Below are 138,142 nucleotides of genomic sequence, written 5' to 3' on the forward strand. Positions count from 1 at the left end.
TGCTAATTTTGTTTTTGCTGGCAACAGAGTCCACATAAAAAAACCTCAGATACCACAGTCTGACAGATTGATTTCTGTGGGCGCCCGACACTACTTCATACTTACAGTGTTGTTCAAATTTATTTATTTTTGTACTTTTATTGTACTGAAATATTTAAATACTGAAAAACGTTGAAGATTTAGCCATTAATTTCCTTACAGTATGAATAAGTATAAATGAGTAAAACTCCAAATGCAAGCTGAAATAAAGTAATATGAATTTATTGTGTTTTTGTCGTTTTTTTTAGATTTGAAAAAGCTGAAAACGCCCTCTAGTAATTTTATGGTACATGAAAATACTCATTTGAACAAAGTGTTAGAGCTAGTCTACATGAGACTAGTAATAGTAGGCCTAGTTGGAAAGGGATAGAGTTTGGGGATGTGGTTACTACTAGTTATTATTTTGTTTGGAGTTCTAGCTTTTGTACTCAAAAGTTACATACAACATAAAGTATCTTTGTCAGGATCCCATGTTATGGTATGAATCAATAATAGTAATTACTAATTAAGCAGTGAGTTCATAACTTTGTTCTGAACGATTTTCCTAAATGGAATTATTATCTTCATATTACTAACGTTACGGCTTCACTAAGTATTCGTGTTCTATTGGTACGGTAGAAGTTTACAAGTTACTTGATCGAACCAACAAAGCTTTGTCAGGATACGATTAGGAGAACTTGGAATAATACAGTTGTTATAACGTTGGTTTCATGTAGTTTTAAACAGAAATACTTTAATTTGACCATTTTATTAATATACATTATAAAGTATATATATATATATGTATGTAATATACATGTAATTTTGGTTTGTTCATCATAATTTCACTATTAGCCAATAGTAAAATATTGATAACCTAATTTGTACTTTTGTCTTCAGACATAATTAGGAGTAAAATCTTAGGGTTTGAACACTGGATATTTTTCTATCAAATAAATGATGTAAAGAAAGGTAATTTTTATTAGTATATTTAATATTTGAAGAAATCATTATACTTTATTATAAATTCTTTGTTTAGCTATTTTGAAATTGTTAATAAGAACAGATATCAGTACTATAATATGTACAATTGTACAGCTTCTGATGTAACAATGAAACGTGCTGGCCAAACAGCTTGAATTTGATACTGATAGTATAAATAAAATATTTAATTTCACAACCTAAAACCAAAAGAGTTTCTCTAGTTTGAGATAAATTCTAGACACAGTGAAATACCTTTTTAAAATATGTATTATGATAATTCGTGGATTAAAACTACATTGGTTGAATTAAAACGTTTATGTCTCAATGAAAGCCAGTTGTTAGTCTTGTGGCATGGAAGGATATTTTAATATTATTCAAAGTATCTTGTTACTACTATAATTTATTTTAAATGTCAGATAGTTCTGTTTTTGTCAGTAGCATCACATAAACATTAAACTCCTGTTCACTGTTAATTTTTGGTAATGGTGGATGAAGACACTTCATGGAACAGTGAATAATATGGGGGTCTCTGGGTCTCTCTCATTGCATATTATTTTTCATTGTACAAGATAAAATGTTACTTCACAATTGAATATGCTTCTTCATTAACAGATGGTTGTGTACTTATTAAGTTCATTCTATTTTTCTCTACATGTATATTTTTAAGAGTTGATCCTACTTTGACAACATACATTTTGCTCTAAAAATTATCTATTCAAAACGATCAAAATTTCAAGCTGAGCTCCAAATCTGACAGAAACATTTTTAAATGTCCGTTCTTTTTCTAACCATTCTTCCTTTCTCAACAATACTTCACACATGGTATCCAAGCCTAAACTTTTTGGGACCCCATTTGCCTTTGGGCAGTAGCCCCATTCACCCTTCTGCTAATCTACCACTGAGTTAAGGCACATGCATTTGCATATGGAAAAGAATCTTAACATAAAACTTAAGGTCAGCAGAAAGTCTCTTAAACCACCTAGGTTATCTCATCCAAAACAAAAGTTGAACACTCAAGCCTGCCATTATAGTTCATATATTTGTCAAGCTTTTTTTAAATTTACTGTTTCTAATGTAACAGAAGATAACCGACATCAAAGGCCAACCATTCTCTTAGAAAAATAAAACTGTCTTGTTGAAGGTGATTCCAACTGTACCAAAGTTTATATTTCTGTTCCCTAGAGCTATCATTCTGACTGTGACAAGAGATGCTGCATAAACAGTCTTAAACATATCAGTCAAACTCCCTCTAGTGGTGTTTTTTGTTAAGGGAAAACAGTTTCGGAAATCTTTATAAGACAACCTTTCTATGAACCATTTCCAACAGTTCAACGTTTTCCCTAAGGTACGGAGCCCAAGACTGAACACGATACTCGTAGTGTGATAAAACCAGTGATCTATACAATGAAATTGTCCTAGCAGTAGGAACAGCATTCTTCATGGATAGCTTAAGACACTGATCAGCTATAAAACCATAATACTCTTTAGGTTATTCCCATCAAAATTACATTGATAATTTTAATTACAATAACTCATGCATTCTCTTGCACCTTGCATTTATTATAATTATAAACATTTGCCCAACTTGCTAAAAGTTTGTTTCTATAATTACTGTTTAAAATGTAGTTCTCTCAACTGTCAGTTAACAGTAGTTGTTTCCCTCTTTGGAAGTCGTAGTATCCTAACGTAGTGTGACCGTTAAGAATAAGGACTAGAGAATTGAACTTCACGTGGGGTCGTCAAGGGATAACTGCTAATGCTGCTCCAATTTACCATGTAAGTTATTCAATTTTGATGCAGTGTGTTTGTTTATGTTAAAATTTCAGATAACAGGAGGTTCCAGTGGAATAGGGAAGGCTGTAGCTGTTGATGCTGTATATAGAGGAGCAAGTGTGACATTGCTTGCAAGAAATGAGGTCAGTAGCTGTTTGTGCATAACTGTAGATAAGTTTGGAGTTGGTGTCATTGTTTATTAGATTAAGTACCAAAACTCTGCTTGACTGTTTTCCATCTAGTTTTTTCTGTTGTGTTTAGTAAACTGTACTCAACTTATGAGTATATACCAAGAACACCAAACATTAAAAGTAAAATCTTGTGTTAAATATGGGAACATCTGAAACGTTTCAGATTCTTTAACTTTTGAAACAGATTGGTTGCTGTTAGCTATTGCAGGTTCGTTTTTAATGATTCGGCTTGTAAAAAAAACAAACTCAGAGTAAAATTCAGTTCTGATTCATGTGTCCAAAATTTGATATTCATTGTGGCTAGTGATACATGAATGTTCTCAGTTGGAAAGTATGAAACAACTGTTTGAAATATATATCTATATTTGGTTCTATAGAACTTAAGAAATTAAAATACTAAATCTCAACAGGAGAGATTCTGCTGAAACAATACCTGTGTTTCAGTCAATTTCAATTTGTAATTCTTCAAACTTAGCCCTTATTTTAAAGGCAGGCAGCATTATGCACTCCTGGGGGGACCTTATTAGAGTTATAAATTTTAAAAAGATTTTGTTATAAGTTAGATTAAAATGAGAAGATAAATGAGTTAAATAAAATCACATAATTGTATAAATCTTACTAAATCTGCTACTTAGATTGTTCATTAATTATGTTTAAATACATGTTGAAAATGTTTCTTTGTTCGCCCCTTTGAGCTACATTCTGTCAGTTGTGTCGTTACTATCATCTTGGGATGCAAATAATTAAAAATCAACCAGTAGATAGCTCCCATGTTGTTTAATCACATGTATTTAGTCTCGCACAACTGGTAATGTATCAGATGCGTCACAACTGGTAACATATCAGATGCGTCACAACTAGTAACATATCAAATGCATCATTAATTAACTTCTAAACTTTTTTTTTTCACTTAGGAACGTTTGGAGGCAACTCAAGAAGAACTCCTACGATTTGTTCGAGAACCGGACAAACAAGTGTGTTGGAAATTTGAAGCTAGAAACTGGATAGAGCATTTAGAGTACTTGCTGAGAAAAATAGTTACCCTTTGCAGGTTTTCTTGTGAAAAGGAGATATAATCTTTTTGTAGTGACTTATCCCTGATAGTAAACAAACAGTCTACATGTTTTATGTCCACAAAATTACTTGAACAGCATAATTACATTTTCTGTAGTAATAAAATCACTCATTATTTTCCATTAAGACTTAATTCTCCCAGATCTAATGAGTAAACTTCCTGGACTTTGTTAAGAATCAGACCTCCTAACTTTTGTTTTATCCAAAAGATAGATTTGATTTTGTAGTCTTTAACCCTGTGAATGTTGTTGAAAGTATGACATATTTATAGTTAATTGGCCTGAAAAATGGAGAACACTCATCAGATTATTAGAACATAAAGTATGTTCACTTGTGAATATTATGCTTGTAGTATTAAAACATATTACCAGAACTGAAAAATTATTCTAAAAAACTATACACAGATGTTATGTTGTCACACATGAGAAATATCTTTTTTCTTACAGAAAATACAGATATTTTCTGTAGATGTCACTAAAAATTACAGTGCCATAGAAGATGCAGTAAATATGGTAAGACAAAACCACCATGGGTTTCATTTATTAGAATGTAATAAGCACTTGTTTTTCATACTGAAGAAATATGGACAATAAACATGAAATACAAAGTAAATACTTTAATGTCAGTGTTGAACATATGAGCTTGAAATAGTTCAGTAATCTAGTGCCTGCTCATGAAAAACGTACAGTTAAACCACATTGTTTGTTGTTTCTATTACATTAATGACAATAACATCTGTTCTGATATATTGACTACAGTTTTACCAATGTGTTCTCTCTAGCGTAACAATGAAAACATCAGTGTTAGCTTTTCTTTTATAAGAACTTACAAGTGTTATGTTGTATATTCGGTGTTTTTGGTAATGTAACTTCTCTCTGTTGTGATTTTTTTATATTATTCTGTTTTAACCGAAGGCCCAGGAAAAGGCAGGTCCTATCTTCATGCTGGTCAATTGTGCAGGTACTTCTGTTAGTTATCGTTTTGAGGAGACCCCATTAGAAGATTTTCAGGTCTGTTTAAAACAGTTGTACTACTTTTATATCTACCATGATGAATTTGTTGTTTTTTAATGAATGCTATAATTGGAAAATAGGTTTTCTTTTGTTTGTGAATCAGTGATAAAAATAGCAGTTCTAGTTTTGTCTTACAGTTGTACTTCCTGTGTAATAAAATAAGATTATACTAAAAATGTGAGGCTTGTATGTCAGTGTATGTTGACGTTAAAAGAGAAACTAATTGTTAAAGGACAAGTTCTTTCAAATCTGTAAACTTTAGATTGTGCCACAAATAAATCCAACCATCACTGTCAACAGTTTACAATGTAAAAAAATCTAATGATTTTTTTTTCAAGCCTGTGTAAATTTTAATCTGTACTACAAATCAATCCAACCATCAGTGTTAAAATCTAATTATTTCAAGTCTGTGTAAAATTTAATCTGTACTACAAATCAATCCAACCATCAGTGTCAAAATCTAATTATTTCAAGTCTGTGTAAAATTTAATCTGTACTACAAATCAATCCAACCATCAGTGTCAACAGGTTACAGTGTCGAAATCTAATGATTTCAAGTCTGTAAATTTTAGAATCTTCCTAAAGTAAAACTAAATAGTAACCCCTGGTGTTAGAAATAACTGCTAAAAAATTATTTTTTTCTGTGTATATAGTGTCCACTTTGTTAAAGGTGTTAGCTCAATTTCATAATTTATATGTGATAATCTATCTGATGAATAAGTTTAAGAATTTTTACATCAGTAAAATTCTGTTGAGTAATAATACATGTTTTCTGAATGCTAATTTTTATCATGAATATAATATAGTGTAAAAACAGCTTATCATGTCTAGTGTAAAAAAACTGAACTAAATTGAAGGTATGTTTATTTATTTAGTGTTAGAGTAGATACTAATAATAGTTATTTTATATTGTCCTTTTTATTTTAATCATGTTTGTTAATGGATATTGCTAATCCATGGTTCGTGATATTTAACAAGAGCTGTTGTGTATCTACTATATATTGCTGTTTGTCTGTAAACCTCTGTTGTGATATATTTCCATCATGTATCTGTTGTATTGCTGTTTGTCTGTAAACCTCTGTTTAAAGATGTTTTTATGATAATTACTTAACCTATTTTATTTCAGAGAATGATGAGTGTCAACTATTTAGGAAGTATATACACAACCCGAGCAGTCCTTCCGTACATGAAAGCTCAGAGAAAAGGAAGGATTGTCTTTGTTTCATCACTAGCAGGCCTGCTAGGTCTCTATGGTTACACAGCGTACTCTGCGTCCAAATTTGCCTTGCAGGGATTAGCAGAAGCTCTCCAGATGGAAGTAAGATAACGAACATTGGCATCGGATACATAGATTGTATTCTGAAACACACTTTATCCTGATGAAAATTTCTCTGCTCTGCCCATCGGAGCATTAGTATGAATTATATTTATCTTGCTCCAATTTTTACACTCCACCAGATCACTTGTAACAGTTTTAATCTCATGACTCTACCTATGTCAATCCACCCTTTATAGCAGATCTGTGTAAAAGTTCTGTCATTTCATCTATTTGCTTTTTCTCAACTTCAGAAATTACAATGATGGTCTCACCTGATTACTTCAGGTTTGTTTTCAGATTTGTTGCTGTATTTTTAATGTATTCTTTAAGTGTTAATGTATTCTATTGAAGTATTCTCATGAATCTTGAGCCTATTGTTTAGTTTCTACTACAAAAACAAACAAAATAAAATGAATGGCCCTTTTTTCCAAGTGCAGCTTGTTGCATTCTGTGTTTCTTAAGGTTGGGGGGAAGACTGACCCATTTGAGTGTTGCTTGCCTTCTAGTAATTCCTGTGACTTGCACTCAACATTCTGTAACATTCAGGTTGGGTTTCTGGGTCCATAATTCCAAGTTTAGCTTGTTGCATGTTGGGCTTCTTCAAGTTAGAGTGAGGGTTTATTCACTCTTGTACTGTCTGCTTTCTCTTCATAAATCTGTTAGTTCAACTGCAACATTCTGTAACATTCAGGTTGGGTTCCCTTAATATCATACTACAGTCCACGTGTACTTACTACAACACTTCGGATTTATTTTTGGGCCCACAGCCTTATAATTACAACAACAAGATGTGGGACCTCATTTGTGGGGCCTTGTGAGCATGTACAATATTTCCAGATGTATTTAGTATTGCAGGGAGAACCAGTTTTGTAACACATGTCCCTCCCTGTATGTTTCATCTCACAATGACACTGTAACTGGTTGGTCTTTTTCTGTTTCACGTTATCCACAAGAACAGTGTCCCTGTTCCAAAAGTATTTTAGACCCTGCTGGTATATAATACTATATTTCATTTTACTTACCTGTTTTCCTACACAGACACTTACTGTACATATTTTGCCTTCACTGGTTGCTCTACCTTGTCAGTGTTGGATAATAACTAAAGTGTGATAGGAGGGAAAATGTGCTTCAGAAGTTTACATTTTCGTTTACCAAAAATGTTATTCTGATAATACTTACCTTATCTCACACTATCCTGCCATGCCTCTCCACAATGGCAGGAGCTTGGGCTTGATAATTTTGTCATTTTTGGAAAAAATGAACAAGAAATAATAATTGGTAACTTATGTACCGATCTGGTATAAAGAGGGCATTGTAAATGAATAGTCATGAGGTTAAGATTACCATGAACCATATAGTGGGATATAAAGACTGGAACAAGTAAAGTGTAATTCATATCAATGGGCACATAAGAGAAACTTTCATCAGGACACGTAATTTGAGCAACTTTTTAAAATTATATGATAAAAAACTTAATCATTGAACAGTTAGTCCTCTGTGTAATATTTAATAATGAATTAGGTGTTGTCTCCTAACATTGTTCTCACACATAAATTTATGTTACTGTACAGTGATTTAAAAAGACTTGAAAACTGTTGTTGTGTGAAGTTTCTGATACTCACCTTAAAAACACATATCCCTGAATCTTTCATTCTATTTTACTGCTCTGACAAAACGTTAAAAAGATATTATGTTCTTGTTGGAAGTATTCTAATGACCAGTGATGTGTGGTAAGAAGACATCTCTTTACAGTGTGAGACAGAGTTATCTGTGGTTACTCAGAGATATTTATGGATGAGGAAATTAAATAATAACATTTGAATTGGTTTAAACTTGCTAAACCTAAAACACAGTACTGTTTATTGTTTTAGGTTATAGTTGTTGAACTAACATAATTGTTCCTTGTTTTTGTTTGTTTGTAGGTAAAGCCATACAACATCAGGGTTACTATCTCTTTCCCTCCGGACACAAATACTCCTGGGTTTGCTGAAGAACAAAAAACCAAAGTAAAAATAAACTTTACTCACTGAAACTTTCTTTTAGCTTGTGTGATACATGAATCATTAATTCTACATACTTTCTCTGAAACCTATTGAAACAAACTGAATAGAATTGAAGAGAGAAAGATTTGGAGAGCATATGAATTGATATAAAACTCAGGAAAATGGAGATTCTTCAAGAATTGTATTCTTGTAGAAATTTGTGTTTTATTAGCTGTTGAGAATGAGTTATTTATACAAGTCAATTTGCTTGTTCTGCACCAGAAGTTTTAAAAAATACATTTTAGTGATGATATGTTTTGTCCTGGAGATTGTGCTATAACATAATTTCTATAGCTGACTTTGTTCTAAAGAAGAGGCAGTGTTTAGCATAAAGTATAGCACTAAGTTACAGTGATACTAATATTCAGTATTGAAACACTAGGCAGATAGCTTTAAGTTGTATTAAAATGTTCTTGTTGCTTCATGTAGCCTCAAGAAACCCAGGAGATATCTGAATCAGGAGGACTTTTCTCTGCCGAGGAAGTTGCATGTAAAATGTTAGACGATTCTTTGGTAAGCTTTAAATTTTGTTTGTGTGTAGTTCATAGTCTTCAGTTAAGTGTGAATATAAGAATGTTATAAGTCACATGTAAGTTAAGAAACTATCAAAAAATGCTTTACATCTATGTGCATTTTTTTTTGTAATGTAACACATTAACTCTCAACATGGTCTGGGTCAATTTGACCGACCACGTGACCTCATTCAAAGTGTTTATAGATTTAATATTACTAACTATTAATATAATGTGTATATCTTCACAAAATTTGGCAGTCTTTCAATAACCATTACAAGTCTTTCACTCACAAAATATATTTTAATAAAGTATATTTAATAAACTAAAATAAAGATTCATCCTTGAATATTTTGACAAAGTATTTATTTTGAATAGGCTGCATGCAAAGGGATTTTCATGTCAAGAGTACAGATGCTTTTCCTCATCTAAAAATCTTAAATTTCATTTGTGCAATCTCTCAAATTTGTGTTTTCAGTAAAACTTTATATCTTTTTAATTTTTTTTCTACCCTAACTCAATACAAGGTTGGTCAATTTGGATGACCCGATAAACAAAAAAAACAAAACAAAATTATTCTCTTTCTAGACAGCAGAATGACTTCAAGTGTAGCAGAAACTGCATTAGTTTATCCAAAACAGATTTAGATTTGTAACAATACATCTATTTATAATTAAATATTATTGTTTTATTGACCTCTTTAATTACCATTTGAATCGTGTCTAACTGCTGTTGTTTCTATTATCAGTTGTAAATCACTTGGAAAATGTGCAGTTCACATTACACTATTGAATTATATTACCCAAAAGCTGGTTGCTTTGTTTTGTTTTTTTCTAATCTAGTCTTAATTAACCAAAATAAATCCCTATTTTTAGATTTTACTTTTATAATAATAAAAATTAAATTTCAAAATAACTGATGTTTGATGTTGGTTATTAATAACACTTAACCCTACTTTTTATACTAATGGTAGAAGTGCATTTTCATTAATTAAATAATGCATCACAGAATATGCAACACACAGACTATTTAATCACAATTTTTTTGGCTAACTACTATGCAACAAGAGCCTTCACAAAATTCATCCAAGCTAGATGTTTTTACCTTTTCCATGGGAACAAAGCCTGTACTACAAGTGAAATTAATGATTTATCTGTTCAGAACACAATGTAATATAAAACCTCATTTGATAGCTGAAAATCTTGGCTTTCTGTTAGTTATAGGTAATACATAATTAAATGTAAGAACTATTAACATATCTTGAAAGAGAGAATGTGGCAGAAGAGGTCTACTTTTCTATTTGATAGCTCTGTGACCAATCAGAATGAAGGCTATGAAAATTATGGTTTTCTGAACAATGATGATTTTATAGTGAGTAGTGTATGTTTAATTTTGTAGTTAAATAAAGAAGAGAAGCTAACTATAGAAAATGTCACTCGTGTCACACCAGGGGAAATTCAGGATTTTTAAAAATATTATCTTAAAGAGTTAAAAATTTAAAATATGGATTATTAGCTAATAAATTATATTATACTAATTGGTATAACATAAACAAAAATTAGTTCAATGAAATTTTGAATGTAATACATTAAGACATTGTATCATTTATAGTACAGGATACATGTGGTTATAGGGTTAAGAAAATGTGTTTTCTCATTCTTTAGATAAGATAATAAAATATTGTGACATGATGCTAGTACAAATATATTTATTGTTACATAACACTGGTATTTATTCCAGGACATATGTTTACTGTAACATAACACTTGGACATACGCAAATACAAATATATTTATTGTACTCGTATTATGGTTGGACTGTACAAATACTTAATTATTTGAATTTTCCCAAGGAAGACTCTATGGTAGCATACTAAAACACTAATGTTATTCGTGGTTATCAACAGATGTTTGATAAATACTGATTAGTTTATACTGAATGTTTTTGTCACTCAGCTGATAAATAACATTTAAAGCAGTGTTATGTATATAGGAGAACAGTGTATTCACCTGCTACAACACACCATTTAATGGTGTTAAAACTGATGAATGTGTAAAAGTCTCAATGTGAATGGTGTTGTGTAACTAGCAGATCTAGAAAATGTAAATATTTTAATATTTATTCTAATTTAAAACAACTCATTTTAGGATTTAAATGGTTTGTGTTAAATCTTAAAGCATAAGCTTTCATAAAGAGTTGAAGTCATAACTAGTTTTACTTTCTTTGTTATTAAATAATAATTTCTGTGGTGTACATTTTAAATTCCACACTGTTTTACATGTATGGTAAAATGGTGAAATAATTATATCTGGAGTTCCTCAAGAAAACTTGAACAGCCTTGTTAACCCTTTTTGTGTAATTGTAAAAATACTTGTGTAGGATTTTCAGCCTACTTTAGTGTTTTTGTTCTACAGATTGTGGTTTTAGATTCAAACTGTAAACATAGAGACAGATTTCTGTATTTATTAGATAACTTATGAATACTGTAGTATTGTATTTTCACCTGATAGGACAGTAATATTTTCTGTTCTTAGTAACATTACCTGGCTGTTTTTCAGTATGGCAGGTTTACAAGCTCGGTTGGCTCGGAGGGCTGGATGCTCACTAGACTTTGCTCAGGAATGATGCCTGCTGTTTCAGCTACAGACTTGCTTGTAGAAGTGAGCTTTATGTTTGTCTGGTAGTTAGAGCCAGACAAACGTTTTGTCAGTCACTTTTCGTAGTGTTTCATAAGTAGATATTTTTATCAGTGAAAACTTTCGTCTATAGAGTTAGATTTCAATAACTTCCTTACATAACTGAAAACAAACACAGTAATAATGTTGTTAGTTTTAAAGATTGTTATTACTTTGAATAAAGATATATTTTCTCATCAAATCAACTTAGGTCTGAATATTTGTAACTTAAGAGAGATGCTAGTTACTTTTGGAACATTATATAGCAAGAGTTATTATGATGAGGGTTCGTTTTAAGATTTTTTTATACAGTTAGTTATCTAACATTTTTACTTTAGTTTAGAGACTGGGAGATCCAAGACAGACCAATAGATCCATTGTTGTCCCTAAACATTTCTACGTTGTGATATATTACATCTGTTTACATATTTTCATTTCCCATATTAATTATATAATACTTCTGTATATGTCATTTCATTTACTATCGATGTCTTATTTCTTTATACATCCTTTCACAAATTAATGTATCATGTAAACTGTCACTATTGGATGAAAAGTGAGATTTACTTCTATATGATTGGTTGAATTTTTTTACTTAACAGGTTTTCCTCATGGGGATATTTAGGATTATTGGAGTTGTATTTTTGTTTATGAGTGACAGGAAAGTAGCCAAGTGTGCTCGTCGAAGAGAAGAGAGTAAGAAGATGGAGTAATCAGTGTATCCGGAATGGTACTAACTCTTGTGTCCAGGAGAATGTCCGGACTTCACCTTTTTCTTTTCTTATCAGACTAAATAATCCAGTTAAAATTGTGGACCAAAGAAGGTGTTTCAGGTTCAGATAATAAGAAGTTTTTTTTAATTTTAAAAACGTGTCCATTACTTGTATGAGAAATTAAACGTGTCAATATTTGTTTTCACTGTGTTGATAATGAAGTAGTTAATGTTTCCAGAAGACAGGACATGCATAACAAGTTTGTGTTTCCAGAAGACAGGACATGCATAACAAGTTTGTGTTTCCAGAAGACAGGACATGCATAACAAGTTTGTGTTTCCAGAAGACAGGACATGCATAACAAGTTTGTGTTTCCAGAAGACAGGACATGCATAACAAGTTTGTGTTTCCAGAAGACAGGACATGCATAACAAGTTTGTGTTTCCAGAAGACAGGACATGCATAACAAGTTTGTGTTTCCAGAAGACAGGACATGCATAACAAGTTTGTGTTTCCAGAAGACAGGACATGCATAACAAGTTTGTGTTTCCAGAAGACAGGACATGCATAACAAGTTTGTGTTTCCAGAAGACAGGACATGCATAACAAGTTTCCAGAAGACAGGACATGCATAACAAGTTTGTGTTTCCAGAAGACAGGACATGCATAACAAGTTTGTGTTTCCAGAAGACAGGACATGCATAACAAGTTTGTGTTTCCAGAAGACAGGACATGCATAACAAGTTTGTGTTTCCAGAAGACAGGACATGCATAACAAGTCCAGAAGACAGGACATGCATAACCAGACAGGACAGCATAACAAGTTAGTGTTTCCAGAAGACAGGACATGCATAACAAGTTTGTGTTTCCAGAAGACAGGACATGCATAACAAGTTTGTGTTTGCATAACAAGCTCCAGAAGACAGGACATGCATAACAAGTTTGTGTTTCCAGAAGACAGGACATGCATAACAAGTTTGTGTTTCCAGAAGACAGGACATGCATAACAAGTTTGTGTTTCCAGAAGACAGGACATGCATAACAAGTTTGTGTTTCCAGAAGACAGGACATGCATAACAAGTTTCCAGAAGACAGGACATGCATAACAAGTTTGTGTTTCCAGAAGACAGGACATGCATAACAACAGAAGACAGGACATGCATAACAAGTTTGTGTTTCCAGAAGACAGGACATGCATAACAAGTTTGTGTTTCCAGAAGACAGGACATGCATAACAAGTTAATGTTTCCAGAAGACAGGACATGCATAACAAGTTTGTGTTTCCAGAAGACAGGCATAACAACACAGGACATGCATAACAAGTTTGTGTTTCCAGAAGACAGGACATGCATAACAAGTTTGTGTTTCCAGAAGACAGGACATGCATAACAATCCAGAAGACAGGACATGCATAACAAGTTTGTGTTTCCAGAAGACAGGACATGCATAACAAGTTTGTGTTTCCAGAAGACAGGACATGCATAACAAGTTTGTGTTCCAGAAGACAGGACATGCCAGAAGACAGGACATGCATAACAAGTTTGTGTTTCCAGAAGACAGGACATGCATAACAAGTTTGTGTATAGAGCTAGTCAGGTTTAGTTACAGAATGACTGTATAAGGTTTGATATAATTAATTTCATTGTGTGCAGCTGCCTGTGATTATTGTAGTGTTTCAACACAAGTAATGTTTGCCCTGATGTAGTAATCCCAGTGAATGTACCAGTTAGATGATGGGAAACGTACGTTTGTAGTCGCTGGACGTAGTTAAGAAAGGGTGATACACCTGTTTGGCCTGGCCACCATTTGTGTCCACAGTAGCATGCATAATATCTGTCAGTGTAGTGGGTGTTCCTTGAAATATAATCAAATCATGGTCTAAAACCAACTGAACATTCTCACAGCCATGTCATCCAAATGACTCGGGACATCTTGGACACACCTTGGGACCATGTAAGGAGATAAAGCTCCCATTGGTGACCACATGTTTGTGCTTCAAGGCCTAACTGGTGTATTCACCAAGAATTATTAATATAAGATGAAGAGACCATATTGAAGAGATAAAACCTCTTTTGGTGACCACATGTTTGTGCTTCAAGGCCTAACTGGTGTATTCACCAAGAATTATTAATATAAGATGAAGAGACCATATTGAAGAGATAAAACCTCTTTTGGTGACCACATGTTTGTGCTTCAAGGCCTAACTGGTGTATTCACCAAGAATTATTAATATAAGATGAAGAGACCATATTGAAGAGATAAAACCTCTTTTGGTGACCACATGTTTGTGCTTCAAGGCCTAACTGGTGTATTCAGCAAGAATTATTAATCTAGAACAATTGATACTCATTTTAATGATGTTTAAACAAACTTTGGATGTATTTAAAGTTGTGTTTGTTTCATTAAATATTTCGTTTTAAGCTATTTGGATACATTCCAGCATTGTTCAGTTACTAAATGCTTAGATAGTTGCCTAAAACTGCATACAAGATGTTTCTGAATCAGTCATATCTTACCATTAGCAGGAGCAGTCTGTCTTATCAGAGCTTGTTTCTTAAAGTTGCTTCAAAGAGATGACTGAACCTTAGTCTCTTACAAAATATCATTCAGACATATTTCTCCAGAATATTCTGTTTGGAAGAATTTAAAACAAGCCACAGATTGTATTAAATCTTTAAATCCACAGTTTTTTGCACATTTTGCCAGAATTATTTTCATGAGGTCTTATTAACCATTAAACATACCTTATAAGATTTCCAGTCTGCTCATAAAAGGTAGATAATAATGTAGTTTGGATTAGTTTGCAGCCAAAGAGATTTATGTGTTATCGAATGTTTTTGTCATCTGATGAGTGAACTGGGATTTTCGGCCAGATGCTGATAGCATCCACTTGGGTTTAAAGAGTTAATGTCAAGTTCCTGATTCATCTTGGAGTCTTGTTGTTCTGTTACGTGAACCCATTTTGTTGCTATAAAACTAGTGGGGAAAGACTTATTTCAGATTAAGGTGATTGTAAAACTAAGACAAGTAAATTTAAACCTAAGTCTACAGATACACATAGAAGTGGTGTCCATATATATACGTGTGGGTGCGTATGGAAGGGATCATTTTCTAGTGTGGCAGTGCTTCCTCTGAGAAAGTTAATACAAGTTAAGAAATTCGGGCTTTGAAAAGCTACTTCTAAAACTTAATACATGCTAATGTATTTGGGTTTTGTATGCGAGTGGTTGTGCATATTGTATTACCTCCCAGTTGTAAAATGAATGTTTAATGTTTAGAAAGAAAACAAAACGTTTGGTTAAAATGTATATCACACTTCAGCAAAGTGACAGAGACGATTCTTCTAGATATGGTCGACAGTGAAATTTGTATCAAATCTTTAGAGCTTGAAGTTTGATAAATATTCTTCTTTATTACCATGAGAATACTTCATGTGGATTTGATGAAAGAAGGGATTTCTGTAGTTTTCATATAATCAGTGAAAATAGCATTTGTTTTCAAAATTTCACATAATTATCAATCCAATTGAAATTTTAAAATGCTTTGTGGGTCATAAACACTTTGAAAATAAAATGATTGTACTTCCTTTTATTAAAGTTTCAATGTTGAGTGGACAATTAGAATATTGTTACACTGGGAAAGAAGACTGATACATTAATTAAATAATTGTTTTCTTTTTGAGGGTTTGTTCTTAAATTATTTTACTTTTCTGAACAGAATTGTATTAACATGAAATAAGTACAATTCATATTAATAACAAGTATTGGTAATTTAATGCTGTGAGGATTAGGATACGTTATCTCATTGGAACATCCCAAATCAAACTTTACATTTGCATGATTTGGTGAATTCTGTGTTTGGTCTGGTTGTCTTTCACAATATTTTAATAAAGGTTTATGTAATCAAATGAATATTTTATGTTTTCAACTGAACTAGTGTATTGTACATCATTTATTTAATAATATTTCTGTCTTTCCGTTTGAAATAATAAAATCTGGTTGAATATAAACATCAGATTAGTTGTTTCTACACGACACTAACCAATAACTTCTTTCCATCTGAGGCTTTCATTATGCTAGTAAATCAGAGTATTTGTGCAGACAAGTATAACTTAACAAAATCATTTTGAAGTAATAATAACTTGTTTATAACTGTCAAGTTTATTTAATGGGCTATGTACGTCTGTTGAAATTACGTGACATAATCGATGCTAGGTTATATGTAGAGCAAAATAAACTTTGACAAGTTGATTATTCTTCAGGGTAAGTAGTTTGTAATTAATTGTCCTCGAATAAATTTACCGATAATATAAAGTAACATATTTGGTGCTTAACATGTCAACAGTATTATGTGTTGTTTTTTTGTAGTTATGTCTAGCAAAACATCTTACGTAAGACTTGCGTACGTAAATGAATTTTGAATAATTTGTGTTGACAAATCAACAACTAAGTTGTGGATAAGAAATCAATTGTGTAAACAATAATGTTAGAAATTATGCAATAGATATGTTTAAAGTATGTGTACCTATCAGAATTGTTGACTTTATATTGCAAGATAAATCATATTGATTATGAATTATAGGTTTACCTATCAGAATTATTTACTTTATATTGCAAGATAAATCATATTGATTATGAATTCCAAGAATGGTGAAGATTACATTATTGGTACACATACAACTATAAGTTTTATCGTTTTGTCATTATTAGTTTACTAAGCTTTGAGGGTAGGAAGCCAGATTAACTGCAGAATTTCAGAGATATCCAAGATTTTGTAATAGTCTCAAAATCCCATTTGAGAACCATTTCTGCTAGGAATTTTTGATCACACATTAAATGTTATTAACCAGTTCTAAAGACACTACTAACACCAGCAACTAGACAGGTTTACAAAACTTGCCATCGACTGAGGTAGTAACCAGTTCCAAAGACCCTATTAACACTAATAACGAGATAAGTTTACAAAACTTACCATCAACTGACGTTGTAACCCCAGTGTTACAGTTTAACGCTAAATGTTATAAAATAATGAATTTACCTTCTCCTCTGCGAGTTCACGCAAAGTCTCGTAATCTGAAATACCAATAATATTACAAAAAAAAAAAAACATTTTTAACGGTAGTGAAGCCATCATGTACCGTGTTAACAAAAGGTGCCAAGAATTTAATCAACGCAGATGTTTCTCTGTTATTTAACCAAGATATCTATTTATCAAACTTGTCATGAAAACAAAATTTATGATAGTTTGATTATGTCGTTATTTGTTGTTGTTTTTTAACATATATATTGTTTAGAGTGTATCCAGGCCCCATTATTGAAAGTTCATTTTTTCTTTACGCGTTTTTTGTACTTGCACGGTTTGAAATGAGGAATTTTCCAATGAAGAACGCTCAGATATTTTCTGTTTTGGTCAGAATTGCCACAATATTTTCTACGATGGTAGCGCCGGCTATTGGTAAGATGTTTAACTTTGAGTTAAGTAATGTAGAATGAACGTAACAACATTACTGTAAAAAATAATAATAATACAATCTCATTGTAGGATTACCAGTAATTTTGGGTTTACTTTTCTGTGAATGTTGAATTTAAATGTTGTTTATCACTGGTAAGAAATCATTTTCAAAACTTTTTTTTTATAATTACGACTTAAAAATTCGCGTAACGGAGTTTCGTGCATTACGTTCATTCTATGTAAGGTGCTAAGTTTGAAATGTGGATGTTACCATTGATTCTGGAATCGTTCTATATTAAAATTTAACTATAAAGTAAACTTTCTTCATCTTTTACACAACACATTCAAGGTTCTCTTTTTCTGTAATAAATTGTCATAAATGTATTGCTAGTTAAATATATATGTAAAAACGGCTGGTATGGTTAGACAAGATTCTATGTAGAGGTGCGAACAACGTTTCGACCTTCGGTCATCGTCGGGTTCACAAAGAAAGAAAGAGGTAACTGGCTGATAGCTGACCACATGTTTGAAGGCGGTTGTGTAATTGAGTGTAGGAATGTAGAGGGCGGGCTTAGATGTTTGATTATATTTGTTAGTTTAGGTATAAAGGTGTTTCTTTGTGTTGGTTTATTTTGGGCTTGAGTTGTATAAGTAAGGCTTCTTTAATTTTGCGTTTGTTTCTTTATTTAGTGTCTGGGTGTTTTCAATGGTTGTGATTAGGATTTCCAGAGTTCGAAAACGTGTGGTGACATTTTATGTTCTGTGAATCTGTATTCTATTTTCCAACTTGTGTACCTCTACTGGACCAGTAAGAAAAGGACTTGACCAGCTGATACCAATTTTACCGTTTTGCATTAAACCTGATAATAACTTTAATAATATTATTTTGTACTTGCCCGGTAGGGTTATCCAACACTGAATTAAAATCAATAACTGCTTTATTAATGAACCTGACGATGACCGAAGAAGGTCGAAACGTTGTTCGCTCTTCTATGTAAAATATTTTCTCAACCCAAACGAGCCGTTTTGCATATAAATAATGCCATTCCTTGTTGGCCTAGTAAGGACATAAAGTTTTGTTTTTAATAAAATAATGGATCTCGTAAACGTTTTAGTGTATTAGGGTGGTCATTCGACACTCTTACCCTGGCTTCGTCTCTAAAGGTTGTGGTTGGTTATTCTGACCTTAAACCTTCTAACAATTTGCGTAGATTATACTTAAGTTTGGTTTGAATTTCGCGCAAAACTACACATGCGAAAGCTACCTGCGCTAGCCTTCCGTGATTTAGCAGTGAAACATTTGAGGGAAGGCAGCTAGTCATGAACAACCGCCGTCAACTCTTGAGCTACTCTTTTACCAACAAATAGTGCGATTGACTGTCACATTATAACGTCCCCATAGCTGAAAGGGCGAACATGTTTGGTGTGATGGGGATTGCAATCTGTCAGGCTAGTTTATACTTTTCCAATTCAGTGAGCAGCTCCATTTTACCTTAAACAAATTAATATGTCTATTTGAAACATTTTTCTAAAGAAAAAATATGATAAACTATTGCAAAAAAAATATTTGCTTATATTTAGAATATTGTATGCAGTTAACTGAAATAATGTTTTATTTATTTATTATTTTGTAGGCCCGGCATGGTAATCTAGGTGGGTTAAGGTGTTCGACGGTGGGTGGTAATGACTAGCTGTAATCCGATGGTCGCAGGTGGTTTAAGGTTCGTAATCCGATGGTCCCGAATCCCTGTCGCACCAAACATGCTTGCCCTTTCATTCGTGGGGCGTTATAATGTGACGGTCAACCCCACTATTCGTTGGTAAAAGAGTGTCCCGAGAGTTGGCGGTGGGTGGTAATGACTAGCTGCCTTTCCTCTAGTCTTGCACTGCTAGCGCAGAGTAGCTTTGCGCGAAATTCAAAAAACAAAACATTATCATTTTGTAAATTTAAGATATTCGAGCAAGTAGAGACTTTTAATCAACGAGTACTGTATTTATATCCAACATATTTCAGAGGGCGCTGGCCTACAAAGTTTAGAGTGTGATTTCTCTCAGGATATGTGCAGTTGGAAAATACGACATGGTCAATGGAAGAGGCTGGAAGTTAACAAAATTACGGATGTGTCCACCCCTAACGGTAACTACGAATACTAAGTATTTCATTCAAAAGTGACGTAACAGTTGTGCATCGGCATGAAGAAGCCACCTAACAGCACTATGTTAGAATAAAAAAAAATTAATAGTTTACTTTATGATAATTTAGACCTTGAAGTGTCGAAAATCAGAATTTAAATAAATCATAATCTCTGAGTAAAGTATTCATCTGTTTACGAGAAATCTGTAGCTTTTGATATAAGACTTGCTATATTATCGACATTGCAAATGGCATGTTTACATGAACTTGTAGTACAGAAATAGCGAACCGTTTTGAGTGTGTGTGCCCAAATTAGGGATAATCTTCTGAAAAATTCTGTCGCGTGCCAATGGTAATTTTTAGCAGCAGATTATAATTTATTATTATTATGAATTATTTTAAATAAAAAAGCTTTAGGAGTTTCATGTTATTAATAACTACAGTAAAATTAATTAATTAGTAACAATACTAACAGAATTTTTTACGTCTCTCGCTTATTTACGTTTATCCATTGTTGTACTATTAACAGAAATCATTTTGTGAAATTGTAAGTTTTAGTTCATATTATGTAACATAAAAAATTAAAAAACAATGACAGTAAAATAAACGTATTTTATTCTAAGTGAGACTTTAGCTGGTGCACCAACGATGACAGATATTTATATCAGGCTTGTGTTTGGTTGTTTGAGAGCTATACATGTAGCACTAGTTTCATCATCATGTCTGTTCCTATAATTACACTTTACAAGGTTCATCACTGAAAATAACGACTCATATAAATATGTTGATGAAAATACTGTTAATACTGACATTTTTCAGAGACTCAGAAGTTTCAGGAATAGAATCAGAGTTTCAGAGCCTCATTATCTGTATTATTCCAGTCACTAATCGATCTATTTCGATATTTTCTAGTTCAGCTCTTAAGTCGACAAGTTTCTGTCTCCAAATTGAACTGATTTGTAAATCAATCAGTTGCATCTCAAAATTATCAAAGTCAGTTTACCGTAACATTATCAAATTCAGTTTGTCTAACGTTACACTGTCTGTATACTCTATGAATTTTATAAGATCAAATAACTTGATCTTACTAAATCTTAAAGAAAATTGTGAAACGTTGAATTAATGATGGTTGAAAATTGTGTTCGCTCCGAATGTATATTTTCTCACGAGTTTCAAGACATGTATCATGTGTGTTTTAGATTTGATAAATATTTAAAAGTGTTAAAAATCACGTTTAACCTTTTTTAGTCTGATTTCGAAAACTTTTGTTATCAAACGTAACATCAAGTGTTTTGCCAGAACCCCGGAATTTGGTGTTCAAGTCATTTAAATGTGAGGAGAAATCTGTAAACACACCAGTTTACACATTCACACAACATCAAATAATTCTTGACAAGAAAGTTTATCATTTGTCAAAAACAGACGAATTTCATCCAAACATTCAACAAATCGTTAAGGACAGAACATCTACTTAGATAACGAACATAAGTACGTCCCGTGTTCATCGATTTCGCCACTATCTTAGTAGATTTTCAAATTGTCTTTTTTTTTTTTTTCAAAGCATGCGCAGTAATAGAATTACCATGGTTACAGTTTCTATAACTACCGTGGTTACAGTTTCTATAACTACCATGGTTGCAGTTTCTATAACTACCATGGTTGCAGTTTCTATAACTACCATGGTTACAGTTTCTATAACTACCTTGGTTACATTTTATATAACTACCATGGTTGCAGTTTCTATAACTACCTTGGTTACAGTTTCTATAACTACCATGGTTACAGTTTCTATAACTACCTTGGTTACAGTTTCTATAACTACCATGGTTACAGTTTCTATAACTAAATTGGTTACATTTTCTATAACTACCATGGTTACAGTTTCTATAACTACCATGGTTACAGTTTCTATAACTACCATGGTTACAGTTTCTATAACTACCATGGTTACATTTTATATAACTACCGTGGTTACAGTTTCTATAACTACCTTGGTTACATTTTATATAACTACCATGGTTACAGTTTCTATAACTACCTTGGTTACATTTTATATAACTACCGTGGTTACAGTTTCTATAACTACCTTGGTTACAGTTTCTATAACTACCTTGGTTACAGTTTCTATAACTACCGTGGTTACAGTTTCTATAACTACCATGGTTACAGTTTCTATAACTACCGTGGTTACAGTTTCTATAACTACCGTGGTTACAGTTTCTATAACTACCATGGTTGCAGTTTCTATAACTACCATGGTTACAGTTTCTATAACTACCATGGTTACAGTTTCTATAACTACAAATCCGCTCATGAACAGTTTCATAATGTTACTTTACAGAGGAAGTCCTGCACATCACTGTTACATAAGATTTACTTTATCAATGTTACTCTACAGAGGAAGTCCTGCACATCACTGTTACATAAGATTTACTTTATCAATGTTACTTTACAGAGGAAGTCCTGCACATCACTGTTACATAAGATTTACTTTATCAATGTTACTTTACAGAGGAAGTCCTGCACATCACTGTTACATAAGATTTACTTTATCAATGTTACTTTACAGAGGAAGTCCTGCACATCACTGTTACATAAGATTTACTTTATCAATGTTACTTTACAGAGGAAGTCCTGCACATCACTGTTACATTAGATTTACTTTATCAATGTTACTCTACAGAGGAAGTCCTGCACATCACTGTTACATAAGATTTACTTTATCAACCTCTCTGATCATCACAAATATTTCAGTTCACGATTCTTGAAAATCTCTGTCGCTGTTCCTTCCATTTGAACATTTTTGTTTCTTTGGTGGTTAAGTTGACATTCTGACAAGCTGAAAAGGGTAAATAAATTAAAAAAATATTTCGCCAATTAACTTAAATACGATAATTTAACTTAGTGTAACATAACAGCTGGTGAAAAGTTATGTAATTGATAAAAAATATATTTATAATTAACTAACTGATCCAAAATATACGCATGCCACACCAAAAAATATAGTTTTAACAATATAATTCATATATTTACTGCGAAAGAAGAAATGCATATTTACCGTTATTATCACTAAATATTCAATATTAACTCACAAACATATAAACACAGCGAAGCTAGTACCAATAGTATAGTAACAAACATATAAACACAGCGAAGACATTTAAAGACATTTCCTGGCTTTAAAACTACTGACAGAAATTAGACATTTCCTGGCTTTAAAACTACTGACAGAAATTAGACATTTCCTGGCTTTAAAACTACTGACAGAACGTAGACATTTCCTGGCTTTGAAACTACTGACAGAACGTATACATTTCCTGGCTTTAAAACTACTGACAAAAATTAGACATTTCCTGGCTTTAAAACTACTGACAGAACATAGACATTTCCTGCCTTTAAAACTATTGACAGAACATAGACATTTCCTGGATTTAAAATTACTGACATAACATAGACATTTCCTGGATTTAAAACTACTGACAGAACATAGACATTTCCTGGATTTAAAACTACTGACAACTAGTAACAGACATATAAACACAGCGAAGCTAGTACCAATAGTATAGTAACAGACATATAAACACAGCGAAGCTAGTACCAATAGTATAGTAACAGACATATAAACACAGCGAAGCTAGTACCAATAGTATAGTAACAGACATATAAACACAGCGAAGCTAGTACCAATAGTATAGTAACAAACATATAAACACAGCGAAGCTAGTACCAATAGTATAGTAACAAACATATAAACACAGCGAAGCTAGTACCAATAGTATAGTAACAAACATATAAACACAGCGAAGCTAGTACCAATAGTATAGTAACAAACATATAAACACAGCGAAGCTAATACCAATAGTATAGTAACAAACATATAACACAGCGAAGCTAGTACCAATAGTATAGTAACAAAATGTAAACACAGCGAAGCTAGTACCAATAGTATAGTAACAAACATATAAACACAGCGAAGCTAGTACCAATAGTATAGTAACAAACATATAAACACAGCGAAGCTAGTACCAATAGTATAGTAACAAACATATAAACACAGCGAAGCTAGTACCAATAGTATAGTAACAAACATATAAACACAGCGAAGCTAGTACCAATAGTATTGTAACAAACATATAAACACAGCGAAGCTAGTACCAATAGTATTGTAACAAACATATAAACACAGCGAAGCTAGTACCAAAAGTATTGTAACAAACATATAAACACAAATACTTATGTACCAATGAGTATGTAACAAAATATAAACACGTGTCATCTAATACCAATATTATCGTAACAAACAAATAAAAACAGCCAAGTGTGCGTGAGACATTTTCTATAAACGTAACTCACTGCTTCCGAACTGGAAAAATCATTCACTGTTGCATTTGGTAACAAACATATAAACACATTTATTTATATACCAATATTATGGGTTAACGTTAAGGTATAAGGACATCAAGAGGTGACACTGTATGTCGCGTGTCAGCAAAATATTTTGCGTGGCATACGAGGGCTGTACCAAAAATATAGTAACAAACGTCATAAACAAAATGTACTTTATTTAGAAGTTACAGGTCTGGGACATATTCACAGTACTCTCCTCCCCAATAGTACAGTAACAAACATATAAACACTTGTTGAAACAGTCCTGGTACGTATAGTAACAAATGTATAAGCACTTCGTCGCATTTGCCATAATCTCGGGAATCGTAACAAACTTATTTCTTTCAAGGGTCTTTTGAGTTTGGGGAACAAACATAAAAAATTGTAAGAAGCAAAGTACCAATAGTATTGTAACAAACATATACACACAGCGAGTGTTAGTACCAATAGTCACGATTGTAACAAACATATAAACACAGCGAAGCTAGTACCAATAGTATTGTAACAAACATATAAAAAGATCCAACTGATACCAATAGTATAGTAACAAACATATAAACACAGTCGATTTGCTAGTACCAATAGTATTGATTTTTCTACGTTTTGCTCAAATACTTATGTGCACACTGGGTCTGCGAGGAATTCAAAACTGTGACCATCCAATGTCACATGAAATTTCTCGCAATAGCAAACTGGAGTCCAATTTTGCGTTTGAGACAATTTCTATGAACGTTTCTCACATTCTTCCGGACTGGAAAAATCATTCACTGTTGCACCGCGTAGCTAATGACAATTATTTTATTTATATATATATGTATATATATTATGGGTTACCTTTAAGGTTTAAAGAATCAACTGGAGGTGACATTGTATGTCGCTTGTCAGCATAATTTTTTTTGCGTGGCATAGGTTTGCCATCACTTCCCTAGTAGCACGGCAGCATGTCTGCGGACTTCTGTGGTTAGTAACAAGGAGTAATAATGATTCTCCCAACCTGCAAAAGAAGTGGCTTTGATATTGACCAACATCTCATTTTAATTTCGTGTTTTAGTTCATCTTGAAGAGAAGAAAACCGTCAGTAAATATCGTTGCTCAAAAACTATAATAAAATAACACGTATGTGTCTTCTTGAGAACATTTTTTCACAGAATGCTTTGTGAAGAAAGACTTTCTCTCGACAATTTAACCCTGATGTAGCTATTTTCCAAAGGATTGTCAGACTTTTTTGCTGGTGTGCTAACTTTTATGCTGGTTTTTTGGACTTTAGAATAACTCCAATGTTCGAGGACACCAATATGGCATTTTATACTTTCTTATTTTAATGCAGAATTTTTCAAACTTTGTTCGTTTTCCGGGCGTATGTGCAATGTTCAATAATCTAGCTACTTATAGATCTGTGTAACTCCCCTAAGATAACATTCCTGGTCTGCTCATGAGAGAAATACTTCTACCTTGTGTACGAAAGTGGTTTTCTCTAATGGTAGGCTGATATCTCAAAGCTAAACCTGCTTTGCTTTCAAATAATAACGACCAGTCACGTGGGTAAAGCTATTCGCTATGAGAAGGTACAATTCTATAGATTTAAGCTATATAAGGCAATCATCGTTTGTGCTAAAATAAAACATTCACTGTTTTTGTGCTTAAAAAGAATGCTTACGAGTTAGAATAAAATGATTTATAATTACTGTGAAAAAATGTCTTGTTGATTATCTTGTTATTCTACGGACCCTTCCTGTCACTCTAATAAAATCAGTTCCATCTGACTCTTTCAGTGATACAGAAGTATGTCTACAGACTTACAAACCTGGAAACAAAGTTTTTGTACTTTTGGTTGGTAGAAAGTCCATTTTGTAGCCCTGTGCTTAACTTCAAACAAGTAAACAACGTGTTTCGCTTTAAAATACCAAAATGTTAATGTTATTTTGTATAAAGTTAAAATTTCACTGAACTAAAACTTGTTCCTGTCTTTACGCAAGTGTATATTGAAATTTAATTGGAAAGTTCAAAATACGAATATATAAATAACACTCTCTGAAATGACTTGTGTCAATGTATAAGATATGTTTCTGCTTCCCACAGTTGTAAATCCACACTTTGGTCTGTTTCGACAGGAGATTCCTACGCGGTGACTTTTCTAGGAGGCACTAATGATCAAGCCATCCTCTCCAGCGATTATGTTACAATGGACTCGGAAATTAAAACATTAGAAATGTTACTCTGGTTAACAGAGGGACTCACTTTCAGCGTTGACTTGCAAACTAAAAAGATTCTACCAGAGATTTTCCATGAAGCTGTTAACAACAGGTGGAAAACATTTCAAATATCATTGGAAAATATCAGGAAGAGTGAAGAATTCAGGGTTTGTTTACTTTTGCAGTTTCATCCAAATAAAGTGATATAGTGTTAATTCTCTTACTGTAAAAAACAAAGGACCACCAGTAGTAAAGGTCTTATATCCAAAGAATTTATTAATTACAGTTAATATTCTATAATTCTCATAACTGTTAACTTTTATCAATTCTAGCTTTCATATACGGACAGGAAAACTATTAACATGTAATTCCTTAAAGGTATTTAATATTAAGACATAGTTATTGTTGTTGCTTTGTCACTTTGTAATCAACTCACTGAAGTTTAAGAAGATTTGTTTTAATGGAGGATAAAAACGTGCTTACAAGATGTCATTATATTTTTCTTTAGATCAATGTAAGACTTCTCAAAATCCCACAAGATCAAAATATTTCATTTGCGATTGCCTATATAAAGCTCCTTCCTCAAACATCCACGGAAATGCCACAGACAAGTTCTATATCATCTGAATTTACGACGGATGCAACAAGGATAACAAAGCCAGAAGAAAATCCAATATCAACAGGATCTACCATCATAACACATATCAGTGTAAAGTCTGAATTAGAATTGACGAAGTACACAAAACACCAGGAAGAAAAGGTTTCGTCAGAATCTTCCAGAAATACACAACCAGGAAACACGGGATCTTCAAATTTCGATAAAGTAACCATTTCAACTAAATCTCCTACTGCGACGTCAACAAAGATACATTCAACAAAACCCGAGACAGAAGTAGATGCATCTAGGTCTTCCATGTCTACTAACATAGTTTCACGTCTTGTAACGCCTAAATCTACAAACTTCGAAAAAGAAATAGTTACAAGAGATTCTCCCACGTCTACTAAGACGGTTTCAAAATACTTAACAGAAAAATACACAAAAGTCGATAAAGGAATGAATCTCACAGATTCCTCCATCATATCTTCAGCAAACACAGGTAGTGAAATATCAACGCTACAACAAACTGTGCATCATAAAAGAACAGTACCTACAGAATATTTCTTTCTAACTTCCACAAAGAGTAATTCGGAGTTATTTACCCAAAAATTCTTTATAACAAACAAAGAAACATATCCAACAGAATTGTCCACTGTAACACCAACAAACACAAATTTTACATCAGATACGTCAGGATTCAATGAATCAAAGGAAAACACAAATTCAACAGAATCTTCCACAACAACATCAGCAAACACAAATCTTACATCATTAACATCAGAATCCAATGAAGAAACAATTTCAACAGAAACTTCCACTGTAACATCAGCAAACACAAATCTTACATCATTAACATCAGAATCCAATGAAGAAACAATTTCAACAGAAACTTCCACTGTAACATCAGCAAACAGAAATCTTACATCATTAACGTCAGAATCCAAAAAAGAAATAATTTCAACAGAATCTTCCACAGTAACATCAGCAAACACGGAACCTACATCATTAACATCAGGATCCAATGAAGAAATAATTTCAACAGAAACTTTCACAGTAACATCAACAAACACGGAACCTACATCATTAACATCAGAATCCAATGAAGAAATAATTTCAACAGAATCATACACTGTAACATCAACAAACACAAATCTTACATCATTAATATCGGAATCCAATCAAGAAATAATTTCAACAGAAACTTCCACTGTAACATCAGCAAACACGGAACCTACATCATTAACATCAGAATCCAATGAAGAAATAATTTCAACAGAATCATTCACTGTAACATTAGCAACCACGGAACCTACATCATTAACATCAGAATCCAATGAAGAAATAATTTCAACAGAATCATCCACTGTAACATCAACAAACACGGAACCTACATCATTAACATCAGAATCCATTGAAGAATTAATATCAACAGAAACTTCCACTGTAACATCAGCAAACACGGAACCTACATCATTAACATCAGAATCCAATGAAGGAATAATTTCAACAGAAACTTTCACAGTAACATCAGCAAACAGGGAACATACATCATTAACATCAGAATCCCATGAAGAAATAATTTCAACAGAAACTTCCACAGTAACATCAACAAACACGGAACCTACATCATTAACATCACAATTCAATGAAGAAATAATTTCAACAGAAACTTCCACAGTAACATCAGCAAACACAGAATCTACATCATTAACATCAGAATCCAATGAAGAAATAATTTCAACAGAAACTTCCACAGTAACATCAGCAAACACAAATCTTACATCATTAACATCAAAATCCAATGAAGAAACAATTTCAACAGAAACTTCCACTGTAACATCAGCAAACACAAATCTTACATCATTAACATCAGAATCCAATGAAGAAACAATTTCAACAGAAACTTCCACAGTAACATCAGCAAACACAAATCTTACATCATTAACATCAGAATCCAATGAAGAAACAATTTCAACAGAAACTTCCACTGTAACATCAGCAAACAGAAATCTTACATCATTAACGTCAGAATCCAAAAAAGAAATAATTTCAACAGAATCTTCCACAGTAACATCAGCAAACACGGAACCTACATCATTAACATCAGGATCCAATGAAGAAATAATTTCAACAGAAACTTTCACAGTAACATCAACAAACACGGAACCTACATCATTAACATCAGAATCCAATGAAGAAATAATTTCAACAGAATCATCCACTGTAACATCAACAAACACAAATCTTACATCATTAATATCAGAATCCAATGAAGAAATAATTTCAACAGAAACTTCCACTGTAACATCAGCAAACACGGAACCTACATCATTAACATCAGAATCCAATGAAGAAATAATTTCAACAGAATCATTCACTGTAACATTAGCAAACACGGAACCTACATCATTAACATCAGAATCCAATGAAGGAATAATTTCAACAGAAACTTTCACAGTAACATCAGCAAACAGGGAACATACATCATTAACATCAGAATCCCATGAAGAAATAATTTCAACAGAAACTTCCACAGTAACATCAACAAACACAGAACCTACATCATTAACATCACAATTCAATGAAGAAATAATTTCAACAGAAACTTCCACAGTAACATCAGCAAACACGGAATCTACATCATTAACATCAGAATCCAATGAAGAAATAATTTCAACAGAAACTTCCACAGTGACATCAGCAAACACAAATCTTACATCATTAACATCAAAATCCAATGAAGAAACAATTTCTACAGAAACTTCCACTGTAACATCAGCAAACACAAATCTTACATCATTAACATCAGAATCCAATGAAGAAACAATTTCAACAGAAACTTCCACAGCAACATCAGCAAACACAAATCTTACATCATTAACATCAGAATCAAATGAAGAAACAATTTCAACAGAAACTTCCACAGTAACATCAGCAAACACAAATCTTACATCATTAACATCAGAATCCAATGAAGAAACAATTTCAACAGAAACTTCCACTGTAACATCAGCAAACAAAAATCTTACATCATTAACGTCAGAATCCAAAAAAGAAATAATTTCAACAGAATCTTTCACAGTAACATCAGCAAACACGGAACCTACATCATTAACATCAGAATCCAATGAAGAAATAATTTCAACAGAAACTTTCACAGTAACATCAACAAACACGGAACCTACATCATTAACATCAGAATCCAATGAAGAAATTATTTCAACAGAATCATCCACTGTAACATCAACAAACACAAATCTTACATCATTAATATCAGAATCCAATGAAGAAATAATTTCAACAGAAACTTCCACTGTAACATCAGCAAACACGGAACCTACATCATTAACATCAGAATCCAATGAAGAAATAATTTCAACACAATCATTCACTGTAACATTAGCAAACACGGAACCTACATCATTAACATCAGAATCCAAAGAAGGAATAATTTCAACAGAAACTTTCACAGTAACATCAGCAAACAGGGAACATACATCATTAACATCAGAATCCAATGAAGAAATAATTTCAACAGAAACTTCCACAATAACATCAACAAACACGGAACCTACATCATTAACATCACAATCCAATGAAGAAATAATTTCAACAGAAACTTCCACAGTAACATCAGCAAACACGGAATCTACATCATTAACATCAGAATCCAATGAAGAAATAATTTCAACAGAAACTTCCACAGTAACATCAGCAAACACAAATCTTACATCATTAACATCAAAATCCAATGAAGAAATAATTTCAACAGAATATTCCACAGTAACATCAACAAACACGAAGCCTACATCATTAACGCCAGAATCTAATGAAGAAATAATTTCAACAGAAAATTCCGCAGTAACATCAGCAAACACGGAACCTACATCATTAACATCAGAATCCAATGAAGAAATAATTTCAACAGAAATTTCCACTGTAACATCAGCAAACATGGAACCTACATCATTAACATCAGAATCCATTGAAGAATTAATTTCAACAGAATCATCCACTGTAACATCAACAAACACGGAACCTACATCATTAACATCAGAATCCAATGAAGAAATAATTTCAACAGAAACTTCCACTGTAACATCAGCAAACAGGGAACTTACATCATTAACATCAGAATCCAATGAAGAAATAATTTCAACAGAATCATCCACTGTAACATCAACAAACACGGAACCTACATCATTAACATCAGAATCCAATGAAGAAATAATTTCAACAGAAACTTCCACTGTAACATCAGCAAACAGGGAACTTACATCATTAACATCAGAATCCAATGAAGAAATAATTTCAACAGAAACTTCCACTGTAACATCAGCAAACATGGAACCTACATCATTAACATCAGAATCCATTGAAGAATTAATTTCAACAGAAACTTTCACAGTAACATCAGCAAACACGGAACCTACATCATTAACATCAGAATCCAATGAAGAAATAATTTCAACAGAAACTTTCACAGTAACATCAGCAAACACGGAACCTACATCATTAAAATCAGAATCCAATGAAGAAATAATTTCAACAGAAACTTCCACAGTAACATCAACAAACACGGAACCTACATCATTAACATCAGAATCCAATGAAGGAATAATTTCAACAGAAACTTTCACAGTAACATCAGCAAACAGGGAACATACATCATTAAGATCAGAATCCAATGAAGAAATAATTTCAACAGAAAATTCCGCAGTAACATCAGCAAACACGGAACCTACATCATTAACATCAGAATCCAATGAAGAAATAATTTCAACAGAAACTTTCACTGTAACATCAGCAAACAGGGAACTTACATCATTAACATCAGAATCCAATGAAGAAATAATTTCAACAGAAACTTCCACTGTAACATCAGCAAACATGGAACCTACATCATTAACATCAGAATCCATTGAAGAATTAATTTCAACAGAATCATCCACTGTAACATCAACAAACACGGAACCTACATCATTAACATCAGAATCCAATGAAGAAATAATTTCAACAGAAACTTCCACTGTAACATCAGCAAACAAAAATCTTACATCATTAACGTCAGAATCCAAAAAAGAAATAATTTCAACAGAATCTTCCACAGTAACATCAGCAAACACGGAACCTACATCATTAACATCAGAATCCAATGAAGAAATAATTTCAAAAGAAACTTTCACAGTAACATCAACAAACACGGAACCTACATCATTAACATCAGAATCCAATGAAGAAATTATTTCAACAGAATCATCCACTGTAACATCAACAAACACAAATCTTACATCATTAATATCAGAATCCAATGAAGAAATAATTTCAACAGAAACTTTCACTGTAACATCAGCAAACACGGAACCTACATCATTAACATCAGAATCCAATGAAGAAATAATTTCAACAGAATCATTCACTGTAACATTAGCAAACACGGAACCTACATCATTAACATCAGAATCCAAGGAAGGAATAATTTCAACAGAAACTTTCACAGTAACATCAGCAAACAGGGAACATACATCATTAACATCAGAATCCAATGAAGAAATAATTTCAACAGAAACTTCCACAATAACATCAACAAACACGGAACCTACATCATTAACATCACAATCCAATGAAGAAATAATTTTAACAGAAACTTCCACAGTAACATCAGCAAACACGGAATCTACATCATTAACATCAGAATCCAATGAAGAAATAATTTCAACAGAAACTTCCACAGTAACATCAGCAAACACAAATCTTACATCATTAACATCAAAATCCAATGAAGAAATAATTTCAACAGAATATTCCACAGTAACATCAACAAACACGAAGCCTACATCATTAACGCCAGAATCTAATGAAGAAATAATTTCAACAGAAAATTCCGCAGTAACATCAGCAAACACGGAACCTACATCATTAACATCAGAATCCAATGAAGAAATAATTTCAACAGAAATTTCCACTGTAACATCAGCAAACATGGAACCTACATCATTAACATCAGAATCCATTGAAGAATTAATTTCAACAGAATCATCCACTGTAACATCAACAAACACGGAACCTACATCATTAACATCAGAATCCAATGAAGAAATAATTTCAACAGAAACTTCCACTGTAACATCAGCAAACAGGGAACTTACATCATTAACATCAGAATCCAATGAGGAAATAATTTCAACAGAATCATCCACTGTAACATCAACAAACACGGAACCTACATCATTAACATCAGAATCCAATGAAGAAATAATTTCAACAGAAACTTCCACTGTAACATCAGCAAACAGGGAACTTACATCATTAACATCAGAATCCAATGAAGAAATAATTTCAACAGAAACTTCCACTGTAACATCAGCAAACATGGAACCTACATCATTAACATCAGAATCCATTGAAGAATTAATTTCAACAGAAACTTTCACAGTAACATCAGCAAACACGGAACCTACATCATTAACATCAGAATCCAATGAAGAAATAATTTCAACAGAAACTTTCACAGTAACATCAGCAAACAGGGAACATACATCATTAAGATCAGAATCCAATGAAGAAATAATTTCAACAGAAACTTCCACAGTAACATCAACAAACACGGAACCTATATCATTAACATCAGAATCCATTGAAGAATTAATTTCAACAGAAAATTCCGCAGTAACATCAGCAAACACGGAACCTACATCATTAACATCAGAATCCAATGAAGAAATAATTTCAACAGAAACTTTCACTGTAACATCAGCAAACAGGGAACTTACATCATTAACATCAGAATCCAATGAAGAAATAATTTCAACAGAAACTTCCACTGTAACATCAGCAAACATGGAACCTACATCATTAACATCAGAATCCATTGAAGAATTAATTTCAACAGAATCATCCACTGTAACATCAACAAACACGGAACCTACATCATTAACATCAGAATCCAATGAAGAAATAATTTCAACAGAAACTTCCACTGTAACATCAGCAAACAAAAATCTTACATCATTAACGTCAGAATCCAAAAAAGAAATAATTTCAACAGAATCTTCCACAGTAACATCAGCAAACACGGAACCTACATCATTAACATCAGAATCCAATGAAGAAATAATTTCAACAGAAACTTTCACAGTAACATCAACAAACACGGAACCTACATCATTAACATCAGAATCCAATGAAGAAATTATTTCAACAGAATCATCCACTGTAACATCAACAAACACAAATCTTACATCATTAATATCAGAATCCAATGAAGAAATAATTTCAACAAAAACTTCCACTGTAACATCAGCAAACACGGAACCTACATCATTAACATCAGAATCCAATGAAGAAATAATTTCAACAGAATCATTCACTGTAACATTAGCAAACACGGAACCTACATCATTAACATCAGAATCCAAGGAAGGAATAATTTCAACAGAAACTTTCACAGTAACATCAGCAAACAGGGAACATACATCATTAACATCAGAATCCAATGAAGAAATAATTTCAACAGAAACTTCCACAATAACATCAACAAACACGGAACCTACATCATTAACATCACAATCCAATGAAGAAATAATTTTAACAGAAACTTCCACAGTAACATCAGCAAACACGGAATCTACATCATTAACATCAGAATCCAATGAAGAAATAATTTCAACAGAAACTTCCACAGTAACATCAGCAAACACAAATCTTACATCATTAACATCAAAATCCAATGAAGAAATAATTTCAACAGAATATTCCACAGTAACATCAACAAACACGAAGCCTACATCATTAACGCCAGAATCTAATGAAGAAATAATTTCAACAGAAAATTCCGCAGTAACATCAGCAAACACGGAACCTACATCATTAACATCAGAATCCAATGAAGAAATAATTTCAACAGAAATTTCCACTGTAACATCAGCAAACATGGAACCTACATCATTAACATCAGAATCCATTGAAGAATTAATTTCAACAGAATCATCCACTGTAACATCAACAAACACGGAACCTACATCATTAACATCAGAATCCAATGAAGAAATAATTTCAACAGAAACTTCCACTGTAACATCAGCAAACAGGAACTTACATCATTAACATCAGAATCCAATGAGGAAATAATTTCAACAGAATCATCCACTGTAACATCAACAAACACGGAACCTACATCATTAACATCAGAATCCAATGAAGAAATAATTTCAACAGAAACTTCCACTGTAACATCAGCAAACAGGGAACTTACATCATTAACATCAGAATCCAATGAAGAAATAATTTCAACAGAAACTTCCACTGTAACATCAGCAAACATGGAACCTACATCATTAACATCAGAATCCATTGAAGAATTAATTTCAACAGAAACTTTCACAGTAACATCAGCAAACACGGAACCTACATCATTAACATCAGAATCCAATGAAGAAATAATTTCAACAGAAACTTTCACAGTAACATCAGCAAACACGGAACCTACATCATTAAAATCAGAATCCAATGAAAAAATAATTTCAACAGAAACTTCCACAGTAACATCAACAAACACGGAACCTACATCATTAACATCAGAATCCAATGAAGGAATAATTTCAACAGAAACTTTCACAGTAACATCAGCAAACAGGGAACATACATCATTAAGATCAGAATCCAATGAAGAAATAATTTCAACAGAAACTTCCACAGTAACATCAACAAACACGGAACCTACATCATTAACATCAGAATCCATTGAAGAATTAATTTCAACAGAAAATTCCGCAGTAACATCAGCAAACACGGAACCTACATCATTAACATCAGAATCCAATGAAGAAATAATTTCAACAGAAACTTTCACTGTAACATCAGCAAACAGGGAACTTACATCATTAACATCAGAATCCAATGAAGAAATAATTTCAACAGAAACTTCCACTGTAACATCAGCAAACATGGAACCTACATCATTAACATCAGAATCCATTGAAGAATTAATTTCAACAGAATCATCCACTGTAACATCAACAAACACGGAACCTACATCATTAACATCAGAATCCAATGAAGAAATAATTTCAACAGAAAATTCCACAGTAACATCAGCAAACACAAATCTTACATCATTAACATCAGAATCCAATGAAGAAACAATTTCAACAGAAAAAACTTCCACTGTAACATCAGCAAACAGAAATCTTACATCATTAACGTCAGAATCGAAAAAAGAAATAATTTCAACAGAATCTTCCACAGTAACATCAGCAAACACGGAACCTACATCATTAACATCAGAATCCAATGGAGAAATAATTTCATCAGAATCCTCCACTATAACATCAGCAAACACGGAACCTACATCATTAACATCAGAATCCAATGAAGAAATAATTTCAACAGAATCCTCCACTGTAACATCAGCAAACACGGAACCTACATCATTAACATCAGAATGCAATGAAGAAATAATTTCAACAGAATTCTCCACTATAACATCAACAAACACGGAACCTACATCATTAACATCAGAATCGAATGAAGAAATAATTTCAACAGAATTCTCCACTATAACATCAGCAAACACGGAACCTACATCATTAACATCAGAATCCAATAAAGAAATAATTTCAACAGAAACTTCCACAGTAACATCAGCAAACACGGAACCTACATCATTAACATCAGAATCCAATGAAGAAATAATTTCAACAGAAACTTCCACTGTAACATCAGCAAACATGGAACCTACATCATTAACATCAGAATCCATTGAAGAATTAATTTCAACAGAATCATCCACTGTAACATCAACAAACACGGAACCTACATCATTAACATCAGAATCCAATGAAGAAATAATTTCAACAGAAACTTCCACTGTAACATCAGCAAACAGGGAACTTACATCATTAACATCAGAATCCAATGAAGAAATAATTTCAACAGAATCATCCACTGTAACATCAACAAACACGGAACCTACATCATTAACATCAGAATCCAATGAAGAAATAATTTCAACAGAAAACTCCGCAGTAATATCAACAAACACGGAACCTACATCATTAACATCAGAATCCAATGAAGAAATAATTTCAACAGAAACTTCCACTGTAACATCAGCAAACAGGGAACTTACATCATTAACATCAGAATCCAATGAAGAAATAATTTCAACAGAAACTTCCACTGTAACATCAGCAAACATGGAACCTACATCATTAATATCAGAATCCATTGAAGAATTAATTTCAACAGAAACTTTCACAGTAACATCAGCAAACACGGAACCTACATCATTAACATCAGAATCCAATGAAGAAATAATTTCAACAGAAACTTTCACAGTAACATCAGCAAACACGGAACCTACATCATTAAAATCAGAATCCAATGAAAAAATAATTTCAACAGAAACTTCCACAGTAACATCAACAAACACGGAACCTACATCATTAACATCAGAATCCAATGAAGGAATAATTTCAACAGATACTTTCACAGTAACATCAGCAAACAGGGAACATACATCATTAAGATCAGAATCCAATGAAGAAATAATTTCAACAGAAACTTCCACAGTAACATCAACAAACACGGAACGTACATCTTTAACATCAGAATCCAATGGAGAAATAATTTCAACAGAATCCTCCACTGTAACATCAGCAAACACGGAACCTACATCATTAACATCAGAATGCAATGAAGAAATAATTTCAACAGAATTCTCCACTATAACATCAACAAACACGGAACCTACATCATTAACATCAGAATCCAATGAAGAAATAATTTCAACAGAATTCTCCACTATAACATCAGCAAACACCGAACCTACATCATTAACATCAGAATCCAATAAAGAAATAATTTCAACAGAAACTTCCACAGTAACATCAGCAAACACGGAACCTACATCATTAACATCAGAATTCAATGAAGAAATAATTTCAACAGAAACTTCCACAGTAACATCAGCAAACACGGAACCTATATTATTAACATCAGAATCCAATGAAGAAATAATTTCAACAGAATTCTCCACTATAACATCAGGCTCAGAACCATTGTCGTCTAAATTCAGTAAATCTGTCGAAGTAACGAATTCTTCTGAATGTACTAGTGTATCAACAATAAACGCCAGTTTAAATCTATTAACTCCAGAACAATCTTCACCAGATGAGGAAGCGTCAGAGTTTTCTAGTGTTTCATCAACAACAAAAAATTCAGAATTATTAACTCCAACGTTCAAAATATTTGAAATTTCAACTGTAACCTTTACCGCTGAAAGTTTTAATGGTTCTCCATCCACATTGGTCTATCCACGGAAAGGGACATATTCCTTGTTCTGGTTATATGTGTTAGTATCATGTTTGTTGATAATTTTGTTGTGCATATTACTTTACATTTTTATCAACTGTTTAAACAAACGACGACGTCACAGAAAATTACGAGAAAGCGGTGTAGACATTGTTTTTTTGCTCTGAGTCTTAACTTACTAGAATTGTTTAATGTGTCACGAAGATAATCTGATAATTATTTTAATTTTTTATGGTTAATGACACGAGTGTTACACCACTTTTGTGTTGTAATTTATCTTATGTATATTTCCGATTTGCTATGCCATGTAAGTTAACGTTTTACAATTTCAAAGAACTGGAAATATGAACTTAGAAATTAATTCAATGTGTAAAATTTATTGTATTTACCAACAAGATTGATATACATAATTTTCTTTCTTAACACAGATATATTTTAATACGCAAACAACAATACAAGTTATGATAAGAGTTAGTACAAGTAATAATTTAATACAAAAGTTTTACATACTTACAAAAATACTGAGTGTTCTATCTGATCTGAAACTGAATATTTTATCGATGGTTCACGATGATCGAATTATTTTTATATTGATGCACAAGTACACTTCACTTGACGGGAAGCTTGCAAGCTTTTTCACACGTGAGCTTTTTTTCGCTGAATTTATATAAAGTATTCGTATAAATACTAATGTCCGAAGCTAATTAACTGAAGTTAAACGGTTTGTAATGTTCAAAATTTATAAATTTTCCTGGTCAAATGCCTACATTTCTTTAGTTAATGAACGTTTATCACAGTTATAGCTTCCAAGATTTGTAGTATACTAACTGTGATAAACCAATAATACCATTAAAACTGTCTTGGTGCATCGATTTATAAATTTTTATATAAATGTGAGGTTTTTGAAAATTCAATTGACAGCAGTATTTTACTTACACACGTAGTACGTTGTTTATTTATACACTCAAGAATCTTCTACAGGTTTAGAAAATAGATCGCTATACACATTTAACAATATAAGTTACATGTAGAATAAAATTCATTAATTTGTTAACGACTTAATGAATAATGTAGTTTGAAATAACAAAAATTAACGGTTCTAATTTAATGATATTTTTCCTTCAGATTTTAAAATCACGCTAGATAAACGCTTACAGATCTTAAGGTTATTGCGCGGTTGACCAATTAAACGCCCATTTACTATGAAACCATTATGTTTTATGCTTATGAATAATGTTTGTAAATAAGTACAAAACTGGTAAAATAAAGAAAGTCATCAATTGCTTGTTATGTTATCATAAATCATTTACAATTTTTCAAGACAAGCAACTAAATACAATCATTAAAAATTGTTACAAATATAAACATTTAGGATTCTTCCTTATCTGGGCGAAAATATACAAAATGTGCTTTCTGCTAACTGCAAGTATCGAAACCTAATTTTTATTGTTATAAGCCCACATTATATTGTATTCTTTTTAAGTGGTCCGGTTAAGGTACTCGACTCGTAATCCGAGGCTCGAGGGTTTGAATTCCTGTCGCACCAAACATGCTCGCCCTTTCAGCTGTAGGGGCGTCATAAAGTGACGGTCAATCCCACTATTCGTTGGTAAAAGAGCAGCCCAAGAGTTGGCGGTGAGTGGTGATGACTAGCTACCTTCCCTCTAGCTTTACAATGCTAAATTACGGACGGCTAACACAGATAGCCCTCACGTAACTTTGTGCGAAATTTAAAAAAAAACAAATCTTTTTAACTCTTCCCTCCGTCTGATAACGTACATCTGAAAACTTACGAGGTTAAAATTGGGTTGATTCATTAAAGTGCGGCCCAGTAGCACAGCGGTATATCTGCGGAGTAATACCGCTAAAAACTGAGTTTCGATCCCATTTTAGGTAGAATAGAGTTAGCCCTTTGTGTAGCTTATCACTTAATAATAAACAACACCAACAGCAACAGAAAAACATTTGAGAAGTGCATATGGCTCTTGATTTATAATATCTAGCTTTTTCAGAGGTGTTGGGCGTCAGATAAAGTGGTGTCATGTAGAAGTTACTGAACTTCAAGAGGTACTACATATGGTATTTCAATTCCAGAACTAGCCTCTTAGTTAGATATAAGAATTACACTTCCTTCACGAATGAAGAGACGTTGGTAGAAACCTGGTGTTGCCATTAAACTAATAGCATTTCTATTTGAATCGCTTATAAAATTTAAATTTTTGCTGTAACTTGAAAAATACACAGGACCAAAATCTAGATAAGAGATATATGACACAAACAACAAAAAAAACAGAAACGGCGCGATTTTATTTATGGAAAGTTTGCCTTTCGAGGATATCAGTTTTCATATTCGTTTTGACTAAAGTGTCGGCTTGGTTGTTAGCGTACCGAACATTGGATCTGATGTTCCTTGATAAGTAACTACTAGAACATAGAGCCGTCGAATAAATTCACACGAAATTCGGTAAATTGAATGCGTACTGGTTACTTTCTTTTCAATTAAATAACACTATCTAACACAAATTTTGTACCTGGATAGTATGTGTTATTTCGTAACTGCTTATGTTGTATAAGTACAGAAAACGGCCATTTTCCCCTTCAATTTAGAAATTAACCTATTTTCTTTGTAAAAACGGGCAAATTTGCACATTTTCATTTACATAATGTATATATAAAACAACATATGAATCAAGATTTACATGTATTTATACTAAAGTTATGCAAAAATGATTAGAAGTAAGTAGTTTTTCGAGATTTGCGACTGTAATGTAAATCACTTTCACGTGTTAGCCCACAATATAATCTCCTATCATGTTTTTCTTATATGCTTCCAGATCACAAAAGCAAAGTTTCAAGAAAAAGTAAGTCTTTTCCATTTACTTTAGGCATAATTAATTGGGAAATAACACTTTCTGCCCAGGAACAATAAAAAGTAAAATTTTTGTTACGAATTGTTATCGACCGAGATTACTCCCCTTCTTGAGATGGTAGTGGGAATTGTTAGTTTACATTTATTTCATCAAATAACTCTTGTAGAAACAAAGCACCGAAGGTAAATATATCTATGGTTCAAGTCCCTTATGTATTAGGGTAATCAAACTGAATACAAACGTTATTTTAATTCCTACTGCTCCGATGTCATTCTTTGTTTTGTACGATACATCGCAGCTTATTGTGAGGAGTGAAAGATTCAACATTATATAATATAACGAACTTTAACGTTGAACCAATAAACTCAACATAACCTCAGGATGCGTTTAGTTGTTATTAGAATTTCATTTTTATGGAGTAAAAGCCTTTCGTTCTATGTTGTCTTGTAATAAATATAATTGATTCTAATTTAATGTTTAATATACATTTGCTATAACAAATAGTTCTCTCTATAGATGGCGAGCGTTGTTATAGATGGGTGTATGAGAGGGTGTAAGTAGCTAAGAAATTTTTAGGACAGAAATATAAAATTAAAGCAATGTAAAAATATTGTGTAAAGGGTGGATGTATATATTTAGTCCATCTGGTTTAGTAATATACCTAACTTACGTTTTAAAAACAAAATCTTGAAACTGCGTTAGACAAACTAAAATACGCAGCAAAGTTCACAAGAATTTGAGGAAAAGTCTTCCAAGCGAAGACAAAAAGTAAAAATTTAAAAGGGAGGTGAGAGAGAGATTAGGTTTGTAATAGGAATTATTAAACAGTTTATGTACAGTTAAATGGCAGGTAATACTAGTGCTCATGGATTATCTCTTTCACAGCTGATTAAAGCAACGTCTGCGAAATGTCTCATAAATATACTTAAAACGGTAAGTGATGTTAGATTAAATGTACTATGTATGATGTTTATAATGTCTATGATGTATTATATATCTTTAGAATATACCATAATGCCATGTGTAAATAAGATAAACGTTATTTGAAATTAAATTACCTAGATTGCCCATTTACAGAAATAATGAAATAATTATTATTGTTAAAATGTTTACTAAATACTTTTACTTAAAGGGTGCATTAATGTACATATTAATGGTAATGGCCTACATGCAAGCATTTCTATTATTATTATTATTATTCTGAAATGTTTTTAAGTTATTTTGGGTATTAAAGTCATAATAACTTGGTAATTTTATTTATTGTTCATTGTAATAATACATAGAAGTTTGACAATTTTTAAAAATCTTTTGCAACCTATTTATAAATATTAAAAAAAAAGGTTTGTAAAATGTACCAGCAGGAAGTTGCTGTTTTTCCTTCTTGTTGATATGGTCAATAATGGCACTTTAGGTATTAAAGATAGCTTTGTGGATGTCAGAGATTGCCTCATTTGGTTAATGACTTCCTGCTGACTTGACTTGTTCTTTTTTTTAGTCTCTATTTAGCTAATTAGGATTGACTCTATTATTAAATGAAGCAGAGATGATGAAACAGTATCTGTGACCTGAACTGTATGATTTGGTTCAGTAAGTGTTACTAATCTTTGTATCATAAAGGTTGAGATGGAAGTATATGGGCCTTGAAAGTTTAGTCTGCAGAACAGTAGTTCAAACCGAGTGTTCTGGGTGAAAACAAGTAATATCAAGTGACAAGACTATCCAAACCGGGCTTGAACTACCAAAATAACCATCAAATTGATAAACTATGATAAGTAATATCAAGTGATAAGACTATCCAAACCCGGCTTGAACTACCAAAATAACCATCAAATTGATAAACTATGATAAGTAATATCAAGTGACAAGACTATCCAAACCCGGCTTGAACTACCAAAATAACCATCAAATTGATAAACTATGATAAGTAATATCAAGTGACAAGACTATCCAAACCCGGCTTGAACTACCAAAATAACCATCAAATTGATAAACTATGATAAGTAATATCAAGTGACAAGACTATCCAAACCCGGCTTGAACTACCAAAATAACCATCAAATTGATAAACTATGATAAGTAATATCAAGTGACAAGACGATCCAAACCCGGCTTGAACTACCAAAATAACCATCAAATTGATAAACTATGATAAGTAATATCAAGTGACAAGACGATCCAAACCCGGCTTGAACTACCAAAATAACCATCAAATTGATAAACTATGATAAGTAATATCAAGTGACAAGACTATCCAAACCGGGCTTGAACTACCAAAATAACCATCAAATTGATAAACTATGATAAGTAATATCAAGTGACAAGACTATCCAAACCCGGCTTGAACTACCAAAATAACCATCAAATTGATAAACTATGATAAGTAATATCAAGTGACAAGACTATCCAAACCCGGCTTGAACTACCAAAATAACCATCAAATTGATAAACTATGATAAGTAATATCAAGTGACAAGACTATCCAAACCCAGACTTGAACTACCAAAATAACCATCAAATTGATAAACTATGATAAGAAATATCAAGTGACAAGACTATCCAAATCCAGGCTTGAACTACCAAAATAACCATCAAATTGATAAACTATGATAAGTAATATCAAGTGACAAGACCATCCAAACCCAGGCTTGAACTACCAAAATAACCATCAAATTGATAAACTATGATAAGTAATATCAAGTGACAAGACTATCCAAACCCAGGCTTGAACTACCAAAATAACCATCAAATTGATAAACTATGATAAGTAATATCAAGTGACAAGACTATCCAAACCCGGGCTTGAACTACCAAAATAACCATCAAATTGATAAACTATGATAAGTAATATCAAGTGACAAGACTATCCAAACCCAGACTTGAACTACCAAAATAACCATCAAATTGACAAACTATGATAAGAAATATCAAGTGACAAGACTATCCAAATCCAGGCTTGAACTACCAAAATAACCATCAAATTGATAAACTATGATAAGTAATATCAAGTGACAAGACCATCCAAACCCAGGCTTGAACTACCAAAATAACCATCAAATTGATAAACTATGATAAGTAATATCAAGTGACAAGACTATCCAAACCCAGGCTTGAACTACCAAAATAACCATCAAATTGATAAACTATGATAAGTAATATCAAGTGACAAGACTATCCAAACCCGGGCTTGAACTACCAAAATAACCATCAAATTGATAAACTATGATAAGTAATATCAAGTGACAAGACTATCCAAACCCGGGCTTGAACTACCAAAATAACCATCAAATTGATAAACTATGATAAGTAATATCAAGTGACAAGACTATCCAAACCCAGGCTTGAACTACCAAAATAACCATCAAATTGATAAACTATGATAAGTAATATCAAGTGACAAGACTATCCAAACCCAGGCTTGAACTACCAAAATAACCATCAAATTGATAAACTATGATAAGTAATATCAAGTGACAAGACTATCCAAACCCGGCTTGAACTACCAAAATAACCATCAAATTGATAAACTATGATAAGTAATATCAAGTGACAAGACTATCCAAACCCAGGCTTGAACTACCAAAATAACCATCAAATTGATAAACTATGATAAGTAATATTAAGTGACAAGACTATCCAAACCCAGGCTTGAACTACCAAAATAACCATCAAATTGATAAACTATGATAAGTGATATCAAGTGACAAGACTATCCGAACCCAGGCTTGAACTACCAAAATAACCATCAAATTGATAAACTATGATAAGTAATATCAAGTGAAAGACTATCCAAACCTGGGCTTGAACTACCAAAATAACCATCAAATTGATAAACTATGATAAGTAATATCAAGTGACAAGACTATCCAAACCCAGACTTGAACTACCAAAATAACCATCAAATTGATAAACTATGATAAGAAATATCAAGTGACAAGACTATCCAAATCCAGGCTTGAACTACCAAAATAACCATCAAATTGATAAACTATGATAAGTGATATCAAGTGACAAGACTATCCAACCCAGGCTTGAACTACCAAAATAACCATCAAATTGATAAACTATGTACCACTACCAAATTTTCTCAATTCAACTTGATAGTTTTAAAAATAAAATAAATTGAATGTAAGTGAAATAAAATCTGTTTACTTCATTCTCACCACCGTGAGTTGAGTGCAACAAAAATTAACATTGATAATTTGTCGATAGTTGAGCGTCTTGTCTGAAGTGTTTTTATATATAGACCCAAAGTAAGCATACAATAATCTGGTTGAATATACATGTATATAAGATGAAAAGTATTTTAAAATACAACTTGTTTTGCAGTAAAAATGAATTTGTTGTTATGAGAATTTTAAAATGTACTGACAGCTGGAAAACTATTGTGGAATACATTTTAAAAAGTTGTATCTTTGCCAGCTCATGTGATATAAAACATAATGACAGCTATGGACCTGTTAGTCCACCAAGACATTTTCATCTTAACTTTAAAACAGAAAGAAAATATTTAAATTCAACATTTATCATTTATGTACTTATCAAGTCTTCCTGTAAAATAACTACATCCACCATATCTGAAGGCAGTACTTTCTGGAGGCCAACGATCCTGTTAGAAAAATGTTGGCTAAATGTCTTCCACATGTGTGTAACCACTGGTAAACAGATAAACTAGCTAATTAAAAGTTAAATTGAATGAATAATCGTAGTTCCCAGCTCATTACGGTATAAGTTTCGTATTTAAACATTCGCTAGATAGTGTCATTAGAAGTTTTAAAACAATGCTTGATGTAATATATAATTAAATTGTAAATTTAAGACAATGAATTGTCATTATTACTTCTTTTAGGTTGGGTCTAAAAAAGATCTGGTTATAGATAACAGTTTAATTGGGCCATTAGACCACATTGCTGGCGTTACAGTTTTAAGGGTAAGTTCTTATATTTGGCATTACTTAATAAAGCATATATAGAAATAGTATGGCGAAAAAATGTCTGTTTAATAATTAGTATACACATAAATACTTTGTTGGTAACATTGTCTGTGTTAATATTATTTTAGCCAGGTACATTTTGTTAAAGATTCTTATGTAAACTAGTTACTCTAACTTCCAGTTTTTACGAGATTTTGATGGCATTTCAAATAAAGTGTTACTTGAAATAAGACCAGTTTTAGATTTCTAACTATTAGTTGAACGTATATCTTGAAGTCATCTACTTTGTGTCGAAACTCTAGGAGTATGGAGTGGAAAAGATTTACAAGCTGGACTTTGGTCTCTCTCCTGGTCAAAATAACAAGTGAGTAATTATATACTAAATTTTACTTGACAAGTTTGAACAGAAGGTAATGGAATTTGATCACTTGGTTTTAGGAATGTGCATGTCTTATATCTGTCATATCTTATCAACCAAAATGTATCGGTTATTTAACACAAACATTAAATTAAAACTGGGTCATTAGAGCACACTTAGCTGAGGTTAGTCTGTTTTTTGAATTTTGCACAAAGCTACACGAGGGCTATCTCCGCTAGCCATCTCTAATTTACTAGTGTAAGACTAGAGGGAAGGCAGCTAGTCATCACCACCCACTGCCAACTCTTGAGCTACTCTTTTACCAATGAAATAGTGGAATTGACCGTAACATTATAACACCCCCATGGCTGAAAGGGCGACCATGTTTGGTGCGACGGGGATGCAAACCTGTGACCCTCAGATTATGAGTCGAATGCTTTAACCCACTTGGCTATACCAGGCCTGAGGTCCATCAGCAAACACTTTGTTCATGATACATTAAACAACATTTAATTTTAATCTATTACAAACTAATAAAACAGTCAGAAACATTTGATGTAAAAAATAATTCTAGTTGAACTTGATTTCCTACTCATTTAGAGATCAATACTGTTATTAAGTGGTGTATATTCTAGAAAAAGTAATTTCTACTTGTGAACTCCATGTGAGACACAATTCTTTCATTGTATTAGCCTCATTACACACGTGTGAATCAGTTGTTTTTTGGTGTAAAAGGACAATTCCAGGTTATTATTCTTTAATATTTACTGGTCTGTCACTTGTATGTATTAGTGTGAACATAATTAACTGTTAGATAAAGCATGTTAAGTTGCTAGATTACAAATGATTATCCAGCCATTATTAAGAGAACAAAACAAAATTATCTAGCCAGTTATTTTATGGAATAATGTTTTCAACAGAGCTTGAATATGTGAATTTAATATATTTCCATTACACTAAAGTTATGAAGAAAAAATAATAACATAGTCACACATTTAAAAAAAGAAGTTATACTCTCTGTGATTTACTTACACATTAGGTTATATAGTGATTCAGAGGTACAATATGTGATAAAAATGTTTAATTTATATTCCTGCAGGTGTCTCTACCTTATCAGACCATGTATAACGTCAACCAGACAGGTTGCTGATCACATCAGTGCAGCTCGACAACAGAACAGGGACGTTGCTTTCTGGATTGTTTTTGTACCCAGAAAAGTAAGTGTACCTGCTTTATAAAATGTACAGAAAAACATGTAACCAACTTCCATGATGACAAAATAGGAAATATTTAGAAAAAATAACAAAGTAACATGTGTAAACTGTGGTAGTTAACATCTGTGTTAACCAGAAGATGACCTAAGAAGGTCAAAATATTGTTTTCAACTTTAATTAAAGTTTTAACACCCATACCAGCCATCTTGAGATACGTGTAATTGGCTTTTTTTAATCAAACACTTTGGTATCTGGTTCAGTTAAACCAACATTTCAGATTTATTATAGTTTTTGTAAAATTCACAATGTTTAAAATTAAGTTGATGAATTGTGGTTTTTATAAAGGTGAGTCTTTATTTCACTGGTATCTTTACACTTTTATATGGATCTGATTTTCTCACCCTACATAGGGAAGGACCTAGTAAAGATGCCTTACTCTCTTCTTCTATGATGGAAAGCTGCCTCCATCTGTACTACTCTCTCTGTTATTAGAAACAAGCAAAAACATTACAATAAAAATTATATTTGTAAAATAAAATATTTTCGTGTTAGCACCTTGGACCAGAGTCGTCTATTGATTAGCATGGCTGTGGGCCATTTGTACAAAAAATATGAAATCTGCACTTTGGGGACGACAACTGTTTAATAAGGGTGACAGTCCAATCTCAGTAATTAGCAGTGTACGCTGTAGAATAGAATAGCTGCCGTCCATTTAATGTGTTGGTTGAAAATTAGGGACGTCTAGTGTGTGTAACTGTTGTATAACTTTGTGGAAATTTCTGGACAAAAGATTTGCTACTTAGTACTTGTTGTGAATAACTTATTAATTATTAGACAAGCCAAACATTACTTGTGGTGGCTGTTGTTTCAAGGATTGTATCAGATAAAGTGAATATTTAGTTGTTATCTTTAGTCACTTCAAAGTGTTATATACACACACACGTTATGTTGAATTGTAACTTTTCTGTCTCATAACCAAATACTAAATATTGTACAGTGTTTATGTCAGTTTTGGTCTTCATTGTCTGACCTTCAGTCATGTATGTTTAAAATTATTTAGTTTCTGTTCAGTAACTCTAGGTGTCACTTTTCTTTGGTAGTACAAGTAACTAAGTAATAACTGAAACCACCATAATCTGAACCATGAGTTTATTTTTAGTATATTTGAGGAACATTATTCGCACTTAGATAATTATTTTTAAATTTTGATTTATTACTAATCATATATGAGGCTAATAATGTTAGACTATCAACAATTTAGAACCTAGTCATTTCCTGGCTTTAAAACTACTGACAGAACATAGACATTTCTTGGCTTTAAAACTACTGACAGAACGTAGACATTTCCTGGCTTTAAAACTACTGACAGAATGTAGACATTTCCTGGCTTTAAAACTACTGACAGAACATAGACATTTCCTGGCTTTAAAACTACTGACAGAACGTAGACATTTCCTGGCTTTAAAACTACTGACAGAAATTAGACATTTCCTGGCTTTAAAACTACTGACAGAATGTAGACATTTCCTGGCTTTAAAACTACTGACAGAAATTAGACATTTCCTGGCTTTAAAACTACTGACAGAACGTAGACATTTCCTGGCTTTAAAACTACTGACAGAAATTAGACATTTCCTGGCTTTAAAACTACTGACAGAACATAGACATTTCCTGGCTTTAAAACTACTGACAGAACGTAGACATTTCCTGGCTTTAAAACTACTGACAGAAATTAGACATTTCCTGGCTTTAAAACTACTGACAGAACGTAGACATTTCCTGGCTTTAAAACTACTGACAGAACGTAAACATTTCCTAGCTTTAAAACTACTGACAGAACGTAGACATTTCCTGAATTTAAAATTACTGACAGCTTTTAAATTTGTAAAAGTATTCATTTTGAACAAAATATCATTTTCTAGAATTTAAAATAGAAATGAAGTCTCACTTACAGGGTTAAAAACAGTTTCATATTATTTGTTGACAAAATTACAAGCCAAATTTATGTAGACTGCACAGAATTCACAATTTAATTCAAATTTATGAACTTTATTAACAGCTTAAAGTATAAAAAAACTCCTTCGAAAAGTTAACACTTACACTAGGATACTTATTGTACAGAAAAGTCTGAATAAGTCACAAGAATAGCTTGAAATGGAATTGTCTCTTTCTGCTCTTTAGTTGCATGTATGTGAACTGATTCTGGAACAGGAGGGCGTTTATGATGAAGCCACTCTTTTGGAGTATCCATTAGGCCTAATACCACTGGATAATGATATATTTTCCTTGGAGATCTCAGATTTTTTCTCATCATTTTACCTTGTAAGTGTGAAAGACAAATGTAGTGTCTAATATTTCATGTCACCAAGATTGTACGATATATTACCAGCAGTCAGATTGTTAACAAATGGATTAACTCTTTTGTTACTAATTTTCTATTGAAAATATAATGTACCATTAATGTTATTAATTCTAGTGTGTGAAATTATAAAACATTACTTACATTATATAGTTTAGAATGTTTTACAGTTTACGTATCGATCTATTATCCTTTGTCATCATCTAATCACACGCCTTGTCTTCCTGTTGTAATTTAGTTGAAGTACAATAACTTATAAGCACAGATACAACTAAAAGTGTCCTCTTTATTAGTTATTGAGACTTGCCACATTATCAAAGATAGGAATATATGGAGGGTTGTGAACCATATTAATAAAATAAAGGTAATAAAAATTCAACAACTTGATAATGACAGCTAAAGTTGGAACACAATAACTCAACATGGATTCAAATGTACAAAAACAGTACAGTAGCTTCATAAATTTATTTAACACTACCTGACAGAACTGAAGACAACTGTCAAAAGTGGTACAGTCAGTATTTGGTATGTGACAAATGGAGGTGTTTTGTCACAGACGATGAAATGTAACAACTAAAATAAAATTTCAGTGATTTATTATTGTCCTGACATAATAAAAAAAATGGAATAATACATGTTACAGGATTTTTGTTTTGTGAATTGTGACATGTTTTGAGGTTAAAGTTGTAATTGTAAGTTAAACATCTGGAAATTTAAGATAACTTCCGAGTTGAAAACAGCATATAAATGTAGCACATTTAAATAGTATCTTCATACTGACTGGAAGTTGGTGATATATGAATCTATCAAACAAAAGCCACCAGCCACACATCACAGTTGATATGCTGTTACAACACAAGAAATAAGTACAAATGGGTTTCATTTTATGACATCTATAGAGGAACCACTTAAACTACTAGATGCATTTCTCAGTTGCCTTTTTAGTATATTCTAAAGATTTCTACAATGCAATTACAGAGCAACATTCTGTAACCAGGGTTATCACAAGTAAAAAAACTTGACCAGTAGTGAATGATGGGTACAGAAGAGGTATTTGTTTTTGTGTTGGACACACGTCTGGAGAGTAGAGTTGTGATATTGAACCTTTGACAGGGTACAGAAGAGGTATTTGTTTTTGTGTTGGACACACGTCTGGAGAGTAGAGTTGTGATATTGAACCTTTGACAGGGTACAGAAGAGGTATTTGTTTTTGTGTTGGACACACGTCTGGAGAGTAGAGTTGTGATATTGAACCTTTGGCAGGGTACAGAAGAGGTATTTGTTTTTCTGTTGGACACACGTCTGGAGAGTAGAGTTGTGATATTAAACCTTTGACAGACAAGTCATGTACTTCAAGTCATTCTGACTTTGGTAATAATTAAACAAAAGGATGTGCTTAATTATGTGTGATAAGACTGAAAGTGTGTTAGATACAAATTGCATGTTTTCTTCACATGACAAAAATTATACTTTGTGTGGGTAGAATTACCCATTTTTAATTTTTAATGTGATGCTGATTAGAATGGAGACCAAGGTTGGATCCACACAGTTGCCTCTTCCTTAGTGCAATTACAGAGATTGTTTGGTCCTGTCCACTGTCGTTTCGGTCAAGGGCGCTGCGCCAAGGTAGACTTGCTTTTTTCTGTTGAATCTGTCATCGAGTTTGTTTTGTTTATTAACAGTTTATTTTATTAATAAAGACTTTTTACATTGGATTTCTTTAAATGTATACCAAATCATGACCTCTATACATAGAATGTAATTTTTATTAGTTCAGTGTTTCGCTAGCACAACTTCATCAAGAACTAATGGTATTTTACAAGTTTACATGTGAAGGTAAATTAGTTAATTAATTTACATTCTGCAGATATAGGTTGTGATTTTACATCTCTAGAAATGTGTTGCAGTAAACTCAGTTTCCATTAAAGAAAGTTGAAAATAATAATTAGATTTCTTTAATTTTTCCACATTTTTTAGTCCTGAAGGCTTAATTTACAATAAAATTTATGTCACTGTATGATGATACAGTTTTTAAAACTCTCTTTAAAGATGTGAATTTAAAAAAATCTTCAGCCAACTGTGATATCTGATCTTGAATGTCCCAAGTTTCTGGTTTCTGTTCAGTGGTTTTCTAAAAGAAAACCAGATTCAACAGAATTCATAAATGCTAATTAGAAGTGTCAGTTTTAATTGTTTTAACCAGTTTTCAGTTTCATTTGTTTAAAGTTTTATGTGAAGTTTAATAGATGACAATTTATTAATTTATTTTGCTGAAAAAGTGATTATAAGCTGTTGACACTAGTTGATAATTTTGTAATTCTTTTCCATAAAGTTGGTGTTTGACTTGATGGAAACTTTAGAGGAAGAAACTAAAATTACAAAGAAGGAAGACTCAAAGATTGGAAAGATGATTGTACTTGACAGAGGTAATAAATAGCTCTTCTACAAAATGTACCAATAGGTGTGTAGTTATTCTTGATGACGAGAAACCTCTTGAGATAAAAAAATATTTCAGAACGGCTGGTATGGGTATTAACACTTTTACTGATAAGGAGAGAACAATGTTGCGACCTTCCTAGGTCATCTTCAGGCTAACAAAAAGATGACCTAATGATGACGTAGGAAGATTGAAATGTTCTCTGCTTATCAACAAAAGTGTTAATACCCATACCAGCCGTTCTGAGATACAAGTGTGTAGTTAATAAATTGTAGCAAAATAAATCATCAGTATAAAGAACACTTCATGAAATATTATGTCTGAAGACACACATGGGCCATCAGAGACCGTGGGTGTTGTCTGGATTTATTTATAGTTTTGTTATTAGAGACCATGGGTGTTGTCTGGATTTAATTAGAGTTTTGTTATCAGAGACCATGGGTGTTGTCTGGATTTATTTAGAGTTTTGTTATCAGAGATCATGGGTGTTGTCTGGATTTATTTATAGTTATCAGAGATCAAGGGTATTGTGTGGATTTATTTATAGTTTTGTTATCAGAGACCATTTGTGTTGTCTGGATTTATTTATAGTTTTGTTATCAGAGACCATGGGTGGTGTCTGGATTTATTGATAGTTCTGTTATCAGAGACCATGGGTGTTGTCTGGATTTATTGATAGTTTTGTTATCAGAGACCATGGGTGGTGTCTGGATTTATTTATAGTTTTGTTATCAGAGACCAAGAGTATTGTTTGGATTTATTTATAGTTTTGTTATCAGATACCATGGGTGTTGTCTGGATTTATTTATAGTTTTGTTATCAGAGACCATGGGTGTTGTCTGGATTTATTGATAGTTTTGTTATCAGAGACCATGGGTGGTGTCTGGATTTATTTATAGTTTTGTTATCAGAGACCATGGGTGGTGTCTGGATTTATTTATAGTTTTGTTATCAGAGACCAAGAGTATTGTTTGGATTTATTTATAGTTTTGTTATCAGATACCATGGGTGTTGTCTGGATTTATTTATAGTTTTGTTATCAGAGACCATGGGTGTTGTCTGGATTTATTGATAGTTTTGTTATCAGAGACCATGGGTGGTGTCTGGATTTATTTATAGTTTTGTTATCAGAGACCATGGGTGTTGTTTGGATTTATTTATAGTTTTGTTATTAGAGACCATGGGTGTTGTCTGGATTTAATTAGAGTTTTGTTATCAGAGACCATGGGTGTTGTCTGGATTTATTTATAGTTATCAGAGATCAAGGGTATTGTGTGGATTTATTTATAGTTTTGTTATCAGAGACCATTTGTGTTGTCTGGATTTATTTATAGTTTTGTTATCAGAGACCATGGGTGGTGTCTGGATTTATTGATAGTTCTGTTATCAGATACCATAGGTGTTGTCTGGATTTATTTATAGTTTTGTTATCAGAGACCAAGAGTATTGTTTGGATTTATTTATAGTTTTGTTATCAGAGACCAAGAGTATTGTTTGGATTTATTTATAGTTTTGTTATCAGATACCATGGGTGTTGTCTGGATTTATTGATAGTTTTGTTATCAGAGACCATGGGTGGTGTCTGGATTTATTTATAGTTTTGTTATCAGAGACCATGGGTGTTGTTTGGATTTATTTATAGTTTTGTTATCAGAGACCATGGGTATTGTGTGGATTTATTTATAGTTTTGTTATCAGAGACCATGGGTGTTGTCTGGATTTATTTATAGTTTTGTTATCAGAGACCATGGGTGTTGTCTGGATTTATTTATAGTTATCAGAGACCAAGGGTATTGTCTGGATTTATTTATAGTTTTGTTATCAGAGACCATGGGTGTTGTCTGGATTTATTTATAGTTTTGTTATCAGAGACCAAGGATATTGTTTCGATTTATTTATAGTTTTGTTATCAGAGACCGTGGGTATTGTTTGGATTTATTTAGAGTTTTGTTATCAGAGATCGTGGGTATTGTTTGGATTTATTTATAGTTTTGTTATCAGAGACCATGGGTGTTGTCTGGATTTAATTAGAGTTTTGGTATCAGAGACCATGGGTGTTGTCTGGATTTATTTATAGTTTTGTTATCAGAGACCAAGGATATTGTTTCGATTTATTTATAGTTTTGTTATCAGAGACAGTGGGTATTGTTTGGATTTATTTAGAGTTTTGTTATCAGAGATCGTGGGTATTGTTTGGATTTATTTATAGTTTTGTTATCAGAGACCATGGGTGGTGTCTGGATTTATTTATAGTTTTGTTATCAGAGACCATGGGTGGTGTCTGGATTTATTTATAGTTTTGTTATCAGAGACCATGGGTGTTGTCTGGATTTATTTATAGTTTTGTTATCAGAGACCAAGGATATTGTTTCGATTTATTTATAGTTTTGTTATCAGAGACCGTGGGTATTGTTTGGATTTATTTAGAGTTTTGCTATCAGAGATCGTGGGTATTGTTTGGATTTATTTATAGTTTTGTTATCAGAGACCATGGGTGTTGTCTGGATTTATTTAGTTTTGTTATCAGAGACCATGGGTGTTGTCTGGATTTATTTATAGTTATCAGAGACCAAGGGTATTGTCTGGATTTATTTATAGTTTTGTTATCAGAGACCATGGGTGTTGTCTGGATTTATTTATAGTTTTGTTATCAGAGACCAAGGATATTGTTTCGATTTATTTATAGTTTTGTTATCAGAGACCGTGGGTATTGTTTGGATTTATTTAGAGTTTTGTTATCAGAGATCGTGGGTATTGTTTGGATTTATTTATAGTTTTGTTATCAGAGACCATGGGTGTTGTCTGGATTTATTTTAGTTTTGTTATCAGAGACCATGGGTGTTGTCTGGATTTATTTATAGTTTTGTTATCAGAGACCAAGGGTATTGTCTGGATTTATTTATAGTTTTGTTATCAGAGACCATGGGTGTTGTCTGGATTTATTTATAGTTTTGTTATCAGAGACCAAGGATATTGTTTCGATTTATTTATAGTTTTGTTATCAGAGACCGTGGGTATTGTTTGGATTTATTTATAGTTTTGTTATCAGAGACCATGGGTGTTGTCTGGATTTATTTATAGTTTTGTTATCAGAGACCATGGGTGTTGTCTGGATTTATTTATAGTTTTGTTATCAGAGACCATGGGTGTTGTCTGGATTTATTTATAGTTTTGTTATCAGAGACCATGGGTGTTGTCTGGATTTATTTATAGTTTTGTTATCAGAGACCATGGGTGTTGTCTGGATTTATTTATAGTTTTGTTATCAGAGACCAATGGGTATTGTTTGGATTTATTTATAGTTTTGTTATCAGAGACCATGGGTGTTGTCTGGATTTATTTATAGTTTTGTTATCAGAGACCATGGGTGTTGTCTGGATTTATTTATAGTTTTGTTATCAGAGACCATGGGTGTTGTCTGGATTTATTTATAGTTTTGTTATCAGAGACCATGGGTGTTGTCTGGATTTATTTATAGTTTTGTTATCAGAGACCATGGGTGTTGTCTGGATTTATTTATAGTTTTGTTATCAGAGACCATTGGGTAGTTTTGTCAGAGACCATGGGTATTGTTTGGATTTATTTATAGTTTTGTTATCAGAGACCATGGGTATTGTTTGGATTTATTTATAGTTTTGTTATCAGAGACCATGGGTATTGTTTGGATTTATTTATAGTTTTGTTATCAGAGACCATGGGTGTTGTCTGGATTTATTTATAGTTTTGTTATCAGAGACCAAGAGTATTGTTTGGATTTATTTATAGTTTTGTTATCAGAGACCATGGGTGTTGTTTGGATTTATTTATAGTTTTGTTATCAGAGACCATGGGTATTGTCTGGATTTATTTATAGTTTTGTTATCAGAGACCATGGGTGTTGTCTGGATTTATTTATAGTTTTGTTATCAGAGACCATGGGTGTTGTCTGGATTTATTTATAGTTTTGTTATCAGAGACCATGGGTGTTGTCTGGATTTATTTATAGTTTTGTTATCAGAGACCATGGGTTATGTTGTCTGGATTTATTTATAGTTTTGTTATCAGAGACCATGGGTGTTGTCTGGATTTATTTATAGTTTTGTTATCAGAGACCATGGGTGTTGTCTGGATTTATTTATAGTTTTGTTATCAGAGACCATGGGTGTTGTCTGGATTTATTTATAGTTTTGTTATCAGAGACCATGGGTGTTGTCTGGATTTATTTATAGTTTTGTTATCAGAGACCATGGGTATTGTCTGGATTTATTTATAGTTTTGTTATCAGAGACCATGGGTGTTGTCTGGATTTATTTATAGTTTTGTTATCAGAGACCATGGGTGTTGTCTGGATTTATTTATAGTTTTGTTATCAGAGACCATGGGTGTTGTCTGGATTTATTTATAGTTTTGTTATCAGAGACCATGGGTGTTGTTTGGATTTATTTATAGTTTTGTTATCAGAGACCATGGGTGTTGGGTATTGTCTGGATTTATTTATAGTTTTGTTATCAGAGACCATGGGTGTTGTCTGGATTTATTTATAGTTTTGTTATCAGAGACCATGGGTGTTGTCTGGATTTATTTATAGTTTTGTTATCAGAGACCATGGGTGTTGTCTGGATTTATTTATAGTTTTGTTATCAGAGACCATGGGTGTTGTCTGGATTTATTTATAGTTTTGTTATCAGAGACCATGGGTGTTGTCTGGATTTATTTATAGTTTTGTTATCAGAGACCATGGGTGTTGTCTGGATTTATTTATAGTTTTGTTATCAGAGACCATGGGTGTTGTCTGGATTTATTTATAGTTTTGTTATCAGAGACCAAGGGTGTTGTCTGGATTTATTTATAGTTTTGTTATCAGAGACCATGGGTGGTGTCTGGATTTATTTATAGTTTTGTTATCAGAGACCATGGGTGTTGTCTGGATTTATTTATAGTTTTGTTATCAGAGACCATGGGTGTTGTCTGGATTTATTTATAGTTTTGTTATCAGAGACCATGGGTGTTGTCTGGATTTATTTATAGTTTTGTTATCAGAGACCATGGGTGTTGTCTGGATTTATTTATAGTTTTGTTATCAGAGACCATGGGTATTGTTTGGATTTATTTATAGTTTTGTTATCAGAGACCATGGGTGTTGTCTGGATTTATTTATAGTTTTGTTATCAGAGACCATGGGTGTTGTCTGGATTTATTTATAGTTTTGTTATCAGAGACCATGGGTGTTGTCTGGATTTATTTATAGTTTTGTTATCAGAGACCATGGGTATTGTTTGGATTTATTTATAGTTTTGTTATCAGAGACCATGGGTGTTGTCTGGATTTATTTATAGTTTTGTTATCAGAGACCATGGGTGTTGTCTGGATTTATTTATAGTTTTGTTATCAGAGACCATGGGTGTTGTCTGGATTTATTTATAGTTATCAGAGACCAAGGGTATTGTCTGGATTTATTTATAGTTTTGTTATCAGAGACCATGTCTGGATTTATTTATAGTTTTGTTATCAGAGACCATGGGTATTGTTTGGATTTATTTATAGTTTTGTTATCAGAGACCATGGGTGTTGTCTGGATTTATTTATAGTTTTGTTATCAGAGACCATGGGTGTTGTCTGGATTTATTTATAGTTTTGTTATCAGAGACCATGGGTGTTGTCTGGATTTATTTATAGTTTTGTTATCAGAGACCATGGGTGTTGTCTGGATTTATTTATAGTTTTGTTATCAGAGACCATGGGTGTTGTCTGGATTTATTTATAGTTTTGTTATCAGAGACCATGGGTGTTGTCTGGATTTATTTATAGTTTTGTTATCAGAGACCATGGGTGTTGTCTGGATTTATTTATAGTTTTGTTATCAGAGACCATGGGTGTTGTCTGGATTTATTTATAGTTTTGTTATCAGAGACCATGGGTGTTGTCTGGATTTATTTATAGTTTTGTTATCAGAGACCATGGGTGTTGTCTGGATTTATTTATAGTTTTGTTATCAGAGACCATGGGTGTTGTCTGGATTTATTTATAGTTTTGTTATCAGAGACCATGGGTGTTGTCTGGATTTATTTATAGTTTTGTTATCAGAGACCATGGGTGTTGTCTGGATTTATTTATAGTTTTGTTATCAGAGACCATGGGTGTTGTCTGGATTTATTTATAGTTTTGTTATCAGAGACCATGGGTGTTGTCTGGATTTATTTATAGTTTTGTTATCAGAGACCATGGGTGTTGTCTGGATTTATTTATAGTTTTGTTATCAGAGACCATGGGTGTTGTCTGGATTTATTTATAGTTTTGTTATCAGAGACCATGGGTGTTGTCTGGATTTATTTATAGTTTTGTTATCAGAGACCATGGGTGTTGTCTGGATTTATTTATAGTTTTGTTATCAGAGACCATGGGTGTTGTCTGGATTTATTTATAGTTTTGTTATCAGAGACCATGGGTGTTGTCTGGATTTATTTATAGTTTTGTTATCAGAGACCATGGGTGTTGTCTGGATTTATTGATAGTTTTGTTATCAGAGACCATGGGTGTTGTCTGGATTTATTTATAGTTATCAGAGATCAAGGGTATTGTGTGGATTTATTTATAGTTTTGTTATCAGAGACCATTTGTGTTGTCTGGATTTATTGATAGTTTTGTTATCAGAGACCATGGGTGGTGTCTGGATTTATTTATAGTTTTGTTATCAGAGACCATGGGTGTTGTTTGGATTTATTTATAGTTTTGTTATCAGAGACCATGGGTATTGTGTGGATTTATTTATAGTTTTGTTATCAGATACCATGGGTGTTGTCTGGATTTATTTATAGTTTTGTTATCAGAGACCATGGGTGTTGTCTGGATTTATTGATAGTTTTGTTATCAGAGACCATGGGTGTTGTCTGGATTTATTGATAGTTTTGTTATCAGAGACCATGGGTGTTGTCTGGATTTATTTATACAAGTCTTGAAATGTTATATGCTCATTATTCCAGTGATGTTTATGTGAGTATCAAATTATCATGTGTATAAAACCATTTTACATCACATTATATATCATAAGGTAGACATTCTGTCATTTGTATCTTTCAGTTTAAGAAGTGTATTGACCTGACTAGGAATATATAGATGTAAATGTATGGCCACACTATACTGATCTGATTAAAAGTATGTATGTGTAAATGTATGTCCAAACAGTACTGATCTGACTAAAAGTATGTATGTGTAAATGTATGTCCAAACAGTACTGATCTGACTAAAAGTATGTATGTGTAAATGTATGTCCACACCATACTGATCTGACTAAAAGTATGTATGTGTAAATGTATGACCACACCATACTGATCTGACTAAAAGTATGTGTATGTGAATGTATGTCCACACAGTACTGATCTGACTAAAAGTATGTATATGTAAATGTATGACTACACCGTACTGATCTGACTAAAAGTATGTATGTGTAAATGTATGTCCACACAGTACTGATCTGACTAAAAGTATGTATATGTGAATGTATGTCCACACAGTACTGATCTGACTAAAAGTATGTATATGTGAATGTATGTCCACACAGTACTGATCTGACTAAAAGTATGTATATGTGAATGTATGTCCACACAGTACTGATCTGACTAAAAGTATGTATATGTAAATGTATGACCACACCATACTGATCTAACTAAAAGTATGTATGTGTAAATGTATGTCCACACAGTACTGATTTGACTAAAAGTATGTATATGTAAATGTATGACCACACCATACTGATCTAACTAAAAGTATGTATGTGTAAATGTATGTCCACACAGTACTGATCTGACTAAAAGTATGTATGTGTAAATGTATGTCCACACAGTACTGATCTGACTAAAAGTATGTATATGTGAATGTATGTCCACACAGTACTGATCTGACTAAAAGTATGTATATGTAAATGTATGAATACACCATACTGATCTAACTAAAAGTATGTATGTGTAAATGTATGTCCACACAGTACTGATCTGACTAAAAGTATGTATATGTAAATGTATGACCACACCATACTGATCTGACTAAAAGTATGTATATGTAAATGTATGTCCACACAGTACTGATCTGACTAAAAGTATGTATATGTAAATGTATGTCCACACAGTACTGATCTGACTAAAAGTATGTATATGTGAGTGTATGTCCACACAGTACTGATCTGACTAAAAGTATGTATATGTAAATGTATGTCCACACAGTACTGATCTGACTAAAAGTATGTATATGTGAATGTATGTCCACACAGTACTGATCTGACTAAAAGTATGTATATGTAAATGTATGTCCACACAGTACTGATCTGACTAAAAGTATGTATATGTAAATGTATGTCCACACAGTACTGATCTGACTAAAAGTATGTATATGTAAATGTATGACCACACCATACTGATCTCACTAAAAGTATGTATGTGTAAATGTATGACCACATCATACTGATCTGACTAAAAGTATGTATGTGTAAATGTATGTCCACACAGTACTGATCTGACTAAAAGTATGTATGTGTAAATGTATGACCACACCATACTGATCTGACTAAAAGTATGTATGTGTAAATGTATGACCACATCATACTGATCTGACTAAAAGTATGTATGTGTAAATGTATGACCACACCATACTGATCTAACTAAAAGTATGTATGTGTAAATGTATGTCCACACCATACTGATTTGACTAGGAATATGTAGATGTTAATATGTGTCCACACCGTACTGATCTGAGTAGGAGTATGTAGATGTTAATATATGTCCACACCGTACTGATCTGAGTAGTAGTACGTAGATGTTAATATATGTCCACACCGTACTGATCTGAGTAGGAGTATGTAGATGTTAATATATGTCCACACCGTACTGATCTGAGTAGGAGTATGTAGATGTTAATATATGTCCACACCGTACTGATCTGAGTAGGAGTATGTAGATGTTAATATATCTCCACACCGTACTGATTTGACTAGTAGTATGTAGATGTTAATATATGTCCACACCGTACTGATCTGAGTAGGAGTATATAGATGTTAATATATCTCCACACCGTACTGATTTGACTAGTAGTATGTAGATGTTAATATATGTCCACACCGTACTGATTTGACTAGTAGTATGTAGATGTTAATATATGTCCACACCATACTGATTTGACTAGTAGTATGTAGATGTTAATATATGTCCACACCGTACTGATCTGACTAGTAGTATGTAGATGTTAATATATGTCCACACCGTACTGATCTGACTAGTAGTATGTAGATGTTAATATATGTCCACACCGTACTGATCTGACTAGTAGTATGTAGATGTGAATATATGTCCACACCGTACTGATTTGACTAGGAGTATGTAGATGTTAATATATGTCCACACCGTACTGATCTGAGTAGGAGTATGTAGATGTTAATATATGTCCACACCGTACTGATTTGACTAGTAGTATGTAGATGTTAATATATGTCCACACCGTACTGATCTGAGGAGGAGTATGTAGATGTTAATATGTCCACACCGTACTGATCTGAGTAGGAGTATGTAGATGTTAATATGTCCACACCGTACTGATCTGAGTAGGAGTATGTAGATGTTAATATGTCCACAACGTACTGATCTGAGTAGGAGTATGTAGATGTTAATATGTCCACACCGTACTGATCTGAGTAGGAGTATGTAGATGTTAATATGTCCACACCGTACTGATCTGAGTAGGAGTATGTAGATGTTAATATGTCCACACCGTACTGATCTGAGTAGGAGTATGTAGATGTTAATATATGTCCACACCGTACTGATCTGAGTAGGGGTATGTAGATGTTAATATATGTCCACACCGTACTGATTTGACTAGTAGTATGTAGGTGTTAATATATGTCCACAACGTACTGATCTGAGTAGGAGTATGTAGATGTTAATATGTCCACACCGTACTGATCTGAGTAGGAGTATGTATGTAAAAACATGAGATAAAGACATATAGCCTAAAACTTTTAATATCTGATTTAGGATATCTTAGGAAAGAAGTACTTTTATTCCATTTTTACTCAGACTGGCTCAGTGAAGGTTTTTTTTAGTTCACAAACAAACCTTTTATTAAACATATTGTGTTTGAGATTATTTTTTATGTGTGTGTGTGTGGTATACAAGACATTTGTAACATTTACTAAAAACTGGTCAACTTTCATGTATATACATCTAGTGCATTCAGAATTGTAGTAGACATTGTTGTGGACATTTTCAATAGATACGAGGTTGGTCCAATTTCTTTACAGATAAATATTAATAGATTTTTTTGCATACCATACTTTGTAATATATACAATAAGCCATTCTATCACTGACATATATACAATAAGCCATTCTATCACTGACATGTATACAATAAGCCATTCTGTCAGTGACGTGTATACAATAAGCCATTCTATCACTGACATGTACACAATAAGCCATTCTATCACTGACATGTATACAATAAGCCATTCTGTCACTGACATTTATACAATAAGCCATTCTGTCACTGACATTTATACAATAAGCCATTCTGTCACTGACATGTATACAATAAGTCATTCTATCACTGACATGTTCACAATAAGCCATTCTATCACTGACATATATACAATAAGCCATTCTGTCACTGACATGTATACAATAAGTCATTCTATCACTGACATGTATACAATAAGTCATTCTATCACTGACATGTATACAATAAGCCATTCTATCACTGACATATATACAATAAGCCATTCTGTCACTGACATGTATACAATAAGTCATTCTATCACTGACATGTATACAATAAGTCATTCTATGACTGACATGTATACAATAAGCCATTCTGTCAGTGACATGTATACAATAAGTCATTCTATCACTGACATGTATACAATAAACCATTCTATGACTGACATGTATACAATAAGTCATTCTATCACTGACATGTACACAATAAGTCATTCTATCACTGACATGTATACAATAAGTCATTCTATCACTGACATGTACACAATAAGCCATTCTATCACTGACATTTATACAATAAGCCATTCTATCACTGACATGTATACAATAAGTCATTCTATCACTGACATATATACAATAAGCCATTCTGTCACTGACATATATACAATAAGCCATTCTGTCACTGACATGTATACAATAAGTCATTCTATCACTGACATGTATACAATAAGCCATTCTATCACTGACATGTATACAATAAGTCATTCTATCACTGACATGTATACAATAAGTCATTCTATCACTGACATGTACACAATAAGTCATTCTATCACTGGCATGTACACAATAAGTCATTCTATCACTGACATATATACAATAAGTCATTCTATCACTGACATGTACACAATAAGTCATTCTATCACTGACATGTACACATTAAGCTATTCTATCACTGACATGTATACAATAAACCATTCTATGACTGACATGTATACAATAAGTCATTCTATCACTGACATGTATACAATAAGTCATTCTATCACTGACATGTATACAATAAGTCATTCTATCACTGACATGTATACAATAAGTCATTCTATCACTGACATGTATACAATAAATCATTCTATCACTGACATGTACACAATAAGTCATTCTATCACTGACATGTATACAATAAGTCATTCTATCACTGACATGTATACAATAAGCCATTCTATCACTGACATGTATACAATAAGTCATTCTATCACTGTCATGTACACAATAAGTCATTCTATCACTGTCATGTACACAATAAGCCATTCTATCACTGACATGTACACATTAAGTCATTCTATCACTGACATGTACACATTAAGTCATTCTATCACTGACATGTACACAATAAGTCATTCTATCACTGACATGTATACAATAAGTCATTCTATCACTGACATGTACACAATAAGTCATTCTATCACTGACATGTACACAATAAGTCATTCTATCACTGACATGTATACAATAAGTCATTCTATCACTGACATGTATACAATAAGTCATTCTATCACTGACATGTACACAATAAGTCATTCTATCACTGACATGTACACAATAAGTCATTCTATCACTGACATGTATACAATAAGTCATTCTATCACTGACATGTATACAATAAGCCATTCTATCACTGACATGTATACAATAAGCCATTCTATCACTGACATGTATACAATAAGCCATTCTATCACTGACATGTATACAATAAGCCATTCTATCACTGACATGTATACAATAAGCCATTCTATCACTGACATGTACACAATAAGCCATTCTATCACTGTCATGTACACAATAAGCCATTCTATCACTGTCATGTACACAATAAGCCATTCTATCACTGACATGTATACAATAAGCCATTCTATCACTGACATTTATACAATAAGCCATTCTATCACTGACAATAGTGCAACATTTTTTTACACTTGTTCTGAGTTCTCAAACATAAAACAATAACTCAGATATTGAGTTTATATTTTGATGGTCAAACAGTAAGCTGTGGTGGATATGAAGTCTGCTAAGTTGGCTTAGAATGTCTTCAGTAAATAATGTATTTCTTCGTATACTTACTATAGTTAAATTGTACATTCATTTTCTTCAATCACACATATAATAGATTCATGTGAGGATAATCTGTGATATTAGCTGTGTAAGTATTGTTATTGGTTCAGTAAAATATCTATTTTTATTATTAACTGTAAAAACATCTTGAGTGGCTTAGGACTCAAACTGATGGGATACAATCTTTAAAAGCAGGTTTTGATACACTTGGTAGGCACAGCACAAATACCCCATTCTATAGCTTTGTGCTCTAACAAACAAAATTACCAAAAACAGAAGCTATGGCTATTTTTATAATTTCCTTTTTTACAGTGATAAGAGTTTTATTGGATCAACTTTTCCAGAAATTGACTACGTCTCTGTACTGCTCACGCAACTGACGTACGAAGGTCTGTTAGACGAAACCTTTGGTATTAAAAGTGGTGAGTGTCAGTAACTGTTTTTGAAACTTGAATGAATAAAAGTTGCATTTTATCAGTACGACTATTAACACAGTTTGGTTGACTTCATTGTTTCATATAGTTTTCTTAATTAATTGTAGACTGTTTAGGAACAACACAAAACTGAAAAAATATTTATTTTTGAGATAGATCTTGCTTACCTGAAAAATAAGGCTTTAAATATTATTTTGTTAACAACTTCAGTTGAAACTAAAAGTTTTAAGATTAATATTTCAGGTTTTTTACAGAATGAATTTTCTAGTTATCTCTAGTGTCACTTGTTATATAGAGTTGATGACTTATACTTAGATCACTTAGTAATGTCTAGCAGATTTGTGATTTACTAAACTGACTTACACCAGTAAATAACATCTAGTGGATTTATGATTGATTAAACTGATTTATGTCATAAGGTAACAGTTACAAGGTTTGTGATTTATTAAACTGACTTATGTCACTAAATAACACCTACCAGTTTTGTGATTTATTAAACTGACTTATGTCACTAGGTAACACCTACCAGGTTTGTGATTTATTAAACTGACTTATGTCACTAGGTAACACCTACCAGGTTTGTGATTTATTAAACTGACTTATGTCACTAGGGAACACCTACCAGGTTTGTGATTTATTAAACTGACTTATGCCATTAGGTAACATCTACCAGGTTTGTGATTTATTAAACTGACTTAGGTCACTAGGTAACACCTACCAGGTTTGTGATTTATTAAACTGACTTATGTCACTAGGTAACACCTACCAGGTTTGTGATTTATTAAACTGACTTATGTCACTAGGTAACACCTACCAGGTTCGTGATTTATTAAACTGACTTATGTCACTAGGGAACACCTACTAGGTTTGTGATTTATTAAACTGACTTATGTCACTAAGTAACACCTACCAGGTTTGTGATTTATTAAACTGACTTATGTCACTAGGTAACACCTACCAGGTTTGTGATTTATTAAACTGACTTATGTCACTAAGTAACACCTACCAGGTTTGTGATTTATTAAACTGACTTAGGTCACTAGGTAACACCTACCAGGTTTGTGATTTATTAAACTGACTTATGTCACTAGGTAACACCTACCAGGTTTGTGATTTATTAAACTGACTTATGTCACTAAGTAACACCTACCAGGTTTGTGATTTATTAAACTGACTTAGGTCACTAGGTAACACCTACCAGGTTTGTGATTTATTAAACTGACTTATGTCACTAGGTAACACCTACCAGGTTTGTGATTTATTAAACTGACTTATGTCACTAGGTAACACCTACCAGGTTTGTGATTTATTAAACTGACTTAATAAAACAACATTGAGAATGTAATCTTGTTATTTCTTTACTAATTTCCACCTGCAGAAACATAATGTGTTCTGTACTTTAGTTCAGACTGCTTCAGTAGTTTAATTATCTAGTCAATAACAGCAAGTGTATAACATGCAGTGATTGTAGGTAAAGTATCATAATAACAGCAGGTGTATAACGTGCAGTGATTGTAGGTAAAGTATCATAATAACAGCAGGTGTATAACGTGCAGTGATTGTAGGTAAAGTATCATAATAACAGCAGGTGTGTAACGTGCAGTGATTAAAAGAGGAATAATGTGTGGTGTGTTTTAGTTGTCAGGGTTAATAATGTGTGGTGTGTTTCAGTTGTCAGGGTTAATAATGTGTGGTGTGTTTCAGTTGTCAGGGTTAATAATGTGTGGTGTGTTTCAGTTGTCAGGGTTAATAATGTGTGGTGTGTTTCAGTTGTCAGGGTTAATAATGTGTGGTGTGTTTCAGTTGTCAGGGTTAATAATGCTGGTGTGTTTCAGTTGTCAGGGTTAATAATGTGCGGTGTGTTTCAGTTGTCAGGGTTAATAATGTGTGGTGTGTTTCAGTTGTCAGGGTTAATAATGTGTGGTGTGTTTCAGTTGTCAGGGTTAATAATGTGGTGTGTTTCAGTTGTCAGGGTTAATAATGTGTGGTGTGTTTCAGTTGTCAGGGTTAATAATGTGTGGTGTGTTTCAGTTGTCAGGGTTAATAATGTGTGGTGTGTTTCAGTTGTCAGGGTTAATAATGTGTGGTGTGTTTCAGTTCATTTAGCCATGAAGTTTTTTGTATGTCTGCAGGTCGTGTGACGTTTGGGAAGGAGGTTACAGGTAAAGATCAAACAGTTAAGTTAGCTCTCAACAACAATGATGAGGTGAGTGTAGATCGAAGGAAAGATATGATTCCTACTTTTTAGTGAGTGTAGACTAAAGGAAAGATATGATTGCTACTTTTTAGTTAAGTGTAGACTGAAGGAAAGATATGATTCCTAGTTTTTAGTTAAGTGTAAACTGAAGGAAAGATATGATTCCTAGTTTTTAGTTAAGTGTAGACTGAAGGAAAGATATGATTCCTAGTTTTTAGTTAAGTGTAGACTGAAGGAAAAATATGATTCCTAGTTTTTAGTTACGTGTAGACTAAAGGAAAGAAATGATTCCTAGTTTTTAGTTACGTGTAGACTAAAGGAAAGATATGATTCCTAGGTTTTAGTTAAGTGCAGATCAAAGGAAAGATATGATTCCTAGTTTTTAGTTATGTGTAGACTGAAGGAAAGATGATTCCTAGTTTTTAGTTAAGTTTAGACTGAAGAAAATATATGATTCCTAGTTTTTAGTTAAGTGTAGACTGAAGGAAAGATATGATTCCTAGATTTTAGTTAAGTGCTGATCAAAGGAAAGATATGATTCCTAGTTTTTAGTTACGTGTAGACTGAAGGAGAGATATGATTCCTAGTTTTTAGTTAAGTGTAGACTGAAGGAAAGATATGATTCCTAGTTTTTAGTTACGTGTAGACTGAAGGAGAGATATGATTCCTAGTTTTTAGTTAAGTGTAGACTGAAGGAAAGATATGATTCCTAGTTTTTAGTTAAGTGTAGACTGAAGGAAAGATATGATTCCTAGTTTTTAGTTAAGTGTAAACTGAAGGAAAGATATGATTCCTAGTTTTTAGTTAAGTGTAGACTGAAGGAAAGATATGATTCCTAGTTTTTAGTTAAGTGTAGACTGAAGGAAAGATATGATTCCTAGGTTTTAGTTAAGTGCTGATCAAAGGAAAGATATGATTCCTAGTTTTTAGTTATGTGTAGACTGAAGGAAATATATGATTCCTAGTTTTTAGTTAAGTGTAGACTGAAGGAAAGATATGATTCCTAGTTTTTAGTTATGTGTAGACTGAAGGAAAGATATGATTCCTAGTTTTTAGTTAAGTGTAAACTGAAGGAAAGATATGATTCATATTTTTAGTTAAGTGTAGACTGAAGGAAAGATATGATTCCTAGTTTTTAGTTAAGTGTAGACTGAAGGAAAGATATGATTCCTAGGTTTTAGTTAAGTGCAGATCAAAGGAAAGATATGATTCCTAGTTTTTAGTTACGTGTAGACTGAAGGAAAGATGATTCCTAGTTTTTAGTTAAGTTTAGACTGAAGGAAAGATATGATTCCTAGTTTTTAGTTAAGTGTAGACTGAAGGAAAGATATGATTCCTAGTTTTTAGTTAAGTGCAGATCAAAGGAAAGATATGATTCTTAGTTTTTAGTTACATGTAGACTAAAGGAAAGATATGATTCCTAGTTTTTAGTTAAGTGCAGATCGAAGGAAAGATATGATTCCTAGTTTTTAGTTACGTGTAGACTAAAGGAAAGATATGATTCCTAGTTTTTAGTTAAGTGCAGATCGAAGGAAAGATATGATTCCTAGTTTTTAGTTAAGTGCTGATCAAAGGAAAGATATGATTCCTAGTTTGTAGTTAAGTGTAGACTGAAGGAAAGATATGATTTCTAGTTTTTAGTTACATGTAGATCAAAGGAAAGATATGATTCCTAGTTTTTAGTTAAATGTAGACTGAAGAAAACATATAGATTCTGATTGTTAGTTAAGGATGTTATTAAATTATAAAGATTTTTATATATATATATAATTTGTTCATTGTTAAAGAGAGGTTGTTACAGTTGTCCATTAAGAGGAGTTTCGTTCATATTATCTCTGCATTTGACATTGAACTTTTTCTTTAAGACTTAATGAAGTTTCACAGTTCACAGCTAATATTTATATTTATGTAAAAAACAGTTCAGAAGTGTAACGACAAGTGTAGGGTTACGGGTACTGTGTGAAGATTAAGTTGTTTTGATTGGGTACTCTGGGTTTTACTATGAACCCCTTTTCAAGCTGTTCTCATTTCTAATGAACTAAATAACTAACCTATCTTACGTGTAAGAGTTAATCTGTCTTTTTCTCAGACAAGAAAGTCTGTCTGTAAGAAGTCTTACAGGAGAACATGAGTACATATTTAAATGTAATGTAAAAAACTATAAGTCGATAAAACATTTATATTAAAGATATACAGTGTTTTTTTCAGACAGGTGGTTCTCTTCAGGTAGAAATATTACGTTAAATGATTTTAATAAGATAAAACCTTGTGTATCATGCACCTTGTTTGAACATAGATAGAGATGGTTGTGAAACCTTGTCTATCATGCACCTTGTTTGAACATAGATAGAGATGGCTGTAAAACCTTGTGTATCATGCACCTTGTTTGAACATAGATAGAGATGGCTGTAAAACCTTGTGTATCATGCACCTTGTTTGAACATAGATAGAGATGGTTGTAAAACCTTGTGTATCATGCATCTTGTTTCAACATAGATAGAGATGGTTGTAAAACCTTGTGTATCATGCACCTCGTTTGAACATAGATAGAGATGGCTGTAAAACCTTGTCTATCATGCACTTTGTTTGAACATAGATAGAGATGGTTGTAAAACCTTGTGTATCATGCACCTTGTTTGAACATAGATAGAGATGGTTGTGAAACCTTGTGTATCATGCACCTTGTTTGAACATAGATAGAGATGGTTGTAAAACCTTGTGTATCATGCACCTTGTTTGAACATAGATAGAGATGGTTGTGAAACCTTGTGTATCATGCACCTTGTTTGAACATAGATAGAGATGGTTGTGAAACCTTGTGTATCATGCACCTTGTTTGAACATAGATAGAGATGGCTGTAAAACCTTGTGTATCATGCACCTCGTTTGAACATAGATAGAGATGGCTGTAAAACCTTGTGTATCATGCACCTCGTTTGAACATAGATAGAGAAGGCTGTAAAACCTTGTCTATCATGCACTTTGTTTGAACATAGATAGAGATGGTTGTAAAATCTTGTGTATCATGCACCTTGTTTGAACATAGATAGAGATGGCTGTAAAACCTTGTGTATCATGCACCTCGTTTGAACATAGATAGAGATGGCTGTAAAACCTTGTGTATCATGCACCTCGTTTGAACATAGATAGAGATGGCTGTAAAACCTTGTCTATCATGCACTTTGTTTGAACATAGATAGAGATGGCTGTAAAACCTTGTGTATCATGCACCTCGTTTGAACATAGATAGAGATGGCTGTAAAACCTTGTGTATCATGCACCTCGTTTGAACATAGATAGAGATGGCTGTAAAACCTTGTCTATCATGCACTTTGTTTGAACATAGATAGAGATGGTTGTAAAATCTTGTGTATCATGCACCTTGTTTGAACATAGATAGAGATGGTTGTAAAACCTTCTGTATCATGCACCTTGTTTGAACATAGATAGAGATGGCTGTAAAACCTTGTGTATCATGCACCTTGTTTGAACATAGATAGAGATGGCTGTAAAACCTTGTGTATCATGCACCTTGTTTGAACATAGATAGAAATGGCTGTAAAACCTTGTGTATCATGAACCTGGTTTGAACATAGATAGAGATGGCTGTAAAACCTTGTGTATCATGCACCTTGTTTCAACATAGATAGAGATGGCTGTAAAACCTTGTCTATCATGCACTTTGTTTGAACATAGATAGAGATGGTTGTAAAACCTTGTGTATCATGCACTTTGTTTCAACATAGAGATGGTTGTAAAACCTTGTGTATCATGCACCTGGTTTGAACATAGATAGAGATGGTTGTAAAACCTTGTGTATCATGCACCTTGTTTGAACATAGATAGAGATGGCTGTAAAACCTTGTGTATCATGCACCTTGTTTGAACATAGATAGAGATGGTTGTAAAACCTTGTGTATCATGCACCTTGTTTGAACATAGATAGAGATGGCTGTAAAACCTTGTGTATCATGCACCTTGTTTGAACATAGATAGAGATGGTTGTAAAACCTTGTATATCATGCATCTTGTTTCAACATAGATAGAGATGGTTGTAAAACCTTGTGTATCATGCACCTCGTTTGAACATAGATAGAGATGGCTGTAAAACCTTGTCTATCATGCACTTTGTTTGAACATAGATAGAGATGGTTGTAAAACCTTGTGTATCATGCACCTTGTTTAAACATAGATAGAGATGGTTGTGAAACCTTGTGTATCATGCACCTTGTTTGAACATAGATAGAGATGGCTGTAAAACCTTGTGTATCATGCACCTCGTTTGAACATAGATAGAGATGGCTGTAAAACCTTGTGTATCATGCACCTCGTTTGAACATAGATAGAGATGGCTGTAAAACCTTGTCTATCATGCACTTTGTTTGAACATAGATAGAGATGGCTGTAAAACCTTGTGTATCATGCACCTCGTTTGAACATAGATAGAGATGGCTGTAAAACCTTGTGTATCATGCACCTCGTTTGAACATAGAGATGGCTGTAAAACCTTGTCTATCATGCACTTTGTTTGAACATAGATAGAGATGGTTGTAAAACCTTGTGTATCATGCACCTTGTTTGAACATAGATAGAGATGGTTGTAAAACCTTGTGTATCATGCACCTTGTTTGAACATATATAGAGATGGCTGTAAAACCTTGTGTATCATGCACCTTGTTTGAACATATATAGAGATGGCTGTAAAACCTTGTGTATCATGCACCTTGTTTGAACATAGATAGAGATGGCTGTAAAACCTTGTGTATCATGCACCTTGTTTGAACATATATAGAGATGGCTGTAAAACCTTGTGTATCATGCACCTGGTTTGAACATAGATAGAGATGGTTGTAAAACCTTGTGTATCATGCACTTTGTTTGAACATAGATAGAGATGGTCGTAAAACCTTGTGTATCATGCATGTTGTTTGAACATAGATAGAGATGGTTGTGAAACCTTGTGTATCATGCACCTTGTTTGAACATAGATAGAGTTGGTTGTAAAACCTTGTGTATCATGCACCTGGTTTGAACATAGAGATGGTTGTAAAATCTTGTGTATCATGCACCTTGTTTGAACATATATATAGATGGTTGTCAATGCTGTGATTTAGTTTTAGGTTTACGTATTTTCTTGTGATAAGTTTCTGTTTATGAAGTTTGGTTACGTATAGTTCTGGAATTATTTCATTCAACTGATGTTTTCTTATGAGTAAAATACTCATAAATGCATGTGTGTGAGAGATGTGAGGTATGGTGTGTGTGTGTTCTTTAATTTACTGTTTCAACCTATGTTCCATTTCACCCAGTTAACATTATCACATTATTTTAGCTGTGTTTTGTTGTATATTCAGATTTTCAGTTGGTAAAATTCTTATTTAACTTAAATATTATGTTTTTGTGTTAGTGACATATTTGGATGTCTTTATATCTCTGAGTGAACTCAGATTTCAGGAAACTATTTTTCTATTAAGAATGACTGATGTACCAGAATTATTTACCAGGATGTTATTTAACTAGTTTTTAATAAATAGTATTTTATTTTACACCATGCTTCTCATGAAGTATGTAATAAATGGTTTTAATGTATTCTCATGTTCTAAGCAAGAATGTGATCAGTAATTTAATTGTATTCTCAGGCTCTAAGCAAGTATGTAATAAATATATTTATTGTATTCTCAGGTTTTAAGCAAGTATGTAATAAATATATTTAACGTATTCTCATGTTCTAAGCAAGTATGTAATAAATATATTTATTGTATTCTCAGGTTTTAAGCAAGTATGTAATAAATATATTTAACGTATTCTCATGTTCTAAGCAAGTATGTAATAAATGGTTTTAATGTATTCTCAGGTTTTAAGGAAGTATTTTATGTACAGTATTTACAGTTATTTTTTATCTATTCTTAGGTTCACAGGGAGATAAGAAACAGACACATGTCTCACGTATTTACACATTTGAAGGAAACGGCAAATGAAATTCAGGCACGATACAATGTAGGTACTTGTTAACTATTATCACACCAACTTCACACCTGATACCATGTAGGAACTTGTTAACTATTATCACACCAACTTCAGACACAATACAATGTAGGTACTTGTTAACTATTATCACACCGATTTCAGACACAATACAATGTTTGTACTTGTTAACTATTATCACACCAACTTCAGACATGATACAATGTAGGTACTTGTTAACTATTATCACACCAACTTCAGACATGATACAATGTTTGTACTTGTTAACTATTATCACACCAACTTCAGACACAATACAATGTTTGTACTTGTTAACTATTATCACACCAACTTCAGACACGATATAATGTAGGTATTTGTTAACTGTTGTCACACCAACTTCAGACACAATACAATGTAGGTACTTGTTAACTATTATCACACCAACTTCAGACATGATACAATGTAGGAACTTGTTAACTATTATCACACCGATTTCAGACACAATACAATGTTTGTACTTGTTAACTATTATCACACCAACTTCAGACACGATACAATGTAGGTATTTGTTAACTATTATCACACCGATTTCAGACACAATACAATGTTTGTACTTGTTAACTATTATCACACCAACTTCAGACACAATACAATGTAGGTACTTGTTAACTATTATCACACTGACTTCAGACACAATACAATGTTTGTACTTGTTAACTATTATCACACTGACTTCAGACACAATACAATGTTTGTACTTGTTAACTATTATCACACTGATTTCAGACACAATACACTGTAGCTGCTTGTTAACTATTATCACACCAACTTCAGACATGATACAATGTAGGTACTTGTTAACTATTATCACACTGACTTCAGACACAATACAATGTTTGTACTTGTTAACTATTATCACTGATTTCAGACACAATACACTGTAGCTGCTTGTTAACTATTATCACACCAACTTCAGACAAGATACAATGTAGGTACTTGTTAACTATTATCACACCAACTTCACACCTGATACAATGTAGGTACTTGTTAACTATTATCACACCAACTTCAGACATGATACAATGTAGGTACTTGTTAACTATTATCACACCAACTTCAGACACAATACAATGTAGGTACTTGTTAAATATTATCACACCAACTTCAGACAAGGTACAATGTAGGTACTTGTTAAATATTAACACACCAACTTCAGACATGATACAATGTTTGTACTTGTTAACTATTATCACACCAACTTCAGACACAATACAATGTTTGTACTTGTTAACTATTATCACACCAACTTCAGACACGATATAATGTAGGTATTTGTTAACTGTTGTCACACCAACTTCAGACACAATACAATGTAGGTACTTGTTAACTATTATCACACCAACTTCAGACATGATACAATGTAGGAACTTGTTAACTATTATCACACCGATTTCAGACACAATACAATGTTTGTACTTGTTAACTATTATCACACCAACTTCAGACACGATACAATGTAGGTATTTGTTAACTATTATCACACCGATTTCAGACACAATACAATGTTTGTACTTGTTAACTATTATCACACCAACTTCAGACACAATACAATGTAGGTACTTGTTAACTATTATCACACTGACTTCAGACACAATACAATGTTTGTACTTGTTAACTATTATCACACTGACTTCAGACACAATACAATGTTTGTACTTGTTAACTATTATCACACTGATTTCAGACACAATACACTGTAGCTGCTTGTTAACTATTATCACACCAACTTCAGACATGATACAATGTAGGTACTTGTTAACTATTATCACACTGACTTCAGACACAATACAATGTTTGTACTTGTTAACTATTATCACTGATTTCAGACACAATACACTGTAGCTGCTTGTTAACTATTATCACACCAACTTCAGACAAGATACAATGTAGGTACTTGTTAACTATTATCACACCAACTTCACACCTGATACAATGTAGGTACTTGTTAACTATTATCACACCAACTTCAGACATGATACAATGTAGGTACTTGTTAACTATTATCACACCAACTTCAGACACAATACAATGTAGGTACTTGTTAAATATTATCACACCAACTTCAGACAAGGTACAATGTAGGTACTTGTTAAATATTATCACACCAACTTCAGACAAGATACAATGTAGGTACTTGTTAACTATTATCACACCAACTTCAGACAAGATACAATGTAGGTACTTGTTAACTATTATCACACCAACTTCAGACAAGATACAATGAAGGTACTTGTTAACTATTATCACACCAACTTCAGACATGATACAATGTAGGTACTTGTTAACTATTATCACACCAACTTCAGACATGATACAATGTAGGTACTTGTTAACTATTATCACACCAACTTCAGACAAGATACAATGTAGGTACTTGTTAACTATTATCACACCAACTTCAGACAAGATACAATGTAGGTACTTGTTAACTATTATCACACCAACTTCACACCTGATACAATGTAGGAACTTGTTAACTATTATCACACCAACTTCAGACAAGATACAATGAAGGTACTTGTTAACTATTATCACACCAACTTCAGACATGGTACAATGTAGGTACTTGTTAACTATTATCACACCAACTTCAGACAAGATACAATGTAGGTACTTGTTAACTATTATCACACCAACTTCAGACACGATACAATGTAGGTACTTGTTAACTATTATCACACCAACTTCAGACAAGATACAATGTAGGTACTTGTTAACTATTATCACACCAACTTCAGACAAGATACAATGTAGGTACTTGTTAACTATTATCACACCAACTTCAGACAAGATACAATGTAGGTACTTGTTAACTATTATCACACCAACTTCAGACAAGATACAATGTAGGTACTTGTTAAATATTATCACACCAACTTCAGACAAGATACAATGTAGGTACTTGTTAACTATTAACACACCAACTTCAGACAAGATACAATGTAGGTACTTGTTAACTATTATCACACCAACTTCAGACAAGATACAATGTAGGTACTTGTTAACTATTATCACACCAACTTCAGACAAGGTACAATGTAGGTACTTGTTAACTATTATCACACCAACTTCAGACAAGGTACAATGTAGGTACTTGTTAACTATTATCACACCAACTTCAGACAAGATACAATGTAGGTACTTGTTAACTATTATCACACCAACTTCAGACAAGATACAATGTAGGTACTTGTTAAATATTATCACACCAACTTCAGACAAGATACAATGTAGGTACTTGTTAACTATTATCACACCAACTTCAGACAAGATACAATGTAGGTACTTGTTAACTATTATCACACCAACTTCAGACATGATACAATGTAGGTACTTGTTAACTATTATCACACCAACTTCAGACAATGTAGGTAGATACAACTTCAGACACAATACAATGTAGGTGCTTGTTAACTATTATCACACCAACTTCAGACAAGATACAATGTAGGTACTTGTTAACTATTATCACACCAACTTCAGACAAGATACAATGTAGGTACTTGTTAACTATTATCACACCAACTTCAGACAAGATACAATGTAGGTACTTGTTAACTATTATCACACCAACTTCAGACAAGATACAATGTAGGTACTTGTTAACTATTATCACACCAACTTCAGACAAGATACAATGTAGGTACTTGTTAACTATTATCACACCAACTTCAGACAAGATACAATGTAGGTACTTGTTAACTATTATCACACACAACTTCAGACAAGATACAATGTAGGTGCTTGTTAACTATTATCACACCAACTTCAGACAAGATACAATGTAGGTACTTGTTAACTATTATCACACCAACTTCAGACAAGATACAATGTAGGTACTTGTTAACTATTATCACACCAACTTCAGACAAGATACAATGTAGGTACTTGTTAACTATTATCACACCAACTTCAGACAAGATACAATGTAGGTACTTGTTAACTATTATCACACCAACTTCAGACAAGATACAATGTAGGTACTTGTTAACTATTATCACACCAACTTCAGACAAGATACAATGTAGGTACTTGTTAACTATTATCACACCAACTTCAGACAAGATACAATGTAGGTACTTGTTAACTATTATCACACCAACTTCAGACAAGATACAATGTAGGTACTTGTTAACTATTATCACACCAACTTCAGACAAGATACAATGTAGGTACTTGTTAACTATTATCACACCAACTTCAGACAAGATACAATGTAGGTACTTGTTAACTATTATCACACCAACTTCAGACAAGATACAATGTAGGTACTTGTTAACTATTATCACACCAACTTCAGACAAGATACAATGTAGGTACTTGTTAACTATTATCACACCAACTTCAGACAAGATACAATGTAGGTACTTGTTAACTATTATCACACCAACTTCAGACAAGATACAATGTAGGTACTTGTTAACTATTATCACACCAACTTCAGACAAGATACAATGTAGGTACTTGTTAACTATTATCACACCAACTTCAGACAAGATACAATGTAGGTACTTGTTAACTATTAACACACCAACTTCAGACAAGATACAATGTAGGTACTTGTTAACTATTATCACACCAACTTCAGACATGATACAATGTAGGTACTTGTTAACTATTATCACACCAACTTCAGACACAATACAATGTTTGTACTTGTTAACTATTATCACACCAACTTCAGACACGATACAATGTAGGTATTTGTTAACTATTATCACACCGATTTCAGACAAGATACAATGTAGGTACTTGTTAACTATTATCACACCAACTTCAGACACAATACAATGTAGGTACTTGTTAACTATTATCACACCAACTTCAGACACGATACAATGTAGGTACTTGTTAACTATTATCACACCAACTTCAGACACAATACAATGTAGGTACTTGTTAACTATTATCACACCAACTTCAGACAAGATACAATGTAGGTACTTGTTAACTATTATCACACCAACTTCAGACAAGATACAATGTAGGTACTTGTTAACTATTATCACACCAACTTCAGACAAGATACAATGTAGGTACTTGTTAACTATTATCACACCCACTTCAGACCAACTTGTTAACTATTAGACACCAACTTCAGACATGATACAATGTAGGTACTTGTTAACTATTATCACACCAACTTCAGACAAGATACAATGTAGGTACTTGTTAACTATTATCACACCAACTTCAGACAAGATACAATGTAGGTACTTGTTAACTATTAACACACCAACTTCAGACAAGATACAATGTAGGTACTTGTTAACTATTATCACACCAACTTCAGACAAGATACAATGTAGGTACTTGTTAACTATTATCACACCAACTTCAGACAAGGTACAATGTAGGTACTTGTTAACTATTATCACACCAACTTCAGACAAGATACAATGTAGGTACTTGTTAACTATTATCACACCAACTTCAGACAAGATACAATGTAGGTACTTGTTAACTATTATCACACCAACTTCAGACAAGATACAATGTAGGTACTTGTTAAATATTATCACACCAACTTCAGACAAGATACAATGTAGGTACTTGTTAACTATTAACACACCAACTTCAGACAAGACAATGTAGGTACTTGTTAACTATTATCACACCAACTTCAGACATGATACAATGTAGGTACTTGTTAACTATTATCACACCAACTTCAGACAAGATACAATGTAGGTACTTGTTAACTATTATCACACCAACTTCAGACAAGATACAATGTAGGTACTTGTTAACTATTATCACACCAACTTCAGACAAGATACAATGTAGGTACTTGTTAACTATTATCACACCAACTTCAGACAAGATACAATGTAGGTACTTGTTAACTATTATCACACCAACTTCAGACAAGATACAATGTAGGTACTTGTTAACTATTATCACACCAACTTCAGACAAGATACAATGTAGGTACTTGTTAACTATTATCACACCAACTTCAGACAAGATACAATGTAGGTACTTGTTAACTATTATCACACCAACTTCAGACAACTTCAGACAATACAATGTAGGTACTTGTTAACTATTATCACACCAACTTCAGACAAGATACAATGTAGGTACTTGTTAACTATTATCACACCAACTTCAGACAAGATACAATGTAGGTACTTGTTAACTATTATCACACCAACTTCAGACAAGATACAATGTAGGTACTTGTTAACTATTATCACACCAACTTCAGACAAGATACAATGTAGGTACTTGTTAACTATTATCACACCAACTTCAGACAAGATACAATGTAGGTACTTGTTAACTATTATTCACACCAACTTCAGACAAGATACAATGTAGGTACTTGTTAACTATTATCACACCAACTTCAGACAAGATACAATGTAGGTACTTGTTAACTATTATCACACCAACTTCAGACAAGATACAATGTAGGTACTTGTTAACTATTATCACACCAACTTCAGACAAGATACAATGTAGGTACTTGTTAACTATTATCACACCAACTTCAGACAAGATACAATGTAGGTACTTGTTAACTATTATCACACCAACTTCAGACAAGATACAATGTAGGTACTTGTTAACTATTATCACACCAACTTCAGACAAGATACAATGTAGGTACTTGTTAACTATTATCACACCAACTTCAGACAAGATACAATGTAGGTACTTGTTAACTATTATCACACCAACTTCAGACAAGATACAATGTAGGTACTTGTTAACTATTATCACACCAACTTCAGACAAGATACAATGTAGGTACTTGTTAACTATTATCACACCAACTTCAGACACTTCAGATACAATGTAGGTACTTGTTAACTATTATCACACCAACTTCAGACAAGATACAATGTAGGTACTTGTTAACTATTATCACACCAACTTCAGACAAGATACAATGTAGGTACTTGTTAACTATTATCACACCAACTTCAGACAAGATACAATGTAGGTACTTGTTAACTATTATCACACCAACTTCAGACAAGATACAATGTAGGTACTTGTTAACTATTATCACACCAACTTCAGACAAGATACAATGTAGGTACTTGTTAACTATTATCACACCAACTTCAGACAAGATACAATGTAGGTACTTGTTAACTATTATCACACCAACTTCAGACAAGATACAATGTAGGTACTTGTTAACTATTATCACACCAACTTCAGACAAGATACAATGTAGGTACTTGTTAACTATTATCACACCAACTTCAGACAAGATACAATGTAGGTACTTGTTAACTATTATCACACCAACTTCAGACAAGATACAATGTAGGTACTTGTTAACTATTATCACACCAACTTCAGACAAGATACAATGTAGGTACTTGTTAACTATTATCACACCAACTTCAGACAAGATACAATGTAGGTACTTGTTAACTATTATCACACCAACTTCAGACAAGATACAATGTAGGTACTTGTTAACTATTATCACACCAACTTCAGACAAGATACAATGTAGGTACTTGTTAACTATTATCACACCAACTTCAGACAAGATACAATGTAGGTACTTGTTAACTATTATCACACCAACTTCAGACATGATACAATGTAGGTACTTGTTAACTATTATCACACCAACTTCAGACAAGATACAATGTAGGTACTTGTTAACTATTATCACACCAACTTCAGACATGATACAAATGTAGGTGTACTTGTTAACTATTATCACACCAACTTCAGACAAGATACAATGTAGGTACTTGTTAACTATTATCACACCAACTTCAGACAAGATACAATGTAGGTACTTGTTAACTATTATCACACCAACTTCAGACAAGATACAATGTAGGTACTTGTTAACTATTATCACACCAACTTCAGACAAGATACAATGTAGGTACTTGTTAACTATTATCACACCAACTTCAGACACAGATACAATGTTTGTACTTGTTAACTATTATCACACCAACTTCAGACAACTTCAGATACAATGTAGGTACTTGTTAACTATTATCACACCAACTTCAGACAAGATACAATGTTTGTACTTGTTAACTATTATCACACCAACTTCAGACAAGATACAATGTAGGTACTTGTTAACTATTATCACACCAACTTCAGACAATGTAATACAATGTAGGTACTTGTTAACTATTATCACACCAACTTCAGACATGATACAATGTAGGTACTTGTTAACTATTATCACACCAACTTCAGACAAGATACAATGTAGGTACTTGTTAACTATTATCACACCAACTTCAGATACAATGTAGGTACTTGTTAACTATTATGTCAGGTACTTGTTAACTATTATCACACCAACTTCAGACAAGATACAATGTAGGTACTTGTTAACTATTATCACACCAACTTCAGACAAGATACAATGTAGGTACTTGTTAACTATTATCACACCAACTTCAGACAAGATACAATGTAGGTACTTGTTAACTATTATCACACCAACTTCAGACAAGATACAATGTAGGTACTTGTTAACTATTATCACACCAACTTCAGACAAGATACAATGTAGGTACTTGTTAACTATTATCACACCAACTTCAGACAAGATACAATGTAGGTACTTGACAGACAAGATACAATGTAGGTACTTGTTAACTATTATCACACCAACTTCAGACAAGATACAATGTAGGTACTTGTTAACTATTATCACACCAACTTCAGACAAGATACAATGTAGGTACTTGTTAACTATTATCACACCAACTTCAGACAAGATACAATGTAGGTACTTGTTAACTATTATCACACCAACTTCAGACAAGATACAATGTAGGTACTTGTTAACTATTATCACACCAACTTCAGACAAGATACAATGTAGGTACTTGTTAACTATTAACACACCAAGATACAATGTAGGTACTTGTTAACTATTATCACACCAACTTCAGACAAGATACAATGTAGGTACTTGTCAGACAAGATACTTGTTAACTATTATCACACCAACTTCAGACAAGATACAATGTAGGTACTTGTTAACTATTATCACACCAACTTCAGACAAGATACAATGTAGGTACTTGTTAACTATTATCACACCAACTTCAGACAAGATACAATGTAGGTACTTGTTAACTATTATCACACCAACTTCAGACAAGATACAATGTAGGTACTTGTTAACTATTATCACACCAACTTCAAGATACAAGATACAACTTCAGTACAATGTAGGTACTTGTTAACTATTATCACACCAACTTCAGACAAGATACAATGTAGGTACTTGTTAACTATTATCACACCAACTTCAGACAAGATACAATGTAGGTACTTGTTAACTATTATCACACCAACTTCAGACAAGATACAATGTAGGTACTTGTTAACTATTATCACACCAACTTCAGACAAGGTACAATGTAGGTACTTGTTAACTATTATCACACCAACTTCAGACAAGATACAATGTAGGTACTTGTTAACTATTAACACACCAACTTCAGACAAGATACAATGTAGGTACTTGTTAACTATTATCACACTAACTTCAGACACAATACAATGTAGGTACTTGTTAACTATTATCACACCAACTTCAGACAAGATACAATGTAGGTACTTGTTAACTATTATCACACCAACTTCAGACAAGATACAATGTAGGTACTTGTTAACAATGTAGGTATTATCACACCAACTTCAGACAAGATACAATGTAGGTACTTGTTAACTATTATCACACCAACTTCAGACAAGATACAATGTAGGTACTTGTTAACTATTATCACACCAACTTCAGACAAGATACAATGTAGGTACTTGTTAACTATTATCACACCAACTTCAGACAAGATACAATGTAGGTACTTGTTAACTATTATCACACCAACTTCAGACAAGATACAATGTAGGTACTTGTTAACTATTATCACACCAACTTCAGACAAGATACAATGTAGGTACTTGTTAACTATTATCACACCAACTTCAGACAAGATACAATGTAGGTACTTGTTAACTATTATCACACCAACTTCAGACAAGATACAATGTAGGTACTTGTTAACTATTATCACACCAACTTCAGACAAGATACAATGTAGGTACTTGTTAACTATTATCACACCAACTTCAGACAAGATACAATGTAGGTACTTGTTAACTATTATCACACCAACTTCAGACAGATACAATGTAGGTACTTGTTAACTATTATCACACCAACAACAAGATACAATGTAGGTACTTGTTAACTATTATCACACCAACTTCAGACATGATACAATGTATGTACTTGTTAACTATTATCACACCAACTTCAGACAAGATACAATGTAGGTACTTGTTAACTATTATCACACCAACTTCAGACATGATACAATGTAGGTACTTGTTAACTATTATCACACCAACTTCAGACAAGATACAATGTAGGTACTTGTTAACTATTATCACACCAACTTCAGACATGATACAATGTAGGTACTTGTTAACTATTATCACACCAACTTCAGACAAGATACAATGTAGGTACTTGTTAACTATTATCACACCAACTTCAGACAAGGTACAATGTAGGTACTTGTTAACTATTATCACACCAACTTCAGACAAGATACAATGTAGGTACTTGTTAACTATTATCACACCAACTTCAGACATGATACAATGTATGTACTTGTTAACTATTATCACACCAACTTCAGACAAGATACAATGTAGGTACTTGTTAACTATTATCACACCAACTTCAGACATGATACAATGTAGGTACTTGTTAACTATTATCACACCAACTTCAGACAAGATACAATGTAGGTACTTGTTAACTATTATCACACCAACTTCAGACATGATACTTGTTAACTATTATCACACCAACTTCAGACAAGATACAATGTAGTACTTGTTAACTTGTTAACTATTATACTTGTTAACTATTATCACCAACTTCAGACATGATACAATGTATGTACTTGTTAACTATTATCACACCAACTTCTGACAAGATACAATGTAGGTACTTGTTAACTATTATCACACCAACTTCAGACATGATACAATGTAGGTACTTGTTAACTATTATCACACCAACTTCAGACATGATACAATGTATGTACTTGTTAACTATTATCACACCAACTTCAGACAAGATACAATGTAGGTACTTGTTAACTATTATCACACCAACTTCACACCTGATACAATGTAGGAACTTGTTAACTATTATCACACCAACTTCAGACACAATACAATGTAGGTACTTGTTAACTATTATTACACCAACTTCAGACACAATACAATGTAGGTACTTGTTAACTATTATCACACCAACTTCAGACATGATACAATGTATGTACTTGTTAACTATTATCACACCAACTTCAGACAAGATACAATGTAGGTACTTGTTAACTATTATCACACCAACTTCAGACACAATACAATGTAGGTACTTGTTAACTATTATCACACCAACTTCAGACATGATACAATGTAGCTACTTGTTCCTCTTAACACATTAAATAATCATAAACATGGGAACTTCAATGTCATGTGTTTTTTTACCAGAACTGATGTGTTTATTTTTTTATTATATCCAAGTTGTTACTTTTATTAAAACATTAATAATAGAGTATACATCATGAAAAAGAAATATCTATTAATAAATAAAGTGAATATTTAATTTGTTATTATAAATATTGTAATTTTTGGTTCATTTAATATGAAGATGCTCTGTTACTTTCTTTATAAGGCCCAGCATGGCCATGTTGTTAAGGTACTTGACTAGTAATCTGAGAGTCACAGGTTCAAATCTCCAACACTCCAAACACATTTGTCCTTTCAGCCACAGGGGTGTCATAACATGACAGCCAGTTACACAGTCCATTGTTAAAAGAGTAGCCCAAGAGTTGGCAGTGGTCGGCGATGACTACCTGCCTTCCCTGTAGTCGTACCCTGCTGACTTAGGGATGGCTAACAGAGATTGCTGTTGTGTTGCTCTGAATGAAATTCAAAGCAAAAACAAACAGAGCTTTCTTTTAATATATATGTTAAAATATTTTATCACTTCATCATTAAGAGATAGATTTGGTTTTATTTAACAATATAAATGTTGTATTGTTGTTTGGTTCTAAATAATCAATTACTTCTTTAACCTTTTTTCTATTTTTAACAGAAAAGGCATGGAATGAGTTTAGGTGACATGAAGAATTTTGTAAAAAATGAACTACAGGGACTTCAACAACAGCATAAGTCTTTAGGACTACGTAAGTACATGTTAATAGTACTACAGCTGAATTTTGAAGGTAATATAATGAATTACAGGGACTTCAACAGCAGCATAAGTCTTTAGGACTACGTAAGTACATGTTAATAGTACTACAGCTGAATTTTGAAGGTAATATAATGAACTACAGGGACTTCAACAGCAGCATAAGTCTTTAGGACTACGTAAGTACATGTTAATAGTACTACAGCTGTAGGTTGAAGGTAATATATTGAAACAGCCAAAGTCTATAGGACTACGTCAGTTTACATTAATAGTACTATAGTTGTGGTTTGTAGGTAATATATTGAAACAGCCAAAGTCTATAGGACTACGAAAGTTTACGTTAATAGTACTGTAGTTGTGGTTTGTAGGTAATATATTGAAACAGCCAAAGGCTATAGGACTACGTAAGTTTACATTAATAGTACTATAGTTGTGGTTTGTAGGTAATATATTGAAACAGCCAAAGTCTATAAGACTACGTAAGTTTACATTAATGGTACTGTAGTTGTAGTTTGTAGGTAATATATTGAAACAACCAAAGGCTATAGGACTACGTAAGTTTACATTAATAGTACTATAGTTGTGGTTTGTAGGTAATATATTGAAACAGCCAAAGGCTATAGGACTACGTAAGTTTACATTAATAGTACTATAGTTGTGGTTTGTAGGTAATATATTGAAACAGCCAAAGTCTATAAGACTACATAAGTTTACATTAATAGTACTGTAGTTGTAGTTTGTAGGTAATATATTGAAACAGCCAAAGGCTATAGGACTACGTAAGTTTACATTAATAGTACTGTAGTTGTAGTTTGTAGGTAATATATTGAAACAGCCAAAGTCTATAAGACTACGTAAGTTTACATTAATAGTACTGTAGTTGTGGTTTGTAGGTAATATATTGAAACAGCCAAAGTCTATAGGACTACGTAAGTTTACATTAATAGTACTGTAGTTGTGGTTTGTAGGTAATATATTGAAACAGCCAAAGTCTATAGGACTACGTAAGTTTACATTAATAGTACTGTAGTTGTAGTTTGTAGGTAATATATTGAAACAGCCAAAGTCTATAAGACTACGTAAGTTTACATTAATAGTACTGTAGTTGTAGTTTGTAGGTAATATATTGGAACAGCCAAAGGCTATAGGACTACGTAAGTTTACATTAATAGTACTGTAGTTGTAGTTTGTAGGTAATATATTGAAACAGCCAAAGTCTATAAGACTACGTAAGTTTACATTAATAGTACTGTAGTTGTAGTTTGTAGGTAATATATTGGAACAGCCAAAGGCTATAGGACTACGTAAGTTTACATTAATAGTACTGTAGTTGTAGTTTGAAGGTAATATATTGAAACAGCCAAAGTCTATAAGACTACGTAAGTTTACATTAATAGTACTGTAGTTGTAGTTTGTAGGTAATATATTGAAACAGCCAAAGTCTTCAGGAGTAGTCAAGTTAACGTAATTGAAAAAAGTCTGTGTTCACGATACACCCCAACATTACGTTTACCTGTGAACATGAAAAAACACATAGCATTTCCTAACCTCAAGATCACTAGAACTGATACACAATTCAAAACAGAAATTCACAGAAAAATCACCCATACTGGATTATACATTCCCAGCACATGAAATAAAACAAAAACTCAATATATTAAGAAACCAAATAAACACAACCACAAAACTTTGTTCACCAGATAAAATTAACAAAATAAAACAACACTTCATCAACATCAACAAATTTCCTCAACAAACCGTGGAAAAAATTACAGACACAAACCTAGACAAACAACAGTAAATCCCAATATACAACAAACTACAAAACCTTACACTGCTGCATACCAGTATAAATAATTTTACATTACTAGTACTGATGAATGACAGAGTGAACCAGTATAAATAATTTTACATTACAAGTTGCTGATGGATGACATTTAAGTCATAAACCCTGGTATTGACAATGAATTGTATGTTTAAATCAAAAATGTTAGTGTTTAACAACTTGTAATGTGTATGATTGATAAACCTTGGTGTTTCACAATACGTTATTTCTTTGTAATGTATTTTATATAAGATGTAAAACTGTAAGGTCTTCATGTTGCACAGTGGAGAATGTTCATAACTTGGGTGAACACTGAGTCTCTACTTTTTATTGCTACTTCTGAAATTATTCAACATGTTTTAATGTTTATTTGGATACCAGATATCAGTGCTTGTGAGGCAATTATGAAACAAAAGAATAAGGATTTTGAAGACCAGTTACGAATAGAACACAGTAAGTTATGTTGTTAAATTACCTTAAACAACAAATATCGAACAACTAGTGAATGTATGGAATGTTATCATGAACAACAAATATTGAGTAACTAGTGTTATGTTTGGAATGTTATCAAATTTTACTATAAACAACAAATATTGAGTAACTAGTGAATGTTTGGAATGTTTTCAAATTTTACTATAAACAACAAATATTGAGTAACTAGTGAATGTTTGGAATGTTATCAAATTTTACTATAAACAACAAATATTGAGTAAGTAGTGAATGTTTGGAATGTTTTCAAATTTTACTATAAACAACAAATATTGAGTAACTAGTGAATGTTTGGAATGTTATCAAATTTTACTATAAACAACAAATATTGAGTAACTAGTGAATGTTTGAATGTTATCAAATTTTACTATAAACAACAAATATTGAGTAAGTAGTGAATGTTTGGAATGTTATCAAATTTTACTATAAACAACAAATATTGAGTAAGTAGTGAATGTTTGGAATGTTTTCAAATTTTACTATAAACAACAAATATTGAGTAACTAGTGAATGTTTGGGATGTTATCAAATTTTACTATAAACAACAAATATTGAGTAACTAGTGTTATGTTTGAATGTTATCAAATTTTACTATAAACAACAAATATTGAGTAACTAGTGAATGTTTGAATGTTATCAAATTTTACTATAAACAACACATATTGAGTAACTAGTGAATGTTTGAATGTTATCAAATTTTACTATAAACAACAAATATTGAGTAAGTAGTGAATGTTTGGAATGTTTTCAAATTTTACTATAAACAACAAATATTGAGTAACTAGTGAATGTTTGAATGTTATCAAATTTTACTATAAACAACAAATATTGAGTAACTAGTGAATGTTTGGAATGTTATCAAATTTTACTATAAACAACAAATATTGAGTAACTAGTGAATGTTTGAATGTTATCAAATTTTACTATAAACAACAAATATTGAGTAAGTAGTGAATGTTTGGAATGTTATCAAATTTTACTATAAACAACAAATATTGAGTAAGTAGTGAATGTTTGGAATGTTATCAAATTTTACTATAAACAACAAATATTGAGTAACTAGTGAATGTTTGGGATGTTATCAAATTTTACTATAAACAACAAATATTGAGTAACTAGTGTTATGTTTGGAATGTTATCAAATTTTACTATAAACAACAAATATTGAGTAACTAGTGAATGTTTGGAATGTTATCAAATTTTACTATAAACAACAAATATTGAGTAACTAGTGAATGTTTGGAATGTTATCAAATTTTACTATAAACAACAAATATTGAGTAAGTAGTGAATGTTTGGAATGTTATCAAATTTTACTATAAACAACAAATATTGAGTAAGTAGTGAATGTTTGAATGTTATCAAATTTTACTATAAACAACAAATATTGAGTAAGTAGTGAATGTTTGGAATGTTTTCAAATTTTACTATAAACAACAAATATTGAGTAACTAGTGAATGTTTGGAATGTTATCAAATTTTACTATAAACAACAAATATTGAGTAACTAGTGAATGTTTGGAATGTTATCAAATTTTACTATAAACAACAAATATTGAGTAACTAGTGAATGATTGAATGTTATCAAATTTTACTATAAACAACAAATATTGAGTAACTAGTGAATGTTTGGAATGTTATCAAATTTTACTATAAACAACAAATATTGAGTAAGTAGTGAATGTTTGGAATGTTATCAAATTTTACTATAAACAACAAATATTGAGTAACTAGTGAATGTTTGGAATGTTATCAAATTTTACTATAAACAACAAATATTGAGTAAGTAGTGAATGTTTGGAATGTTATCAAATTTTACTATAAACAACAAATATTGAGTAAGTAGTGAATGTTTGGAATGTTATCAAATTTTACTATAAACAACAAATATTGAGTAACTAGTGAATGTTTGGAATGTTATCAAATTTTACTATAAACAACAAATATTGAGTAACTAGTGAATGTTTGGAATGTTATCATAAACAACAAATATTGAGTAACTAGTGTTATGTTTGGAATGTTATCAAATTTTACTATAAACAACAAATATTGAGTAACTAGTGAATGTTTGGAATGTTATCAAATTTTACTATAAACAACAAATATTGAGTAAGTAGTGAATGTTTGGAATGTTATCAAATTTTACTATAAACAACAAATATTGAGTAACTAGTGTTATGTTTGGAATGTTATCAAATTTTACTATAAACAACAAATATTGAGTAAGTAGTGAATGTTTGGAATGTTATCAAATTTTACTATAAACAACAAATATTGAGTAAGTAGTAAATGTTTGGAATGTTATCAAATTTTACTATAAACAACAAATATTGAGTAAGTAGTGAATGTTTGGAATGTTATCAAATTTTACTATAAACAACAAATATTGAGTAACTAGTGAATGTTTGGAATGTTTTCAAATTTTACTATAAACAACAAATATTGAGTAACTAGTGAATGTTTGAATGTTATGAAATTTTACTATAAACAACAAATATTGAGTAAGTAGTGAATGTTTGGAATGTTATCAAATTTTACTATAAACAACAAATATTGAGTAAGTAGTGAATGTTTGGAATGTTTTCAAATTTTACTATAAACAACAAATATTGAGTAACTAGTGAATGTTTGGAATGTTATCAAATTTTACTATAAACAACAAATATTGAGTAACTAGTGAATGTTTGGAATGTTATCAAATTTTACTATAAACAACAAATATTGAGTAACTAGTGAATGTTTGGAATGTTATCATAAACAACAAATATTGAGTAACTAGTGTTATGTTTGGAATGTTATCAAATTTTACTATAAACAACAAATATTGAGTAACTAGTGAATGTTTGGAATGTTATCAAATTTTACTATAAACAACAAATACTGAGGTTTGTGAAGCTACAACAATGACAACAATTTTGATTTACTTGTGTTTAAACACGATTGGATAATTAGAATTAATTAATAGTATTATAAGATTTTTCTCTTTGTTGGAAAATCTTAAATATTCCAGTTTTCTACTCAATCAGCTATGTTTCACAATTTAAGGTAATATATTTAACAGTACAAAGTGAATTAACTGAAGAAATATGAAGCAGTGTTATTAACAGACTTTCTCTAAACTTGAGTTTTCTACTCAATCAGCTATGCTTCACAGTGTAAGGTAATATATTTAACAGTACAAAGTGAATTAACTGAAGAAATATGAAGCAGTGTTATTAACAGACTTTCTCTAAACTTGCCTGACATGGCCAGGTGGGTAGGAGGCACTTGACTTGTATTTTGAGTGTCACAGGTTCAAATCCCTATTACTCCAAATATGCTTTCAGCTGTGGGGGTGTTATGAGGTGATGGTCAGTTCTGCTATTCATTAGTAAAAGAGAAGTCCAAGAGCTGATGATGCTGACTAGCTTCCTTCCCTCTTGTCTTTCACTGCTAAATTAGGTACAGCTAGCTAGAAATAGTTCAGTCTTTAATGTATTTTAATTTAAATAGTTACCAAACAGTTATTTCTGTCTGTTAGGAACTGTATTAGCATTGTTTATGGAAACAGTGTCGTTTACTTGTATCTGAAATTTCTTCTGCAGATATAGTGGAAGGTGTAGAAATACGAGAATGTATAAATTCTATAGAAGAAGCCGTCAACCGACAGGTATAAATATTATTGTCTTTTATGTTGGATAATGAGCATTCTTAAATTTATTAGTGTAAGGAAAAACTTGTGTGTTTTTACTTTGTGTGTTTATGTTTATTTATACACTGTTCAAATCATATATATCTAAATATAAAAGAGTAGCCCAAGAGTTGGAGGTGGGTGGTGATGACTAGCTGCCTTCCGTCTAGTTTTAAACTGCTAAATTAGGGACGGCTAGCGCAGATAGCCCTCGAGTAGCTTTGTGCGAAATTCAAAACAACCAAACAGTTGCAAATATACTTTTATTTGGCATACATAGTTTGTTTACTGATCTCACTATTATGGCAATCTAGCCAATGTTGATAGCTGAAAACTGTTACTGCCCAACACAGACAATAATCGATAGCTGAAAATATTGTTACTGTCCAACACAGCCAATAACCGATATCTGAAAACATTGTTACTGTCCAACACAGCCAATGTTGATAGCTGAAAACTGTTACTGCCCAACAGAGACAATAATCGATAGCTGAAAATATTGTTACTGTCCAACACAGCCAATAATCGATAGCTGAAAATATTGTTACTGTCCAACACAGCCAATAATCGATAGCTGAAAACATTGTTACTGTGCAACACAGCCAATATTGATAGCTGAAAACATTGTTACTGTCCAACACTAACCAACGTGCTGACAATGTTGTTACTGTCCAACACTAACCAACGTGCTGACAATGTTGTTACTGTTCAACACTAACCAACGTGCTGGCAGTGTTGTTACTGTCCAACACTAACCAACGTGCTGACAGTGTTGTTACTGTCCAACACTAACCAACGTGCTGGCAGTGTTGTTACTGTCCAACACTAACCAACGTGCTGGCAGTGTTGTTACTGTCCAACACTAACCAACGTGCTGACAGTGTTGTTACTGTCCAACACTAACCAACGTGCTGACAATGTTGTTACTGTCCAACACTAACCAACGTGCTGACAATGTTGTTACTGTCCAACACTAACCAACGTGCTGACAATGTTGTTACTGTTCAACACTAACCAACGTGCTGGCAGTGTTGTTACTGTCCAACACTAACCAACGTGCTGACAGTGTTGTTACTGTCCAACACTAACCAACGTGCTGACAATGTTGTTACTGTCCAACACTAACCAACGTGCTGACAATGTTGTTACTGTCCAACACTAACCAACGTGCTGGCAGTGTTGTTACTGTCCAACACTAACCAACGTGCTGAAAATCTTGTTACTGTCCAACAAACATTTTAGTTGTGGTTTTGTGTTTAAATTTTATTCACATATGTATTTATACTGAACTACAGTTTTCCTTACATTTTGAGTTTATAATGCACAAAATACACAATTCTTTTCTTTATGAATTGGGCATTACCAGTAATTAGAATATTATACTGGGAACGTGAGGGATTGTGATCTGTTGTCACAAAATGCTACTCCATATTTTGGAATTGTGGTCCACTATAAGAATGTCCATTTAGAGTAGCCCAGTGGATGGTTGGTCCATTATCATTGATGTTTAATTACAGTTGCATAGTGGACAGTTGGTCCACTAGAAGAGTCATGCTCAATTTGAGTAGAACATTGAACAGTTGGTCCACTACAAGTGATCTTCATTTGGAGTAGCCTCTCTTGATATAAGTGCTTTCTCTCCAAGTTATTGGTTCAAAACTAGGGATGGCTATGAATAGATAGCCGTGTTAATAAATTAAAGTTATTATTCTGCATGGCTTGACCTAATGTTTAGTGTGCTAGTGTGAGTCCAAGTGTTCATGTTTTGCATAAGGTGATGAATTTGCTCTCTGCACCTAATAGTTGTGGGTACATTTTTAGATAAATGGTCAGATTACAGTTACTCAAGAACTGGCAGTGAATGATATTTACCTGCTGTCTTTCTCCCATTCCAGTAGTTCATTATGATCAGGTCAGTTTTCTGCAACCAGCTTATTATAATTGCTTTCATTAGCTTTCAAAATGGAGCACCCTGCGACTACTTTGTCTGCTCTCCATCAGCCAGGATGGCTTGTCTTCTAGAGATTACCGATCTCTTCTTATCCAGTTTCTTCAGGTAAGCAACTTTGTCATTTAATGGCTTGTGGATAAATTTTATTATGAGATCTTAATATCATTATGTTTTGGGCTAATTTCATTTAACACCATAGGTCATCTCATTTTTGTTTTCTTAAATGTTTTCTTTCTATTAACCTATTTTGTGTGTAATATTTTTTATGATCTATGTATTTGTATTTAAAATAAAGGTGTTTAACTTTTAATTAATATAAAATTAAATTTTTTGTTTGTATATGTTAGTAGGATGTTTCTTTCTCCTTAGTAAGTTTACACATTTCTCCTGTTCTGAACATATTTCTTAAACTACTGAGATATTCAAACTCTTGTTACTAAAACACTTCAGATAATTTACTAATTTAATTAACTAATCTTTAATATGTTAAACCAATAATTGTAAAGGTTAACATGTTCATAGTGGATGTGTGCATGTGTCATAAGAACAGAATAGTTTTAACCACATTTTAACACTTCTTTCCCTTTCTAAGAATGTTAACATTTTTATGTTTTACATGTGTCTCTTGATTCCACACTGTATATTTTAACCACATTTTAACACTACTTTCCCTTTCTAAGAATGTTAACATTCTTATGTTTTACATGTGTCTCTTGATTCCACACTGTATATTTTAACCACATTTTAACACTACTTTCCTTTTCTAAGAATGTTAACATTCTTATGTTTTACATGTGTCTCTTGATTCCACACTGTATATTTTAACCACATTTTAACACTACTTTCCCTTTCTAAGAATGTTAACATTCTTATGTTTTACATGTGTCTCTTGATTCCACACTGTATATTTTAACCACATTTTAACACTACTTTTCCTTTCTAAGAATGTTAACATTCTTATGTTTTACATGTGTCTCTTGATTCCACACTGTATATTTTAACCACATTTTAACACTACTTTCCCTTTCTAAGAATGTTAACATTCTTATGTTTTACATGTGTCTCTTGATTCCACACTGTATATTTTAACCACATTTTAACACTACTTTCCTTTTCTAAGAATGTTAACATTCTTATGTTTTACATGTGTCTCTTGATTCCATACTGTATATTTTAACCACATTTTAACACTTCTTTCCCTTTCTAAGAATGTTAACATTCTTATGTTTTACATGTGTCTCTTGATTCCACACTGTATATTTTAACCACATTTTAACACCACTTTCCTTTCTAAGAATGTTAACATTCTTATGTTTTACATGTGTCTCTTGATTCCACACTGTATATTTTAACCACATTTTAACACTACTTTCCTTTCTAAGAATGTTAACATTCTTATATTTTACATGTGTCTCTTGATTCCACACTGTATATTTTAACCACATTTTAACACTACTTTCCTTTCTAAGAATGTTAACATTCTTATATTTTACATGTGTCTCTTGATTCCACACTGTATATTTTAACCACTGTATATTTCCACACTGTATATTTTAACCACTGTATATTTTTTCACAGAGTTATGGTCATAATTACCTATTGACCTTTTTCAACCTGAAGAAAGCAGGGCTCTTCACTGAACAAACATCTGTGGTTGTTCCCTCTACGTCGGCAGTGGCTAGCACTGCAGCCATCAGGATGGCTGGGAAGATGGCTGCAGCAATGGCATCTTTACCCCGTAGCAGCTCTTTCAAAATAGTTACTCGGAAGTTTGCTTTGGTAGGTGACAATTTGTAGTTTACTTTGGTAAGTGTTAGGCTGATTTTTCATTGTGTTTTGGTGAGCGTAAGGTAATTTTACTTGACAGTTTCTTTGGTAAGTGTGAGTTCATGCCAAGCAATTCTAAGGTTAAAACCGTGGTAAAATGTACAAAAACTCGTTTTCAGTTTGTACCACTGTCAGCTGTCAAGTTGACTTAATGTGTCAACATAATTATGTAAATTCCATGTTTGTCAAATTGCAGGCTGTAACTGAGGGCTATTTGTTTGTGAAATATTGACCTTGTAACTTGGACCTTGCCCTATGAGGTCCTGTACGTAAGGTCTCTGAAGGAGACATTGGATTTTACACTGTAGCTTAAGAGAAGCATTCTGTTTCTCAAAGTTGGCATTTCTTACAGGTTGGAGTATTATAAAACAGACTGTTGTAGTTTCTTTGAACAATTAATCACACAAGTATTAAAAGATAGGCTTCTGAAAAACAGGTTTAAATGTTTGCCAGAAGGTTAATGATATGGTAAAACTTTGTTTAGGTTCCTCCTGCTGTGGAACACTATGACTTGAAGAATCCTACAGACATGGGATACGTGTTTAGTGGTGCTTACGTTCCTCTTACTTGTCGTCTCGTAGAAGAGGTGTGTCTAGTGTTATATTATTTAAGTGTTTTGTAATCCGCTTTGTGTTATCCTACTGGCTGCTGTAAACTGTGTGTGTAGAGTGGAATGAAGTTCCTTGTTGACAAAATTACAACTTGTTTTATGAAAATATATATATATATATATATGTGTGTGTGTACATACCATATCTCTGGTCTGTTTTAGCTTTTAATTTTACATACTGCAGATTATCCAAAGAGATGGAATGAAAGGTTTGGAGGAACCACTGAAGCTGCTCTCTGGCTCAACGGTCAGCTCAGTCAAAGGTTAGGATCTTTAAGCAATGAAAGATAACCAAAATTTTAGGTTGAAATTCAAGAAACCCATATAAATATTTAAAATGTACTAATCTTATCACAATGGCTCACAGGTCAAAGGCTATGTCATCTTGTTTATTGATATGCATTGAAAAATTTATTGAACTACAGTTTTACAAATTTGTGTCAATAAGTTTGGTATAAAACTGTATATCATAATTCACATTTTGGTATTATACATAAGTTAATTTCATGGTTTAAAAGCAAGTATTAAAAGAATGCACCTGAATATCAGTTGTTGCAAGTTACGTGGAACACAGCACTGGTGAATATCAGTTGTTGCAAGTTACGTGGAACACAGCACTGGTGAATATCAGTTGTTGCAAGTTACGTGGAACACAGCACTGGTGAATATCAGTTGTTGCAAGTCACGTGGAACACAGCACTGGTGAATATCAGTTGTTGCAAGTCACGTGGAACACAGCACTGGTGAATATCAGTTGTTGCAAGTCACGTGGAACACAGCACTGGTGAATATTAGTTGTTGCAAGTCACGTGGAACACAGCACTGGTGAATATCAGTTGTTGCAAGTTACGTGGAACACAGCACTGGTTGAAATTAGATGTTTGTGGTGTCAAAATACTAAGTCTATAGTTTTGTAAGAATTAGAACTCAAAAGTACTAATATTGACAAGTTGGAATATAAAATAACTTTATATCTTTATTTTGCTGAGATATGGCTTATGTAGTGAATCTAACACAGTAGCCCCGTTCATCTCTTTTTGGAAAGGATCTCTTGTATACACTTACTTCAATATATGATATATGAATAACCAATCAACAGCTTAGAATGCCCCCTAGTAATTTCCTCAGTCATTTCAATCTGTAAAAAGGCCACACAAATTCTGTGGTATCAGTATAGTTATGTATGATTTTAGGTTATTCAGTTGCATATATAAAACTTAAAAAATATTTTTCATACCTTCCAAGTGTGAAATTTTAAAAGGCTTAGCAACTTATGTTCGGCAGCACCTAAATTAGAAGGCTGTAACTAGAAGAAAGGCTTAGCAACTTATGTTCAGCAGCATCTAAATTAGAAGGCTGTAACTAGAAGAAAGGCTTAGCAACTTATGTTCAGCAGCACCAAAATTAGAAGGCTATAACTAGAAGAGATAATTATTGCTTTACTTCTTTACTTATTGTTGTATATTTTAAGTAAAATAAGTTTAATAAGTTGTTTATAAATAATAATAATTGTATAGATATACATAATGTATAATAGTTGAAATGTGGCTATATATGTATCACAAAATATTACTAGTTTACTAAAACAGTCACTTTGCAAAGACTAAAGGTCAGTTTTGTGTTATTTGTGATGGTAACATAAGCTCACATGCACTGTATTAGTGCAGCTTTTGTAATATTAGCCAAGTGTGACAGGAAGGTAAGTACAATAAAAATAAGTAATATGTATATAAATGTTTAATGATGTGAGATATATGCTATTTTATCTAAACATGTGTTTGTGTGAAGTTATCTGTAATCATTCTAGTAATAAAAAAATAATATATTTATTTTATAATTTTCTGTGTTAGTTATGAGGTTGATTTAATTGACAGAACTTCTATAATTAGGAAAGACAAGGTAATAATAACAAACGTTTGAAATGTATTTAGAATATTTTAGAATTTACACAAATTATATTTGAGGTTTTCAGGACAAACAATAGTTTGTAGTCATAAGATGAAAATCACTTCACACTTGGACTAGTAGCGAAACATGCTTGGTATTTTCACGAAATAGTGACTAAAAGTCGACCACATTTTCTGAAGATACACGTACTGCATCAAAGTTATAAATATAAATATGTTATAAGTATGTGTTATAAATATGCGTACGAGATCTCTTGTATGTCATGCCAAGCCCATCACAAGAGGGTTGTCGTACCAAGCCCATCACAAGAGGGTTAAAATACTGAAATAATCAACTTAATATGCAACTAAAACCCTGAAAATGGTGTGAATGACATTGAAACACGTAATGTCTTTCATGACTGTCAATTATGTGTAAATAACTTTTAGTTTTGTATTATACAAAGTTGATTGTTTGAGTATAGTTTGAACTTAAGTGTTACTCACCAGTAAGTAATGAAATGTGTGTATATACACTTTTATAGATATATTTGTTTAAAGAATATTATTACTGATAGAGATAATTAAGTTAAAACCAAAAGGAAGAACTGCATTGAAGAAATCCAAACGTCTATCAAATTATGTTAGCTTGTTATAGCCAAAACAAACATTTAAAAAACCTACTCTAATTGAAATGATCCCAGGATATATGCTGTAATGTGGGATATGAAATGTACCCTATGTTTTGGAGGTGGCTATAAAAGTAGGACCCACATTGTGGTGGGGATACACCATCTATCAGTTTTATCCTCCTTCCACCAGTCTTGCATAAATAAATAAAATAAATAAGAGGAATAGTGACAGATATTAAAATAAAAAGAGTAGATATAGAAATAGAAATTAGGAGAACACGATGTGGATGCTAAAGCCCACAATGTCCCACATCTATATCACCCTTAACTGCCTTGTGACCTGGGATCATTTCAATTAGTGCAGCATTTTTTTTATTTTAGCTTGTTTTGTTTATAACAAAATACACTTGTATAAGTGTGTCTGCACACTAGTTTTATCCAATATTCAACTGCTTACTACCTAGTTTCAGTTTTTAAAACTTATTTATCTAAACAAACAAAGTTATTAGGAATTATGGAAGGATGAATCATGAAACTAATAACCAATAATATTACTTATCCAGAAGCACGACCAGAGTAAGTCTTTAGTTGATCCAGATTTTGATATCAGCATGTAAAAGAATTAGGCTTTCAAGTGTTCCTTGAAGTCTTAAATTTTTTAATAAAACTTAAATTTAAAGTGCTTGATGTTTGTTAAGGCTGCTTAGTCAATTTGATCTTTATATGTTTCAGATTGCAAACTCTTACTTATATTATACCCTATTGTTTTAATATCAAGGAGAACCTAGATTAACACCAGGTGGCCATCTAGATACACTGTCATCCAAAGCTGTGTTGGTGTGTTTTCTTGGAGGTGTGACCTATGCTGAAATAGCAGCTCTGAGACTGTTGGGAAGATTAAAAGGCAAGTTGGTTGTGTCTTAAATTTCTAGAATTGTTTGATTAATCTGCCTTATAAGTTAATAGTTTACCGTAGTTGGTGAATCATTTTATAAGTTCTTAGTTCTAATATTTATGGGATTGGTTTAAAGGTAAACAATATTTTAATGTACTTTTATTGAAAAGGTTGTATGATTGTGTGTAACCTGAGACGTAATGAATTATTAACCACTGATTATTTCTAACCTCACCAGGTTGTCAGATCTTTATAGCAGCGACATCTATTATCAATGGTAACACACTTCTCCAACAGTTTGAACCAACATTCTTGTAGATATATAGAAATGCTGTTTTCTGATTGGCTAAAGAGAGGATCACTTCAAAGGATCACATGCTTTATATTCCTTGAATATTTGAAAGTAAATTCTGCTACTGAACATGGAATAAATACATTTGAATTGTGTATAAATTAGGGTAAAGACACACTAAGATAGGCCCAGGTGTTTCTTCAGTGCAGTGTGTCAATATTTGTATCCTATGTATTCTTCACTTAACTGTTTAGTAAATTGAATTTTAGACTCCTGATACACCATGTCTTAAATTAAGAAAGTCAAAATCTAGTTTTAAGTTCTGAATAGAACAATGATCAAATTTAAAAGCCTGTGTACAAACAATCAATCCTGTTTACTTTCCTATGAAAGAGGCACCTAAGTGTACAAGAACAAAATATTTTATCTCTAAAGTTACTTTATGTTGTGAAAAATAAGTTTTTATTATAACAATAATGAAAACCAAGTGTCTACAAACAAGTAAATCTTGTGAAGGGTTTTATATATATATTTAAATATGAGTGACTTCCTACTGCTTCTCACTTGTTTAGGGACACAACAGATTGAAGTATTAGATTATTCTCTTATTTTATTGTAAGATATCAAAGGTTGTGAATCATTACAAGTTAAGAAGGACTAATTTAAACATCCAACACTAAACCTATGGATGTGGACACATGGTAAACATCCGACACTAAACCTATGGATGTGGACACATGGTAAACATCCGACACTAAACCTATGGATGTGGACACATGGTAAACATCCGACACTAAACCTATGGATGTGGACACATGGTAAACATCTGACACTTAAACCTATGGATGTATACACATGGTAAACATCTGACACTAAACCTATGGATGTGGACACATGGTAAACATCCGACACTAAACCTATGGATGTGGACACATGGTAAACATCTGACACTTAAACCTATGGATGTATACACATGGTAAACATCTGACACTAAACCTATGGATGTGGACACATGGTAAACATCCGACACTAAACCTATGGATGTGGACACATGGTAAACATCCGACACTAAACCTATGGATGTGGACACATGGTAAACATCTGACACTTAAACCTATGGATGTATACACATGGTAAACATCTGACACTAAACCTATGGATGTGGACACATGGTAAACATCTGGCACATAAACCTATGAATGTGTACACATGGTAAACATCTGACACTTAAACCCATGGATGTATACACATGGTAAACATCTGACACTAAACCTATGGATGTGGACACATGGTAAACATCTGGCACTTAAACCTATGGATGTATACACATGGTAAACATCTGACACTAAACCTATGGATGTGGACACATGGTAAACATCTGGCACTTAAACCTATGAATGTGTACACATGGTAAACATCTGACACTAAACCTATGGATGTGGACACATGGTAAACATCTGGCACTTAAACCTATGAATGTGTACACATGGTAAACATCTGACACTTAAACCCATGGATGTGGACACATGGTAAACATCTGACACTTAAACCTATGAATGTGTACACATGGTAAACATCTGACACTAAACCTATGGATGTGGACACATGGTAAACATCTGGCACTTAAACCTATGAATGTGTACACATGGTAAACATCTGACACTTAAACCTATGGATGTGGACACATATTAAACATCTGGCACTTAAACCTATGGATGTATACACATGGTAAACATCTGACACTTAAACCTATAGATGTGGACACGTGGTGAAGATCTGACACTTAAACCTATGAATGTGTACACATGGTAAACATCTGACACTAAACCTATGGATGTGGACACATGGTAAACATCTGGCACTTAAACCTATGAATGTGTACACATGGTAAACATCTGGCACTTAAACCTATGGATGTATACACATGGTAAACATCTGACACTTAAACCTATGGATGTGGACACATGGTAAACATGTGACACTAAACCTATGGATGTGGACACATGGTAAACATCTGACACTTAAACCCATGGATGTATACACATGGTAAACATCTGACACTTAAACCCATGGATGTGGACACATGGTAAACATCTGACACTTAAACCTATGAATGTGGACACATGGTAAACATCTGACACTTAAACCTATGGATGTGGACACATGGTAAACATCTGACACTTAAACCTATGGATGTGGACACATGGTAAACATCTGACACTAAACCTATGGATGTGGACACATGGTAAACATCTGACACTTAAACCTATGGATGTATACACGTGGTAAACATCTGACACTAAACCTATGGATGTGGACACATGGTAAACATCTGGCACTTAAACCTATGAATGTGTACACATGGTAAACATCTGACACTTAAACCCATGGATGTATACACATGGTAAACATCTGACACTAAACCTATGGATGTGGACACATGGTAAACATCTGGCACTTAAACCTATGGATGTATACACATGGTAAACATCTGACACTAAACCTATGGATGTGGACACATGGTAAACATCTGGCACTTAAACCTATGAATGTGTACACATGGTAAACATCTGACACTTAAACCCATGGATGTATACACATGGTAAACATCTGACACTAAACCTATGGATGTGGACACATGGTAAACATCTGGCACTTAAACCTATGAATGTGTACACATGGTAAACATCTGACACTTAAACCCATGGATGTGGACACATGGTAAACATCTGACACTTAAACCTATGAATGTGTACACATGGTAAACATCTGACACTAAACCTATGGATGTGGACACATGGTAAACATCTGGCACTTAAACCTATGAATGTGTACACATGGTAAACATCTGACCCTTAAACCTATGGATGTATACACATGGTAAACATCTGACACTTAAACCCATGGATGTGGACACATGGTAAACTTCTGACACTTAAACCTATGAATGTGTACACATGGTAAACATCTGACACTTAAACCTATGGATGTGGACACATGGTAAACATCTGGCACTTAAACCTATGGATGTATACACATGGTAAACATCTGACACTTAAACCTATGAATGTGGACACATGGTAAACATCTGACACTTAAACCTATGGATGTGGACACATGGTAAACATCTGACACTTAAACCTATGGATGTGGACACATGGTAAACATCTGACACTTAAACCTATGGATGTGGACACATGGTAAACATCTGACACTTAAACCTATGGATGTGGACACATGGTAAACATCTGACACTAAACCTATGGATGTGGACACATGGTAAACATCTGACACTTAAACGTATGGATGTGTATACATGGTAAACATTTGACATTAAACCTATGGATGTGGACACGTGGTGAAGATCTGACACTTAAACCTATGAATGTGTACACATGGTAAACATCTGACACTAAACCTATGGATGTGGACACATGGTAAACATCTGGCACTTAAACCTATGAATGTGTACACATGGTAAACATCTGACCCTTAAACCTATGGATGTATACACATGGTAAACATCTGACACTTAAACCTATGGATGTGGACACATGGTAAACTTCTGACACTTAAACCTATGAATGTGTACACATGGTAAACATCTGACACTTAAACCTATGGATGTGGACACATGGTAAACATCTGGCACTTAAACCTATGGATGTATACACATGGTAAACATCTGACACTTAAACCTATGAATGTGGACACATGGTAAACATCTGACACTTAAACCTATGGATGTGGACACATGGTAAACATCTGACACTTAAACCTATGGATGTGGACACATGGTAAACATCTGACACTAAACCTATGGATGTGGACACATGGTAAACATCTGACACTTAAACGTATGGATGTGTATACATGGTAAACATTTGACATTAAACCTATGGATGTGGACACGTGGTGAAGATCTGACACTTAAACCTATGAATGTGTACACATGGTAAACATCTGACACTAAACCTATGGATGTGGACACATGGTAAACATCTGGCACTTAAACCTATGAATGTGTACACATGGTAAACATCTGACCCTTAAACCTATGGATGTATACACATGGTAAACATCTGACACTTAAACCTATGAATGTGTACACATGGTAAACATCTGACACTTAAACCTATGGATGTGGACACATGGTAAACATCTGGCACTTAAACCTATGGATGTATACACATGGTAAACATCTGACACTTAAACCTATGGATGTGGACACATGGTAAACATCTGACACTTAAACCTATGGATGTGGACACATGGTAAACATCTGACACTTAAACCTATGGATGTGGACACATGGTAAACATCTGACACTAAACCTATGGATGTGGACACATGGTAAACATCTGACACTTAAACCTATGGATGTATACACGTGGTAAACATCTGACACTAAACCTATGGATGTGGACACATGGTAAACATCTGGCACTTAAACCTATGAATGTGTACACATGGTAAACATCTGACACTTAAACCCATGGATGTATACACATGGTAAACATCTGACACTAAACCTATGGATGTGGACACATGGTAAACATCTGGCACTTAAACCTATGGATGTATACACATGGTAAACATCTGACACTAAACCTATGGATGTGGACACATGGTAAACATCTGGCACTTAAACCTATGAATGTGTACACATGGTAAACATCTGACACTTAAACCCATGGATGTATACACATGGTAAACATCTGACACTAAACCTATGGATGTGGACACATGGTAAACATCTGGCACTTAAACCTATGAATGTGTACACATGGTAAACATCTGACACTTAAACCCATGGATGTGGACACATGGTAAACATCTGACACTTAAACCTATGAATGTGTACACATGGTAAACATCTGACACTAAACCTATGGATGTGGACACATGGTAAACATCTGGCACTTAAACCTATGAATGTGTACACATGGTAAACATCTGACCCTTAAACCTATCGATGTATACACATGGTAAACATCTGACACTTAAACCCATGGATGTGGACACATGGTAAACTTCTGACACTTAATCCTATGAATGTGTACACATGGTAAACATCTGACACTTAAACCTATGGATGTGGACACATGGTAAACATCTGGCACTTAAACCTATGGATGTATACACATGGTAAACATCTGACACTTAAACCTATGAATGTGGACACATGGTAAACATCTGACACTTAAACCTATGGATGTGGACACATGGTAAACATCTGACACTTAAACCTATGGATGTGGACACATGGTAAACATCTGACACTAAACCTATGGATGTGGACACATGGTAAACATCTGACACTTAAACGTATGGATGTGTATACATGGTAAACATTTGACATTAAACCTATGGATGTGGACACGTGGTGAAGATCTGACACTTAAACCTATGAATGTGTACACATGGTAAACATCTGACACTAAACCTATGGATGTGGACACATGGTAAACATCTGGCACTTAAACCTATGAATGTGTACACATGGTAAACATCTGACCCTTAAACCTATGGATGTATACACATGGTAAACATCTGACACTTAAACCTATGAATGTGTACACATGGTAAACATCTGACACTTAAACCTATGGATGTGGACACATGGTAAACATCTGGCACTTAAACCTATGGATGTATACACATGGTAAACATCTGACACTTAAACCTATGGATGTGGACACATGGTAAACATCTGACACTAAACCTATGGATGTGGACACATGGTAAACATCTGACACTTAAACGTATGGATGTGTATACATGGTAAACATTTGACATTAAACCTATGGATGTGGACACGTGGTGAAGATCTGACACTTAAACCTATGAATGTGTACACATGGTAAACATCTGACACTAAACCTATGGATGTGGACACATGGTAAACATCTGGCACTTAAACCTATGAATGTGTACACATGGTAAACATCTGACCCTTAAACCTATGGATGTATACACATGGTAAACATCTGACACTTAAACCCATGGATGTGGACACATGGTAAACTTCTGACACTTAAACCTATGAATGTGTACACATGGTAAACATCTGACACTTAAACCTATGGATGTGGACACATGGTAAACATCTGGCACTTAAACCTATGGATGTATACACATGGTAAACATCTGACACTTAAACCTATGAATGTGTACACATGGTAAACATCTGACCCTTAAACCTATGGATGTATACACATGGTAAACATCTGACACTTAAACCTATGAATGTGTACACATGGTAAACATCTGACACTTAAACCTATGGATGTGGACACATGGTAAACATCTGGCACTTAAACCTATGGATGTATACACATGGTAAACATCTGACACTTAAACCTATGGATGTGGACACATGGTAAACATCTGACACTTAAACCTATGGATGTGGACACATGGTAAACATCTGACACTTAAACCTATGGATGTGGACACATGGTAAACATCTGACACTAAACCTATGGATGTGGACACATGGTAAACATCTGACACTTAAACCTATGGATGTATACACGTGGTAAACATCTGACACTAAACCTATGGATGTGGACACATGGTAAACATCTGGCACTTAAACCTATGAATGTGTACACATGGTAAACATCTGACACTTAAACCCATGGATGTATACACATGGTAAACATCTGACACTAAACCTATGGATGTGGACACATGGTAAACATCTGGCACTTAAACCTATGGATGTATACACATGGTAAACATCTGACACTAAACCTATGGATGTGGACACATGGTAAACATCTGGCACTTAAACCTATGAATGTGTACACATGGTAAACATCTGACACTTAAACCCATGGATGTATACACATGGTAAACATCTGACACTAAACCTATGGATGTGGACACATGGTAAACATCTGGCACTTAAACCTATGAATGTGTACACATGGTAAACATCTGACACTTAAACCCATGGATGTGGACACATGGTAAACATCTGACACTTAAACCTATGAATGTGTACACATGGTAAACATCTGACACTAAACCTATGGATGTGGACACATGGTAAACATCTGGCACTTAAACCTATGAATGTGTACACATGGTAAACATCTGACCCTTAAACCTATGGATGTATACACATGGTAAACATCTGACACTTAAACCCATGGATGTGGACACATGGTAAACTTCTGACACTTAATCCTATGAATGTGTACACATGGTAAACATCTGACACTTAAACCTATGGATGTGGACACATGGTAAACATCTGGCACTTAAACCTATGGATGTATACACATGGTAAACATCTGACACTTAAACCTATGAATGTGGACACATGGTAAACATCTGACACTTAAACCTATGGATGTGGACACATGGTAAACATCTGACACTTAAACCTATGGATGTGGACACATGGTAAACATCTGACACTAAACCTATGGATGTGGACACATGGTAAACATCTGACACTTAAACGTATGGATGTGTATACATGGTAAACATTTGACATTAAACCTATGGATGTGGACACGTGGTGAAGATCTGACACTTAAACCTATGAATGTGTACACATGGTAAACATCTGACACTAAACCTATGGATGTGGACACATGGTAAACATCTGGCACTTAAACCTATGAATGTGTACACATGGTAAACATCTGACCCTTAAACCTATGGATGTATACACATGGTAAACATCTGACACTTAAACCTATGAATGTGTACACATGGTAAACATCTGACACTTAAACCTATGGATGTGGACACATGGTAAACATCTGGCACTTAAACCTATGGATGTATACACATGGTAAACATCTGACACTTAAACCTATGGATGTGGACACATGGTAAACATCTGACACTAAACCTATGGATGTGGACACATGGTAAACATCTGACACTTAAACGTATGGATGTGTATACATGGTAAACATTTGACATTAAACCTATGGATGTGGACACGTGGTGAAGATCTGACACTTAAACCTATGAATGTGTACACATGGTAAACATCTGACACTAAACCTATGGATGTGGACACATGGTAAACATCTGGCACTTAAACCTATGAATGTGTACACATGGTAAACATCTGACCCTTAAACCTATGGATGTATACACATGGTAAACATCTGACACTTAAACCCATGGATGTGGACACATGGTAAACTTCTGACACTTAAACCTATGAATGTGTACACATGGTAAACATCTGACACTTAAACCTATGGATGTGGACACATGGTAAACATCTGGCACTTAAACCTATGGATGTATACACATGGTAAACATCTGACACTTAAACCTATGAATGTGGACACATGGTAAACATCTGACACTTAAACCTATGGATGTGGACACATGGTAAACATCTGACACTTAAACCTATGGATGTGGACACATGGTAAACATCTGACACTTAAACCTATGGATGTGGACACATGGTAAACATCTGACACTAAACCTATGGATGTGGACACATGGTAAACATCTGACACTTAAACGTATGGATGTGTATACATGGTAAACATTTGACATTAAACCTATGGATGTGGACACGTGGTGAAGATCTGACACTTAAACCTATGAATGTGTACACATGGTAAACATCTGACACTAAACCTATGGATGTGGACACATGGTAAACATCTGGCACTTAAACCTATGAATGTGTACACATGGTAAACATCTGACCCTTGAACCTATGGATGTATACACATGGTAAACATCTGACACTTAAACCTATGAATGTGTACACATGGTAAACATCTGACACTTAAACCTATGGATGTGGACACATGGTAAACATCTGGCACTTAAACCTATGGATGTATACACATGGTAAACATCTGACACTTAAACCTATGGATGTGGACACATGGTAAACATCTGACACTTAAACCTATGGATGTGGACACATGGTAAACATCTGACACTTAAACCTATGGATGTGGACACATGGTAAACATCTGACACTAAACCTATGGATGTGGACACATGGTAAACATCTGACACTTAAACCTATGGATGTATACACGTGGTAAACATCTGACACTAAACCTATGGATGTGGACACATGGTAAACATCTGGCACTTAAACCTATGAATGTGTACACATGGTAAACATCTGACACTTAAACCCATGGATGTATACACATGGTAAACATCTGACACTAAACCTATGGATGTGGACACATGGTAAACATCTGGCACTTAAACCTATGGATGTATACACATGGTAAACATCTGACACTAAACCTATGGATGTGGACACATGGTAAACATCTGGCACTTAAACCTATGAATGTGTACACATGGTAAACATCTGACACTTAAACCCATGGATGTATACACATGGTAAACATCTGACACTAAACCTATGGATGTGGACACATGGTAAACATCTGGCACTTAAACCTATGAATGTGTACACATGGTAAACATCTGACACTTAAACCCATGGATGTGGACACATGGTAAACATCTGACACTTAAACCTATGAATGTGTACACATGGTAAACATCTGACACTAAACCTATGGATGTGGACACATGGTAAACATCTGGCACTTAAACCTATGAATGTGTACACATGGTAAACATCTGACCCTTAAACCTATGGATGTATACACATGGTAAACATCTGACACTTAAACCCATGGATGTGGACACATGGTAAACTTCTGACACTTAAACCTATGAATGTGTACACATGGTAAACATCTGACACTTAAACCTATGGATGTGGACACATGGTAAACATCTGGCACTTAAACCTATGGATGTATACACATGGTAAACATCTGACACTTAAACCTATGAATGTGGACACATGGTAAACATCTGACACTTAAACCTATGGATGTGGACACATGGTAAACATCTGACACTTAAACCTATGGATGTGGACACATGGTAAACATCTGACACTTAAACCTATGGATGTGGACACATGGTAAACATCTGACACTAAACCTATGGATGTGGACACATGGTAAACATCTGACACTTAAACGTATGGATGTGTATACATGGTAAACATTTGACATTAAACCTATGGATGTGGACACGTGGTGAAGATCTGACACTTAAACCTATGAATGTGTACACATGGTAAACATCTGACACTAAACCTATGGATGTGGACACATGGTAAACATCTGGCACTTAAACCTATGAATGTGTACACATGGTAAACATCTGACCCTTAAACCTATGGATGTATACACATGGTAAACATCTGACACTTAAACCTATGAATGTGTACACATGGTAAACATCTGACACTTAAACCTATGGATGTGGACACATGGTAAACATCTGGCACTTAAACCTATGGATGTATACACATGGTAAACATCTGACACTTAAACCTATGGATGTGGACACATGGTAAACATCTGACACTAAACCTATGGATGTGGACACATGGTAAACATCTGACACTTAAACCCATGGATGTATACACATGGTAAACATCTGAAACTTAAACCCATGGATGTGGACACATGGTAAACATCTGACACTTAAACCTATGAATGTGGACACATGGTAAACATCTGACACTTAAACCCATGGATGTATACACATGGTAAACATCTGACACTTAAACCCATGGATGTGGACACATGGTAAACATCTGACACTTAAACCTATGAATGTGGACACATGGTAAACATCTGACACTTAAACCTATGGATGTGGACACATGGTAAACATCTGACACTTAAACCTATGGATGTGGACACATGGTAAACATCTGACACTAAACCTATGGATGTGGACACATGGTAAACATCTGGCACTTAAACCTATGGATGTATACACATGGTAAACATCTGACACTTAAACCTATGGATGTGGACACATGGTAAACATCTGACACTAAACCTATGGATGTGGACACATGGTAAACATCTGACACTTAAACCCATCGATGTATACACATGGTAAACATCTGACACTTAAACCCATGGATGTGGACACATGGTAAACATCTGACACTTAAACCTATGAATGTGGACACATGGTAAACATCTGACACTTAAACCTATGGATGTGGACACATGGTAAACATCTGACACTTAAACCTATGGATGTGGACACATGGTAAACATCTGACACTAAACCTATGGATGTGGACACATGGTAAACATCTGACACTTAAACGTATGGATGTGTATACATGGTAAACATTTGACATTAAACCTATGGATGTGGACACGTGGTGAAGATCTGACACTAAACCAATGAAAGTGTACACATGGTAAACATTATAGTACGTTATATAATTGTTTCACCAGAACATCACTGACACCTTGTAGGACTAAGTACTGTATTTATGGTGTGTGGACAAAACTATAACATTGTGGGCATCGTACTTGCTTGTTTTATATGTATTATTTGAACTTTGTGACAATGTGAAATTTAACCTTCAGTTCTTAAGAAATATTTCTATTGTGGTTTATGTACACTCAGTTAATATTACAATGTTAGAAATATAGTAATCTAACAGTTCAGGCAATTAGGGCCGTGTGACGTAAACTGTGGATGTATTGTGTGACTTAAACTGTGGATGTAATCTATGACGTAAACTGTGGATGTATTCTGTGACGTAAACTGTGGATATATTCTGTGACGTAAACTGTGGATATATTCTGTGACGTAAACTGTGGATGTATTGTGTGACGTAAACTGTGGATGTACTCTTTGACGTAAACTGTGGATGTATTGTGTGACTTAAGCTGTGGATGTAATTTATGACGTAAACTGTGGATGTATTCTGTGACATAAACTGTGGATATATTCTGTGACGTAAACTGTGGATATATTCTGTGACGTAAACTGTGGATGTATTCTGTGACATAAACTGTGGATATATTCTGTGACGTAAACTGTGGATGTATTGTATGACTTATGCTGTGGATGTAATCTATGACGTAAACTGTGGATGTATTCTTATTTTTATTGGTTTATTGATTGTTAAAACAATGTTTAAGGTCTGGATATAAGTGTTTTGAATCATTATTGTAATAAGAAAGATAAATCACGTGTCCTTATTAAATTGAAGACATTCTGTCGACCATTTTAAACTTTGTAAAGATGGTGCCACAAAACAATTCACATTTTGGATTGATTAGAGATATTTATAACAGAAATATTTATACAGTTATTGCATGCAGTAGTTTATCTTCTGTCTTGAGTTATTTCATACAAGAATTTAGTGGAAACTTACGAAAGAGAACCAAAGTCTGTATTTTATTCATGGTTGTGTATTAGTTGCTTTAGAACCGTATGTTAATTGGGTAAATAAAATAAACTGATAAAAAAAAACTATACCAATCAAAGTTACATAATGATAGCTCCACCTGTCAGAATTTGTAATATTTTATGGTGAGTGGTTTATTTTTTGTTAATGTGACTTATAAGTTTCTGTATCCTGTGTATTCTTTATGAACTCATAATAAATGAGATATAATTACTGAAGAACTGTGACTAATTTGTTACTGGCCCCCTAGAAACACATTACTTACACTTAAAATATCATGTGTCCTATTGGTTAGGGATACTTGCCTTGTAATCTTTGTATCACAGGTTCGGAATCTACCTCAAAAGTGTGCCCACCTTTTCAGCCATGGTGGAATTATAATATTACAGTTAATCCCATTATTGTTGTTAAAGAATAGCCCAAGAATCAGTGATAAGTGGTGTTCACTAGCTGTCTTCCTACACTTTAAAATTAGCTAACCCTCGTGTAGCTTTGTGAAAATTCAACAAACATTCTAAATGTAGTTATAAGGGTTTTTATTGAAATTAAAACAACCAGGGAGGTTCTCCACAAGAGCACAAGGAGGAGATATGGTGACAAGAAGAAACTAGGTTCATCTCATTGTAACCACTTTAAGTGTCCTTTACCTCTGACAAACTTGGTTAATCTCATTGTAACCACTATAAGTGTCCTTTACCATTGACAAACTTGGTTCATCTCATTGTAACCACTTTAAGTGTCCTTTACCTCTGACAAACTTGGTTCATCTCATTGTAACCACTATAAGTGTCCTTTACCACTGACAAACTTGGTTCATCTCATTGTAACCACTTTAAGTGTCTGAGAAACTTGGTTCATCTCATTGTAACCATTTAAGTGTCCTTTACCTCTGACAAACTTTGTTCATCTCATTGTAACCACTATAAGTGTCCTTTACCACTGACAAACTTGGTTCATCTCATTGTAACCACTTTAAGTGTCTGAGAAACTTGGTTCATCTCATTGTAACCATTTAAGTGTCCTTTACCTCTGACAAACTTGGTTAATCTCATTGTAACCATTATAAGTGTCCTTTACCACTGACAAACTTGGTTCATCTCATTGTAACTACTCTAAGTGTCCTTTACCACTGACAAACTTGGTTCATCTCATTGTAACCATTCTAAGTGTCCTTTACCACTGACAAACTTGGTTCATCTCATTGTAACCACTATAAGTGTCTGACAAACTTGGTTCATCTCATTGTAACCACTATAAGTGTCTGACAAACTTGGTTCATCTCATTGTAACCATTTAAGTGTCCTTTACCACTGACAAACTTGGTTAATCTCATTGTAACCATTATAAGTGTCCTTTACCACTGACAAACTTGGTTCATCTCATTGTAACCATTCTAAGTGTCTGACAAACTTGGTTCATCTCATTGTAACCACTATAAGTGTCTGACAAACTTGGTTCATCTCATTGTAACCACTTTAAGTGTCTGACAAACTTGGTTCATCTCATTGTAACCATTTAAGTGTCCTTTATCTCTGACAAACTTGGTTAATCTCATTGTAACCATTATAAGTGTCCTTTACCACTGACAAACTTGGTTCATCTCATTGTAACCACTATAAGTGTCTGACAAACTGGGATGTGACCAGTAGAGGAGAAAAGAGAAATATTGTGTTTTAGTGTCATTAAAATATAACACTGTAATATAACACCAGTATAACACTGTAATATAACACTAATATCTATAATATAACACTATAATTTAACTATAATATAACATTAAAATATAACTGTAATATAACTATAATATAACACTAGTATAACTGTAATATAACACTATAATTATGAGAGAAATAAAATATGTTGCGTGGTTAATTTGTTTGTTGTTGCCCGCCCCAGTGGTATGTCTCTGGAATTATACCACTAGAATTCTGGTTTCGATACTTGTGGTTGGCAGAACAAATAGCTTTGTGTTCAATAAGAACAAACAACCACAAATCGATTGTACTTAAGCCTAAAGCTATGGGTTTTCTGTATACTCTACTTATCACGGGTATCGAAACTCAAACTTTAGCGTAACAAGACTGCAGATTTGCCGCTGAGCCACTGAGGACGTTGCTTGTTTGTAGCACCGTTTTTTTGTCAATTGTGTTTAATATTTTGTTAACTTGTGTAAATTATCAGCGTTTTTTCAGAAAGTAAATACCGATACCTATATGTTTTGTGTCTGATTTACAAATAATGAATTCAGTACTAATACGCAAAAGTGGCACGTGTCCGGAAGTAACGTACCGGAAGATGGTTATTACCAATCTCGCTCAACGTGTGAAGCACGAAACTCGTTCAGGAATTTCTGAACCTGTTTGAATGTTCTTCTTCATAACTTAAAAAACTCCATCAACAATTTAATCTAAAAGTTAAACTAAATCTTTTTACCTCGGTTATTGTAGCAGAAAATACCAATATACGACATCGTATTATCAAACGTGATCTTCTGTGATGGAAATTCGACAGCAAGGTTACCAAGTGTCTCACCGTGTAGTTCACGCACCACATCCTTTCCAATTTTTGTAATTTCCTTTTGGAAAGTGTAATTCCGGTGTCGTAATTTCCACACATTCCTCAGTTGTGTTCGAACACACTTACAAAAACGAACTCACCACTACACAGAAATAATGTTATGTTTACCAAGTCATCATTGTTTACAGAACTTTACGTGTAAGTCATCAACTTTAACAATAAGTTTTCTTTTGTTAACCGTCCATATCTCAACTACCACGTTAGTCGATGGTTACATTGCTGTTTTATGTCTTCCACGCCACACTATCAGATACGTTACATAATTATATAACTCGGGTAATAACGTGGTCATTTAAATGTAACATTGGTCAAAATAAGACTGAATTATACGTCACTTAATATTTTTACTGACTTTATGTAATTATAGTTTGTCTTGACTGTAGGCTACTTTCCTGTTATCCAAAATAACTGTTTGAGGTCAGCTGGTTAGGGCGCTTGACGCGTAATCTGAGTGTCGCGGGTTCCAATCCCTGTCACACCAAATATGCTCGCCCTTTCACCCGTGAGGGCATTATAATGTGATGGTCAATCCAACTAGTCGTTGGTAAAAGAGTAGCCGAAGAGTTGGCGGCGAGTGGTGATGACTAGCTGCCTTCCCTCTAGCCTTACACTGCAAAAGTAGGGACGACTAGCGCGGATAGTTCTCGTGTAACTTTGCGCGAAATTCTAAACAAACCAAAACCAATGTAACAAAATTATTCTAAACACCTTATTCATTCAATTTATTCTCTCGTTGGAACATTTAACACACTTCTAATTTTATTATAAAAAATTTCATATTCTACTGTAAAAATATTCGTAACTAAAACAACGTGTACTTACATTAATAAAAAAGGAACAGAATAACAACTCTTCCAATAAAAATGTAGATTTCAGGCCTGGATCTACTCTTATCCTAACTGGATCTACTCTTATTCTAACTGGATCTACTCTTATCCTAACTGGATCTACTCTTATTCTAACTGGATCTACTCTTATCCTAACTGGATCTACTCTTATTCTAACTGGATCTACTCTTATCCTAACTGGATCTACTCTTATCCTAACTGGATCTACTCTTATTATAACTGGATCTACTCTTATTCTAACTGAATCTACTCTTATCCTAACTGGATCTACTCTTATCCTAACTGGATCTACTCTTATTCTAACTGAATCTACTCTTATTCTAACTGGATCTACTCTTATCCTAACTGGATCTACTCTTATCCTAACTGGATCTACTCTTATCCTAACTGGATCCACTCTTATCCTAACTGGATCTACTCTTATTCTAACTGGATCTACTCTTATTCTAACTGAATCTACTCTTATCCTAACTGGATCTACTCTTATTCTAACTGGAACTACTCTTATCCTAAATGTAATTTTATTAAGTTACAGTAGTGTGTAGGTTTTAGATTTTTATGGGAAATATATTGCAAGAAACGAAAGTCCCTGTTCAGATAGAAAACACCCCTAATAATACTCTTTAAATACATTCAGTTAAATACATACAATTTTAGTACACTCAGTTAAATACACTCAGTTATTTAAAGCATGATTAATTTTCTTGTATACAATATAATTACATAAACAGTAGACGTCAAAACAGCTGTAACGAATAGAAACTGTATCTGGCATGGCCAGATGGATAAGGCAATCGACTCGTAATCTTAGGGTCGCGGGTTCGAATCCCCGTCACCCCCAAACATATTCGCTCTTTCAGCTGTGGAGGCCTTACAATGTAACAGTCAACCCCGCTATTAGTTGGTAAAAGAGTCCCCCAAGAGTTGGCGGTGGGTGTTGATTACTAGCTGCCTTCTTACACTGCTAAATTAGGAACGGCTAGCGCAGATAGCCCGCGAAATTCAATGCAAACCAAACTGTATTCGTGGATTGTTCTCCACCTATATTTGACAACACAATTAGATAACTAGTGTTTAAAAGGTGATTCCTTTAGTGTTAGCTAAACTATGTATTTAATGGCAAGTAATCGTAGTGTTTGCTGTATAAAAATAAATTACGAAACTATTGACGTTCCTACCGTCTTTAGTAAACACTCCAATATTCGTGAGGAATTTTACTTTAAAAAAAAAAAAACACCATTTGGGGAACTATGAGAATAATATGAATTACGAACGGTAGCTTGACAATTTTTTTATTATTAAATATCTAATAGATGTCGCTAATGTGAACGTCATTAATACTTTATCGCATAAAAACGAGAAGGCCCATGTTGCACATTTAAATTAATATTTTGTGCGAATTCGTTAGAAACGGTAATAATACGTCAAACATGTTAACACACGAGTTATTGAAGAAACATTTTGTTTATTATTTGTTTATTACTACACTGATATATTATAAGTATTTTTATATGTTCTAAGTGACTTACAATAAAATAATTTTGTGAAATATCTCGGATCAGGATTAATTAACTGATAAAGCTGTTACCATCATCGTTCAGTGTTATTTATCCCAGACTGCTTTGTAAGCAACTATATCAAATATCACGTCATAAAACAGAGCTTAAAAAAGAAACATTTCTCCGGAAATGAACATTGATATCTCAATCTGATTAATAATTCGCTGGTTAATTAATTATTCACGTCATAAATAGTTGGACGGGATGTTCCCGACGCTGTCTACATGATTCAACGTACGATAACAGTTTTTACCTGACCGATCACTTCTTTGCGTGAGAAAGGATCCGAGGCTTGGTTCTGTTTCAACCTTGGTTTTAGAAAATCTTCAGGTTGATTGGACTGATACAAGCACTTATTTTTGTAGCGTGCATATAACATTGGTTTATGTTTGTTTAGAACATTTAGGATCCAATAACAAACCAACATGTTATTCATGTAATATGTTTCTGTTTGTTTGTTTGTACGTCACAGAACTCTCCAGGAAGTACAAACAAATCAACGTATTATCTCCAAGAGGTCAACAACTAAAATACGTGAATGTTCGAATAAACTCAATCATGATATACTAGTACCAAAGACAGTACGGTTGTAGGCTAAACATAATAAGTGTTGTTTCTCTTACTGTTCTTTAAGCAAGTTTTCACTCTTTGTCTTGATCGTAATCGATCAGTTTTCTCATATTTTTGTTCATGAATAACCCCCCTCTAATGGCACGTCAGTATGTCTGTGGACTTACAACTAAAAAAACCGAGTTTTGATACCCGTAGTGAGGAGAACATTGTGTAACTTTGTGCTTAATTACATACAAACAAAACCTGAAAACAAGTGTTGGAAGGTTTATGTTAAGTCTTTTAATATATATATATATACACTTAAAATTAATTCCATATTTTTCTTATGTTATTTATATAGCTTCATATTAATCAATATAACATGTTTTTCGGGCCCGGCATGGCCAGGAGGGTTAAGGCGTTCGACTCGTAATGTGAGGGTGCGGGTTCGAATCTCCGTTGCACCAAACATGCTCGCCCTTTCAGCCATGGGGGCGTTAGAATGTTACAGTCAATCCCACTATTCGTTGGTAAAAGAGTAGCCCAAGAGTTGGCGGTGGGTGGTGATGACTAGCAGCCTTCCCTCTAATCTTACACCACTAAATTAGGGAAGGCTAGCGCAGATAGCCCTCGAGTAGCTTTGCACGAAATTCAAATCAAACATGTTTTTATCGCCTACAGATTTTAAAATGATGTCAAGCTGAACAGAACCAATCTTATAAACCGTGCGCTAAAATAAATTTACTTATGCTAAGCGAAACATATGAAACGAAGTAATTATGTAGTGTGTAGCAGTGAAGTATACAAAACACGAAGTGATGAAGAATGGAACTTTACACTGGTTTAGAAGGAAAATATTGTTAAAGAAGCTTCGTACATCCGAAATTTAAGAGATAAAACAATATTGACCGCTACATTTTTAACGAGTCAATAAAGGTTTGGTCAAGATTCGGTGCGAAGACTTTTCAGGAACTTAAATTGGTACTAAGTATCTTCAAGACGCGGATTGATACATTAAAAATAGTAGTTAAGAGGATGATCATAAGAAACGTATATAAAAAGAGGTTAAGCTACCTCCCACTCTTCATTCATCAGTCATTTATCTTACAACCAGGATATGGGGTTTTCATCTTTCTCATTTATCTCTGCCACACACTGAAACATTCATATCATTTGTACACGCCAGTAGAAGCTCGAAGATCTCTGTCTTTATCCTACTTGCTTCCCAAAATGTACCATCTCTGTCATTTTGAGAACCGAGAATGGCAAGTTTAAATGCGTTAGTGGTGTTTTATTGTACTTTCTTTAGGTGCCATTTTTTGGTTTCTAAAACGCTGTCATGTTCGGTGTTTAGTTATGTGTTTTTATCACTTCACTTTAAATTCTAATCTATTTTTGTAAATATTCTATTATATTGTAGCTAACCTTGTTACCCGGTTAACATCTGACAACTAGCATTGTTAAGTGACACGAAAAATCTATTATAAATTATTAATTAGTATATGGTAACTTCCATTGTTAAGTTACGCGGAGAAGATGTTATAAATTATTGGTTAGTATCTGGAAAGCGCCACGCTAGTACAGCGGTAAGTGTACGGATTTAGATAGCCCGATGTAACTTTGCTGTAAACACACACAGTATCTGGTAACTAGTATTGTTAAATGAAACAGTGGCTCAGTAGATAGCCCGATGTAACTTTGCTGTAAACACACACAGTATCTGGTAACTAGTATTGTTAAATGAAACAATGGCTCAGTAGATAGCCCGATGTAACTTTGCTGTAAACACACAGTATCTGGTAACTAGTATTGTTAAATGAAACAATGGCTCAGTAGATAGCCCGATGTAACTTTGCTGTAAACACACAGTATCTGGTAACTAGTATTGTTAAATGAAACAATGGCTCAGTAGATAGCCCGATGTAACTTTGCTGTAAACACACACAGTATCTGGAAACTAGTATTGTTAAATGAAACAATGGTTCAGTAGATAGCCCGATGTAACGTTGCTGTAAACACACACAGTATCTGGAAACTAGTATTGTTAAATGAAACAATGGTTCAGTAGATAGCCCGATGTAACGTTGCTGTAAACACACACAGTATCTGGTAACTAGTATTGTTAAATGAAACAATGGCTCAGTAGATAGCCCGATGTAACTTTGCTGTAAACACACACAGTATCTGGAAACTAGTATTGTTAAATGAAACAATGGCTCAGTAGATAGCCCGATGTAACTTTGCTGTAAACACACAGTATCTGGTAACTAGTATTGTTAAATGAAACAATGGCTCAGTAGATAGCCCGATGTAACTTTGCTGTAAACACACACAGTATCTGGAAACTAGTATTGTTAAATGAAACAATGGTTCAGTAGATAGCCCGATGTAACTTTGCTGTAAACACACAGTATCTGGTAACTAGTATTGTTAAATGAAACAATGGCTCAGTAGATAGCCCGATGTAACTTTGCTGTAAACACAGACAGTATCTGGAAACTAGTATTGTTAAATGAAACAGTGGCTCAGTAGATAGCCCGATGTAACTTTGCTGTAAACACACAGTATCTGGTAACTAGTATTGTTAAATGAAACAGTGGCTCAGTAGATAGCTTGATGTAACTTTGCTGTAAACACACACAGTATCTGGTAACTAGTATTGTTAAATGAAACAATGGTTCAGTAGATAGCCCGATGTAACTTTGCTGTAAACACACACAGTATCTGGTAACTAGTATTGTTAAATGAAACAATGGTTCAGTAGATAGCCCGATGTAACTTTGCTGTAAACACACACAGTATCTGGTAACTAGTATTGTTAAATGAAACAGTGGCTCAGTAGATAGCCCGATGTAACTTTGCTGTAAACATACACAGTATCTGGTAACTAGTATTGTTAAATGAAACAATGGTTCAGTAGATAGCCCGATGTAACTTTGCTGTAAACACACACAGTATCTGGTAACTAGTATTGTTAAATGAAACAGTGGCTCAGTAGATAGCCCGATGTAACTTTGCTGTAAACACACACAGTATCTGGAAACTAGTATTGTTAAATGAAACAATGGCTCAGTAGATAGCCCGATGTAACTTTGCTGTAAACACAGACAGTATCTGGAAACTAGTATTGTTAAATGAAACAATGGCTCAGTATATAGCCCGATGTAACTTTGCTGTAAACACACACAGTATCTGGTAATTAGTATTGTTAAATGAAACAATGGCTCAGTATATAGCCCGATGTAACTTTGCTGTAAACACACACAGTATCTGGTAACTAGTATTGTTAAATGAAACAATGGCTCAGTAGATAGCCCGATGTAACTTTGCTGTAAACACACACAGTATCTGGTAACTAGTATTGTTAAATGAAACAATGGCTCAGTAGATAGCCGATGTAACTTTGCTGTAAACACAGACAGTATCTGGAAACTAGTATTGTTAAATGAAACAATGGCTCAGTATATAGCCCGATGTAACTTTGCTGTAAACACACACAGTATCTGGTAATTAGTATTGTTAAATGAAACAATGGCTCAGTAGATAGCCCGATGTAACTTTGTTGTAAACACAGACAGTATCTGGAAACTAGTATTGTTAAATGAAACAGTGGCTCAGTAGATAGCCCGATGTAACTTTGCTGTAAACACACACAGTATCTGGTAATTAGTATTGTTAAATGAAATGATAAATCTATCCTAATTCATTGACGTTTCTTCAGATATCCAGCAAGTTTCGTTACCAAGTTATATTATTTTCTTTTTCTACATTTTACCATAATATGTTTTTCAATGAATCTGTTAACAAACATCTAAACAGAACGTTTCTGTATTATAAACTTCTATATAATAGTGTCTCGAGTACTTGACTGAAATTCTTGGAAAGTGTAGAATGCATGAACTTCAGTACTCATAACAACGTCACTGACTGTTTTATACTAAACACTTTTACTCTGGCAATTTGCTAACGTTGTTCAGAGCAACCCTTCCCTTGCTGTTTTGACGAACATGAATTAATTGTTAAGTAGGTAGTTAAGCCTAATTATAAAATCATTTGTCACAAAGGGAAGCGAATGAAACTCGGTAATCTAAGTGTTGTTTCAAGAGTTTTATCTTTAGTTTGAAACTCGGTAATCTAAGTGTTGTTTCAAGAGTTTTATCTTTAGTTTGAAACTCGGTAATCTAAGTGTTGTTTCAAGAGTTTTATCGTTAGTTTCGGTTTTTACAGACTTCTTGTTGTTTAAAAACTTTACAAGTTGCTCATATCATACCATTCAAAATTCAACTTTCTTTATTTCTCCTATGAACACTGCTTGACTACCATTACACCTTTCATGTTAGCAGAAGATATAAACAACTGTTATAACTTTTATATTAGCAGAAGATATAAACAACCATTACATATTTCACGTTAATCCAAGTTAGCAGAAGATATAAACAACCATTACATATTTCACGTTAATCCAAGTTAGCAGAAGATATAAACAACCATTACATATTTCACGTTAATCCAAGTTAGCAAAAGATATAAACAACCATTACATATTTCACGTTAATCCAAGTTAGCAGAAGATATAAACAACCATTACATATTTCATGTTAATCCAAGTTAGCAAAAGATATAAACAACCATTACATATTTCACGTTAATCCAAGTTAGCAGAAGATATAAAGAACCATTACATATTTCACGTTAATCCAAGTTAGCAGAAGATATAAAGAACCATTACATATTTCACGTTAATCCAAGTTAGCAGAAGATATAAACAACCATTACATATTTCACGTTGATTCAAGTTAGCAGAAGATATAAACAACCATTACATATTTCACATTAATCCAAGTTAGCAAAAGATATAAACAACCATTACATATTTCACCTTACTTCAAGTTAGCAGAAGATATAAACAACCATTACATATTTCACATTAATCCAAGTTAGCAGAAGATATAAACAACCATTACATATTTCACGTTAATCCAAGTTAGCAGAAGATATAAACAACCATTACATATTTCACGTTAATCCAAGTTAGCAGAAGATATAAACAACCATTACATATTTCACGTTAATCCAAGTTAGCAGAAGATATAAACAACCATTACATATTTCACGTTAATCCAAGTTAGCAGAAGATATAAACAACCATTACATATTTCACGTTAATCCAAGTTAGCAGAAGATATAAACAACCATTACATATTTCACGTTAATCCAAGTTAGCAGAAGATATAAACAACCATTACATATTTCACGTTAATCCAAGTTAGCAGAAGATATAAACAACCATTACATATTTCACGTTAATCCAAGTTAGCAGAAGATATAAACAACCATTACATATTTGACGTTAATCCAAGTTAGCAGAAGATATAAACAACCATTACATATTTCACATTAATCCAAGTTAGCAGAAGATATAAACAACCATTACATATTTCACGTTAATCCAAGTTAGCAGAAGATATAAACAACCATTACATATTTCACATTAATCCAAGTTAGCAGAAGATATAAACAACCATTACATATTTCACGTTAATCCAAGTTAGCAGAAGATATAAACAACCATTACATATTTCACATTAATCCAAGTTAGCAGAAGATATAAACAACCATTACATATTTCACGTTAATCCAAGTTAGCAGAAGATATAAACAACCATTACATATTTCACGTTGATTCAAGTTAGCAGAAGATATAAACAACCATTACATATTTCACGTTAATCCAAGTTAGCAAAAGATATAAACAACCATTACATATTTCACGTTAATCCAAGTTAGCAAAAGATATAAACAACCATTACATATTTCACGTTAATCCAAGTTAGCAAAAGATATAAACAACCATTACATATTTCATGTTAATCCAAGTTAGCAGAAGATATAAACAACCATTACATATTTCATGTTAATCCACGTTAGCAGAAGATATAAACAACCATTACATATTTCACGTTGATTCAAGTTAGCAAAAGATATAAACAACCATTACATATTTCACGTTAATCCAAGTCAGCAAAAGATATAAACAACCATTACATATTTCATGTTAATCCAAGTTAGCAGAAGATATAAACAACCATTACATATTTCACGTTAATCCATGTTAGCAGAAGATATAAACAACCATTACATATTTCACGTTAATCCAAGTTAGCAAAAGATATAAACAACCATTACATATTTCACGTTAATCCAAGTTAGCAGAAGATATAAACAACCATTACATATTTCATGTTAATCCAAGTTAGCAGAAGATATAAACAACCATTACATATTTCATGTTAATCCAAGTTAGCAGAAGATATAAACAACCATTACATATTTCACGTTAATCCAAGCTAGCAAAAGATATGAACATCCATTACATATTTCACGTTGATTCAAGTTAGCAGAAGATATAAACAACCATTACATATTTCACGTTGATTCAAGTTAGCAGAAGATATAAACAACTGTTACATATTTCATGTTAATCCAAGTTAGCAAAAGATATAAACAACCATTACATATTTCACGTTAATCCAAGTTAGCAAAAGATATAAACAACCATTACATATTTCACGTTAATCCAAGTTAGCAGAAGATATAAACAACCATTACATATTTCACGTTAATCCAAGTTAGCAAAAGATATAAACAACCATTACATATTTCATGTTAATCCAAGTTAGCAAAAGATATAAACAACCATTACATATTTCAAGTTAATCCAAGTTAGCAAAAGATATAAACGACCATTACATATTTCACGTTAATCCAAGTTAGCAAAAGATATAAACAACCATTACATATTTCATGTTAATCCAAGTTAGCAGAAGATATAAACAACCATTAAACTTTTCCCGCATTTGTAAGGTGTATACACAACGACTGCATTTTTAAAACTATAACATGTTTACAAGGTAACAAACAACCATTGTACATTGAAAAATATGTTTACAAGGTAACAAACAACCATTGTACATTGAAAAATATGTTTACAAGGTAACAAACAACCATTGTACATTGAAAAATAATATCTTTACAAGGTAACAAACAACCATTGTACATTGAAAAATAACATGTTTACAAGGTAACAAACAACCATTGTACATTGAAAAATAATTTGTTTACAATGTAACAAACAACCATTAAGTCTTTCACATGTTTGTATGGGGGATGGAAATATAAATAACTATTACATCTTTCATATTACAATACTGTAGTAGAATCTAGAATGTAACAAAAGTGTAAAACATGACAACGGATCGACATGGTACATTCTGGACTGTAACAATAGTGTAAAACATTACAACGGATCGACATGGTACAGTCTGGACTGTAACAATAGTGTAAAACATGACAACGGATCGACATGGTACAGTCTGGACTGTAACAATAGTGTAAAACATGACAACGGATCGACATGGTACAGTCTGGACTGTAACAATACAGTAAAATGAGATTTCAGGCTACTTTCAGAGAGTGATGGAAGGTAAAACATCAAACTTATATTTAGGACGATAGAAATTTGGTGGAAATGATTGAGTTCAGCAAACAGTTAATGTTTTATGTGTTCTCTTTTGTTTTAATAACTGCAGACAGTCTTTCAGACATTGTTGAAACATCTTTAATCAAAGTGTTCTGTGATAATTTACTCAAAATATTTCTAATACACTCCTATATATTTTCTTTGGAATTCACTTTCGATTTGTCAATTTTTGTTTTATCTATTAAACTCCAAATCTGCTCATTTGGATTGAAACTGGGGCTCTGTGGGGACCACTGCATCATTTGAATGACTCCAGTAGTTTTTTTTCGTATCTAAGCAATTTCTGTATAGGTTGGATGAGTGTTTGGGGTTATTATCTTCTTGGTAGTACAATTCTTTATTAATAATACACAAACCACTGGGTGTGTCATGATGGATCAGTATCTGATGGTACTAATTCTTTATTAATAATACACAAACCACTGGGTGTGTCATGATGGATCAGTATCTGATGGTACTAATTCTTTATTAATAATACGCAAACCACTGGGTATGCCATGATGGATCGGTATCCGATGGTACTAATTCTTTATTAATAATACACAAACCACTGGGTATGCCATGATGGATCAGTATCTGATGGTACTAATTCTTTATTAATAATACACAAACCACTGGGTGTGCCATGATGGATCAGTATCCGATGGTACTAATTCTTTATTAATAATACGCAAACCACTGGGTATGCCATGATGGATCAGTACCTAATGGTACTAATTCTTTATTAATAATACACAAACCACTGGGTGTGCCATGATGGATCAGTATCCGATGGTACTAATTCTTTATTAATAATACACAAACCACTGGGTGTGCCATGATGGATCAGTAGCTGATGGTACTAATTCTTTATTAATAATACGCAAACCACTGGGTGTGCCATGATGGATCAGTATCTGATGGTACTTACAGTCATCCATTATTCCATCTGTATTGCAAGTATCTCCTGTTGCCTCAACAGAAAAAAACACCCTTAACCACCACACTGACCCCACCATGCTTCATGGTAGGTGCTATATATTGAGGTACGCATCTTTCACCTTTCTTTTAACGGATGTACAACCTAAACTTTGAACCACATTTCAAATTTTAACTCATCCATCCATACTCCCCTTTTCCAATCACCAACAATCCAGATTTTCTTTTTAAAAACTTTAAGTTTCTTCTCTTGACAATATCTGTAGATCTGAGTAAAGGTTTCGAACTGTTACATTAACAACTATTACATTAAGTATTCTTAATACTGTAAATCTGGACAGTTTTCTGTCATCTGATACATGGTTGTTTATCTCATACTTGAGATCAGTGTCAGTCTTCATTCTGTCCTGAAGGCTACGTAAACAAAGACACTCAACATCAGTATCACTGAGGTTGGGTGTTCTGTCTCTTACTTTCCTATATTCAAAGTAACCTGTCTCTGTCTTAACAATATAGGGTGTACTAGACAGTGTTAGGGGAGCATTTCAAGTCTACAGTAATTTGATGGAGAGTCCAACTAGTATCACGTAAAATTTTTATGTGAACTCTCTGTCCTACAGACAATTCTCTATGCTTTTTGGGCCATGACATGACACCATAACTTAATATATAGTGCTAAACACTGTTTTTATCAAGGTTAATTTTTGGAGCGCTGTTAAATTGATTTCTTCCAGCATGTACTGGTACCATAGGTTAGCTCCTTGTTAGCTCTTCCTATATAGTTAAGACACTGCAGGTGGTACCATATGTTAGCTCCTTGTTAGCTCTTCCTATATAGTTAAGACACTGCATGTGATACCACAGGTTAGCTCCTTGTTAGCTCTTCCTATATAGTTAAGACACTGCATGTGGTACCATATGTTTGCTTCTTGTTAGCTCTTCCTATATAGTTAAGACACTGCATGTGGTACCATATGTTCGCTCCTTGTTAGCCCTTCCTATATAGTTAAGACACTGCAGGTGGTACCATAGGTTAGCTCCTTGTTAGCTCTTCCTATATAGTTAAGACACTGCATGTGGTACCATATGCTAGCTCCTTGTTAGCTCTTCCTATATAGTTAAGACACTGCATGTGATACCACAGGTTAGCTCCTTGTTAGCTCTTCCTATATAGTTAAGACACTGCAGGTGGTACCATATGTTAGCTCCTTGTTAGCTCTTCCTATACAGTTAAGACACTGCATGTGGAACCATATGTTCGCTTCTTGTTAGATCTTCCTATATAGTTAAGACACTGCAGGTGGTACCATAGGTTAGCTCCTTGTTAGCTCTTCCTATATAGTTAAGACACTGCATGTGGTACCATATGCTAGCTCCTTGTTAGATCTTCCTATATAGTTAAGACACTGCATGTGGTACCATATGTTAGCTCCTTGTTAGCTCTTCCTATAAACTTGAGACACTGCATGTGGTACCACAACAGTTATCTCAGACCCTAAATTTGATCAGTATGTTCATTTAAGTCGAACTATTGTGACATGTTCTTTGTACAAGTATGTGGGAATTATAAATAATGATAAGTATTCTCACCCTGGCTCACTTAATTATCAACAGTGATCAGTGGAGTATTACTATGGTGCTGAATATTACAGCCTGTATTACAGTGATCAGTGGAGTATTACTATGGTGCTGAATATTACATCCTATATTACAGTGATCAGTGGAGTATTACTATAGTGCTGAATATTACAGCTTGTATTACAGTCTATAGTGCTGAATATTACAGCTTGTATTACAGTGATCAGTGGAGTATTACTATAGTGCTGAATATTACAGCTTGTATTACAGTCTATAGTGCTGAATATTACAGCTTGTATTACAGTGATCAGTGGAGTATTACTATAGTGCTGAATATTACAGCCTGTATTACAGTGATCAGTGGAGTATTACTATGGTGCTGAATATTACAGCCTGTATTACAGTTATCAGTGGAGTATTACTATGGTGCTGAATATTACATCCTATATTACAGTGATCAGTGGAGTATTACTATAGTGCTGAATATTACAGCTTGTATTACAGTGATCAGTGGAGTATTACTATAGTGCTGAATATTACAGCTTGTATTACAGTTATCAGTGGAGTATTACTATAGTGCTGAATATTACAGCTTGTATTACAGTGATCAGTGGAGTATTACTATAATGCTGAATATTACAGCTTGTATTACAGTGATCAGTGGAGTATTACTATAGTGCTGAATATTACAGCTTGTATTACAGTGATCAGTGGAGTATTACTATAGTGCTGAATATTACAGCTTGTATTACAGTAATCAGTGCAGTATTACTATAGTGCTGAATATTACAGCTTGTATTACAGTGATCAGTGGAGTATTACTATAATGCTGAATATTAGAGCTTGTATTACAGTGATCAGTGGAGTATTACTATAGTGCTGAATATTAGAGCTTGTATTACAGTGATCAGTGGAGTATTACTATAGTGCTGAATATTACAGCTTGTATTAACATGAAAGGATTAGGAAGTAGAAAGAATGATAAAACATTCTCTTGTTCTAACACTTGTATGCACTACTATATATATTTCATGTTTGACTTGTATACAGTACTATATATATTTCATGTTTGACTTTTATACAGTACTATATATATTTCATGTTTGACTTGTATACAGTTCTATATATATCTCATGTTTGACTTGTATACAGTGCTATATATATATATTATGTTTGACTTTTATACAGTACTATATATATTTCATGTTTGACTTGTATACAGTACTATATATATTTCATGTTTGACTTGTATACAGTACTATATATATCTCATGTTTGACTGGTATACAGTACTATGTATATTTCATGTTTGACTGGTATACAGTACTATATATATTTTATGTTTGACTTTTATACAGTACTATACATATTTCATGTTTGACTTGTATACAGTACTATATATATTCCATATTTGACTTGTATACAGTACTATATATATTTCATGTTTGACTTGTATACAGTACTATATATATTTCATGTTTGACTGGTATACAGTACTATATATATTTCATGTTTGACTTTATACAGTACTATATATATCTCATGTTTGACTTGTATACAGTACTATATATATCTCATGTTTGACTTGTATACAGTACTATATATATCTCATGTTTGACTTGTATACAGTACTATATATATCTCATGTTTGACTTGTATACAGTACTATATATATTTCATGTTTGACTTGTATACAGTACTATATATATCTCATGTTTGACTTGTATACAGTACTATATATATTTCATGTTTGACTGGTATACAGTACTATATATATCTCATGTTTGACTTGTATACAGTACTATATATATCTCATGTTTGACTTGTATACAGTACTATATATATCTCATGTTTGACTTGTATACAGTACTATATATATTTCATGTTTGACTTGTATACAGTACTATATATATCTCATGTTTGACTTGTATACAGTACTATATATATTTCATGTTCGACTTTATACAGTACTATATATATCTCATGTTTGACTTGTATACAGTACTATATATATCTCATGTTTGACTGGTATACAGTACTATATATATTTCATGTTTGACTGGTATACAGTACTACATATATTTCATGTTTAACTTGTATACAGTACTATATATATCTCATGTTTGACTTGTATACAGTGCTATATATATTTTTTATGTTTGACTTGTATACAGTACTATATATATCTCATTTTTGACTTGTATTCAGTACTATAAATACATTTCATGTTTGTCAGATTTATATACGTGATTTCTTCGAAAAGCAAATGTTTTTGACTGAAAAAGTCTAGTACATTTAACAAATATTGACTCTGTACTACTGTATTGATTATTGGAAACAAAGCAGTTGTTGTTGTTTTTTTCCTGTTGGTATCTTATATCTGTTGTTCCTTACAATAAACATATAAATGTTTCATCGTGTGTAGTTAAGAACAAAGATACACAATGGGTCGTCTGCCCACCCGGTTTCTAGCGTTATTAAGCCTGCCGTCATACCGCTATGCCATTAGAAGACTGTTTATAAATATTTGAATAATTAATACATGTAATTACTTTTTCTAGATTTTACAAGGGATATAAACTAGTTGGAATAGTGCTATTTTTGTCGAATTTTGGTGATTGGGGAAAAAATGCAAAATTCGTATATGGTAATAAAAGTGTAACTTCTAACTATTATACACATTTATCATCACTGTATTTTAAAATTAAGCCGCCACCTATAGTTTAAAAACAGAATGACATCAGTTAATAATATTTAGAGAGAACAGAAGGTAATTTAAAAGATGTCCTGATTAAAGTACAATTTGGATAGTTCTGTAACAAATTCCAGGATTGTTTATTTTTAGTTATCGAATGGTGGATTTGCTAGACGGAAGCAACTTAACAGCAACACTTGTTTATTTTGAACCGTTTAACAAAGAAATGGTTACTGTCTTCCTTAGTTACGGTCTTTCAACGTAACTTGTTTTTGTTCCGAAGGTAGTGACGTACCAAACTGAATCGCTGATATACTACTAGATTATAAGATACACATATCATTTGTTTTGTTTTATTACATATTGAGATAATAACCCTAGAGAACAATTTTTTTTTTCCACCGAAATATTAGCTTCAATTCCATACGTACTGGATGTTGATTTAAATCATGCAATATATTATATTTGTTTAAAAGCTTCATACTTTCCGTTAAAGAACTTTGGATAAGCCATCGCTCTTGAATTATAAAATTTTATTTGAGCTCATTAACATCCAGTATAAACCACGTCCTGCTTTCTAGCTCCCAGGGATTTGTTGTGCAAATTGACAGAGACAATAATAAGTTATAACAGTGTAAAGAAACTAAACAAACCTTCTCGTTTATTAAATTTGTTTAGAATACATTTCTAAAACTTCATTAAACGAAAAGTATTCAAAACCTTATTTCTATCGTTTGCGAACAGAAAACTATAGAGAAATCGACTTTAATTAAAGATGTTTGTAATATCGTATCTCCCTGAACCTAAGTAAACACGACGCGAATTACTTCTATACTGCACGTGCTGCAACTCCATCGTATTAGAAAATTCGCGACTACAAAGTATATTACGTCACGTCCTAGGCTCCTGCACGCATTCAGAAAAGAACTAGGTCTGTTTGTTTGTTTGAAATTAAGCACGAAGCTGCACAATGGGCAATCTATGCTCTGCCCACCATGAGTATCGAAACCCGGTTTCTAGCGTTGCAAGTCTACAGTCAGCATTACTATATTTCATTCGAACAATGTTTTTATAGTGACAAATGAATTATTTCTTATGAAATGGGGTAGGGGTCTAAACCACTTCGAGAAAAAAACGATATATAATATTGTTCGTTTGTAATTATTTTTGAATTCTAAAACTGTTCTCACATTTCTGTTTTATTCGGTATAGAAAAACCCATCATTACGCACGTACGCAGTTAGAACACTCAAGAGATCTGTTAGAGTTAGAAAATTCAAGACATTGTTAATGTTAGCACACTCAAGAGACTGTTAGTGTCAAAACACTTAAGGAAATTGTTGGTGTTAGAACACTCAAAAGAACTGTTATAGTGATTTTTTAAAGAAACGACTTGTGAACGTTTACTCTTTATTCGAAGTTTTTAGTTTCATTTAAAACAAAACGAAAATACGAACAAATAAATAAAATTTATATCGAATGACAAGTTAAAAGCCATTAGTGGCCCAGCATGGCCAGGTGGTTAAGATACTCGACTCGTATAAAGAGGGTCGTGGGTTCGAATCCCCATCACACCAAACATACTCGCCCTTTCAGCCATGAGGGTGTTATAATGTACGGACAATTCCACTATTCTTTGGTAAAAGAGTAGCTCAAGAGTTGGCGGTGGGTGGTGATCACTAGCTGCATTCCCTCTAGTCCTACACTGCAAAATTAGGGACGGCTAGCGCAGATAGCCCTCGTATAGCTTTACGCGAAATTCAAAACAAACTAAAAGCCATTAATAGCAAAAAATCACTCAGCATTTTTGCACCTGGCCAAATTGGTTATTACCCTTAGAATATGCGAGACATCACTTTGAATAAAAGTTTTTGTAATTCTTTTTAACGCTTTTAAAAAACTAAAACTAAAATATTGATATTTTAAATATTCTTTTGTTAAAAAGAATTATCGATTTGTCGCCACCTGTTGGAATTTGAATTTGGACATTGGTAACCGTAGGTACAAATAACATTAAACTGACCAATCACTGCTTTTTATAACCGATGGTTTCGCGCATATGCCGTAGATATTGTTTTGCGTTAACTTTTAAACTGGCAGACGGTATAAAATGGCTTAGTGTGGCGGTTATGTGTTTAACTCATAATCCGAAAGAACGTAAAGAACACAGTCGTATGGCGTTAACTGTTACCCATACCGTAACCAAAAGGCGGAGGGTGTCATATTCCACAAGTAAGTTAATACTTTATATTTCGATAATTTATTAAGTTACAGTGGGTAACATCATCGTGGGTGTGATAGCGACATCAAACTGGTGTTTCAAGTTTACACCTAGTTTAAAGTATACATGCGAGTCGTTTTTGGAAGGCATTTAACCTACACAGGTCGACATGACAGTTTGACAGTTTTTAATGCTGACAACATTAAGTACTTATATAAGTTGAAATAATTATTCACAACATTCTAATGTCGTCTGCTGTTCATCCAGGCTCTACAGACTCCGCCAAAGCATATAGATATGGGTTCTCTGTGCATTCACTTTTGATGCATGCTATCACTGAGTGTCGAGGTAGATTATTTATTAAATACACCATTTCTATTAATGGATGAGAGAAGAAACTTGGGTTAATTTGTATGTTTTAAGACAAGTCTATTCTGTTCAGTGACGTTATGGCTTATCCGTGAAACAATTCAGATATAGGCCTAATACAATCTGTATACTCGTTCTCAGAATTACACGAGAAATGTAAGTGTTATAGGTGGCCCCTTTCAGTGTAAAAATCCTTGAGCTGTCGATGTGGTTATTATAAATAATCAGCATGCAATGTAAATGGCCCAAAATATTTGGGTTGCTGGAACACAAACGTACGATAACAACAAAACTCAGTAATGTAACTATGATATATTTATAAGAGTGCTTACAACAGAATGAATCTAGTATAATTACAGCATACATAATGTACATGCCTTTCTGGTTTGTGTATTGTCCACTGTTCACAAGAAAACAAAGTATGCAGAAATTATTTTCGCATGGAATAATAGAATACAACTAATATATAGTTTATATGAATTGTACATTTAATGGTGAAAATTATTAATTGAACTGTTGATAAATATAATCCTGCAGTGTTCTTGAAACTAATCTCCTGCAGCGTACTGTACTCAGTTGAAAAGTTAGGCCTAAGTCCTTGTTATCAAGTGTATCATCATTTCTGTCTTTATAGAAAGCTTTAATGACTAAAATATGTAGTAGGACTGAAGATGAAAAATGGATATTTTATAAAAACGTTAAGTGCTGCAGACAATGGTTCAGTGCAGGTAAAATGGCTAAAGCACAGCCCAAAATGGACCTCCACTCTTGGAAAATTTTGTTAAGCGTTTGGCGGGATATTGTTGGTGTGATCCACTTTGAGATGCTGCCACTCAATGTAACGATTACATCAGACTTCTATTGTCAACAGCTTGAATGTTGCACTGAAAGAAAAGAGGCCTGCTTTGATCAGTCTTAAAAGTGTTGTGTTACACCAGGATAATGCACGGTCCCATACAGCAATGATCACATCTGTAAAGATTAAAGAGCTAGACTGGGAAAACTTCCACATCCTCCTTATTCTCCAGATCTTGTCCCATCTGATTATCATCTATTCCAAAGTTTGCAGAAGTATCTTGATGGAAAAGAGCTTGGAACATATGAAGATGTCAAAACTACCATCTCTGCATTCTTTTCCTTCAAATCCCAAGAAATTTATACAAGTGACATTCAGAACCTTGTGAATCATTGACAGGCAGTAATTAACAATAATGCAACACACGTTATTGATTCAATAACATTAAAAATGTTTGAAATCCTTTCTCTTTTTCTGAACCTCAAATCGGACGTTACTTAAAGGATGACCTGATATCTATCTACTTAATCATGTTTGTAAGATTTGTGATATTATTCTATGTCATACGTTATCCACATGGCCTTTTGTGAAAAAAAAAAAAAAACTTTTGAGGGGAAATTGGATTTTTAATGTTTTGATTTGCTATTATAAATTTTTGTACACTAAAAGTATTGCACAATTTTAAATTTATATAAGTTGAAAAAGGACCATTATGCACCGTATTGAATTATCCATGATGGAGACTTCGAATACGACAGGCATTTACAGCAATACTAGAGAGATATTATGATATGGAGACTAGACAACGTCAGACTGATGGAATGAAGTGAAAACTGACATGTGTCGTTGGTTTTTAAATATTTAATTATAGACCCATAACTTATTTAAAACTTATCATTTTATTTGCACATGAAAGTTTATATAAGTTGTAATTTCTTAACTTGTCATATTTTTCTGGAGTAAATATCAGTTAAATATATCAGATCAAATGTAAAAACTGTTTTTACATTTTAGTCTGTACATTACGTGCAATAATATGTGATTTTCATGTAAAATAATGTTTTTGCATAATTAAGTGATCCAGTTTTGTTATGTTGATATTCAAAGTTGAATCTCCCAAATAATATTTGGTTTTAATGGCAGCGTGATCTTGAAAGACATTGTTATAATAACAAGAACGTTAACGTTTTATTCAAATGATTTTGTTCTGATTACATAATAATAATATTAGTGAAATATCTTAAATTGGGTTTCACCGAGATTATAAATGTACAGTGTCTTGAGGACTAATTTATTTTTCTTTACAATAAGATACTTATTATGTACGTTAGTTAAGTTGCAATAAAAATTAAATAGTTGTAACAAAGTTTTGTAAAATTGCATCATGAAGATGTTCTAAATGTTAATTGTGATCAATACATCGAAAATGTATTATCGAAAAATTTCAATACATTGAAAAAACACACAAGTAACTTAATTTGTAGAATTTTTAGTAATATACGACGCACTTTTTCCATACGGTCAAATGTGCCGAGCGTGTATTCAGGTGAGCTGGGAATGCGTGACGTCAGATATCACAAGGCAGTATAAACTGCTACCTGGATTGCTCTCGGTATCACTGTTTTGTTGGACTTTAATAATCTGACCTGATGAAGATGTGGGAAATAAGCTCCAAACGTCTTTCCAGATACTTCATTAACAGTGCCTTTTAAGTATCTTTCCTCTGCCTAAGCTTCCTTTTAAGCAAGAAGTGTAACACGTGTCTTTAAATTCCATTTGTACATAAATAAAGAAATTATGCTTCGTACGATTGCTAACACTGTAGTGCTTTATTATCAAGCTTCGAACAGAATTTACACGTAAACATTTTTTTACGTTGAAGTAGCTTATCTAATGGTTATTATTATTCATATTTGTATGCTGTTTCTCTTTCGACATACACTTCATTTTATTGTATGGCATAATGGACCCACTTAGAACGTAGTGCTGTAGTTCAATATACAATTTATTTTCACTTTCAAGTAGCAAGGTACCTTAAATACCGAATATTTTTACAGATTTTGTACTGACGTATGTTTTCAGCTTGATTTCACTCGATGAAATAGCTTATCTGACAACATTAACGCTTGACACTGCTGCTTACATGCCAAGTGATGTTGTAACATTCGTTCCTCTTTCAAATATTCGCTGGTTGCCAACTCATTCCCGTGAAACCTATTATCTGAGACAGGGTTTACTTCTCTGCTTCAATATACTGTGATATGGGGAAAAAACATACACCTTACGAACTGTGTGCACTTAATTAAACTACGTACAATCAGATAGACAGATATAGACTGAGGAAATTAAATTTTAACACCTTTAACTATCATAACCATGTAGCTGGTTACTTAGAAGTCACAGGTTTAGCACTTTTAACTACCATAACAATGTAGCTGGTTACTTAGAAGTCACAGGTTTAACACCTTTAACTACAATAACCATGTAGCTGGTTACTTAGAAGTCACAGGTTTAACACCTTTAACTACCATAACAATGTAGCTGGTTACGTAAAAGTCACAGGTTTAACACCTTTAACTACAATAACCATATGGCTGGTTACGGAGAAGTCACAGGTACTCCAGCTGTACCACTGTACCACCTTACTTGTAATTCCTGAAGCTAGACAGTCTGGTTTGTTACATAACAATAGTTGGTACTCTAGCTGTACCACTGTACCACCTGACTTGTAATTCCTGAAGCTAGACAGTCTGGTTTGTTACATAACAATATTTGGTACTCCAGCTGTACCACTGTACCACCTGACTTGTAATTCCTGAAGCTAGACAGTCTGGTTTGTTACATAACAATATTTGGTACTCTAGCTGTACCACTGTACCACCTGACTTGTAATTCCTGAAGCTAGACAGTCTGGTTTGTTACATAACAATAGTTGGTACTCTAGCTGTACCACTGTACCACCTGACTTGTAATTCCTGAAGCTAGACAGTGGTTTGTTACATAACAATATTTGGTGCTCTAGCTGTACCACTGTACCACCTGACTTGTAATTCCTGAAGCTAGACAGTCTGGTTTGTTACATAACAATAGTTGGTACTCTAGCTGTACCACCTGACTTGTAATTCCTGAAATTAGACAGTCTGCTTTGTTACATAATAATATTTGGTACTCCAGCTGTACCACTGTACCACCTGTCTTGTACTTCCTGAAGCTAGACAGTCTGGTTTGTTACATAACAATATTTGGTACTCGAGCTGTACCACTGTACCACCTGACTTGTAATTCCTGAAGCTAGACAGTCTGGTTTGTTACATAACAATAGTTGGTACTCCAGCTGTACCACTGTACCACCTGACTTGTAATTCCTGAAGCTAGACAGTCTGGTTTGTTACATAACAATATTTGGTACTGTAGCTGTACCACTGTACCACCTGACTTGTAATTCCTGAAGCTAGACAGTCTGGTTTGTTACATAACAATAGTTGGTACTCTAGCTGTACCACTGTACCACCTGACTTGTAATTCCTGAAGCTAGACAGTGGTTTGTTACATAACAATATTTGGTGCTCTAGCTGTACCACTGTACCACCTGACTTGTAATTCCTGAAGCTAGACAGTCTGGTTTGTTACATAACAATAGTTGGTACTCTAGCTGTACCACCTGACTTGTAATTCCTGAAATTAGACAGTCTGCTTTGTTACATAACAATATTTGGTACTCCAGCTGTACCACTGTACCACCTGTCTTGTAATTCCTGAAGCTAGACAGTCTGGTTTGTTACATAACAATATTTGGTACTCGAGCTGTACCACTGTACCACCTGACTTGTAATTCCTGAAGCTAGACAGTCTGGTTTGTTACATAACAATAGTTGGTACTCCAGCTGTACCACTGTACCACCTGTCTTGTAATTCCTGAAGCTAGACAGTCTGGTTTGTTACATAACAATATTTGGTACTCCAGCTGTACCACTGTACCACTTCACTTGTAATTCCTGAAGCTAGACAGTCTGGTTTGTTGTATAACAATAGTTGGTACTATAGCTGTACCACTGTACCACTTGACTTGTAACTCTTGAAGCTAGACAGCGTCGTTTGTTAATTGTTTTGTCGTCACAGTTGTAATCCGTC

General features: G+C 33.3%; 4 protein-coding genes across 5 annotated transcripts; all 4 read left to right on the forward strand.

Annotated features, from left to right (window-relative positions):
• The first annotated feature begins 329 nt into the window (after positions 1 to 329).
• Positions 330 to 13,607, forward strand: Kdsr (3-ketodihydrosphingosine reductase). 2 transcript variants are annotated; one of them, XR_013024398.1, is made up of 11 exons: positions 330 to 517; positions 2,829 to 2,918; positions 3,881 to 3,940; positions 4,487 to 4,552; positions 4,955 to 5,050; positions 6,180 to 6,371; positions 8,294 to 8,377; positions 8,843 to 8,926; positions 10,233 to 10,296; positions 11,484 to 11,585; positions 12,203 to 12,224. XR_013024398.1 is itself a non-coding variant. In XM_076487251.1 (10 exons), exons 1-10 carry the CDS (start codon positions 419 to 421, stop codon positions 12,311 to 12,313), a joined length of 984 nt encoding a protein of 327 aa, XP_076343366.1. In that variant the 5' UTR covers positions 330 to 418; the 3' UTR covers positions 12,314 to 13,607. The 2 variants fall into 2 exon arrangements, 1 of the variants encoding a protein (XP_076343366.1); XM_076487251.1 differs by lacking the exon at positions 10,233 to 10,296 and having other exon boundaries at positions 12,203 to 13,607.
• A 226-nt stretch (positions 13,608 to 13,833) lies between these two features.
• LOC143242305 (uncharacterized) lies at positions 13,834 to 29,769 on the forward strand. The gene is made up of 7 exons (XM_076485667.1): positions 13,834 to 17,767; positions 19,779 to 19,901; positions 26,396 to 26,643; positions 26,985 to 28,205; positions 28,761 to 28,961; positions 29,022 to 29,531; positions 29,755 to 29,769. Exons 1-7 carry the CDS (start codon positions 17,677 to 17,679, stop codon positions 29,767 to 29,769), a joined length of 2,409 nt encoding a protein of 802 aa, XP_076341782.1. The 5' UTR covers positions 13,834 to 17,676.
• A 146-nt stretch (positions 29,770 to 29,915) lies between these two features.
• On the forward strand, positions 29,916 to 38,306 carry LOC143242306 (uncharacterized; the record flags this gene model as incomplete). Its single annotated transcript, XM_076485668.1, has 8 exons — positions 29,916 to 31,202; positions 31,471 to 31,481; positions 32,017 to 32,027; positions 32,116 to 32,225; positions 33,109 to 33,119; positions 33,499 to 33,509; positions 35,526 to 36,943; positions 38,232 to 38,306. Coding segments are annotated over 8 exons (2,934 nt in total), but the record flags the coding sequence as incomplete, so codon positions are not given.
• Positions 38,307 to 41,775: 3,469 nt separating this feature from the next.
• On the forward strand, positions 41,776 to 100,353 carry LOC143242634 (vacuolar protein sorting-associated protein 33B-like). The gene is made up of 19 exons (XM_076486111.1): positions 41,776 to 42,190; positions 46,104 to 46,184; positions 46,490 to 46,551; positions 47,645 to 47,762; positions 49,941 to 50,081; positions 51,640 to 51,744; positions 52,451 to 52,544; positions 65,462 to 65,539; positions 67,684 to 67,757; positions 73,659 to 73,745; positions 85,912 to 86,002; positions 88,214 to 88,285; positions 91,906 to 91,970; positions 93,946 to 94,047; positions 95,521 to 95,721; positions 96,254 to 96,355; positions 96,564 to 96,642; positions 99,676 to 99,801; positions 100,031 to 100,353. The coding sequence occupies exons 1-19, from the start codon at positions 42,101 to 42,103 to the stop codon at positions 100,108 to 100,110; spliced, it is 1,848 nt and encodes a 615-aa protein (XP_076342226.1). The 5' UTR covers positions 41,776 to 42,100; the 3' UTR covers positions 100,111 to 100,353.
• Positions 100,354 to 138,142: the final 37,789 nt, after the last annotated feature.

This window comes from Tachypleus tridentatus, unplaced genomic scaffold, assembly GCF_004210375.1.
Source record: "Tachypleus tridentatus isolate NWPU-2018 unplaced genomic scaffold, ASM421037v1 Hic_cluster_2, whole genome shotgun sequence".
NCBI lineage: Eukaryota > Metazoa > Arthropoda > Merostomata > Xiphosura > Limulidae > Tachypleus > Tachypleus tridentatus.

What these genes read in the sequence shown, in the direction of transcription:
- Kdsr (XM_076487251.1), top strand. Translation starts at nt 419, where the DNA reads ATGTGGTTACTACTAGTTATTATTTTGTTTGGAGTTCTAGCTTTTGTA. An exon ending in TAGAAGATGCAGTAAATATG is followed by an intron (nt 4,553 to 4,954) that starts GTAAGACAAAAC and finishes TTTTAACCGAAG; the next exon opens with GCCCAGGAAAAGGCAGGTCC. An exon ending in AAATGTTAGACGATTCTTTG is followed by an intron (nt 8,927 to 11,483) that starts GTAAGCTTTAAA and finishes GCTGTTTTTCAG; the next exon opens with TATGGCAGGTTTACAAGCTC.
- LOC143242305 (XM_076485667.1), top strand. Translation starts at nt 17,677, where the DNA reads ATGAGGAATTTTCCAATGAAGAACGCTCAGATATTTTCTGTTTTGGTC. An exon ending in GGATGTGTCCACCCCTAACG is followed by an intron (nt 19,902 to 26,395) that starts GTAACTACGAAT and finishes CTGTTTCGACAG; the next exon opens with GAGATTCCTACGCGGTGACT. An exon ending in TTTCAACAGAATCATACACT is followed by an intron (nt 28,206 to 28,760) that starts GTAACATCAACA and finishes ACAGTAACATCA; the next exon opens with GCAAACACAGAATCTACATC.
- LOC143242634 (XM_076486111.1), top strand. Translation starts at nt 42,101, where the DNA reads ATGGCAGGTAATACTAGTGCTCATGGATTATCTCTTTCACAGCTGATT. An exon ending in GATGATTGTACTTGACAGAG is followed by an intron (nt 52,545 to 65,461) that starts GTAATAAATAGC and finishes CAACTTTTCCAG; the next exon opens with AAATTGACTACGTCTCTGTA. An exon ending in AAGAAGCCGTCAACCGACAG is followed by an intron (nt 91,971 to 93,945) that starts GTATAAATATTA and finishes TGCTTTCATTAG; the next exon opens with CTTTCAAAATGGAGCACCCT.